General features: G+C 39.7%; 2 protein-coding genes across 2 annotated transcripts; both read left to right on the top strand.

Moving 5' to 3' along the window:
* Positions 1-45,886: 45,886 nt before the first annotated feature.
* Positions 45,887-46,673, top strand: LOC100764814 (claudin-34-like). The gene has a single exon (XM_035449781.1). The coding sequence runs from the start codon at positions 45,900-45,902 to the stop codon at positions 46,530-46,532; it is 633 nt and encodes a 210-aa protein (XP_035305672.1). The 5' UTR covers positions 45,887-45,899; the 3' UTR covers positions 46,533-46,673.
* A 10,663-nt stretch (positions 46,674-57,336) lies between these two features.
* On the top strand, positions 57,337-108,250 carry LOC100754933 (claudin-34-like). The gene is made up of 3 exons (XM_027432727.2): positions 57,337-57,461; positions 97,190-97,283; positions 107,606-108,250. Exons 1-3 carry the CDS (start codon positions 57,337-57,339, stop codon positions 108,248-108,250), a joined length of 864 nt encoding a protein of 287 aa, XP_027288528.2.
* Positions 108,251-108,588: the final 338 nt, after the last annotated feature.

Below are 108,588 nucleotides of genomic sequence, written 5' to 3' on the forward strand. Positions count from 1 at the left end.
GGGTGGGCCTAGGCCCTATCCCAAAGAATCTGACCGACTCTGAAGACCCTCTACAGAAGGGCTCACACTCCTTGGGGAGCAGAAAGGATATGTGATAGGTAGGGTGTTAGTTGTGGGGGTCAGGGAAGGAGGTGAAGGAGTGAGGACTGGGATTGACATGTAAAATAATCTTTCTAATTCAAATTAAAAAATAATACAAATAAAATAAAATTATAAAATATTAAAAAATGAAAAATACAAAAATAAAATGACATAAAATAAAGATGACCTGGGATAAAAATTTGAGAGCAGTGTCACTAGCTTTCTTGCTGATCTTTGTGATCTTTCTTCCAGTTAGAGATGAAGATATTCTTGTGTTCTTGGTCCTATTGTTTTAAGCTTGTGCCATTACTGCTAGTATATAGTGTCTGTCCAGTGGAAGTGAGGACCCTGTGGGTCCTTTGATTCATATACCAGGTTCCTGGCTCAGTCTGTGAAACCTATATCTGGCCAGACATGGGCCAATAAATTGCATATCTAATAATGAGTCTGGTTTTAGGCAATTGGTTATTGTGGTTTTAACTGCAGAGGGCTCAGTGGTAGAGCTGGGGCAAGAGTAGATTTACATACTTGGAGGTGTCTTAAAGATTAATTGTCTTTGAAATGTCCCTAACAATTCCCTGAGTTTTTCTTATCCATTTGTATGTGTATTGTACTTTGATCTCTCCCTACCAGCACATTGGCGTACTGCAGGCTTCACAAGCTTGGAGAGAGTCATGGTTCAGCTGACCTATGGCATTCTGAGCCAAGGCAAGGCCCTAAGGCAGGCAGGGCTCCAGGGCTCTTGACCTGAAAGTCATTGGGGAACACATGCTCCCATGTCCTGAGCCTGTCATAGCTTGTAGCAAGGTGAGGTGGCTTCTTGTCTAAGAGTCTGTAACTTGGGCTCTAATATGTGAGAAAATTATGGGACTTAATTTCCAGTTCAACTATCAGAAAGAAGTATGCGCCCAAATTGACAGTTCCTGCCTGTTTGGGGGGACCCTATTTCAACCCCATCTTATTTCTTGTAGCCAAACACTACTTCAAATATTCTGGCCTCCACCCATGGGATTGGTGGCACACAGACTGTCTACCCTACTGTTTATATGTCCTTCTTTCCTCCCTCCATCCTTTCTTCCATCTGTCCATACTTCCTTCCCCTCCCTCCCTCTGTTTCTTCCTTCTTTCTTCTCTCCTTACTCTCTGCATGTTATCTTGTATCCCTAACCATTACCCATCTACCCTCCCTCTTTTTCCTTCTTTCTCTGTCTTTTTATGTCTCACACATAGATTGATAGATAACCTATTCATTCACCTGGCACATTCCACTGAATTTTGCTCTTACTCATGCAGTACAACTTAGTGAGAGAAATTTGCATGAAGTGCTTGGGATTTATTGGTTTATTTGTTTTGTATTGTTTTTGGAATGCCTGGGCTGTGGTAGGAAGGGATAGAGTGAGGCAGGACTGTGAGTGTGATGCTGGTATCCTGTCTGGAGATAAGAGGACGGGGTCGCTCGAATATGTTCAGGTTATAGTCAGTCTATTTGTATGGCATAATAGTACTTTCCTTTGTATTTTGGCTGAGCTGCAGTAATGCTTATCTGTAATGTTGCAGGCAATAAATTTAAATTCCCTCAGTTGTTTGGAAATAGAAATATGCTTATGGACCATGGATGGGTGGAATGGGATCTTTCTGCATGGAATGAGAAAGATTTTGACAGATAAGATGATAATGGTCACCTGGAAGTTTTAAGATGGTCAGTGTTCTATGCTCATGCCTATGTACAGGGCTAGCCAGGCAAGTAGCAGCTGGGATGCACTGTTTTTTTATTTGAATAATTTAAGATCTCAGGATCCAGATCCTATACAACTAGTCATTATCAGCAGATACTGGTTGATATACCTATCAACATGCTATGGTTGGAGCTGTGAAAAGTGGCTAGAAATTTGTATTTGAACCAATAGCTAGTTTACCTGATGGTACATGTTGGAAGTCTGTCAATAGAATGGCCAAAGGCTTCAGTGTTGGCTTTACTCTCCCGTGGATTCTGCCATGTTAATCTGAACTCATCAAGCCATCAGTGGTGGTGCACACCTTTAATCCCAGCAATCGGGAGGCAGAGGCAGGCAGATCTCTGTGAATTTGAGACCAGCCTGGTCTACAAGAGCTAGTTCCAGGATATTCTCCAAAGCCACAGGGAAATCCTGTCTTGAAACCCCCCCAAAAAACTGAACTCATCAGAGGTTCACACACATACATATGATGTCCCCTGTGTTCATTATACTGTCTATTACCGTAATCTTTGAAGCTATTTCTGGACCAGGACCTGGTTGAGGAAAGTTCTTACCTGTCCAATGGCAACTGACCACTCTCTTGTGGTATAGTTACAGAGTGTCAGCACAACCTGGGTAGGCCTGCCCACATTATCTATTATTTTAGGCTCTGGAGTCAATGTGACATCTAAGGGTCCTGCACCAATGCTCATGTCAGAGGTCCTGGGCTGAGAGGTCCTGGGCTGAGTATTGAGCTAGTGTCCATGGTTATGTTTCTGAGGCTTTAGTTCCTGGGCCCAGTGTCTGGTTTTGTTCCTGTGCCTTCTGAACACTCTTCCATCTTGATATGTGGTTTCTTTATGATTCCTTTATGGATTCTTTGTATGTGTGGTTCCAGTGACTTGAAGGGTTGCCATTCACACTAGTGGTGTGTCTTAGTCAAGTGGAAACAAGGCCCCATGTGGGAAAGTTGATCCTAGGCCATCTCCTCTGACTAAGACTGGGAAGCCAGTCTCTGGCTAGAGTTTTACAAAATAGTGGGTCACCACATAAGAGTCTGTTGGTAGGCAACTAGTTGGTGTTTTACTCAGCATAGGACTAACGGAATAGACCCCAGGCAAGATTAGCCTGAAATTCTTGGTGCAATGATGCCTTTAATTTTAATTATCTTGTTGATGCTCCAATATTTCCCTGTGAATTCCTTGTCAGTGATTGAAACAGGTGGAATGTGGTCACTACAGGACAGTGCAATGGGCTCTTACACACTTTCCAAGCCTGTGGGAAGCAAGGATCAAAGTGAATCTCTGACAGCCTGTGTCAGAGAAAACTTCTCAGTTATGCAGGCCTCTGGAGCTCTTTGCCATGTGTAGAAAGGAAACCTAGGCTCAGGGACTCTGTGGAGTTTATCACTGGCAGGGCTGGGAGGTGCACAACATCATCTAGCATTATAAATGCTAGTCAATATATAATAGTTAGGAATAAACCCAATCTCTCCAGGCTCAATCATTTAAGTGGTGTATTCAAGACTATGGTCTTACCATCAGGTTTTAGAGGGTAACCAATACCTTGTCAATATCTGTTGATATTCTGGGAGTACATGGGACCCTTTTGGCCAATGACTCAATGATGTTACTTACCATCCCTGATAATAGAGGCTTGATTTGGTGGCATGAGATGTCTTGTTGGGGTATTGTCTTCCTCATTATATGGTGACTTCATTTAAATTCCTTATCTCTATCTATCTATCTATCTATCTATCTATCTATCTATCTATCTATCTATAATTTTGCAAACATGTACAGGCTTTTCACATAGCCTTTATGTTAGTTTCCCCTACCCGTATTGCTTGCTTTACCTTGCACTCCTATCTCCCTCCCTAACTTCCTATACTGTTTCTCCTTTATCATTTTAGAACACTGTGTTCTATTCTCTCCTCCTCAACCTGGTCCTTTACTAACTACATAATCTCTGTGGTTATACTGATTGAAACATACATATGTAAAATTTAAAAGGTAACATCCCAATGCAAGAAAAAACGAAATATTTGTCTTTAGGGATCTGAGTTACTACACTCAAAATGATGGCTTATCAATCCATGTACCTTCAAGCTTCATCCTGTCATACTTCTAAATAGCATGGTTATTAAATTTACTGCATTTCCATTACCCATTCATCAGTTGATGAATATCTAAACTGTTTCCAATTTCTAACTATTATGATTAGAGCAGCAGTGAACATGGAGAAGGATCTTTGTAGTAAGTGATTGTGTCCTTTGGGTATATATATACAATTTTCAGCTTTTTAAAGAATCTCCACACAGATTTCCATATTGGCTATAGCATTTTGCACTCTTACTAATAAGGAATAAGTGTTCCCCTTTACGCTCATCCTCACCATCATGTGTTGTCATTTGTTTTATTAGTCTTGGCCATTATGACTAGGATAAGATGAAATCACAGAGTAGCTTTAATTTGCATTTCTCTCATAGCTAAGGATGTTGAAAGTTTTATCTGTTTCTCAGCCATTTGTGTGATATCTCTTGATACCTCTCTGTTTTACAGACCATTTTAATTAGGTTATTTGATTCTTTTTATGTTCAGATTTTTTAGTTCTTTGTATTTTCTAGATACTAATTCTCTATCAGATGTATAATTGATACAACCAAAAACACAGTCCCCCTACTCACTCTAACCACGCCCTCACAAGCCCTCAGGTACTCCTGTAGCCAGCCCCTAAGAAGGCGTGGCTACAGCTTCCCCTACAGATAAAGGTATTTTTTCCTCATTCTGTCAACTGCTGCTTTACACAAACGATGTTCCAGGAACTTTTCAGCTTCATATGGTCCTATTTATTAACTGTTGGTCTTAATGCCTGTGCTAGTGGTAACTTGTTCAGAAAGTCATCTCCTGTGCCCATGAGTTCAGTCTTCCCCCTGATTTCTCTTCTGTCAAATTCAGGGTAATTTCTTCTTATTTAAATCATTTATCGCTTGTTTTCACCATTGAGAGAATGGTAGATGAAATTCAAGCATCCCCTACCTATCAAACAATGGTTTTAAAAGACAGTTTTGTTCCCAGCCAAATCCAAAGGTTTTGGGAGTGCTTCAAAGGTTATACATGCCTGAGCCATATTGTATGTATGTGGCTAGTAGGTTCCCAGCAACAATGAGCATATATCAATGTCCTTCCTCAAGATGAATCTGTGTAGAGGACAAACAATTGTACAGTAACTGAATGGTTGCCAAAAAGTCAATGTAGGAATGTGCCTTGTAGCTTGGTGTTACTCATCATCACTTTGCTACATAATCTATTAGATGCGATAGTTAATGCATACATTGCTGACAGCACATGGAGGAACCTCCTTCCTTGATCAACTTTCTTATGATCCTGAGATAACTGCCAGAGTGAAAATTATGGAAACCCTCCAGCCCTTCTCTGCTTTGTAAAAGTGGCCCTCTGCCAAGCGTATTTGTGGACTTAGATGGAATAATGAGCAGGGTATGTACGTGGAAAAGGCTTGGGTTCAGCAGGCAGGTATGTAGGGGAGGGAGGAATGCATTCTGTGTGAGTCCTCTGCAGAGGAAGGAATGCTTTGGAGAATCAGAAGCCATAGCAGAACATGCTATGTGTATCAGGTGTGGAAGGGCTCTTGCCTGAGAAGTACAAATACCTGGATGAATTTTCCCGTGTCTCTTCCAGATCTATGTACCTTCTGCCAGGTTTGAAGGCATCACTGCAGCTAGTCCCATGTTTGGGTGGCTGCTAGTCTCTCATCTATCAGATGCTCACCTTCTTCTATGCTCTGTAGTCTCTACAAGTGTGTTAGGGCATGAATCTAAAGTGGAGGCATACCCTTTATTATCCCTGGCCACCCTTTTTTACTCTTGGGCATGGGGTCCTATGCAATAACCCTAGTCAGAATGTCACTGTGCAGTGATAGTACCAGGGTTCAACCCCGAGACCAGTGACCATGGTTTGTGTTTTGTTTTTATGTTTCAATGTGACTTTGAAATACTTTTGATCTCAGCATGCCATTCTGTATATGGTGATTTCTTGCTGACCTGGATCAGCCCCTGTACCTGGTGTCCATGTTTTTTTTTCTGAGTCTTTGGTTTCCTCTTTCATCTTGGGATCCATTTCTTTTAGGTTTCTTGTATGTACTTTTCTGTTGCTTAGAGCCGTGCCATTGCTACCAATAGTGTTTCAGTCTAATGAAAGTAAACCTTGTGTGATCTTTGCCCTACATGCCAAATCCTCTGACTACTAAGACTGGGAGGATATATGAGAGCAAAGTACGCAAAGATGGGGAGACCCACATGCGAGTCAAATGGCAGGCAAAAGTTAAGGTGTGTACATGCAGCAAAGATCTTAGGGAGTGAACCTGGAGTAAGGATAACTTGAAATTCTTGATACAGTAATGCCTTGAAGCAGAATTGTATTCATGATGTCCCCCTCCAGAATATATCTTTGTAGTTTTTTGGCAGGACTTGTGAGCAGAAATTCTCTGCTTCCTGCAAGACAGTGCAGTATGCTAATGCAAGGGTTGGAGGCCTGGCTCAAGTCAGAGTTCTATGAGCTATGGTGACCAGTCACCTGCAGGACTGCAGAGCTCTTGGCCTGGAAGACACTGGGAACTCTGCTCCCACTTCCTGTGTCTCCCATGTCTGGCTGGGACATCAGGTCTCACTGCCCAGAAATCTGTGTCTTATGCTCTGGGAAGTGAGTCACTTCACTGGGTTCCCCTCCTGTCCTCCTACCAGAAAGAAGAAGAGTATTTGAGTGCAGAGGCACTCCATATAGTCTGTAACTCTTTTCTGGGCTCCTTATCCCCACCCAAAGCATACTTTCTGGAACTTGAAGTGTTTGAGGGTCATTGGTGTATGGTACTCACTTAGGTTTTCTGCCAAGTTCTTTGTGTGGGGCAGATCAAGAAGGGTATGTTGTGGAAAGACCTACTCAAAGAGGAAATTAAAGTATCAGCTGGATAGGCAGATCTCAGTGAGTTTGAGGCTAGCCTCCTGAGTTACCAATAATACTCTCTTTACAGGATGTGTTAGATACTTTCCTGTTGTGTGATAAGGTATTATGAAAAAGGTAATTATATATTTTGTGCTTACAGTTTAGAGTCTATGACCATCACGGTGGGAAGCATAGCAGCAGGTAGGCCAGATTGGTGTGAGCAGTACCTGAGAGCTCCTATGTTGAGAGACAACCATTAGGCAGATAAACAATTGGAATGGTGCTAGTTTTCTGAAACCTCAAGGCCCACTCCAGTGACATACCTCTTCTAACAAGGCCACATCTCATAATCCTTCCAGAGCAGTTCCACCAAATAGGGACCAATGGTCAAACATATGAGTCTATGGGTCCTACTCTCATTCAACCTGTCACATTTCACTCTCTGGCCCTTATAGGATTATGGCCTTATTATAATGCAAGATGGGTTTAGTCCAACTTCAAAAGATCCCATAGTCTTTCAGTCTCAACATCATTTAAAATCCCAAAGTCTCTTCTGTGACTCAAAGCAATTTCTTAACAGTAACTCCCTGTGAAATCAAAAGCAAAAAAATCAAATTGTGTACTTCTAATATGCAATGGCACAGAATATAGCTTACCACTCTCAAAGGGAGGAATGGGGCATAGTGAGGAAATACTGGACCAACTCAAGACCAAAAGCAAGGGGCAAACTTCAAATCCTGTAGTCTTATTTCAGAGTACATAGATGGCTCCACCATTCCATATTAGCTACCTGCCAAATACTTTTCTCCTTTGGGCTGTTTTCACTCCTTCTTTGCAGCTCTACTTAGAAGACATCTCATGGCTCTGGAATGTCCAACATTCTGGGATCTCCAACACAAAGTTTTACTTCCACAGATCTACACTGTAGCCTCTCAGGGCATCCACACACTGACTATTCCCCCACATGCCCAGTCTCAGAAGCTAGCCTTAACAGTGAAGACAGATTCCACACAACCTTCACTCCATGACTCTATACTCTGAACCATGTGGATGTACTGCCAAATTCGATAATACAGAGGTAAATCTTGGCATCCTGAGTTACATTTGCAGAAGCTGTGGCTTTCCTTTTTTAACGACTACACTATTAAAATTTTATTATGCATGATTCTAGAATCACGGAGTCTTATGTTTGTTTTTGATTTTCTACTTTTATTTTATTGAAATGCTTTTGGTTATGGTTTTCTCTCTCCCAACTCCCCTCCCATCCAAATCTACACCTTTTCTTTCTCTCATTCAAAAACACGCATCTAAATAATAATAATAAAATAAATAAGATAAAGAAAAAAGAAAAAAGCCAAAGAAAAAGCACAAAGAGTATAAGATTCATAGATAGATACATTCACACACACATTGAAAACACTAAATTGGAAAGTATAATATATACACAAAGGATGTGTATGATTAAAATGTCCTGAAAAGCAAAGTAGTAGTAGCCTACTATTTACACTGCCAGAGAATCTAGGAAACAAGAAGGACCATAAGAGAGACATACATGGTCCTCTGGAGAAGGGGAAAGGGACAAGATCTCCTGAGCAAATTGGGAGCATGGGTGGAGGGTAGAGGGAGTTAGAAGAAAGCAAAGGGGAGAAGAGGAAGGGAGAGGAGGATATGAGGGAGCAGTAAGATCTGGTCAGGGGAAGAATAGAGGAGAGCCAGAAAAGAGATACCAAAATAGAGGGAGCCATTATAGGTTTCAAGAGAGTTCTGGCACTAGGGAAATGTCCAGAGATCTACAAGGATGGCCCCAAATAACAATCTAAGCAATAGTTAAGAGGCTAACTTAAATGCCCTTCTCTGATAATGAGATTGAGGACTACCTTATATGCCATCCTAGAGCCTTCATCCAGTAGCTGATGGAAGCAGAAGCAGACACTCACAGCTAAACACTGATCTGAACTCTGGAATCCAGTTGCAGAGAGGGAAGAGTGATGAGCAAATGGGTCAAGACCAGGCTGGTGAAACCCACAGAAACAGCTGACCTGAACAAGGGGGAGCTCATGGACCCCAGACTGATAGCTGGGAAACCAGCATAGGACTGTTCCAGATCCCCTGAACAACTAGGTCAGTTTAGAGGTCTGGGCACTCTATGGGGACACTAGTAGTGTATCAGTATTTAGCCCTAGTACACAAATGGTCTTTGTGAGTCCTTTCCACATAGAGGGATACTCTCTCAGCCAGCCTAGACACACTGAAGAGTGTCTAGGACCTGCTCCAAATGATATTACATACTTTGTAGATCCTCCATGGAATGCCTCACCCTCCCTGGGGAGCAGATAGGGGGTTGGTGGGGGGCAGGGGAGAAGAGGAGGGAGAAGGAACTGAGATTGACATGTAAAAAGAAGCTTGTTTCTAATTTAAATTAAAAAAGGAAAAATGTCATGAAAACTCACTATGAAGAAAGTCAATACAAAACTAACTTAATGGCATTTTTGGAGGGTCTTTTTATGGGTCTAAAAATGCATTACTTTTATATTTGAAGTTTTAATGAAATTATATCATTTCCCACTTCCTTTTCCTCCCCTAAATCCCCCATATCCACTTGCTATCTTTCAAATATATTTCATTTTTATTTGTTGTCACATGCATCTATGTATATACATAATATATATTACCAAAAAGGTGCATACATCTGGGCAAGTTAGTTTTATACTGCAACTGCTCAGTATTTTGCCACATAGTCTTGAAATTGGTTATGGTTTGGCTCAAAAGTGTGAGCACCTCTTTGGAAGATCTCTCTTCCCTGTGGATTCCCCTTGACCTGAGATCAAGAGTATAGTTGAGAGTCTTTCACCGATGTCAAAGTCATGTGTCTCTTCCCCAGATAGAGGACCTGGGTTCAGCCCCTGGGCCCAGTGTCCATGGATTTATTTCTAATTATTCTGATCTCTGCTATGGATGATGTTCATTAAGGTTTCTTGTATATGGTCCTGGTATCCTCAGGTTCTACCATTCAGGAAGTATTGGGGATATCAGCAACACTTTCACTGCAGGGAATTGCACCAAAAATGCCAAACCATCCTTGCCTCAGGTCATCATCCTGTGATGACTATGGAGTATATATCACTCTGAGCAGTTGCCCACCACCACATGTTGAGGTGATGAACCACTCTTGGCCATTACAAGACATAAATGAGTCTTTTGGCCTGAATTAAAGGATATAGCCCTGAGTTCAAAGGTCCCAAATGTGCCTTATGTTTACTTGACTGAATGGTGGGAATATGTGCAGGTGCTGGCACTAGGAGGCACCTCCTTACACTTCAAATTACAAAGAGAAACACCCAGTGTTAAAAAGTAGGAAAGCTCTCCAGACCAACTCTCCCATTTCAAGGCAGCCTCCAGCACCATACTGCTCTGTGATCAGAGTGGAATAATATGTAGGCAGGGCCTAACTTTGGCTCATGGCAGAGGCGTGGGTCCTGTGTTCTAGTGAACAGGGGAGGCAGCATGTCTTCTATGAGTGTCACCTTGAAAGGAAGTAAGGCATCAGAGTGTCTAGAAGTCATTGCAGAACATGCTGAGCATGTAGCATGGGTGGAAAGACAACCTAAAATTCACATAGGAAGGATTCTTAATCCATAGTAGAAGCTCTTTAGGAACATAGCCTTTAGCAGGTGCATAGGTGGCAAGTAGTCCTAAATGAGGCATTTGGTCTTGTCAGAAAATGGGTATTCATGCTTATGACTAGGCAGGGAGCTCTGTAGTCAAGTGATCCAGCCTAAAGTTGGAAGACCCTCATAGGTTCTTCTTTTCCCCCTGTACTCAGATACAGCACTGCTGGGAACAGAGTTCCCCCATAGCACTGGGACTAGACATACACGAATCCTAATGATATCCAAACAGTAGCTCGTAGAAAGTTCAGAAGCCTTGAAAATAAATCTATGGACATTAGGCCCATGAGCTGTGCCCAGGCTTATTGACTCTGCTGTGGGAAATTTTTGACATAGGAGTAGGAATGTGATCTTTCTTTTCATTCCAGGACCAAGAGTAGCACACAGGAATTTCAAACTTGTCAAGCTTGTTTTGACACTGTGAAGCCATTCTACAACAAATTAGCAAATACAGAGCATAAAAATCAATCATCTGCCATGTGACAGACAAGCACCTATGTCAGTTAGAACCTAGACCCAGAAATGACTTCAATGATAGGAGAGCAAGGTCAGTTGGTAGCCATAGGGAAAAACTTACCCATGTGTGGGCACCTGTGAGGGCTCCAGTTTGTCAGCAAGAGATCATAGTCCAAGAGTGAAGGAAGCAGCTGAAACAACCATTGCCTTATCTATAGACACCAGCAATTATTGACAGGTATACTGACTGCGAGTTACAAGTGAAGGCTACTGGCTGTCTTCCACAGCTCTGGCCATGACACAGCAGGGAGCATCACCAACCAAAATTGTCTTAAATGACAGATTACACAGGGCCATGAACTAGGGACAAGAAAAGATACAATGGAAGAGATAAGGGATGGACTTTGGGAGAAAGAAAGCAGGACAGATAAAAGAATTTTGGGTGTATGTTTTTGTTTTCTCAATCCAGAGGGTATGGCACTTAATACCCATATCAGAGGGTAGTGACAGGAAACTAGCAGTAGGTTCAAAAGAAGCAAGCTCACAACATGGCTAGGAACGCTGTGTGCAGCCCTCTGCATTTAAACATTTCCATGCTTTCTGCTGGGAGAACAGGAATGGACACCAGGCAAGTTTCCTGTATTCCTTAGGCCTACATGTAGACTTCTGGGCAATGAGTAGTTAGCATTATCACAGGACCTTGGTACATGTGGTTCCCATGTTTTCCAGACCAAGATCATTAGAGCACTGCTAGCCTCAGGAGGTTACAAACAGCCCAGGATTACATGGGTTATCAGAACCCTACATCACACAAGAGACCCCAATTAACATGTGCTGAAATGACATATTGTATAGGAACCTTATCTTGGGGACAAAAATATGCAAAAAACACTTCATCTTAGGGGCTGTCTGCATGCCTGACCCTGGGCATGGACATGGGCCCCTAGTCATCCCTTTGGATTGCCATGCAACCACTATGAACTCACACTCTGTCACAAACTTATCTGTCTCCTGACTACTACCCCACCTCCCTCACCCATGGTCTTCAGTATATTTTTATCTTCTTTCTTCAAAGAGCCCCAGGTCACTCTGGGACTTGTAACATTCTTTTTTGTCTGTTGCCATGCTGCAACCCATGTACACACTCAAGAGAAAGCAGTCCGATGCCATTACGTTATACCAATTATACCCAGACAAACTCCAGAGACCCAAGTCCTCATGTCTCCCCTAAGCATGGCAGTACTATACCAGCACCCTTACCTTATTCAATCTCTTCCTGCTTGAGTTCTGGAATTCTCAAAGGAAACCCACAATTTGGCTTCATTTCAATGTCTCTCACAAAACTGAATCCCATAGGCAAAGGACAAAGAGTGGAGGTTTTGATAGATGTTTCCCACAATCTATATGTACTCAGACAGACACAGACACACAGACACACAGACACAGACACACACACACACACACACACACACACACACACACACACACACACACACACGACACACTCACGCACGCATGCATGCATGCACGCACGCATGCACGCACACACCCAGGTATACACTCAAACAGATTCCCTGCCACTGGTATCCAGGGAACATACTTCTTTCCAAATTAGTAGGGAATGGTGGTTTTTATTTGGAAAATACGTTTCACTGTCAAAAGGAGGTTTTCTTCTCATTATGGTTTGAGCCACCAGAAGCCAAGCTTTCATTGTTGACACATTCTATGTTACCCAGAGGAAAAAGAATGCTCTCCTGTGACTTGGAGACAGCACTGTCTTCCCTTTCCCTCTATCCATTTCCACACAGCATAGTGAAGTGAATCCTTCTGAAGATAGCAGCTAAGTTCCTGGGAGCCAGCCTTCCCTGAGTTCTCACCAGCACCTGGCCACACTTTAATAGGCCTACATGCCACAGTTCACAGAATTATTAGCAAGGGTCTTGGTTGCCTAGTCACAAGCATAGACACCAATCCCTGAAGGCCCACATCCCAGTCCTCTAGGATCCTAGTACTGCTTTGTATCTGAGCTAACCTGAGTTCCTGCTGAAGGAAAAGGCCCCAGGATACTTCCACTAAAGATTTACCCCCATTACTCAGTGAACTTATGGCTCATCTTCCAAATCTTTTACACTAGCAGCTTGTACTGCCATGGGTTCTGGACTCTGAGTTTTTGCTTCTCCAAGGCATGTATACAGATTTCCTTTTCCCTCCTCTGCTCACTGGTCCACTGAATCCCAGCCTATTCAATCTGCCAAACTTGTGGTCATTTGCTACCCACTTTATCACACATGGTCACAGAGAAACGTGCCACCAAGACCACCTTGCTTCATAGAGGAGGACTGAAGGAGATTTCAAACCCTGACACTGGATGATTTTCTGTGTCTTGAGCAAGGTAACCCAGTAAGGAGTCGTTTCTAAGTGCAACCAGCATGCATCAGGTATTGTAGGTGGTGTGTTTGCTAGGTGAGCCACTAGCAGAGAACATGGACCTGTTCCTGTCACAGCTCTTGTAATTACCCTTCCATCCATAGCAATTTTTGCTGACTTGAAAGCATTGCCAGGGAAACTTGGGTTTGTGTCGGGAAATAGTGGTGGCCTACTAAATAATAGCAGCTACTTTCTCTGGTGTTTGCCCCCATTCTCCTTCACATAGATAGAAATTATTACAAAGTAGCCAGCAGAGAGAAAAGACTGTCCAAGTGGTACAGAATCAATGAGGGAGAAAAGGATTCCAGTAGTTTGGAATAGCCCCAAGAGCCTATAATATATCAGATTCAGACCCTAGGGCACTGACTTCCTAAGGGAAAGCCTTCCCATTCCCTTGATGTTTGTTCTTGTGATATTTTTCTTCTTCCTCTCTTTGGATTGTCTTTGTTTTGTGTTCAGGATGGGGTTCTCATTTACCCAGAAGGAGTGGAAGCTGATTAGCATTCATATCTCATATCTACCACTGTTACTTTGTGCCCAGGACTCTCAGCAGTTTATTTTTACTCTCGAGGGTCTGCTATTTTGGTTTCCACCCAGCCAGGCAAGTAACTATTAGTTGCTGCAGGGACTTGCATGATACCAGCTACTCTCTCTCTCTCTCTCTCTCTCTCTCTCTCTCTCTCTCTCTCTTTCTCTCTCGTTACTGTTATCATGTCTCCTGCCCCAGAGCTAACTGCAATCATACTGTCAGTAACTCCCTCTCTCACTCCAACTGACACTTCACTTTTCTTTCTGAGAGGTCTTCTTTCCAATACTTTTAATACTTTGTCCTGTGGAAGTAACCCAGTTCTAAGTTTGGAATTCCTTTTGTCCAAACTCCTATAACATTTCTACTCAGATTCATCCTGACGAAGGCCACTGACTTGCACTCTATTCTCCTGCATATCGAATGCCTACATACACCCAGGATGCCACTCTAAGTTCTTTCAAGCATTCTAGGCTTGATCTAGGAATGTGGTAGCTCTCTTAAAGAAGAAGAAAAGTGAAAACTTAAAAAGTAAGCTAAAAACAACAATGAAAGAGTAGAAAAGAGAAAGAGGCCCTTTCCGCCGACCGACCCAGGAACTAGGTGAGTGAGTCTCTGCACTTACCCAACTCCCGCCCAAAACATCACTCACCCCGACCACCCCCCCACCCGCCTGCACCTGCAGGCTTGGGGTAGACACACCCAGGCAGGGAGGAGCTCTCTGAATCTGGTAGCACCCAACTCTTCCATGCCTTGCCGCCGACCGACCCAGGAACGAGGTGAGAGAGCCTCTGCCAATACCAAACCCCCACCCAAACCATCACTCACCCCGACCACCCCGGGCCTGCAGCCGCATGCTTGGGGTAGACACGCATAGACAAGGAGGAGCTCCCTGAATCTGGAAACACCCCACTCTTCCATCTCTTTCCGCCAACTGATCCACAAGGAGTGAGGAGACTACCAGGAGAGGCAAGACAATCCAGAGTTGTGGACATTGAATTCCTGGCCCCCACAAACCATTGGGTTACAAGAGGAGATAGAGAGACCCCACCTGCACCCACTAAAAGAAGATATGGGAAGAAGACAGAATTAGATTTCACTCAACAACAGAAAGACCAATATGACACCACCAGAATCTAGGGACTCCACTCCAGCAGGATCTGAAAAGCCCAACACAGAGCATGAAGATGAGATGGACCTCAAAAATTATCTCAGCAAGATGATAGAGACCTTTAAAGAGGAAACAAGAAAATCCCTTAAAGAAATAGAAGAAAAAGCAAACAAAAAATTACACGAAATGGAGGAAAAGACAAACCAAAAAATTCAAGAAATAAACAAATCTCTTAAAGAATCTAAAGAAACCCAAGAAAAAGCATCCAAACAAGTGAAGGAAGTTCTTGAAAGAGTTCAAAGCATGAAAGCTGAAATAGACACGATAAAGAAAACACAGAATGAGGCCAGATACTTGGCCTTTTTCCTTTGCGGTTCTTAATATTTTCTCTTTATACTGTAGATTTGGTGTTTTGATTATTATGTGTCAGGGGGACTTCTTTTTGTGGTCCAGTCTGTTTGTAGTCCTGTAAGCTTCTTGTACTTTCATAGGCATATCCTATGGGGGTTGGGGAAGTTTTTCTTCTATGATTTTGTTGAATATGTTTTCTGTACCTCTGAGCAGTTATGACCCAACTGAGTTTAACAGATATCTATAGAACATTCCATCCAAACACAAAAGAATATACCTTCTCAGTGCCACATGGAACCTTCCCTAAAATTGACCCCATAGTTGGCAGCAAAGCAAACCTCTACAGTTACAAAAGAATTGAAATAACCCCCTGTATCTTATCAGACCACCATGCATTAAAGCTAGAATTCAACAGCAATATGAATTACAGAAAACCTACATACGTGTGGAAAATGAACAACACCAAATTGCACCATTCCTGGGTTGAGGAAGAAATAAAAAACGAAATTAAAGACGTCCTAGAATTTAATGAGAATGTAGACACAACATACCCAAACTTATGGGACACTCTGAAAGCAGTGCTAAGAGGGAAGTTCATAGCACTAAGTGCCCACATGAAGAAACTGGAGGAAAGTCACATTAGAGAATTGACAGAACAACTGAAAGCTTTAGAGCAAAAAGAAGCAAACACACCAAGGAGGAGTAGATGCCAGAAAATAATCAACCAGTACTCCTCAAACTGTTGCGCACAATAGAAGCAGATGGGATATTGCCAAACTCTTTCTACGAGGCTATAATCACTTTGATAACCAAGCCACACAAAGATAAGACTAAGAAAGAGAACTACAGACCGATATCCCTCATGAACATCGATGCTAAAATATTCAATAAAATATTGGCGAACCGAATCCAAGAACATATCAGAAAAATCATCCACCATGATCAAGTAGGTTTTATCCCAGGGATGCAAGGATGGTTCAACATATGAAAATCCATCAATGTAATCCACTGTATAAACAAACTGAAAAAGAAAAACCACATGATCATCTCACTATATGCAGAAAAAGCCTTTAACAAAATCCAATATCCCTTCATGATAAAGATCTTGGAGAGAACAGGAAAAACAGGAACATATCTAAACATGATAAATGCAATATACACCAAACCAATAGCCAACATCAAACTAAATGGAGAGAACTCAAACATTTCCTCTAAAATCAGGAACAAGACAAGGCTGTCCACTCTCTCCATATCTCTTCAATATTGTACTTGAAGTTCTGGCTAGAGCAATAAGACAAGAAAAGGGGATCAAAAGGATACAAATTGGAAAGGATGAAGTCAAACTTTCACTATTTGCAGATGACATGATAGTCTACGTTAGTGACCCAAAAAACTCTACCAGGGAACTCCTACGGCTGATAAATACCTTCAGAAAGGTAGCAGGATACAAAATTAACTCAAAAAATCAGTAGCCCTACTATATACAGATGATAAATCAAGTGAGAAAGAAATCAGGGAAACATCACCTTTCACAATATCCACAAGCAACATAAAATATCTTGGGGTAACACTAACCAAAAAAAAGTGAAAGACCTGTACAATAAGAACTTTGAGACTTTATGGAAAGAAATTGAAGAAGATAAGAGAAAATGGAAAGATCTCCCATGCTCTTGGATAGGTAGAATTAACATAGTAAAAATGGCAATCCTGCCAAAAGCAATCTACAGATTCAATGCAATCCCCATCAAAATCCCAACACAGTTTTCACAGACATTGAAAGAACAATACTCAACTTTATATGGAAAAATAAAAAGCCCAGGATAGGCAAAACAACTCTTTACAATAAAGGATCTTCTGGAGGCATCACCATCCCCGACTTCAAGCTATAGAGCCAAAGTTCTGAAAACAGCTTGGTATAGGCACAAAAATAGACAGATAGAGCAATGGAATCGAATTAAAAACCCTGATATTGACCCATGCACCTACGAATACCTTATTTTTGACAAAGGTGCTAAATCTATACAATGGAAAAAAGATAGCATCTTCAACAAATGGTACTGGAACAATTGGATTCGGACATGCAGAAAATTGCAGATAGATCCATACCTGTAACCATGCACAAAACTTAAGTGCAAACTGATAAAAGATCTCAGCATATATCCAGCCACACTGAATCTTTTAGAAGAGAAAGTGGGAATTACTCTTGAACAAATTGGCACATGAGAGCTTCCTGAACATTATGCCAGTAGCACAGACACTGAGGTCTGCAATTAATAAATGCGACCTCCTGAAACTGAGGAGCTTCTTCAAAGCAAAGGAAACAGTCAGTAGGACAAAACGACCACCCACAGAATGGGAAAAATCTTCACCGATCCCACATCTGACAGAGGACTGATTTCCAAAATATATAAGGAGCTCAAGAAGCTAGCCACCAAAACACCAAACAATGAAATTAAAAAGTGGGGTGCAGAACTAAATAGAGAATTCTCAACAGAGGAATCTGAAATGGCTGAAAGACACTTAAGAAAGTGCTCAAAATCATTGGCTATCAGAGAAATGCAACTCAAAACAACTCTGAGATACCACCTCATACCTGTCAGAATGGCTAAAATCAAAAATACCAATGGCAATTTATGCTGGAGAGGATGTGGAGAAAAAGGAACATTCCTCCCTTGCTGGTGGGAGTGCGAACTTGTAAGGCCACTCTGGAAATCAGTATGACGGTAGCTCAGAAAAATGGGAATCAGTCTACCTCAAGATCCAGCCATTCCTCTCTTGGGTATATACCCAAAAAGTGCATGTTCATACAACAAGGACATATGTTCAACCATGTTCATAGCAGCGTTGTTTGTAATAGCCAGAACCTGGAAGCAACCTAGATGCCCCTCACCTGAAGAATGGATTGAGAAAATGTGGTACATTTATACAATGGAGTACTACTCAGCAGAAAAATACAATGGAATCTTGACATTCGCAGGCAAATGGATGGAACTAGAAGAAACCATCTTGAGTGAGGTAACCCAGTCACAAAAAGACAAACATGGTATGTACTCACTCATATATGGATTTTAGAGATAGAGCAAAGGATTACCAGCCTATAATCCTCTTCACCAAAGAAACTAGGAAACATGAAGGAATCTAAGGGATAATTGGTCCCAAGGAATGGAAGTGGCATGAACTCCTGAACTAATTGGGAGCGTGACGGTCGGAGGGAGGGAGTTGCTACTATAAGAGCAAGAGAAGAGGAGTAGAGGAGAGGAAATGGAGGGCCAGAAATATTGAGTTGGGGGAAGAATAGAGGAGAGAGAGCAGGATGAGAGATACCATATCAGAGGGAGCCACTATAGGTCTAAGAAGAGATCTGGAACTTGGCAGATCTCCAGAGACCTACAAGGATGACACGATCTGACAATCCAGGCAATGGTGGAGAGGATAACCTAAAAGCCCTTCCCCTAAAATGAGATTGATGATTTCTCTTTATTCCATCCTAGAGTCCTCACCCAGTGGCTGATGGAAGCAGAGGCAGACATCCACAGATATGCAATGAGCTGAAATCTGTAATTTAGTTGAAGAGAGGGAGGAATGAAGACTGAAGGGGTCTGTACCAGGTTGGAGAAACCCACAGGAACAGTTGGCCCTAACAAGGGAGAGCACATCGACCCCAGATGCTGTTGGGGAAGCCAGTACAAGACTGATCCAGACCCCTGAACATGGATGTCAATAAGGAGGCCTCTGCACTCCAGGGAGAATCTGGTAGTGGAGTAGTATTTTTCCCTGGTGCAAGAAGGAACTTTGAGAGTCCATCCCTCGTGAAGGGTTACACTATGGGCCTGGACACATGGGGAAGGGCCCAGAACCAGCACAGGAAGATTTGGTGAACTTTGCAGAGCCCCCCATTCAGGGCCCTACCCTGCCTGGGGAATGGTGGGTGGATGGGCTGTGGGGTATGCTGGGGGTAGGAGAAGAGGGATGGGGTGAGGGGAGGGAGAGGGAGAAGGGACTTACATGTGAAACAAGTTTGTTCCCTAACTGGAACTAATAAATAAATTAAAAAATATATGGTATAGAACTAAGGAGCTATTCGATAAAGTCATGAAATCTGTATTAATCTTCAGTATGTCTACACATCCTCTCTAAAATATGTATTCAACAAACTGGAAGAGAAGAGACTGCTTAGTTGCTACTACATATATGACAGAACTATTTGCTGACTAACTGCTCAATTAGGGTTTAACATATTTTTGCTTATTTTGAGAAAAACAATGAAGTAAAAAGCTGAAAATTCTAAATAGTTCACTATTCAACAAATTCAAGGTATCAATGTGTTTGAAAATACTTAAGAAATTGAAGACAGTGTAGTCTACACTGAATTAAAATATGTAAGATGTTACCAAACTTTGTGAAGGAGAAATGCCCAGTACTAAATACCTGTATTTTTGAGAGAGAGAGAGAGGGGGGGAGGAGGGGGCTTGAATTAATGAGCTTAGCTTCCACCTTGACAGCATATAAATAGAAGAACAAATAAAATGTGAAGTAAGAGGAGGAGAGAAAATAAGGACCAGAGCAGAAATCAATAGAGCTGAAAAATATAAAGTCAAAGAAACCTAGTGAAGTTTAGCATTGTTTCTCTGAAATGATTAGTAAAACTTGTAAAGGGAAGTAGTTTTATTCCCATATAAATTCTTTTAGAAAATAGGAAATGGGAGTTTTTTTCCAATCCAACATTACTTTTATAGCAACACTAGATCAAGACACAACAAGGAAAGAAAATTGCAAGCCGGCATTCCAAATTAACAGAAATGCAAGGTTTCTAAATGCAATGTTATCAAATAGCACAACAAAAGGGTTGTTAATATTACACACAAGTAGGCTAGTCCCAGGAATGCAATTTTAAAACTTGTAAGCTAGTCATCTTAACTCAACATATTAACAAAAGTTAAAAATCATATGAACAACATTATTACCAAAACAGTTGAATTTGGCAGTGTCCAGTGTCTATTATTGACTAAATGCTTTTAATATTTTACTGAGCTCCTGATTGAAGGAAAATTTTTAGTCTAATGGAAAGAATCTGTGTCTGAATCACACAATATAGTGAAAGGACACTGTTCTCTTGAGATCACGAGTAAAACAAGACTGCTAGCCCCTTCTATTCAACACTAAGCTATAGGTTCTGCTCAGTGCAATTAGGCAAAATAAAAAGTAAGAGCCATCCAAGCTCTGAAGTACTGCTGGTTTGTTATTTTGTTTGTTTGGTTGGTTGGTTTGGTTTAGTTTGGTTTGGTTTTGGTTTTTTGAGACAGGGTTTTTCTATATAGCTTTGGAGCCTGTCCTGGAACTTGCTCTGTAAACCAGGCTGGCCTTGAACTCATAGAGATCCACCTGCCTCTGTCTCCCAAGTGCTGGGATTAAAGGCATGTGCCACCACCACCTGGCATGCTTTTTTTTAATTAACAGATACCATAGACCAATGATCTCAATCTTTAATATTTTGTGGTGACCCTCAACAATAAAATTATTTTCATTGACACTTTATAACTGCGATTTTGCTACTGTTATGAATCATCTTGTAAATATCTATGTTTTCCAATGGTCTTAGGTGACCCCTGTGAAAGGGACTTTCAACCCAAAAAGGGGTCATAACCCACAGGTTTAAAATTGATGGTGCCATAGACCTTTGTGTAGAAAATCTCTTGCAATTGTAATGTTACAATATCTAATAAATGAATTTAACAATGGTATTCGATACATCGATATGGAGAAATAAATTGTTTATCTATATACTAAAATTGCACAAAATAAAAAAATGAGTCACTGGTGTGCACTATCATATTTGACTTTACAGTTGTGGTTTGTTCTTATGAATCACTGTGTATAGTTGCAGAGTTAAATGATGTGAAAGGTAGATTTTTCAGTTACTCTTCCTGATGCAAATCTCTGTTTTTTAAAAAGGGAAAAAGAAAAAAAGAATTGATCAGAATATGCATTGGATCCCATTCTCAGCCACTTCATCAGATAAATCATTAATAAACATTGACATGGAGTACTAATCATGGGGGGAGGGGCAATGGAATCTTGACATTTGCAGGCAAATGGATGGAACCAGAAGAAACCATCCTGAATCAGGTAACCCAGTCACAAAAAGACAAACGTGATATGTACTCATTTATATATGGATTTTAGACATAGAGAAAAGGATTACCAGCCTACAATCCATACTGCCAAAGAAGACCCTCAGAGAGACATACATGGACCCCCAGAGAAGGGGAAAGGGACAAGATCTCCTGAGCTAATTTGGAGCATGGGGAGGGGAGAGGGAGTTAGGAGAAAGAGAGGGGAGAAGAGGAGGGGAGAGTAGGACAAGAGAGAGCAGGAAGATGGAGTTGGGGGAAGAATAGAGGAGAGAAAGAGGGGAGATTCCTTGAATGCCCTTCTCCAATAATGAAATTGATGACTACCTTATATGCCATCCTACAGCCTTCATCCAATACTGATGGAAGCAGAGGCAGACACCCACAGCTAAACACTGAGCTGAACTCTGGAGTCCAGTTGAAGAGAGGGAGGAGTGATAAAAAAGGGGTCCAGACCAGGCTGGAGAAACCCACAGAAACAGCTGACCTGAACAAGAGGGAGCTCATGGACCCCAGACTGATATCTGGGAAACCAGCATAGGATTGTTCCAGATTCCTTGAACATGGTTAATCTATGGGGCTTCTGGTAGTGCATTGTAGTGGATCAGTATTTGTCCCTAGTATATGGGTGGACTTTGGGAGCCCACTCCACATGGAGGGATGCTCTCCCAGCCTGGACATCCCTTGGGGGATGAGGGATGTCTAGGCTCTGCTCCAAGTGATGTGACAGATTTTTAAGATTCCCCATGGAAGGCCTCACCTTTCCTGGGGAACAGAAATGGCATGAGATGGGGTGTTGGTGGGGGGCAAAGGGGGAGGAGAGGGAACCGGGATTGGCATGTAAAATAAGCTTGTTTCTAAATTAAATAAATAAAAACTAAAAAAAAGAAAAGTGAAAGAGAAAGAGAAGGAAATTAGATTTTAAATGAGTAGGGAGACAGGTTGAGAAAGAGAGGGGAAGGAGTGAAGGAAGGACAGATAAAAGAGCTTGGGTTGGAGGGTTTCTGTGATTCAAACACAAAGGACAGAAGCCAGACTATGCAGGGCAGGGCGTAGCTCTAGTAAATTAGCTGTTGTGTAGTAGAGGGAGCCCAGAAAAGTTCTAGGACCTTATGGGGGCACCCTGAGCACTTGAGGATTCTGCTTTCTGATAGGAATACAGGATAGAGTCAGAGAAAATTACCCATATGCCTGAGCCCCAGAGGAAGACTTCTGTGTCTTGAGTACCAGACTCCTCCACATCAGTACCACATCAGTACCTTGGAGTTTGTGTTTCTTGTGTCAACCACGGCAAAAGCTAGTGAGCCACGCATCTCAGAAATTTGAAAGTAGTACATTACCTGTGCCCGTTAAAGTCCCCTCCCAAGTCTTTTCAGGACTGTAGATGCCTCCTTGCCTGTCTGGCATGGAGCAGTATTCCTTGCTCAAAAATGTATCTGTGAAACTAGCATAACAATTCTCATTCTAGCAAGAGATTTGAACCAAGAGTGCCAAGCTACCCCTAACTCAGGTCCACTCCCTGCCACATTGACTGAGCAAAACTCCCCAACTGGTTGCCTGCCACCAGACTTCCAGGTTCTGACCTACCACCTAAGTCACTTCTTGTCAGAGATCACTTCTCAGTCTGAGTCAAATGATCCAGCTTGGGTGTAAATGACCACATAGTGTCCTCAAGCAAGAATGTCACTACCTCAAGGCACCTGGAATACACATACAAGAACCCTATGGGAAAACCATCTCTTGCTCAAAGACAGGCTAGTAGTCGCACAAACAAAACCATGGGCACTGGGCACTGGACACTGGGGCTTACCCCAAATCCTCTATCAGCAGTGACATTCTGATTTGGGCATTGGTTAATAACCTCAGCTCTTACCTTGACCCCACAGTCAAAGGTGAACCACAGAGAGGTGTCTTGAAGAAAGTATGCTATTTACATATAGGGAACAACCAAGTTACTAGAGACCGTAAGGTATACAACAATATGGGCAGCTACTCTAGAGAGACAAACAACTTCTCAACCAGGGTATAGGCTTACCTTGCTAGACATTGCTTCAGTTAATGATGGACACAGAAAAACTCACCCTGGTGTGTGTACTTCCAGTCTCTCAAGCCAGAGCCCAGAGTTTGAGATGAGAAAGCAGCCACTGCCAAAACCCTTTGGTCATTTTTCCATAGAAACAAGCCTGTGCTATCTGGTATCCCGTCCATGGGTTTGAGTGAAAGCTTCTGAGCATCTTCCACAACCCCAAACAACATCTGCTTAAACAGTACATTATTCAGGATTCTGACCTAGTGACACAGAAACATTTAAAGAAGAAAAGCTGCATTCCAGTTGCTTCCTGTCTGAATGGCACTGACATACACATGGACCCCCAAACATCTCCTTGTGATAACCAGGAAATCACTATGAACTCACTTTCTGTTATAACCTCCCTAACCTCCTTGCACTACCACCAAACCTCCCTTACCCAGAAGTCCTCAGCATAGTTTCACTTCCTTTGCCTAATGACCAAATGTCCTTCTGGGATTAGAACCATTCTTTTTTTTCTCAGCGATCACAGTTAACCCATGTCTACAGCCTACACACACACACACACACACACACACACACACACACACACACACACACACACACACACACACACCAGAAAGCAGTTTGATGACAGGAATGGCACCTAGACAAATTACATAGATTCTACACATCTTATCTCTGTCCAGGATGTCAGTACCACACACCGCTGCTATACTCATTCCCTTCTGTTTCCAGAACCACTGTTTCCTTATACTCATTCATTACCTGTGACTCTTAAAATCTTTCTGCTTCCCTTCTCAATGATTCCTGGGCTTGGGTAGGAGTGGTATGGTATAGTTGTCTTATTTAGGGTGCAACATTCTGCAGTCATTGTTAGGAATACAGCAGTGCAGCCTGGGTTGGCGAGTGGCAGGACCGCGGTCCAGCGGCGCAGAGGGTGATGGACAGGAGACAGATGGGAAACAGAGACCTGCCTTCTATCACCCGCTATTCCCTGGGACCACGGTCCTGCCACCCATGGTCCCAGCCAGCACACCTGTATTCCTAACAGTCATGGAGAGAGTGGACGAAATTGTCCTGTTTCTGATTTTAGTGTAGTCATCTGTCCGTGGGGTTTTTCTTTTCTTTTCCCTTGGGCGACTTTTAATGAGTGCTTCTATTTCACTAGGAGTTACAGGTATATTTAAATTGTTTATTTCAAGTTTGATAAGGGGTACCCGTTGAGAAAATTGTTCATTCCAATTACATTTTCTAATTTGGTGGAACAGAGACTTTTAGGTATGACCTTATGATTCTCTGGATTTCTTTAGTGTCTGTTGTCATGTGTCCCCTTTTGTCTTTAATTTTATTAATTTGGATTTTCTCCCTCCATCATTTAGTTTAGCAACAGAATCACCAATCTTATTGATATTCTCAAAGAACTGATTCTTCATTTCATCGATTCATTGTATTGTTTTTCTTTGTTTCTATTTTATTGATTTCAGCCCTGAGTTTGATTATTTCTTGCTGTCTACTTTTGTGTATAATTTCATTTTCTGGAGCTTTCAATTGTGCTGATAAGTTGCTAGTACACAATATCTCCAGTTTTTATTTTTAATGTGCGACTTAGTTCTATGGACTTGCCTCTAAGAACTGCCTTCACTGTACCCAAGAATTTGGGGGATGCTGTCTATTCATTTTCATTCTATTGTAGATCATCTCTATTTCTAATTTACAACTTGACCCATTTTTCATTCAGTAAAGTTTTTCAGTTTCCATGAGTTTGTAAGATTTCTGTTGTCTCTGTTGTTGCTGACATCCAACTTTAATCCTTGATGGTCATATAGGATGCAGTGTGTTATTTGCATTTTCATGTATAATTTAGAATTAACTTTGGGTTCTCGTATTTGGTCAATTTTGAAAAATTTTCCAAGAAATGCTGAGAAGAAGGAACATTCTTTTGTGTTGGGTGAAATTTTCTGTAAATATCTGCTAGGTCCATTTGAGTCATGGACTTATTTACCTCCATTAATTCCCTGGATGTCCTGTCTAATGGCAGGAGTGAGATATTGAAGTCTTGCCCTATCACTGTGTCAAGGTCAATATATGATTTAAGTTGTAGTAGTGTTTCTTTCATGAACTTGGGTGTCCTTGTGTTTGATGCATAAATGTTTATAATTGCAATATTATCCTGGTAGATTTTTCCTTTGATGAGTATTTAGTACCCTTCACTATCTCTTCTGATTATATTTGGTTTGAAGTCTATTTTGTCAGGTATTAAAATGGCCACACTGGCTTGCACTTGGGTTCCATTCCCAACCCTTTTATCCTGAGACAATATCTGTCCTTGATGTTAAGTTGTTTTTCATAGATACAAAAGAAGGATGTATTCTGTTTTTGAATGCAATCTGTTAGTCTTGTCTTTTTATCAAATTGAGACCATTCATGTTGAGAGATATTAATGAATATGTGTTGATCCCTGCTATTTTTTGTTATTGTGTGAGGTTTTTTCCCTTTTGATTTGCTGGTCTGGTATTATTTACTTCTTATATTTTCTTGAGTGTGGTTAACTACTATTAGTCATTTTTTTCACATGCTGTTTAAGTTCACTAAGAAACTGGCTCTGGCAAAGAGATTTGGCCCTCACTTCTGTTCCAAGCATGCTTGACTCAAACCTGTTCTCCAAGGCACTGTTCTGGGTCATGTTTGAAGGTCAGAGCTCCTAGCAGCCATCCACATCTGTATTCTTCCCAGCCCCATACCACACAAGAGTTGACAGAGATCTCAGCCAATGATCTGGGCTGAACAGTTATAAGCATAGATACTCATACCCAGATAAAAACCTGTTGCCTCCTCTCAGGAATGCCAGCATAATGTGAAACCTGCTTCCACCTTGCTTTTTGGTGATGATATGGTCCTTGAAGGCCTTCCATTACAGACCAAACATCTTACCTTTTGGAAATTAGTTCTGTCCTTCCATACTTGACAAACTCAAAGTTTCCCTGAGTGCTTTTCTCATTTATGGCTACTGCTCACCTTCTCTGCTTTATGGTCTCTAGAAGCTTGATTGTGGAAGAACTCAACAGTTTTAGTACACCCTTGGCATGCCAGTCTTCTGTGAGGTTCAACTTTGACCACTGGGTCAGAAAGACTAGTGAGGGTCTTCTTCTAATGCCAAAATCACAATATTTTTGCAGCACACTGAGAGGACTTTGGGTCAGCCCCCAGTAAAAAAAAAATCCAGATAGCCATTCTGTGGGTATGCACACAGAGTTAAAGCTAGCTTACATTTACACATATAAAGTTAAATCCAAATCACATGCATATACACATAAACACACACATATATTAGACAGGAGTTGGTGAAAGTTAGAAGAAAGAGAGAATTAGTGTGTGTTGCACCAGACGAAGCAGGCTTCTTCATCTCTGACTTGCACATTGTAGCAAATAGATAGGAGAGAGAGAGAGAGAGAGAGAGAGAGAGAGAGAGAGAGAGCAGACATAAAAATGGTCCTTAGAGCAAAGAAAAAAAAAAGAAAGTAGAGAATCAGAGCCACCAGGAATGAGAAAGCAGATTTGTTGTAAGTGGGAAAGGGCAGGTCTATTGTTGGCTGAGCAGGCAGGTATGATTTTTTCATGAAATGTGTAACCTAGTGGGCCCTGCCAAAGTGCACCACTAAGCGAACATTCAAAATGCAACAGTGTAAAAAAATTAGAGACAAATAAGTAAAAGTTAATGAGACTGAATGAACTCTGCCTAGGAGGCGCTTTTAAAGGCAGAGGCTGGGCTCATTAAGACTATGAAATGTACTCTTTAACCTTAGTAAAGTTGGCTACTAGACTACGTAGTCACCCTTAGTAGAAATAGTGGCTGGGACATCTGACAGACCACATGATTTTGAGCAGTTACCCAATTAGCAAAGCATACATACAGGCCACAGTCATTCAGAATTACACGTGTGTCATCACATCATCCACACATCTTTTCCATACATATGGAACAGACAGCAAATAAAACCTTTTTCTGAGCCATATGTTGCTTGTCTTGGCCCAGCCCACAGTGGGAGGGGGCTGGGCTTTGGCAGGAAGGGAGTGAAGAGAGACAGAAACAGCAGGTCAGAGAAATTGGGAGCAGTAGCATGAGATGCCTAGTAAGGCAGGAGGCATAGAGAAACAGGGAGGAGCGGGACACCCCTCCAACAACTGGCTCCCTGGAAAAAGTTGCAATGGTCCTATGAAATATCAGGACATGAAAGAGGTATTTGGGAAGGCGCAGTCCCCACAATGAGGTATAGAAGATTCAAAGCCTATAATCCCCAGCATTCCAGAGATTAAGGGAGGATTGGATTTGAGAGGGCACAGGTGGCTTCTGTGGTTCTTCAAGTACAGAGCAGGGAGGGGCAAGGGCTCTGGCCTGAGAATTGTGGCTTCCCCAGTGAAACCTAAAGGCGAAAACGCCAAGTCAGAAAGACAAATCCTGAGAACCAAGCAACCCAAAGTCTGCTGACATCTCTGAACTTGCTCTCACCCACCTGGAGAGCAAGTGCCTCAGACCTGCTTGTACCCACCTTGAGACCCATCAGAGTATGGGATGCCAATTGCACTCACCTGAAGAGAACTTTGGACCCATATACACCAGGAAAGGAAGAGACATGACCTACACCCACTGGAAGAGGAGATGGGAAGATGACCATATAACAACACATCCAACAACAGGAAAACCAATATGACACCACCAGAGTGTAGGGACTCTAAACCAGCAAGACCTGAACATCCCAACAAAGATGAAGCAGAAGAGAGCAACCTTAAAAACAATTTCATGCAGATGATAGAGACCCTAAGAGAGGAAATGAGAAAATCCTTCAGAGAAATGGAAGAAAAGACAAACCAAAAGATGCAAGAAATCAAGGAAAGCCAAGAAAATACAATTAAACAACTGAAAGAAACAGTTCAGGACCTGAAAATTGAAGTAGAGATAATAAAGAAAACACAAACTGAGGGAATGCTGGAAGTGGAAAAGCTGAGTAAACAATCAGGAACCACAGATGCAAACATAACCAACAGAATATGAGAGATGGAAGACAGAATCTCAGATGCTGAATATAAACTAGAGGAAATAAATTCATCAAGCAAAGAAAATCTTAAGTCCAACAATCCTTAACACAAAATATCCAGGAAATATGGGACACCATGAAAAGACCAAACCTAAGGATAATAGGTATAGAAGAAGGTGGAGAAACCCAACTCAAAGGTGCAGAAAACATATTCAACAAAATCATAGAAGAAAACTTTCTCAACCTACAGAAAGACATGCCAATGAAAGTACAAGATGCCAACAGAACTGCAAATAGAGTGGACCACAAAAGAAAGTACCTTCGTCACACAATAATTAAAACACCAAACATACAGAATAAAGAAAGAATATTAAGAGCAGCAAAGGAAAAAGGCCAAGTAGCATATAAAGGCAAACCTATCAGGATTATACCAGACATCTCCATGGAAACTCTGAAAGCCAGAAGGACCTGGATAGATATTCTACCAACTCTAAGAGAACACTGAGGCCAGCCCAGACAACTATACCCAGCAAAGCTTTCAATCACTATAAATGGAGAAAACAAGATATTTCATGACAAAACCAGATTTAAACAAAATGTAACAACTAAACCAACCCTACATAATGTACTGGAAGGAAAACTGCAACCTAAGGAAATTAACTACACTCACAAAATATAGGCAACAGATAATCCCTCTTAACAAAAACCTAAAAGAAGAAGCAGGGTAAATCCACATACAATAACACTACCAACAACAATATTAATGGTCTTCACTAGCCTGTAAAAAAACACAAGGTAACAGATTGGAAATGAAGACAGAATCCTTCCTTCTGCTGCATACAAGAAACACACCTCAAATTCAAAGACAGGCCTTACCTCATAGTAAAGGGTTGGGATAAAATATCCCAATCAAATGGACCCAAGAAAGGAGTATCTAATAAGTTAGACTTCAAATTAATATCAACAAAAAGAGATGAAGAAGGTCATTTCATATTCACACACTGGAAAAATCCATCAGGAGGAAGCCTCATTTATAAACTTCTATGCCCCAAATTCAAAGGCACTAACATTCCTAAAAGAAACATTATTAAAACTCAAATCACAAATAAGACCTACACAGTTATAGTGGGAGATTTCAACACCCCACTCTCACCACTGGACAGGACAACTAGATAGAAACTTAACGAAGATACAAAGGAACTAACATAAGTTATGACCCAATTGGGATTAACAGACATCTTTAGAACTTTACACCCAAAAACAAAAGAATATACCTTTTTTGCAGCATCACATAGAACCTTGTCTAAAATCAACCACATACTAGGCAACATAGAAAACCTCAACAGGTACAAAAAATTGGAATAACCCCCTGTATCTTATCAGACCACCAAGCCTTAAAGTTAGAATAAAAAACAACAAAAATGGCAGAAAACTTACCAACTCATGGAAATTGAACAACATGTAATTGCACCATTCCTGGGTCAAGGAAGAAATAAAGAAAGAAATTAAAACTAACTAGAATTCAATGATAATGAAGACAAAACATACCCAAACTTATTGGACACTTTTTAAGCAGTACCAAGAGGGAAGTTCATAGCTGTAAGTGATCACATGAAGTAACCAGAGTATAGGCACACCAGAGAGTTGACATCACATCTGAAAGCTCTAGAACAAATGGAAGCAAATTCACCCCAGAGGAGTAGATGCCAGGAAATAATCAAACTGAGGGCAGAAATCAATAAAGTCAAAACAAAGAAAACAATTCAAAGAATCAATGTAACAAAGAGTTGGTTCTTTGAGAAAATCAACATAATAGACAAACCATTATCCAAAATAACCAAAAGGCAGAGAGAGAACATGCAAATTAACAAAATCAGAAATGAAAAGAGAGACACAAGAAAGGACACTGAGGAAACCCAGAGAATCTTCAGGTCATTCTTTGAAAACCTGTACCCCACAAAATTTGAAAATTTAAAGGAAATGGAGAATTTTCTGGACAGATATCACTTACCAAAATTGAATCAAGAACAGATAAGCAACTTAAACAGACCTATAATCTCTAAGGAAATAGAAGCAGTTATCAAAAGTCTCCCAACCAAACAAAGCCCAGGGCCAGATGGCTTCAGTGCAGAATTCTACCAGAAATTCAAAGCAGAGCCAATACCAGTACTCCTCAAATTGTTCCACACAATAGAAGCAGAAGGTTCATTGCCAAACTCTTTTTATGAGCCTACAATTATATTGGTACCCAAGCCACACAAAGACACAACTAAGAAAGAGAACTAAAGACCAATACTCCTCATGAAAAATGATGCAAAAAATACTCAACAAAATACTAGCAAACTGAATCCAAGAATATATCATCAAATTCATCCACCATGATCAAGTAGGCTTCATCCCCGGGATGCAGGGTTGGTTCAACATTATAAACCTATCAATTTAATCCACCATATAAACCAACTGAAGAAGAAAAACCACATGATCATCTCACTAGATGCTGAAAAAGCCTTTGACAAAATCCAAAACCCCTTCATGATAAATGTCCTGGAGAGATCAGGAATAACAGAAACATACCTGAACGTAATAAAAACAATATACAATAAGCCAACAGTCAACACCAAACTGAAAGGAGAGAAACTCAATGCAATTCCTCTAAAATCAGGAACAAGACAAGGCTGTCCACTCTCTCCATACCTCTTCAATATTGTCCTTGAAGTTCTAGATAGAGCCATAAGAAAACAAAAGATCAAGGGGATACAAATTGGAAAGGAAAAAGTCAAGATTTCTCTGTTTGCAGATGATATGATAGTCTACATAAGTGAGATGAAAAACTCTACCAGGGAAGTCCTACAGCTGGTAACCACCTTCAGCATAATGGCAGGATACAAAATTAACTAAAAAAAATCAGTAGCCCTACTATATATGGAGGATAAATGTACTGAGAAGAAATCGGAGAAACCTCAGCCTTTATACTTTCCATGAACAACATAAAATACCTTGGGGTAATGCTAACCAAAAACCTGAAAGACCTGTATCATCAGAATTTTGAGTCTTTAAAGAAAGAAATTAAAGAAGATACCAGAAAATGGAAGGATTTCCCATGTTCTTGGATAGGTAGGATCAACATACTAAAAATGACAATCTTACCAAAAGCAATCTATCAATTCTATGAAATCCCCATGTAAATCCCAGCACAATTCTTCACAGACCTTGAAAGAACAATTCTCAACTTTATATGGAAAAACAAAAGACCCAGGATAGCCAAAACAACCATGTACAATAAAAGAACTTCCAGAGGCATCACAATCCCTGACTTCAAGCTCTATTATAGAGATATAGTCCAGAAAACAGATTTGTATTGGCACAAAAATAGACAGGTAGACCAATGGAATCCAGTAGAAAATGCTGATATTAACCGGCACAACTGTTTTTTGACAACGAAGCTAAAGGTATACAATGGAATAAAGAAAGCATCTTCAACAATTGGTGCTGGCATAACTGGCATGTAGAAGATTGCACATAGATCCATATCTATCGCCATGCACAAAACTTAAGTCTAAATGGATTGAAGACCTCAACATAAATCCAGCTACACTGAACTTATTAGAAGAGAAAGTAGGAAATACCCTTGAATTAATTGGTACAGGAGACTGCTTCCTGCACATAATACCAGTAGCACCAACACTGAGAACAACAACTAATAAATGGGACCTCCTGAAACTGGGAAGCTTCTGTAAGTCAAAGGACACAGTCAACAAGACAGCCCATGTGTTGGGAAAAGATATTCAACAACCCCACATCCGACAGAGGTCTGATCTGTAAAATTTACAAAGAACTCAAGTAGCTAGTCTCCAAAACACCAAATAATCCAATTAAAAATTGGGGTACAAAACTAAATAGACAGTTCTAAATACAGCAATCAAAAATGTCTCAAAGACACATAAGAACATGTTCAATATCCTTACCCATTAGGGGAATGCAAATCAAAACAACTCTGAGATACCACCTCACACCTGTCAGAATGGCTAAAATAAAAAACACCAATGACAGTTTATGCTGGAAAGGATGTGGAGAAAGGGGAACACTCCTCCACTGCTGGTGGGAGTGCCAACTTGTACAGCAACTTTGGAAATCTGTATGGCGATTTCTCAGGAAAATGGGAATCAGTCTACCACAAGATCCAACCATTCCACTCTTAAGCATATACCCAATAGAAACACATTCCTACAACAAGGACATCTGTTCAACTATGTTCATAGCAGCATTATTTGTAATAGCCAGAACCTGGAAGCAACCTAGATGCCCTTCAACTGAAGAATGGATAGATAAATTGTGGTACATTTATGCAATGGAGTACTACTCAGTGGGAAAAAAATAATGGAATCTTGAAATTCGCAGGCAAATGGATGGAACTAGAAGAAACCATTCTGAGCCAGGTAACCCAGTCACAAAAAGACAAACATGGTAGGTATATGTGGATTTTAGACATAGAGTAAAGGATTACCAGCCTACAATCCACACTGCCAGAGAAGCTAGTAAACAAGGAGGACCCTAAGAGAGATATACATGGTACCCTGGAGAAGGGGAAAGGGACAAGATCTCCTGAGCAATTAGGGAGCATGTGGGGAGGGGAGAGGGAACTAGTAGAATGAGAAGGGGAGAAGAGGAGGGGTGAGGAAGACATGATGGGGAGGAATGTTGAATTGAGGGAGGAACAGAAGAGAGCAAGAAATGAGATAATATAATAGAGGGAGACATTATGGGTTTAAAGAGAAATGTATGGAGAGCTACAAAGATGACCCCAAATAACAATCCAAGCAACAGAGGAGAGGCTACCTTAAGTGCCCTCTCCTGATAGTGATGTTGATGACTAATTCATATGACATAGTATAGCTTTCATACAACAGCTGGTGGAATCAGAAGCAAACACCCACAGCTAAACCTTGAACTGAACTGGAATCCAGTTGCAGAGGAGGAGGACTGATGAGCAAAGGGGTCCATACCAGGCCAGAGAAACCCACAGAAACAGCTGACCTGAACAAGGGAGTGCTCTTGGTTCCCAGACTGATAGCTGGGAAACCAGCATGGGACTGATCCAGACCCCCTGAAGGTGGGTGTCAGTGAGGAGACCTTAGAAATCTATGGGACCTCTTATAGTGGATTAGCACTTATCCCTAGCATAGGAATGGAATTTGGAAGCCCATCCCACATGGAGAGATACTACCTGAGCCTAGACACAAGGGTTTTGGCCTCAGCCCTATCCCAAAGAATAAGACAGCCTTTGAAGACCTGCTTTGTACTGCCTCACCGTCCCTTGGGAGTAGAAAGGGTATGGGATAGGTAGGGTGTTAGTTGGGGGGGCAGGGGAGGAGGGAAGGGGAAGGGACTTGGGATTGCCATGTAAGATCAATTTAACCTGTTTCTCTTCATGTGTATTTTGTCTCAGGATTTTTTACCTTTCATTCTGTGTGTCCTACTTTTCCTGCTTCCTCTATATTTGGTTAACTGGCTCTGGGAATCTCCCTCTCTATCTCCCCATTCTCTCTCTCTCTCTCTCTCTCTCTCTCTCTCTCTCTCTCTCTCTCATTCTCCCTCTTGATTTGTCTCTCCCCTCTCTCTGATCTAGAGTCCTCCTCCTGCTTATTCTTTCTTCCTGCCAGCCCTATACCTATTGACTGTTCATCTGTTTATTAGACCAATCAGGTACCTTAGGCAGCCAAGGTAAAACAAATGCAATACATCTTTACAAAGTTAAACAAATGCAGCATAAACAAATATAACACATCTCCACATAGTTAAACAATTATTCTATTCCATAGCATATGACAATGAAATCTTCCACCTTTGTTGACACATATGACTAATCTTGGAGAGGGTATTTTGGATGATTTTTTACATATTCTCATTCTCTAATAAAGCCAAAGTGACATCAATCTTATTTTAATCACATTTTAATGGGGGTGCTAGTCATTCTAACTCTATGTGTTATAGATGATACCTCACCCATATAGTACACTATTGTTGAAGGGCTGTCTGGCAACCCAATTGTACATAACAAATGAGATTTATTGTGATATTCAGGGTCCTAATGGCCCACCCATATGAGCCTTTCTCTCTATGATTGATATCATAAAACACCACTCACTCTCAGTAGTGAGTGACAACAGTGATTCTTGGCCAATCCCTAAGAGTAATTAATGTTCATTTCAGAGATATAGAACTGAAGGAGGGTCTGATGAAATTGGCCTGATCTGGGAAAGATAGATGGACCTCTTTAAGAGGGACTTATTCATGCTCCTAGAATCATTAATGCCCTGGATTTTGTTACAGCTCCATACTGCTAAATGCAAGGTGGGAGGACAGGTGATATATGACCTATAAGAGGGAAGAACAAACTAGGAAGAGGGAGGACCACATTATCAAAATCTAATAGAACTTTTGTTAAAGTAAGACTTTCCTAGGCAGTAATAATGTGTTAGGGTGGGTGGAGTTCATGCTTGGAGAAAGCTAAATACATGTTGTACCAATGAACTATACTGTAGCTGCTCAGATAGATATCAGTGTTGTCATTCTTGAACAGGTTAATGTAATTAAAGTTTCAAACCAGGGCCTGGGAATATCTGTTCCTAATCGATGTCAATTGGGCTTGTTAAAAATGTTTATATTGGAAGCAAATTTTAACTATACAGTAAGACGTTCTTTCAAAGAACAGAAAATAAACAATATCTCAGTTGGGGTCCTCTGAAACTGGGCACCCAGAAGTGGCTCTAACTTTGTTCATGTTTCTCATACAATTTTTTATTTAAGTATTTTCTGGGTTTGGTTTGATTTAAATATTATGCTGATACATAGCCCAAGATGGTCTGGGGCTTACTATATAACTTGGGTTACTATCAAAGACACTGTGATCTTCCTTATATCACAGCCTCCCAAATGCTGGCATTCCAAATTTGAACTGACCTTCCAAACTAGAAATAAGCTATGATTCATGCAGAATAAGGTTGTTTACTGTATCTTGAAAGCCCAATTTCCTGCCTTTGCTCCTCAATGCCATAAAAACACAAAACATAAAAAAACATTAAAGAGTTCCCAGAGAGTTTAGGTAGCCCCCAAATATGTCTCTAGTTGTGTGGCAGAGATTGAATTAGCCTAATGGCCATCTGGAGACCATGTGAGGAGTGAAATGAGCAAAAGAACTCAAGAAGGAGTTCCAGAGATACGCTGAAGCTGACTTTTCTTTGGGGTAAGATAATTCTTATTGTATCACAGAAAGACAGCAAGACAATAGTGCTGAGGTGAATGAAGGAACACATGCTCTATACTTGTAGATATAAGAGGAATGGGGAGGTTCCATGCTACATGTATCATATATAGTATGTGTTTGTAATCATGCTATTTGGTTCTTGTGTAGGAGGAGAGGAGGCATTTTAAGGGTGAAAGATAAGATTTTGGTGACATGGGGGACATGCTTACAAGGAAGCCAGTTCATTTCTGTTTATCTGTCATGAAGAATATGTAATGGTTCCATTCTCATAGCTTGAATTCCAGGAGCTTGAGGCTTGTGTATAATATTTGATATGAAATAAGAGATAGACACAACATCAGAAAAGCATGATCTGATGAATTGCTAGTATGAGTTATATCAAGGAGAGTAATTTTTAGAGGTTCTGAGACCTGTTTCTGACTTCAATTGGCATGAAGCACACATATGGTGCAATGCATACATGCAGGCTAAAATACTCAATCACCTTAAAATTTAATAAAGAGAAAATATGTGTTTTCAGATAAAAAATAAGGATAAAAATAAAAGGTAGACAAAAGAGAGAACAAAAAACAAACTCCAGATTCACAAGTCCCAGAAGAAAAACAAAACCATGAACAATCACGCTAATATATCATCAGTAACAATAATTATGATTACTAATCCTTGTAGTTGCAACTTATCAATGAAGATGGAGTTTCTTCTGTCCCACCAGGTTCCACAGCCCTTTAGTCCCAAATAAATACATAGAGGCTTATATTAATTATAAACTGTTTGGCCAATGGCTGAGGCTTCTTATTGGCTAGCCCTTAATTATTAACCTATTTATAATAAACTATGTATTGCCACAAGGCTTTGGCTTACACACATTGATCCAACATGTTACTCCTTCAGTGGCTACATGGCATCTCCCCATGACTCACATCCTGAGTTCCTCTTCCAAAAATTCTACTAGTTTGGTAGCCCTGCCTATACTTCCTGCCTGGTTACATTCTTCCTGTCCATTGGCTGAAACAGCTTTATTCATTAACCAATAAGAGAAACATATATTCACAGTATACAGAAGGACATCCCCCATCATATGAGAATTATTTAGAAGAATTTAGAGATAATGAATTTAAAATAAGAATTGTAACTATCTTTAAACAACTTAAAGAAAATATGAATGAACTCCAGATGTACAAAAACAAAGAGCTAAATGCAATAAGAAATTCAAGCCAAGATATAAACTTGAAGTCAATAAAGTGATGGAACTGATGAATAAAGACCAAATGAAATTCTGCTTGAAATTAAAAACTCAGTAATACAAATTAAAATCTTAGTGGAAAGCCTCATTAACAGAATGCATCACAGCAAACAGCGTATCAGTGCTAGAAGAATAGTTATACAAATTGCATCATTCAGGAAGGTAAAAATAAAGTAAAATATGAATGGAACATTTGAGAACACCAGAAAAAGTCTACATATTTCAACGATGACATAGAAATATGGTATCAAAGGCATAGAAAATATTTTAATATAATCATACAAGAAACTTCCTAAACCTAGAATTAACTGCCTAACCAATGCAATAAACTTGCAGAACAGAAAATAGATAGAACAAGAAAATAAATTCTAAAAGACAAATGGCAGGTAAGAAACCAAAATTATAGGCACAATAAAAGGTATTAAAAACTTTAAGGTCACATATATAGGCAGGCACATCAGAGTAACACCTGATTGGTCAACAGAAACCTTCAAAGACAGAAGGGGCTAGAAAGATTGTAACCCAAGGTATGAAAGACCAAAACTTTTAACACAGATAATTATACCTGGCCAGCCTAATTATTAAAACTGAAGGACAAATAAAACTCTTCTTAATAAATACATTAAAATTAATGACCATCAAGCCAAATCTACAGAGGGTACATGAAGGAATAAGTGAATCTGAAAAGAAGGGAAAGCACACCAAGATGCTATCGGAAACAAACAATAACAAAAATAATCAAGGGAGACCTAAGACCTAAGAAAACACAATAAAATCTACTAAATGATCAGAACCCATGAACATCTTTCAATAATAACTGTGAATATTAATGGTCTAGCAAGATGGATTAAAAATAGGATGTATTTTTTTCTGTTTCCAAGAAGTACATCATTGCCAAAGATATAAAATATCCTAGGGTAAACATGATAAAATATTTTCCAATAAAATGGAATTATGAAGCAAGCAAGAATAGTTTCAGTAATATCTGACAAAACAGAATTCAACCCCAAATTATATGTTTGATGATATTAAAAATGTAAAAATGTAATTTCATACTCATCAGTGGAACAGCTCATTAAAAGAATATTTCAATTCTAAATATATATACATGAAAAACAAGCACACCAAATTTCATAAAACAAATACTATTATGATGGGGAATGTCCTTCTGTGTATGTTTATCTTATTGGTTGTTGAATAAAGTACTGTTGGCCAATGAAGAAGCAAGTTAAGTGGGACTAGGAAGATTCTGGGAAATGTAGTAAAGAAGTGTTGTCATTCAGGCAGGAAGTGACATAGCAGGCAGACTCAGAATATAAGCAGGAAATCGCTCTCTTGCTCTGCTCTTCCTCCCGGTCTCTGCTCTGGAGCCACCATGTGATCCCAGGAAGAGGATGCCAATGGAAGGCTTCCTCCATAAGATAAGACTTATGATTATGGTTGATAATTAAGACTGAACTACCAGATGAGAAATCCTAATCTTTGGCCAAGCAGCATTTGTAAACTAATATAAGACTCTGTGTGTTATTCTAGGTGGTGGGGCTCAGGCAGATGGAGTAAAGACTTATTGTTATACTATTATGTGAAAAATCAAAAGATTATTGACAACACAGTGAAAGTAGGTTACTTCAATACCTGTTTGGGAGTGGTCATCTGTACAGGTAATCAGGGTCTCTCCCTACAGTTTAGTCGTAGGGATTTTTCAGAGAAAACAGAAATGAGATATTTGTTTTGAGTACCAATAGTGGAGGGCTATGTTTTTCCTGTGGGACAACAATGTGAGTGAAGGGCACAAAGAAACAAAATTCATCTTCATGAGAGGAACCTAAAATAGGTGATGATGTGCAAGAGAGAACTTTAGCCTGTTTGTCACTTTCCTGACAGATATCCTCTGAAACCATGTGGCTAGTAGAAAATAACATGCAGTAGATGCATGCTGGTTTAAATTTTTGTTCCTCCTGCACCTGCTAGACAAAACACAGGGTCCTGGGCTGTGATGGCTGACAAGACCTGAGAGGCCAAGACCTGAGCCTAGTTTATAGGAAATCAACTTTTTTCCTAAGGTAGGACTGTCCTTCTTCCCTTTCATAGATACCAAATACACCTGCAATATGGAGGAGAGGAGATACCCTTGTGTTTTAAACTGGCATGGGTTGCTGTGTGCTTTGTCCTTTTTAACAGTGGATGTCCCATCCACCCTTGACCAGCAAGAATGAGGCAACACCGAGGAATCTTCTTCTCACAGTTTATTCGGGAACCTTGCTTTACAGGAAGTGGCCCCGAACCCAGGAAGGCGGGGCTTAATATATCCAGCAACTACCAATCATCTACGCCCAGGTGGCACGCTAGGATAGGTTGTCACCAAGCAGATTTAGAAGGATACGTGGCCTCTCTCCTAATAAGGAGTTGTTTACCACAGAGAGCACTCACCGTCGGGCTGGCAGAAGGCGGAAACCAACGCCATCTTGTAGGCGCCGTACTCTGCAGCTCCCAACAAGTGGAAGCATTCATAATGTCTATAATAATGATGTTCTTTTGATGAAGGAAAAATCAGTGATGATTATCTTATGAATATGTGGAAAACATGAGTCAACTAATATTTTAATGGCATGTAATCCAGGATTAATATAACCACATAGCTCATGTGCTTTGAGTACAAAGAAAGTAAGGAGATAGCTTGTGTCCTAGTCACAGGTTAAATGATATTTTCTAGGCATGTAACATTGCTCAAGTTAAAAGTGTGCAGTTGCATGTTCATTTTACATCTTTGTTTCTTACGTCCAATGGAAAGTTTTATGTAAACCTTGTTACAACAATAAGGATTTTATTTATGAGGTAGTTAATGATAATTGGCAGGGTCTCATGTCATGTAGCATCACCTCAAGCTTCATATGTAGCCAAGGATAGCTTTGAAACACTATATCCTTGCTTCTACCTCCTGAGTGTGGGGATTACAGAAATTCACCAGCATATCTCCTTTATGACTTCATGTATCTTGAGTTATAAATGATACTCAAAACTCCAAAGTTAAAAAAGATCATCACAATAAAAACATAGGCATGTTTTTAGCTGTACAGTTCACCAAAGAGGATCTACACATGGCAGATAAACACATGAAATACATTCAGCAGTGGCTTTGGTATGACTTACTTATTTTTAATGTGTGTGGTTTGGGGATAGTTGTTTAACACATGTTTATGTAAACAAATACATAGTGACTGGTGAGCTAGCACCCAGAAAGCCTTGGTTTTATGGTATCATTAGAGTCTTGTTCTAACAAGGGATAAGTTAATTCTCATTTCCCAATGAGATCGCAGCAGGTGTGAGGATTCTCTTCTCTCAGAACAATTACTACTTTCACAAATCACGTGTGCACACTGACATCCACCAGGGCATGCACAGGCTAGAAATCCAGGCTAATGAGCTTCAGAAGCACAACACCAAAAGGCTTTGTTGGCAATTAATTAGATGAAAGACTTGTAAAACAATCAATTCCTATTATATAAAACTCTTTGACCTTGCAAAGGTCCCTGATATACGATTTTGACCTCTCCTTCCACCTCATCAGCTGTTACTGTGAATGTGCATAATGTCAGTAAAGGAGACTGTTCAAATACCTTTCAAGGAGTTGCAGATCATTTTGCTTTTAACTTCCACCAAAGAAGTCACCTGTGATGCCTTTCCCAAAATACAGTGTTGTGATCCCTATTATGATATATGTGTAACATGCAAATAATGGAATTTTGTTTGTTTTGTTTCAGGATTTTCAGTTAAGGAGAACAGTATGTAGTGTTCTAGCAGGCTTTTAGTGAAACAAATGTAATAATGATGTCTCTGTCCACTCCTTGCAGGCCTGTTCCATGTCTGGTTAGCCTGTATATAGTAATAGTATAGAATAAGATAAAACCTGGTTCTAATGGTTGTCCCTTGCATGCATAGGAGTGGACACTGCTGTGGAACTCTGTATATACACTGTATATATTACTGGTTTTAGATCAGCTTCTGTGGGTTTACCCTGCACTCCACCAAGGCAAATGTGCACAGAATTCATGCTCAAAGGTTATCAACAGATTCCCCCTACTTGAGTATAACAAAATAAATGGTGTCTCTTCAAATGAATGGAGGCTGTCTTTATTTCCTATATTATAGCTTTGTAAAAAGAATCAAAGTACCAGTGTTGTATATCTAGGTCAGGGGAAGAGGATGTGAGCATGGGGCCCTAAGTTCAAACACTAGCAACAGCTCCCCACCCCAAGACCAGTATCAGAAACATGGGAGTGAATCCTAAATCTTCTTTGCAAGTCCTGGGGTGATGAGAAACAATCATTGCCGAAGCTTCAAGGACACCTTGGGATCCATTGCTAAACAAGAAGGGAAATGGGATGGGAAAGAGAAGGAACTACAATTGCCAGGTAACAGATTTTAAATAACTTACAGCCAGACAATGGTGAGGGACACAGGTTGGATTAGTTATCTGTCACTCAAACTTTATGCATCACTGCTAGAAAATCTCAGCAGTATACATGGAAAATATTACTTGCATCATAATTTTATGTCATAATTCAAATTTTTATTTCAAATAAATAGTCCAGTCTGTTCTGGGCCACATGTCCCTCATTTTATTCATGGCCCAGCCATGTGATCTGGACATATGATTACCAGGTGCACCAGAATTAAGTTATAAAGGAGCTTGCCATAGTTTGCATAAAGCTTGTGGCCTGTGGCCTTCTGTCACCTGAAGGAAGTCCCATGGCCAAGGGCAAAAGAATTTGAACCACTGAGCATCTATATTTGTACAAAGCACCTTTAATTTCATGGTTGCAAGGCCTGAGAAAACGACTTAAAATTCCTAATCTGTTATGTCCTTCCTTATAATTGAAGACAAGCCATTGTGACATGATTGAATGTGTTAATGAGATTAGAACCCAGGACTTCTGTAGACAATGCCTGTAAACTTTGAGTACAATTATTCTTCTTGCAAGGAATGTGATCCATGCTGCCCTGTGACTATCTGATATTGTACACAGTGTTTTATATAATGAAAGGTAGTGAATGTATCTGGGTTGTTTTTCTATTGTGATGGTTATCCAGTAGTCAGGACAGAAAGATAAGTCATCATATTATAGAACATTAAAAAATAATGTTAGCTAGACAAAGTCACTATATTAGTTTCCCACAGGTAACTTTGTGGTTTAAATGAGGAGAGTCCCACATAGGCTCATGGATGTGAACACTTGGTCCATGAATGGTGGTCCTCTTTGGGGAGATTGTGGAACTATTAGGAGTTAGAGCCTTGTTTGAGGAAGTAGCTCATCTACTGTGTGAGGGCTATAAGAGTTCATAGACTTGTCCAGTCCTAGTTTGGTCTTTCTGAAATGGAGATGTGAGGTCTTAGTTTCCTGACCTGCTTACCTGCTGTCATGTTTCCATGCCATTATGGACTGTCCATCTGGAAACATAAGCCTGAATTATCCCTCCCTTCTACAAGTCGCCTTGGTCAAGGTATTTTGTTACAGAAATAGAAAAGTAATACAAGGGCTTGGAAAAAGCATGGTGGCACATGCCTGAAACACAAGTGCCCTGAAGTCAGAGATAAGATGTCTGTAAGTTCAGGGTGACTATGACCTAGATGTAGAAGGCATCTCAAAAATAAAAGTAAAAATAAGAAAAATGTCCTATTGCTACTCTTCTTATCATTCCCTTTTCCCTTAAATTATGTTCTGCCCCCATCTTTTCCTTTTCTTTTTATATTATTATAGAATCAAGATTGAGCTACTGATAAAGTTTTGAAATGAGCTATTTACTAAGCAACATTGAAATATTTTCTTCAATAAATTTCAACATAAAGTGTACTAGCTGCATAACACTGTTACCGTGATCTACAGTGGTATACTGCATGATTTTTCAGCTTGTGATTTATGACATTTCCCCTTTCATCCCAGCCATAATCTCATTGGCTGCTCCATTTCCCTAGATCTTTGTGAAAATTTCTGGTGAGTTAACCAGCATCTTTCCTGGTATGTTGGAGCCAATTCTTCTAGCACCTGGATCTATATATGGCAATGACTTTTCTAAAATGTCACCATCTCCAATGACAGTGTTAGAAACTGGGCTTCAAAGAGAAAGAAAGAAGTAATGGATAGGGATTAACCAGTCAGGTAGGTCTTGTCTATGAGCAGGGAAGCACACTCACAAATGTACCCTACTTCTCAAATGTTGTCTAAGAAAACATGACAAAAGGAATTGAAAATCTGTGGTTAGTAAAACTCTCATCACACTTATATACTAATGACTGAAACTTGGGAGATGATCCCAGTGGGAGATGAGATTTGATGATGCAATAAAGAGTCAGAACTCTGAAGCAGGCCAGTCACCACCCAGCTGATTATGAAGTCAGCAACCAGCCTCAAAGGACACCTGAGGGGAGCTGCGCTGTTTTCCTTAGCTCTGCCAGTCTACTTCTAGCTGGCTATACTTTCTACATTTAACTGGCCAACAATTCATTTGGATATAGTGTCACTGGTAAGTATAGGCTCCATTCATTTCTGTTTATATATAATTAATGTTTCTAAGTATGTATATTTGAATTTATGACTGACTTTGTAATAGTAGGTTCATGGCTATATGTACATTCACAGTGATATGCAAATATCAAGATTGTTCATATTCTTCAATTGAAATGGTGTCCTGATTGAATATCATCTACCATTTCTCATTTCCTTAGCTGCTAGCAACAGCCACTATGTTATCTGAATGTGGAGGTGATGGCCCATTTTAGTGGAATTACATGGTGGTTGATCTTTTGTGACTGGTATTTTAGTGTAATGTGCACAAGCCTGATTCATTTACCAGCCACTTTCAGATTTCTCTCTTCCTCAAGTATGTAAGTAGGAATCATAATCTATGTCCTGTACAGTTAGTCCTTAATGTACCGTGGTCCTGTTATTCAATGTGGCCTGTATCTGTAAAAGGCTCTTGTGTTGAATCAATCATTCCCAAATGCTAATGCTAACTTGAGAGAATCTGGACACTGAAGGAAATGGGATGATGGGCAGGAAGTAGTTGCTATGGAATGTGTCTTTGAAGATAGTACCTCATGTCTGTTTCCTTCTCTGTTTCTGAAAATGTAGTCCATTTTGTACTGGAAAGCTTCTATTGGGTATGGGCTCATCTCTGAAATGTGGTTGATATACCCAGTGATGGTTTATTGGATAAACCTTATTTCCCTTCCCCAGAAAGTATCCATCGCAAATCTCTGAGTCCATGTATACATCTACCCTGTTGAATATGGAAGATGCTGTTTTCTTAGATACATCCATCACCTCCATGTGTCTGGTTTTATGCCAATTTCATGTGTTTTTTGTTTTTTTCCCTGTACCTCTATAATACAACTTTAAATCTGGGATGGTGACATATTCAGCAATACTTTTACTATTTAGAATTATTTAAGCTATCCTGGTTATTTTGTTTTTCCATTTGAAGTTAGCAACTGCTTTATCAATTTCTGTGAAAAACTGTGTTGGGATCTTGATGTGAATTGCACTGAATCTGTAGATTCCTTTTGGTAGGATGGCTATTCTTATAATATTAATCCTACTGATCCATGAGCATGGTTGGTCTTTCCATCTTTGAAAGAATTCAAAATAATTACATATGATATTGATGAACATGTAAAACTCCTTGAAGACTCCACCAGGAAACTTCTTTAACTGAAAAGCAAGATAAGTTCCTTGTAAACCACACAAAAATAGCTCTTGTTTCTTTTTTCAACATGAGTGTTTTGATTGGGAAGTAGAGACCACTGGTACTTAAACTCATTATTGAAAAAATGTTGTTAGCTGTTGTCATTTTGTAGTTTTGGTATTTGAATTGTTAATTTTAGATTATGTTTCAATTATTATAACTTCATTTGCTTTCTTTCTAGAGTATATTTTCTATACTTAGTACTGACTTCAATTTAGTAAATTCTAAAATATATACTAGAAACTGTATTATATAATCTCATTTCTGTTCCTTAGGCTGAAAGCAAGGGGAATGAGAATTTATATCTACATAAGATATATATATAATATATATATATATATAATATATATATATATGATATGCTCATGTGCAATGCACATGGTACCATTCATTGTCAGTAATGCTTGGTATTAATCCAGATATAGAAACTCAATGCTTGAACAGAGAAAGCATGGGTCATCCATACAATGAGAAACCAGTCAGTATGATAGTTGACAGTCTTCTCACACTGGCTGTAGCATTGATGGACTTTGAAAACCTGACATTATTTACACGATGTTGTGGCTGCTGTCTCTAATATAAGCAATTGAAAAAAAGAAGCAGCAGCATTGCCTCTAGCCAAAGGACAGACTGAGGATGTAGTTGTAGGTTTGCTTGTGATACAGAGTTATACAGCGTCACACAAAAATGAATAGTTAAATGTGCTGAGACAAAATACCACAGCTTCAATATAAGACTACACTTCTATCCTTAAGGTGGGCATATAATTTCATGGCATGGATGTTGCGTAAATTATCAACTGTTGTGCTTCAAGTGGCTTCCTATTTTCAGTACAAAATTTCAGGCTGTGATGACAATCTGAATGGCCTAATATTTGGGCCAAACTTCATTGTAACTCTGTAAACACTGGAAGAAGAAAATATTAGATGGCATGTGGATTATCAGCCTGCTAGTATGTGTTTCCACAGAGCCAGCACTTCTGGATTTTATCAGAACACATTCCCTGCAGGAGATTTCTTAGTCAAAGACCCACCTGCTCAACAAAACCCTTCTCTAGTGGTACTGCCCCCACAGGGGACAATCTCCCAGGCCTGAAGATCCCATTCTCATGATGTCCTGTGTTTCTTTGCAGTTGTCAGGTGTTCAATGTCACCGTTGTAATGTTCAGCAGGCGTGCCAGCTGTCATCTAGGAGGCTTTGCTGCGGCCACACTAGCATGGATTCTTTGCAGCGTTTCCATGAACCTCCCTCAATGGCGAGTGTGGTATTTTGAAGAACCCATGGAATCCGAACCCAGCATGGTATTAGTGGGAATGTGGAGAACCTGTGTGTACTACGAGGAAAGGAATTCCGATATATTAGGAGTGTGTTACCAATATACCTACCAGGACACCTTCATTCCTTTGGATATTCGTGTTGCTCAACACCTACTACTGATCTCCAGCATTATTGGCATGGTTTCGACGATTTCTGTTGTTGTTGCTCTTTGGAAATTGTACACAGGGAGATTCCGGAAGAAATTCACCTACAATCCATTTTTATTCCCAGGGGTTCTGAACATCATCGCTGGTGTCTTAGTCTTCCTTTCCGTCTTGCACAATTATTTAGCCATCATTCGCAATGATGGGATTGTCTTCCCCCCATCTTTCCACATACCCTCCATACCAGATATCCAGAAATTTGGTACTGCCCTGGCAATGGCAACTTTTTCTTTTGTCTTATTTTTAATGGGTGGCATAATTTCCCTTTCTTTCACTCTTTCCCTACATTCCCAAATCCACTCTAACATTTAAATGTAAATTTCCAACTTACATAAACTTGAACATTGAAAATTACAAGGAGTCATCACAAGTATTCTTCAGACAGCTACCTAAAATTTTCAGATTCAGAACTATGACCAAGGATGACAAGTAGATCTGCAGTTATAATCCTGTTTTGGCTGATTCAGTATTTCATTGAGTGGTTTATGGATTTTCATTAAATAAATTCTTGCACATTTAGTTCTATGAGCTCTTGATTTTAATTACTGTTGCTGAAGATAAATAATCTAGTAGTATACATGGAAATGAATTTCAGAATACATTTACACCTTACATCATCCTCTACATGCATAAAAATTAAAGGAGGCCTGTTTCCCATGACATAAAAATTACAATTGTTCACCAGATGAAGTTCCCAAACTATGTTACTGATTGCTGTAAGGAATCTCCACAATGCATTTGTCAAAATACTTGTGAAGATTTTTCCCATACTTCTTGGCTCCCTCATTTAGTCCTTAAATAGACTTTTCTTTTCCTAATGTTTGAAAATTTGAGGCATCTCATCCAATCTTTTATTCTTCTTGTACTCTGTTGCTGAATTTTCTTGTCCTGCTAGGTCCCACTGCTTCAAACCCAAATGAATACACAGAGACACTATATTAATTATAAAATTATTGGCTGATTGCTAGGGCTTCTTTCTGGCTAGCCATGTCTAATTATTAACCCATTTCTCTTAATCTATGTATTCCCATGTGGTCTTGGCTTACCAGAGAAGGGTCTGGACCTGTTATTCTTTCCTCAACTACATGGAAACTCTAACTGGTGACTCTCTGCCTATTTTTCCCAGAATTCTCCTTGTTTCCTAGTCTCACCTCTCTTCCAGCCTCTACTGGCTATTGGCCAAACAGTGTTTTATTCATCAACCAATAAGAGAAACATATATACAGAAGGACATCCCCCATCAGTACTCCAACTTTATTATGTACAAGACATTTTCAGACTCTCCTACACCTAGATAGTTTAACAAGAATTCCCTGTTACAGTTCTTTATTTTTGAAGGCTTTCCTTGTTATGAGATATTGCCTAAAGAGATGTAAAAGAAAAAAATTATGCACTACAGAGAGAACATCAGCAACAGAAACAGCAAAATAATTCTAACTAACTTTGATGCTTGGGTTATCTTGAGGCACTACTCAAGGAAAGTCCCAACTGAATTTCTGAAAGAAGAGGTCAGTTTGCTTGGGAATTTGAGGTTGAGTTCATAGTGTCAGGGAGTCATCGTGTCAGGATCTTGATATTTCCGATTACCTTGCAATCACAATTAGAAGACAGAGAGAGGCAAAGGCTGGGTTTGCCTTGCTTTCTCCTTTTCATGCAGTCCATGACCCAAAACCCAGGGAATGGTGCTACCCACCTTTAGGACAGATCTTCGCATTTCAACTCACTTATTTAAAATAACCCCACAAATGCATTCCCAGAAGCTGATGAAATCTAGATAATGTGTGTCCAGAAACATTATGTGTAACTCTAGAATCTAGATTCTAGATCCTGTGAAATTAATACTTATTATAAACTATCACACCCTACTAATATCTACACTACAGTTAGTCTGACTTAAGTGACAAACACCTAAAAATTCAGGGAAGATGATGCACATTCAAACAACAAGGACATATGTTAAACCATTTTCATAGCAGCATTGTTTGTAATAGCCAGAAACTGGAAGAAAACTAGATGCCCTTCAACTGAAGAATAGATTGAGAAAATGTGGTACACTTATTTATACAATGGAGTACTACTCAGGGGAAAAAAGCAATGGAATCTTGAAATTCACAGGCAAATGGATGGAACTAGAAGAATCCATCCTAAGTGAGGTAACCCAGTCACAAAAAGTCAAACATGGTATGTACTCACTCATATATGAATATTAGACAAAGAGCAAAGGATTACCAGCTTACAATCCTCTTAACCAAAGAAACTAGGAAACAAGAAGGACTCTAAGAGAAAAACGCATGGACCCTGGAGAATGGGAAGGGTCAGGATCTCCTGACCTAACTGGGAGCATGAGGTTAGGGGAGAGGGAGCTGCCAGAATAAGAGGAGGAGAAGATGAGGGGAGAGGAGGAAATGGAAGAGCAGTAATGTTGAGTCGGGGGAAGAATAGAGGAGAGCAGGATGAGAGATTCCATAACACAGGGAGCCATTATAGGTCCAAGAAGAGATCTGGCACTAGGGAGATTTCCAGAGATCTACATGGATGACACGAACTGACAATCTAAGCAATGGTGGAGAGGATACCCTAAATGCCCTTCACCTAGAATGAGACCGATAACTACTTTATATGCCATCCTAGAGCCCTCATCCATTGGCAAATGTAAGCAGAGGCAGACACCCACAGATATACACTGAACTGAACTTGGGAACCCAGTTGCAGAGAGGGAGGAATGAAGATCAAAGGGGTCTGAACCAGGCTGGTGAAAACCACAGAGACAGCTGGCCTGAACAAGGGGGAGCACATGGATCCCAGACTGCTGTCTGGGAGGCCAGCACGGGACTGACCCAGACCCCTGAACATGGATGTCAATGAGGAGGCCTCGGCACTCTATGGGGCCCCTGGTAGTGGATCATTATTTTTCCCTGGTGTAAGAAGGGACTTTGAGAGCCTATCCCATGTGAAGGGATGCACTCTTGGCCTGGACACACGGTGGAGGGCCTAGGCCCTGCCTAGGATGATGTGGTGGACTTTGGGGAGACCCCATTGAGGGCCCTACCCTCCCTGCGGAGTGGAGGGTGGATGGGGTGGGGGAGCAGGTGGGAGGTTGGGTGGGAGGGGAAGGAGAGGGAGAGGGAGAAGGGGTTGACATGTGAAGCAAGCTTGTTCCTAATTTGAACTAATAAAAAAATAATGGGAAGAGTTACAGAGTAAATTAAGAAAATAAGAAATGATATGCAATTGCTATCCAGAAAATGATACTGGTAGGTTCTCTAGTGTGCCCTTCCATTTTAACCCTAAAGTCCAAAGTATCCTTAATAAGGGTACTGATTTCAGAAAAAGGAATCAAATGTTTATCAACATTTTCCCAAAGTATGTATACTACATGCTCTCTCCGTGATCTGGAAAGAACAAATTCTATTGATAGCTTAGTTGGGGTCATCTTTATGGATCTCTGAACATTTCCCTAGTGCCAGATCTCTCTTTAAACCTATACTGGATCCCTCTATTAATGTATCTATTTTCGTGTTCTCCTCTATAGATCCCCTGACTCAATTTTCCTGATCCTTATTTTTCTCCGCCCCCCTCCTCTTCCCTTCTATTTTTCCTACCTCCATCCCTTCTCTCCCTACTCACAATTTGCTCAGGAGTTCTTGCCACTTTCCCCTTCTTTTGGGGACCATGCATTTCTCATAGGATCCTCCTTGTTTCACAATTTCTCTGGTGGTGTGGGTTGTAGGCTGGTCGTCCTTTGGGCTATGTCTAATATCTATATATCTATATCTGTATCTGTATCTGTATCTGTATCTGTATCTGTATCTGTATCTGTATCTGTATCTGTATCTGTATCTGTATCTGTATCTGTATCTGTATCTATATATAATGCTTGTCTTTCCGTGACTGGATTACCTCACTCAGGATGGTTTCTTCCAGTTCCATCCATTTGCCTGAAAAATACCAAGATTCCATTTTTTTTCTGATGAGTAGTATTTCATTGTGCCAATGTACCACATTTTCTCCATCCATTCTTCAGTTGAGTGGCATCTAGGTTGCTTCCAGATTCTGGTTATTACAACATAAAAAACAATGCTGCTATGAACATAGTTGAACAGCTGTCCTTGTTGTATGAATGTGCATCTTTTGTGTATATGCCCAAGAGTGGAATTGCTGGGTCATGAGATAGACTGATTCCCAGTTTCCTGAGAAACTGTCTTACTGATTTGCAAAGTGGCTGCACAAGTTTGTACTCCCACCAGCAATGGAGGAGTGTTCCACTTTCTCCACATCCTCTCCAGCATATATTGTCATTGGTGTTTTTGATTTTAGCCTTTCTGACAGGAGTAAGATGGTATCTCAAATTGTTTTGATTTGCATTTCCCTGATGGCTAAGGCTGGTGAGGACTTTCTTTCTTTCTTTCTTTCTTTCTTTCTTTCTTTCTTTCTTTCTTTCTTTCTTTCTTTCTTTCTTTCTTTCTTTCTTTCCCTCCTTTCCTTGGTTTTTTGTCTTTTTGTCTTTTTTTCTTAGCAAGAAAATCATTTACCAGGTCCCTCTCCCACTCCTCCTCCCCTGCCCCATGCCAGCTAATGCACTATCCATCCCCTACCCTTTCTGATCCCCAGGAAGGGTGAGGCCTTCCATAGCAGGTCTTCAAAGTCTGTGATAATCCTTGGGAGAGGGCCTAGGGCAACCTCCTTGTGCCTAGGCTCAGGGAGTATCCCTCCATATGTGGTGGGCTCTAAAAGTCCATTCCTATCATAGTGTTAAGTACTGATCCACTACAAGAGGTCCCATAGATTTCCAAGGTCACCTCACTGACACCCACATTCAGGGGGTCTGGATCACTTTTCTCATCAGTCCTCCTTCTCTGCCTCTGGATTTCAGTTCAGTTCAAGGTTTAGCTTTTGGTGTCTGCTTATACTTCCACCAGGTGCTGGATGAAGGCTATTCATATGCGATGGCATATGAATCTCATCAATCTCATTATCAGGAGAGGGCATTTAAGGTAGCCTCTCCTCTGTTACTTAGATTGTTAGTTGGTGTCATCTTTGTAGTTCTCCAGACATTTCACTAGTGCATGATTTCTCTTTAAACTTACAGTGTCCCCCTCTATTATATTATCTCTTATCTGGCTCTCATCTGTTCTGCCCCCAACTCAACCGCCCTGCCCCAACATGTCCTCCTCACCCATTCTCATCTCGCCTTCTCATTCTCCTAGTTCTCTCCCCACCTCCCCATGCTCCCAATTTTCCCAGGAGTTCTTGTCCCTTTCCCCTTCTCCAGGGGACCATGTATGTCTCTCTTAGGGTCCTTCTTGTTTAACAGCCTCTCCGGCATCCTGGGCTGCAGGCTGGCAATCCTTTACTCTATTTCTAAAATCCACATATGAGTGAGTACATACCATGTTTGTCATTTTGTGACTGGGTTACCTCACTCAGGATGGTTTCTTCTAGCTCCATCCATTTTCCTGCAAATTTCAAGATTCCATTGTTTTTTTTTTTCCACTGAGTAGTACTCCATTGTGTAAATGTACCACATTTTCTCTCTCCATTCTTCGGTTAAGGAGCATCTAGGGTACTTCCAGTTTCTGGCTATTAAAAATAGTGCTTCTATGAACATCAGTAAACAGATGTCTTTGTTGTATGGATGTGCTTCTTTTGGGTATATGCCTAGGAGTGGAATTGCTGGATCTTGTGGTAGACTGATTCCCATTTTCTTGAGAGTCACCATTACTGGTCTGCAAAGTGGCTGTACAAGTTGGCACTCCCACCAGCAGTGGAGAAGTGTTCCCATTTCTCCACATCCTCTCCAGCATAAACTGTCATTGGTGTTTTTATTTAAGCCATTATGACTGGAGTAAGATGGTATCTCAGAATTGCTTGGATTTGAATTACCCTAATGGCTATGGATGTGTAACACTTTCTTATGTGTCTTTCAGCCATTGTAGATTCCTCTACTGAGAATTGTCTATTTAGATCTGTACCCCACTTTTTAATTGGATTGTTTGGTGTTGTAGAGACTAGCTTCTTGAATTCTTTGTATATTTTGGAGATCAGCCCTCTGTCAGATGTGGGGTTGGTGAATATCTTTTTCCAGTCTGTGGGCTAACATTTTGTCTTGCTGACTGTGTCCTTTGCCTTACAGAAACTTCTCAGTTTCAGAAGGTACCATTCATTAATTGTTGATCTCAGTGTCTGTGATACTGGTGTTAATATCAGGAAGAAGTCTCCTGTACCAATTAATTCAAGGGTATATCCCACTTTATCTTCTAATAGGTTCAGTGTGGCTGGGTTTATTTTTTATTTTTTTAATTTATTTTTATTTTTATTTTATTTTATTAGTTCAAATTGGGAACAAGCTTGCTTCAGATGTCAATCCCTTCTCCCTCTCCCTTCTCTCCCCACCAACATCACATCTGCCCCTAGTGGCTGGGTTTATGTTGACTTCTTTGATCCATTTTGACTTAAGTTTTGTGCAGGGTGAAAGGCTTGAGTCTATCTGTAGTCTTCTACATGTTTGCATCCAGTTATGCCAGCACCATTTGTTGAAGACATTCTCTTTGTTCCAGCATATATATTTGGATTGTTTATCAAAAATCAGGTTTTCCTAGGTGTGTGGGTTAATATCAGGGTTTTCAACTCTATTCCATTGGTCTACCTGTCTATTTTTGTGCCAATACCAAGCTGTTTTCAGGATTATAGCTCTGTAGTAGAGCTTGAAGTCAGGGATGGTGATGCCTCCAGAAGTTCTTCTATTTTACAGGGTTGTTTTTGCTATCCTGGGTCTTTTGTTTCTCCATATATAGCTGAGAATTGTTCTTTCAAGGTCAATGAAGAAATGTGTTGGGATATTGATGGGGATTGCATTGAATCTGTATATTGCTTTTGGCAAGACTGACATTTTTACTATGTTGATCCTGCCCATCCAAGAGCATGGGAGATCCTTCCATTTTCTGGTATCTTCTTTAATTTCTTTCTTTAGAGACTCAAAATTCTTATATTACAGGTCTTTCACTTTTTTGGTTAGTTTTACCCCAAGGAATTTTTTGTTGTTTGTGGCAATTGTAAAGCGTGATATTTCTTTCATTACTTTCTCCACCAATGTGTCATCTGTATATAGTAGGGCTACAGAGTTTTTTGAGTTAATCTTGTATCCTGCTTCTTTGCTGAAGGTGTTTATCAGCTGTAGGAGTTCCCAGGTAGAGTTTTTCAGTTCACTTATGTAGACTATCATATCATCTGCAAATAGTGAGTGTTTGACTTCTTCCTTTCTGATTTGTATTCCCTTGATTTCCTTTTATTGTCTTATTGTTCTAGCTAGAACTTCAAGGACAATATTGAAGAGGTATGGAGAGAGTGGACAGCCTTGTCTTGTTCCTGTTTTAGAGGAATAGCTTTGAGTTTCTCTCCATTTAATTTGATGTTGGCTGTTGGCTTGCTCTATATTTCTTTTATTATGTTGAGGTATGTTCCTGTTATCCCTGATTTCTCCAAGACCTTTATCATGAAGGGGTGTTGGATTTTGTCAAAGGCTTTTTTTGGTGTCTACTGAGATGATTATGTGTTTTTTCCCCTTTGTCTGTTTATATGTTGGATTACATTGATGGATTTTCCTATGTTGAACCATCCTTGCTTCACTGGGATGCAGCCTACTTGATCATGATGGATGATTTCTCTGATGTGTTCTTGGATTCGATTTGCCAGTATTTTATTGAGAATTTTTGCATCAATGTTCATGAGGGATATTGGTATATAGTTCTCTTTCTTAGTTGGGTTGTTGTGTGGCTTGGGTATCAAGGTTATTGAAGCCTCATAAAAAGAGTTTGGTAATGACCCTTCTGCTTCTATTGTGCAGAATACTTTGAGAAGAATTGGTATTATCTGTACTTTGAATTTCTGGTAGAATTCTGCACTGAAGGCATCTTGCCCTGGGGTTTTTTTGGTTGGGAGACTTCTGATGACTGCTTCAATTTCATTAGGGGTTATAGGTCTATTTAAATTGCTTATCTGTTCTTGATTTAATTTTGGAAAGTGAAATCTGTGCAGAAAATTGTTCATTTCCTTTAGATTTTCAAATTATGAGGAATATAGGTTTTTGAAGTATGACCTGATGATATCTGGATTTCCTGTTTGTCTGTTGTTATGTCCCCCTTTTCATTCCTGATTTTATTAAATTGCATGTTCAGTCTTTGTTTTTTTTTGTAAGTTTGGATAAAGGTTTGTCTATCTTGTTGATTTTCTCAAAGAACCAACTCTTTGTTATATTGATTCTTTGTGTTGTTCTCCTAATTTCCATTTTATTGATTTCAGGCCTCAGTTTGATTATTTCCTGGCATCTGCTCCTCCGGGGTATATTGGCTTCTTTGTTTTCTAAAGCCTTCTGTTGTGCTGTTAATTCTCTAGTGTGATTATATTCCTGTTTCCTCATGTGGGCATTTAGCACTATGAACTTTCCTCTTAGACTGCTTTCAAAGTATCCCATAGGTTTGAATATGTTTTGTCCGCATTCTCATTGAATTCTAGGAAATCATTAATTTCTTTTTTATTTCTTCCTGGACCCATGAATTGTGCAATTGGGTGTTGCTTAATTTCCATGAGTTTGTAGTTTTTCTGTAGTTCGTGTTGTTGTTGAATTCTAATTTTAAAGCATGGTGGTCTGATAACACATGGGGTGTTATTTCAATCTTTTTGAACCTGTTGAGGTTTGCTATGTTGCCAAGTATGTAGTGGATTCTAGAGAAGGTTCCATGTGGCTCTAGGAAGAAGGTAAATTGTTTTGTATTTGGATGGAATGTTCCACAGATATCTGTTAAGTCTAAGTGTGCCATAACTTCTATTAGTTCTTTTGTTTCTTTGTTAAGTTTCTGTCTGGTGTTCCTGTCCAGTGGTGAGAGTGGGGTGTTGAAGTCTCCCACTATAAGTGTGTGTGGTTTTATGTGTGATTTGAGTTTTTGTAATGTTTCTTTTACAAACGTGGATGCCTGTGTATTGGGGGCATAAATGTTCAGAATTGAGACTTCATCCTGATGGATTTCTCCTGTGATGAGTAGGAAGTGACCTTCTTTATTTCTTTTGATTGATTTTAGTTTAAAGTCCAATTTGATGGATATTAGGATCGCTACCCCCATTTGTTTCTTGGTGCATTTGATTGGAAAATCTTTCCCCAACCTTTAATTCTTAGGTACCCTCTTTCTTTGAAGTTGAGGTGTTTCTTTTATGCAGCAGAAGGAAGGATTCTGTCTTCTTATCCATTATGCTAATCTGAGTCTTTTTATAGGAGCATTAAGACCATTAATGTTGATGGATATTAATGACCATTGATTTTTCATTCTTGTTTGTTTTGATTTCGTTACGGTGGAGAAATTATTGTGGCATTCTATCCCTTTTTCCTTTTGGCTGTTTGTAAAGTGGGGTTATCTGTTGCCTATATTTTTCTGGTTGTACTTAACTCCTTGGGTTGCAGTTTTCCTTCCAGAACTTTCTGTAGGTCTGGATTGGTGGATATGTATTGTTTGAATCTGATTTTGTCATGGAATATCTTGTTTTCTCCATCGATAGTTATTGAAAGCATTGCTGGGTATAGTAGTCTGGACTGGCATCCATGGTCTCTTAGTGTAGGTAGAATATCTATCTATAGTGAGAAATTACCAATACGGAGTCAGGTAGAAATATAAGGGTATTTAATAGGGAAAAGCCTTACTTACAGAGCAACCTAGCCAGCTGGCATGGCAGCGGTCTGTATGCAAGCCCAAAAGAGAAACCGAAAGACTAAACGCAGTCACACTACGTCATCCTGACCATGCCCTCACAAGCGTGGTCAGGCATCTCTATAGCCAGCCCCTAAGTAGGCGTGGCTACAGCTTCCCCTACAATTCCCCTTTTAGTCTAAAAGAGGATTAAAACTTAACAGTGTAAAGTATCCAAAATTAACAATAATAAAGGTAAAATATAAGAAGATACAACAATCTGCTTATGTCACATCCTAACTATCTATGTTCACTAAACCCTAAAGTCATCTGAGAGAGGTATCCAAGCCTGAACATCTCCTTCTGGCTTTCAGAGTTTCCCATGGAAAATCAGGTGTGATTCTGATAGGTTTGCCTGTATAGTTTACTTGACCTTTTTCATTTGCTGCTCTTAATATTTTCTCTTTGTTCTGTATGTTTGGTGTTTTGATTATTATGTGACGAGGATTTTTGTTTCAGTTTATTTGGTGTTCTGTAGGCTTCTTGTATTTTCATTGGCATGTCTTTCTTTAGGTTGGGAAATTTTTCTTCTATGATTTTTGTTGGATATGTTTTCTGAGCCTTTGAGTTGGATTTCTTCACCTTTTTCTTTACGCATTATTCTTAGGTTTAGTCTTTTCACAGTGTCCCATGTTTCCTTGATATTTTGTGTTAGGCATTTGTTGGACTTAAGATTTTCTTTGGTTGATGAATCTATTTCTGCTAGTGTGTCTTCAACTCCTGAGATTCTCTCTTCCATCTCTTGTATTCTGTTGGTTATGCTTACATCTGCAGTTCCTGATTGTTTACCCAGCTTTTCTATTTCCAACATTCCCTCAGATTGTGCTTGCTTTATTGTCTCTATTTCAGTTTTTAGCTCTTGAACTGTTTCCTTGAGAGATTTGTTGTTATCTTGTATTTTTTGGTTTGTTTTTTCTTCCATTTCTTTAAGGGATTTTTCTCTTGTCCTCTTTGAGGTCCTTTATCATTTTTCTGAAGATGTTTTTAAGGTCATTCTCTTCTGGTTCATCTGCATTGTGATGTTCAGGTCTTGCTGGTGTATGGTTCCTAGTCTCTGGTGCTGTCACATTGAGTTTTCTGTTGTTGAATGCGCTTTTACTTTGTCCTCTTCTCACCCTTTCTTCTGGTGGGTGTAGCAGGAGTTTCTTGCTTTCCTGGTGGGTATGGGTCCAAGGTTCTTTTCTGGTAGATGCAAACAGATCCAATACTCTGATGTCTGTTCTCTTCTGGTGGATGGAGGTGGCACTGTTCCCGGGGCGTTGGCAGTGTTCGGGTGTGTTGGTCCTGCTGGACCGGTGGATTGAAATAGAACTGCCACCAAGTGGTCAGTGTGTCGGATTCTGCTGCTGAATTTGGTCCGGCGCCCAGATCACTAGTGTCAGATGACTGTGAGCGGTGACGATGAACGAGAACCAGAAATAGCCCCAGACCTACCTGGGCTGGTGGATGGAGGCAGGACTGTCACTGGGTTGCCAGTGTGTTGGATCCTGCTGCCGAATTTGGTCTGGTACACAGATCGCTGTGTACCCCACTTTTTAATTGGAATGTTTGGTGTTTTGGTGACTAGCTTCTTAAGGTTTTTGTATATTTTGGAAATCAGTCCTCTGTCAGATTTTGGATTGGTGAAGATCTTTTCTAATTCTGTGGGCTGCCATTTTGTCTTCTTGACTGTTTCCTTTGCCTTACAGAAGCTTGTAAGTTTCAGGCAGTCCCATTTATTAAATGTCAATCTCAGTGTCTGTCCTAGGGGAGGTGTGTTCATGAAGTGATCTCTTGTACCACTTTGTTCAAAGGTACCTCATACTTTCTCTTCTAAGATGTTCAGTGTGACTGGTTATCTGTTGAGATCTTTGATCCATTTTGACTAACTTTTATGCATGGTGACAGATAAGGATCTATCTGCAGTCTTCTACATGTCAGCATCCATTTATGCCAGTACCATTTGTTGAAGATGCTTTCTTTTTTCCATTGTATAATTTTAGCTTCTTTGTCAAAAATCAGGTATTCATCGGCGTGTGGGTTAATATCTGGATATTCCATTTGATTCCATTGGTCTACATGTCTATTTTCTGCCAATACCAAGTTGTTTTCAGGACTGTAGCTGTATAATAGAGCTTGAAATCAGGGATGGTGTTACTCCTGAATTTCCTTTATTGTACAGTGTTGTTTTGCATATCCTGGGTCTTTTGTTTTTCCTTATAATGTTGAGTATTTTTCTTTCATGGTCTGTGAAGTAATGTGCTTGTATTTTTATGGGGATTGCATTGAATCTGTAGATTGCTTTTGGCAAGATTGTCATTTTTATTATGTTGATCCTATCTTTCTGAGAGCATGGGAGATCTTTCCATTTTCTGGTGTCTTCTTAATTTCTTTAAAGACTCAAAGTTCTTGTTATACAGGTGTTTGGTTAGCATTACCCCAAGATATTTTATGTTGTTTGTGGCTATTGTAAAGTGTGATGTTTCTCTGATTTCCTTCTCAGCCCAACTATTGTCTCTATATTTTAGAGCTACTAATTTTTTTTTTAGTTAATCTTGTGTCCTACCACTTTGCTGAAAGGGTTTATCAGCTGTAGGAGTTCCCTGGAAGTTTTTCTGGTCACTTATGTAAACTATCATATCATCTGCAAATAGTGAAAGTTTGATTTCTTCATTTCCATTTTGTATCACCTGGATCTCCTTTTGTTGTCTTATTGCTCTAGCTACAACTTCAAGTACAATATTGAAGAGAAATGGAGAGAGTGGACAGCCTTGTATTGTTTCTAATTTTAAAGGAATCTCAGTTGAGTTTCTCTCCATTTAGTTTGATTTTGCCTGTTGGTTTGGTGTATATTGCCTTTATTATGTTTAGGTATGTGAGTGTAATCCTTGCTGTCTCTAAGACTTTTATCATTGAATAGGTGTTGAATTTTGTCAAAGGCTTTTTCAGCATCTAGTGAGCTGATCATGTGGTTTTTCTTTCTCAGTCTGTTTATAAGGTGGATTGCATTGATGGATTTTCTTACGTTGGACTAACCCTGCATCTCTGGGATGAAGCCTACTTGAACATCATGGATGATTATTCTGATGTGGTCTGGGATTCAATTTGCCAGCATTTCTTGAATATTTTTGCATCCATGTTCATGAGGGATATTTGTCTGTGGTTCTCTCTTAGTTGTGTCATTGTGTGGTTTGGGTAACAAGGTAATTGTAGCCTTGTCAAAAAAAAAAAAGGTTTGCAATGACCCTTCTGTTTCTATTTTATGGAACAGTTTGAGAAGTTTTGTATTAGCTCTTCTTTGAATTTCTAGTAGAATTCTGCACTGAAACTATCTGACCCTGAGCTTTTTTTGGGTGGGAGACTTTTGATGACTGCTTCTATTTCATTAGGGGTTATACATCTGTTTAAATTGCTTATCTGTTCTTGATTTAATTTTAGTAAGTGCTATCTATCCAGAAACTTGTTCATTTCCTTTAAAGTTTTGAGTTTTGTGGAGTACATGTTTTCAAAGTGTGACCTGATGATTCTCTGGATTTCCTCAGTGTCCAATGTTATGTCCCCATTTTCATTTCTGATTTAGTTAATTTGCATTTTCTCTCTTTTCCTTTTGGTTACTTTGGATAAATGTTTGTCTATCTTGTTGATTTTTCTCAAAGTACCAACTCTTTGTTTCTTTGATTATTTGTGTTGTTTTTCTTTGTATCGACTTTATTGATTTCAACCCCCAATTTGATTGTTTCCTGGCATCTAATCTTTTGGGGTGAGTTTGCTTCTTTTTGTTCTAGAGCTTTCTGGTGAGCTGTTAATTCTCTAGTGTGACATTTCTCCAGTTTGCTCATGTAGCCATTTAGTGCTTTGATCTTTCCTCTTATCACTGCTTTCAAAGTGTCACATAAGTTTGGGTATATTGTGTCTTCTTTCAGATTGAATTTTAGGAAGTCTTTAAGTTCTTTATTTTTTCCTTGACCCAGGAATGGTGCAATTGCTCATTATTCAATTTCCATGAATTTCTAGAGTTTCTGCAATCTGTGTTGTTGAATTCTAACTTTCATCATGGTTATCCAATAAGATACAGGGGTTATTCCATTTTTGTATCTGTTGGGGTTTGCTGTGTTGCCAAGTATGTGGTCAATTTTAGAGAAGGATCCATGTGGGGTTGAGAAGAAATATGTTCTTTTGTGTTTGCATGGGACTTCTATAGATGTCCGTTAAACCCAACTGGGTCACAACTTCTGTTAGTTCTTTGTTTCTTTGTTAAGTTTCAAAATTGTTGTCCTGTCTAGTGTTGAGAGTTGGGTATTGAAGTCTCCACTATAAGTCTGTGGAGTTTCATGTGTTATTTTTTTAGTAATGTTTCTTTTATGAATGCCTTTGTATCTGGGGCATAGATATTCAGATTTGATACTACATCTTGATGGACTTTTCCTGTGATGAGTATGAAATTACTTTCTTCATCTCTTTTGATTCATTTTAGTGTGAAGTCTAATTTTTTAGATATTAGGATTGCTACACCAGCTTGTTTCTTGGATCCATTTGATTGGAACATCTTTTCCCAACCATTTACTCTGAAGTAACGTCTGTCTTTGAAGTTGAGGTGTGTTTCTTTTATGCAGTAGAAGGATGGATTCTGTTTTCGTATCCCTTCTGTTAGCCTGTGTCTCTTTATAAGTGAGTTAATATTTTTGATATTGAGGGCTAATTAGATTGATTGTTAATTCTTGTTTGTTTTAAATTTGGTGTTGTTGTTGGTATTGTGTTTGGATCCCCCCTTTTGTTTTGGTATTGGGTTAAGTGGGATGAGCTATTGCCTATGTTTTTGTGAGTGTAGTTAACTTCATTAGGTTGGAGTTTTCCTGCTAGTGCTTTCTGTAGGCTTGGATTTGTGGATATGTATTGTTAAAATCTGTTTTTTTTTCATGGAATATCTTGTTTTCTCCATCTATAGTGACTGAAGGCTTTGCTTGGTATAGTAGTCTGAACTGGCTTTCATGGTCCCTTAGCATTTGGAGAACATCTATCCACAACTATCTGGCTTTCAGTTTCCATTGGAAGCCAGATGTAATTCTGATACATTTTCCTTTATATGTTACAGGGACTTTTTCCTTTGCTGCTCTTAATACATTTTCTTTATTCTGTAACTTTGGTGTTTTGATTATTATGTGGCAAGGGGACCATTTTGTGGTTCAGCTTATTGTTGTTCTGTAAGCTTTTTGTACTTCCATTGGCATGTCCTTATTTTGGTTGGGAAAGTTTTCTTCTTTGATTTTGTTGAATATGTTTTCTGTACCCTTGAGCTGTATTTCTCTGCCTTCTTCTATACCTATTATTCTTAGGTTTGTCCTTTTCATGGTGTTCCATATTTCCTGGTTGTTTTGTGTTAGAGATTTGTTGGACTTAAAATTTTCTTTGGTTGATAAATCTATTTTGTTCTAGTGAGTCTTCACCACCTGAGATTCTTTCTTCCATCTCCTTTATTCTATTGGTTATTCTTACATATATCATTGCTGCTCATTTTCCCAACTTTTTTATTTCTAATATTCCCTCATTATGTGTTTACTTTATTGTTTCTATTTCAGCTTTCAATCCTTGAACTGTCTGAATTGTTTCCTTCACTTATTTGATTGTTTTCTCTTGGATTTCCTTGATTTCTTTAAGAGATTTGTTTATTTCTTGAATTTTTGGTTTGTCTTTTACTCCATTTCCTGTATTTTCTTCCATTTCTTTAAGGGATTTTCTCATTTCCTCTTTGAGAGACTCTATCATCTTGGAAAAGTTGTTGTTAAGGTTCTTCCCTTCTGCTTCATTTTTTTGGGGGATGTTCGGGTCTTGCTGATTCGGAATTCCAAGATTCTGGTGGGGCCATATTGGTCTTTTTGTTCTTGAATGTGTTCTTATACTGTCCTCTTCCTGCCTCTTGTTTCAGTGGTTGTAGTTGGGGTCTCTCCCTCTCATCTCATCTCCGGTGGGTGTAGGTGTGCCAAGTCTTTGATTTTGGTAACTCTGGATGTTCCTGCCACTCTGGTGTTCTCCTCATGCAGACAGGATAGGCAAACCTAGATTCAAGCTCAAGGTGAGTGTATAGGGGGGCCCATACTGTGAAGTGGGCTGATTCCAATGGTCCAGGCTGCTACAGTAGGTTTACTACGCACCAAGCATACCCAGGAAGCTTCCAGAAGTGGATGGTGGGAGATTGGATGGGATGAGTGCAGACTCTGGATAGTCCCTGCTTGCAGTGGCAGGTCCACTGCACATGGAACAGACCCAGAAAGCTCGAAGGAGTGCATGGGAGGAGTTGGGACTGAGTTGGCCCCACACTCACCTCAAGCTGAGAGCATTAGGAAGGCCAAGAATGCAATGTGGGCTAATTAAGGATGGCCCTGGCTTTTCTGGAATAATTTTAAGATCTGTTCTTCTTTGAAGGTCTCACAGAATTTTCCACTAAATCCTTCTAGCCTTGGGTTGTTTTTTGCTCTGGGGTCTTTTAATTGCTGTGTCTTTTTCAGTAGGCATTATAGGCAAGTTTAAATTACTTTTCTGATTTTTATTTAATGCTTTTAATGGTGTATATATAAAGAAATTTATTGATTTATTGAAGGTTTTCTAATTTGATAGGGTACAGATTTTTTTTTTTGGTTTTTTGTTACAGGGTTTCTCTGTGTAGCTTTGGAGCCTATCCTGGCGCTCACTCTGTAGACCAGGCTGGCCTCGAACTCATAGAGATCTGCCTGCATCTGCCTTCCAAGTGCTGGGAGTAAAGGTGTGGGCCACCAACACCTGGTTACGGTACAGATTTTTAAAGTATGTTCTTATATGTCTCTGGATTTCATATGTATCTGTAATGATGTATTCCTTTTCCATCTCTAATTGTATTGATTAATTAAATTTAATTAATTTTGCAAAGAGTATATCAAGCATTGGTTTTTCATAAAAATTAATCAAATCAAAACAAACCTCTTTCTTTGATTCTTGCTAATTTTTATTTCTTTCATATTTTTATTTCATACCTGATTTTGATTGTTTCTTGGCATTTATTCCTTTGGGGTGCAATATTCTTGGCTTTAGAGCATTCTGGTGTCATATTCTGATACTAATTTCAGATCTCCCCAATTTTTTAGGTGGTCACATAATGCTATGAAGTTGCCATGTGGAAACAATTTCAACAACTTCACTGTACCCCATATGTTTGTGTACTCAGTATTTTAATTTTCATTGAATTTTTAATTTTTAATTTTTTTATTTTAATTAGAAAGAAAATTAATTTACATGTCAATCCCAGGTCCCTCTCACTCCCCTCTATCCCCAGCTCCCAACTAACAACCTACTAATACCATACCCTAACTGCTCCTCACAGTTAATCTCTGAGGCCTGCCATAGGGGGTCTTCAGAGTCTGTCATATACTTTGGCATTGGGCCTAGGCCCACTCCCTTGTGTCTAAGCTCAGGGAGTATCCCTCCATGTGGGATGGGCTCCGAAAATCCATTCCTATGCTAGGGATGAGTATTGATCCACTACAAGAGGCCCCATAGAATTCCGAGGCCTCCTCACTGACAGCCACATTCAGGGAGTCTGGATCAACCCCATGCTGGTTTCCCAGCTATCAGTCTGGGAACCAAGAGCTCTCTCTTGTGCAGACCAGCTCTTTCTGTGGGTTTCACCAGCCTTATATGGACCCATTTACTCATCAGTTCTCCTTCTCTGCAACTGGATTTCATTTTAGTTCAAGATTTAGCTATGGGTTTCTGCTTCTACTTCCACCAGCTGCTGGATGAAGCTCTAGGAAGGCATATAAATTAATAATCAATCTCATTATCAGGGGAGGGCATTTAAGGTAGCCTCTCCTCTGTTGCTTAGATTGTCAGTTGGTGTCATCTTTGTAGCTCTCCAGACATTTCCCTAGTGCCTGATTTCTCTTTAAAACTATAATGTCTCTCTCCCTCTATTATAGTATCTCTTATCTTGCTCACTTCTCTTATTCCCCCAAATCAACCTCCCTGCCCCATCATGTCCTCACACCTGCTCTTCAACCTTTCTCATTCTCCTAGTTCCCTCTCTCCTCCCCCAAGCTCCCAATTAGCTCAGGAAATATTGTCGCTTTCCCCTTCTCCAGGGAACCATGTATGCCTCTCTTAGGGTCCTCATTGATGACTAGCTTCTCTGGCAGTGTGGTAATCCTTTACTCCATGTATAAAATCCACATATGAGTGAGTACATACCATTTTGTGACTGGGTTACCTCGTTCAGAGTGGTTTCTTCTAGTTCCATCCATTTGCCTGATTTCAAGATTCCATAGTATTTTTTTTTCTGCTGAGTAGTACTCCATTGTATAAATGTACCACATTTTCTCTATCCATTCATCCGTTGAGGGGCATCTAGGTTGCTTCCAGGTTCTGTCTATTACAAATAATGCTGTGATGAACATCGTTGAACAGATGTCCTTTTTGTATGAATGTGCTTCTTTTGGGTATATGCCTAAGAGTGGAATTGCTGGATCTTGTGGTGGACTGATTCCCATTTTCCTGAGGAATCGCCATACTGATTCCCAAAGTGGCTTTACAAGTTGGCACTCCCACGAGCAGTGTAGGAGTGTTCCCCTTTATCCACATCCTCTCCAGTATAAACTGTCATTAGTGTTTTTGATTTTAGCCTTTCTGACAGGTGTAAGAAGGTATCTCAAGACTTGTTTGATTTTCATTTCACTGATGGTAAGTGTGTTGAACATTTTGTTATGTGTCTTTCAGCCATCTTAGATTCCTCTATTGTGAATTGTCTACTTAATACTGTACCCCATTTTTTAATTGGATTATTTGGTGTTTTGGAGACTAGCTTCTTGAGTTCTTTGTAAACTTTGGAGATCAGCCCTCTGTCAGATGTGGGGTTTTGAATATGATTTCCCAATCCATGGGCTGCCATTTTGTCTTGTTGATTGTGTGCTCTGCCTTACAGAAGCTTCTCAGTTTCAGGAGGTCCCCTTCATTAATTGTTGATCTCAGTGTCAGTGCTACTGGTGCTACTCATACTGGTTCAGGAAGAGGTCTCCTGTGGCTGGGTTTATGTTGAGGTCTTTGATCCACTTGGACTTAAATTTTGTGCATAGTGATAGACTTGAATCTATCTGCAGTCTTCTATATGCCAGCATCCATTATACCAGCATCATTTGTTGAAGTTGCTTTCTTAATTCCATTGTATAGGTTTAGCTTCTTTGACAAAAATCAGGTGTTTGTAGGTGTGAGGGTTAATTTGAGGGTTTTCAACTCCATTCCATTGGTCTACCTGTCTATTTTTGTGCCAATACCAAGCTGTTTTCAGGACTATACCTCTATAATAGAGCTTGAAATCAGGGATGGTGATGCCTCCAGAAGTTCTTTTATTGTGCAGGGTTGTTTTGGCTATCCTGGGTCTTTTGTTTTTCCATATAAATTTAGAATTGTTTTTTTCAAGGTCTGTGAAGAATTGTGCTGGAATTTTGATGGGGATTGCGTTGAATCGGTAGATTGCTTTTGGCAGGATTGTCATTTTTACTATGTTGATCCTACCTATCCAAGAACGTGGGAGATCCTTCCATTTTCTGGTATTTTCTTTAATTTATTTCTTTAAGGAATGAAAATTCTTATGATACAGGTCTTTCAATTATTTGTTTAGCATTACCCCAAGGTATTTTATGTTGTTTGTGGCTACGGTAAAGGGTGATGCTTCTCTGATTTCTTTCTCAGCTAATTTATCATCCATATATAATAAGGTTACTGATTTTTTGAGTTAATCTTGTATCCTGCCACTTGCTGAAGGTGTTTGTCAGCTGTAGGAGTTCCTTGGTAGAGTTTTTCATCACTTACATAAACTAACATATCATCTTCAAACAGTGAAAATTTGACTTCTTTCTTTGCGATTTGTATCCCCCTGATCTCCTTTTGTTGTCTTATTGCTCTAGCTAGAACTTCAAGGACAATATTTAAGAGATATGGAGAGCATGGACAGTCTTTCCTTGTTCCTGAGTTTAGAGGAATCACATTGAGTTTCTCTCCATTTAGTTTGATGTTGGCTGTTGGTTTACTGCATACTATTCTTATTACGTTCAGGTATGTTCTGTTATCCCTGATCTCTACAAGACCTTTATCATGAAGAGGTGTTGGATTTTGTCAAAGGCTTTTTCAGCATCTTCTGAGATGATCATGTGGTTTGTCTTCTTCAGTTGGTTTATATGGTGGATTACATTGATAGATTTTAGAATGTTGTACCCACCCTACATCCCAGGAATGAAGCCTACTTGATCATGTTGCATGATTTTTTGATATGTTCTTGGATTCTATTTGCCAGTATTTTTGCATCAATATTCATGAGGGATATTGGTCTGTAGTTCTCTTTCTTACTTGTGTCTTTGTGTGGCTTGGGTTCCAAGGTAATTGTAGACTTGGAAAAAGTTTGGCAATGAACCGTCTGCTTATATTGTGTGGAAAAATTTGAGGAGTGTTTGTTTTAGCTCTTCTTTGAATTTCTGGTAGAATTCCAGTCTGAATCCATCTGGCCCTGGTGTTTTTTTGGTTAGGAGTGTATTGTCGACTTCTTTTATTTCCTCAGATTTTATAGGTCTGTTTAAGTTGCTTATGTGTTCTTGATTCTATTTTGGTAAGCAATAACTATCTAGAAAATTGTCTATTTCCTTTAAATTTTCCAATTTTGTGGAGTATTGGTTTTCTTAGTATGACCTGAAGATTCTCTGTATTTCTGCAGTATCCATTGTTATGTCCCCTTTTTCATTTCTGATTTTGTTAATATGCATGTTCTCTCTCTACCTTTTGGTTAGTTCTTCCAGAAAATCTAGTTGATTTTCTGGAAGAACCAACTCTTTGTCACATTGATTCTTTGAATTGCTTTCTTTGTTTTGACATTATTGATTTCTGCCCTCAGTTTGATTATTTACTGGCATCTACTCCTCTGGGGTGAGTATGCTTCCATTTGTTGCAGAGCTTTCAGCTGTGATGTCAACTCTCTGATATGACTATTCTCTAGTTTCTTTATGTGAGCACTTATAGCTATGAACTTCCTCTTAGTTCTGCTTACAAAGTGCCCCATAAGTTTGTGGATGTTGTGCCTTTGTTTTCATTGAATTCTAGGAAGCCTTTAATTTCATTCTTTATTATTTCATTGACCCAGGAGTGGTGCAATTGCATGTTGTTTGATTTCCATGAGTTGGTAGGTTTTCTGCAATTTGTGTTGTTTATGAATTCTAACTTTAAAGCATGGTGGTCTGATAGGACACAGGAGGTTTATTCTAATTTTTTGTACTTGTTGAGGTTTGCTATGTTGCTGAGCATGTGGTCTATTTTAGACCATGTTCCATGTGATGCTGAAAATAAGGTATATTCTTTTGTGTTTGGATGGAATGTTCTATAGATCTCTGTAATTCCCAATTGGGTCATAACTTCTGTTAGTTCCTTTGTCTCTTTGTTCAGTTTCTGTATGGTGGTCCTGTCCAGTGGTGAGTGTGGGTTCTTGAAGTCTCCCACCATAACTGTGTGAGGTCTTATTTGTTATTTGAGTTTTAGTGATGTTTCTTTTATGAATGTGGGTGCCTTTGTATTTGGGACATAAATGTTCAGAATTGAGACTTATTCCTGATGGATTTTTCCTGTGATGAATATGAAATGACCTTCTTCATCTTTTTTGAATGACTTTAGTTTGAAGTCTAATTTTTTAGATACTAGGATAGCTACCCCAGCTCATTTCTTGGGTCCATTTGATTGGAATATCTTATTCCAGCCACTTACTCTGAGGTAACACCTGTCTTTGAATTTGAGGTGTGTTTTTTGTATGCACCAGAAGGAGGGATATTGTCTTCTGATCCTCTCTGTTAGAATCTGTCTTTTTATTGGCTAGTTAAGACCATTAATTTGGAGGGGAATTAAGGACCATTGGGTGCTTATTCTTGTTTGTTTTTGATTTCTTGTTGGTAGTGGTATTGTATGTGGATTTACCCTGATTTTTTCTTTTGGGTTTTTGTAAAGTGGGATTATCTATTGTCCATGTTTTGTGAGTGCAGTTAATTTCCTTAGGTTACAGTTTTCCTTCCAGTACTTTCTGTAAGGCTGGATTAGGTGTTATATATTGTTTAAATCTGGTTTTGTCATGGATTGTCTTGTTTTCTCCATTTACAGTGATTGAAAGCTTTGTTGGGTTTAGTAGTCTGGGCTGGCATCAGTGTTCTCTTAGAGTTGGTGTAATATCTATCCAGGTCCTTCTGGCTTTCAGAGATTCCCTGGAGATGCTTGGTGTAATTCTGATAGGTTTTCCTTTATATGTTACTTGGCCTTTTTCCTTTGCTGCTCTTAATATTCTTTCTTTATTCTGTATGTTTGGTGTTTTAATTATTATGTGATGAGGGGAATTTTCTTTTTGTGGTCCAGTCTATTTGGTGTTCTGTAGGTTTCTTGTAATTTCATTGGCATGTCTTTCTTTAGGTTGGGAAAGTTTTCTTCTATGATTTTGTTGAATATGTTTTCTGCACCTTTGAGTTGGGTTTCTCCACCTTCTTCTATTCCTATTATCCTTAGGTTTTGCCTTTTCATGGTGTCCTATATTTCCTGGATGTTTTGTGTTATGGATTTGTTGGACTTAAGATTTTCTATGCTGGATGAATTTATTTCCTCTAGTTTATCTTCGGTGTCTGAGATTCTGTCTTCCATCTCATTTTGTTGATTATGCTTGCATCTGTGCTTCCTGATTGTTTTCTCAGCTTTTCAATTTTCATCATTCCCTCAGTTTGAGTTTTCTTTATTGTCTCTATTTTAGTTTTCAGGTCTTGAACTGTTTCCTTCAGATTTTTAATTATATTTCTTTTTCTTTCCTTGATTTCTTGCATCTTTTTGGTTTATCTTTTCTTCCATTTCCTTGAAGGATTTTCTCAGTTACTCTGTTAGGGTCTCTATCATCTGCATGAAGTTGTTTTAAGGTTTCTCTCCTCTGTAAGGCTGGATTAGGATGTGTGTGTTGGATCATCTGTGTTGGGATGTTCAGGTCTTGTGTCTAGAGTCCCTAGGCTCTTGTGGTGTCATATTGTTTTTCCTGTTGTTGGATGTGTCTTTATACTGTCATCATTCCATTTCTTCTTCCAGTTGGTGCAGGTGGTGCCTCTTCCTTTCCTGCTGTGTATGGGTCCAAGGTTCTCTTCCAGAGCATGCAATAGGGTGTGATACTCTGATGGGTCTCAGGGTGTGTGCAGGCATGTCTGAGACACTCACTCTCCATGTGGGTGGGAGCAGGACTAAAACAGAGATATCAGTGGACTCTGGGTTGCATGGTCCACAGGGGTCGAGTCAATGATCTGCCTGCAAACCCCAAGAACAGGAGTTCCCAGAGTGGGCAGGTAGAAGTTGGGCCCAAGGCAGGAGCCAAAGAGCTCACCTCTATGCTGAGTGGGGGTGGGAATAGCCCAGCAATCTCAACAGACTCCGGGTTCCTTGGTCCTCAGGGGCCCAGTCGATCTGACTGCAGACCCCAGGACGTGAGTTCCCTAACACTGTCCTCTTTTGACCACCTTTTATAAATGCTTGCACTTGACATCATTCAATTTAAAAAAAAATAATAAAATCCCTTCCTAATTTCCATCATGGCCCATTTTTCATTCACTGGTGACTTGTTTAGTTCCCATAATTTTCTTTTTACTGTTCATACCCAGCTTTAATTCATGATTTAAAGAAAATATTCCACCATCTATATAATCTTTGTGAGTCCAAAGTCTTTTATGTAACTATCTTTTATAATTAATAAAGAAAACTATAACCATAACTATCTGTCTTTAACTCCATCAAAAGAGCAAAGAAGGATATTATATAAACTCTAGAACTGACAGAGACATCTCACTGCTTGGAGAGTCACCCAAAGTTCCTCTGTAACATTGGGGCATCCAACTTCAGCCCATAGGCCACAGTGTGTCTGGCAGACTTCTCAATGAAGCAGGAACATTTCAGGAATGTCTTGTTTTGTAAGTTCATCAGGCACTCTCCTGTGGGTCCTGCATGTCCAGTTTATCAGCAACAAACAGTCCAGGCAAGAGCAGTTTCTTGCCCAAATGGCTAATCTTGCCATGTTGAAAGCAAACTCCATAACAAGTTTCTTCCATGCCCATATTGTTCCACCTAGGTGGGATTCTGACTTAGAGGTGTTCAGTCATAATTCCACAGATGGTAGCTTTGCCCCATTGGCTCTTCAGCCAAGCAGATACACCAAATGTCTGAACCTGTGGTTCCTCTCATACTGAGCAGGATTACCATGGCAACAACACATCATTAGTAGGGTAACACTAACCTGTCTCATGACTGTCTAAATCCAGCTAACGTTCCCTATCAGAGGGTGAACAATCCAACACTTGGTGAATTCTGCTTCACAATGACAGGAAGAGCTGACATCGAAGCATCAAAAAGTGATGTCGCTATGAACGCTTGGCCATCATAAGACAGTTATCCCTGTGGTAACTGTTCTGATACCTCCAGCTTAAAACCCAAAATGTAAGAATGATGGGGAGGACCCACTTTCTTTTTTTAAATTTGTTCAAATTAGGAACAAGCTTGTTTCACATGTCAATCCCTTCTTCCTCTCCCTCCACTCACCCTCACCCCTCCTATCCCAACCTGACCTATCCCCCCACCCCATACACCCTTCACTCCCCAGGAAGGGTAGGGCCCTCAACAGGGGCTTCACAAAGTCCACCACATCATACTGGGCCTGGCATAGGACCTTCCCCATGTGTCCAGGGCAAGAGTGCATCCCTTCACATGGGATGGGCTCTCAAAGTCCCTTCTTACACAAGGGGAATATATTAATCCACTATCAGGGGCATCCTAGAGTGCAGAGGCCTCCTCATTGACATCCATCTTCAGGGGTCTGGATCAGTCCTGTCCTGGCCACCCAGACAGCATCTGGGGTCGATGTGTTCCCCCTTGTTCAGGGCAGCTGTTTCTGTGGGTTTCTCCAACCTGGTACCGACCCCTTCTATCTTCATTCCTCCCTCTGCAACTAAGTTCCAGAGTTGAGTTCAGTGTGTATCTGTGGATGTCTGCTTCTGCTTCCATCATCCACGGAATGAGGGCTCCAGGATGGCATAAAAAGTAGTCATCAGTCTCATTTTAGGGGAAGGGCATTTAGGTTATCCTCTCCACCATTGCCTGGATTGTCAGTTCCTGTCATCCTTGTAGATCTCTGGAAGTCTCCCTAGTGCCAGATGTCTCCTTGGACCTATAATGGCTCCCTCTAATATGGTATCTATCATTCTGATCTCCTCCATTCTTCCCCCAACTCAGTATTTCTGCTCCTCCATTTCCTCCTCTACTCTCCTCTTCTCCTGCTCTCATTCTGCCAGCTCCACCTCCTCTACCCTCATGCTCGTAATTAGCTCAGGAGTTCCTGACCCTTCCCATTCCTGGGGTCCATGCATTTATCCCTTAGAGTACTTCATGTTTCCTAATTTCTTTGGTGAAGAGGATTGTAGGCTGGTAATCCTTTGCTCTATGTCTAAAATTCAGATATGAGTGACTATATACCATGGTTGTCTTTTTATTACTGGGTTGCCTCACTTAGGGTAGTTTCTTCTTGATCCATCCATTTGCCTGTGAATTTCAAGATTCCATTACTTTTTTGCTGCTGAGTAGTTCTCCATTGTATAAATGTACCACATTTTCTCTATCCATTCTTCAGGTGAGGGGCATCTAGGTTGCTTCCAGGTTCTGGCTACTACAAACAACGCTGCTATGAACATGGTTGAACATATGTCCTTGTTGTATGAATGTCCATTATTTGGGTATATACCCAAAAGAGGAATGGCTGGATCCTGAGGTAGACTGATTCCCATTTTTCTGAGCAACTGCCATACTGATTTCCAGAGTGGTCTTACAAGTTCACACTGCCATCAGCAATGGAGGAGTGTTCCTTTTTCTCCACATCCTCTCCAGCATATACTGTCATTGGTATTTTTGATTTTAGTCATTCTGGCCTGTGTAAAATGGTATTTCGGTGTTGTTTTGAGTTACATTTCTCTGATGGACAAGGATTTTGAGCACTTTCTTAATTGTCTTTCCACCATTTCAGATTCGTCTGTTGAGAATTCTCTATTTAGTTCTGCATGCCACCTTTTAATTTCATTGTTTGTTGTATGGTGGCTAGCTTCTTGAGTTCATTGTATATTTTGGAAATCAGTCCTCTGTCAGATGTGGAGTTGGTGATGATCTTTTCCCATTCAGTGGACTGTTGTTTTGTCTTACTTACTGTGTTCCTTGTCTTATATAATCATCTCAATTTCAGGAGGTCCCATTTATTAATTGAAGATCTCAATGTCTGTGTTACTGGTGTAATGTTCAGGAAGTGGTCTCCTGTGCCTATTCGTTCAAGGGTATCTTCCACATTCTCTTCTAGAAGATTGAGTGTGGCTGGATTTATGGTGAGATCTTTGATCTGTTTGCACTTAATTTTTGTGCATGGTGACAGATATGGATCTATCTGCAATCTTCTGCATGTCTGAATCGAGTTGTGCCAGCACCATTTGTTGAAGATGCTATCTTTCTTCCATTGTATAGATTTAGCATCTTTGTCAAAAATAAGGTTTTCATAGGTGTGTGGGTTAATATCAGGGTTTTCAATTCCATTCCATTGGTCCATCTTTTTATTTTTGTGCCAATACCAAGCTATTTTCAGTACTGTGGCTCTATAATAGACCTTGAAAGCAGGGGTGGTGATGCCATCAGATGATCCTTTATTATACAAAGTTGTTTTGGCTATCCAGGGTCCTTTTTTCCATAAAAAGTTGAGTGTTCTTCTTTCAAGGTCTGTGAAGAACTGTGTTGGGATTTTGATGGGGATTGCATGTACTCCATAGATTACTTTTTTGCAAGACTGCCATTTTTACTATGTTGATTGTTAGATCTTTCCATTTCATGGTATCTACTTTAATTTCTTTCTTTAAAGAATCAAAGTACTTATAGTACAGGTCTTTCTTTCTTTCTTTTTTTGGTTAGTGTTACACCAAGATATTTTATGTTGCCTGTGGATATTGTGAAGGGTGATGTTTCTCTGATTACTTTCTCATTGCATTTATCATCTGTACAAAGTAGGGCTACTGATTCTTTCGAGTAAATTTTTTATCCTGCTACTTTGCTGAAGGTGTTTATCAGATTTCAGAGTTGCCTGGTAGAGTTTTTCGGGTCACTAATGTAGACTATCATATCATCTGCAAACAGTGAAAGTTTGACTTCTTCCTTTCCAATCGGTATCCATTTGATCTCCGTTTGTTGTCTTATTGCTCTAGCTAGAACATCAAGAAGAATATCGGAGAGATATGGAGAGAGTGGACAGCCTTGTCTTGTTCCTGATTTTAGAGGAAGCGCTTTGAGTTTCTCTACATTTAGTTTGATGTTGGCTGTTGGTTTGTTGTATATTGCTATTATCGTGTTTAGATAAGTTCCTGTTATTCCTGTTCTCTCCAAGATCTTTATTATGAAGGGTTCAAAGGCTTTTTCAGCATCTAGTGAGATGATCATGTGGTTTTTCTTTTTGTGTTTGTTTATATGGTGGATTACATTGTTGGATTTTCATATGTTGAACCATACTTTCATCCCTGTGATGAAGCCTACTTGATAATAGTGGATGATTTTTCTGATGAGTTCTTGGATTCGATTTGCCAATATTTTGTTGAGTATTTTTGCATAGATGTTCATTAGGGATATTGGTCTGTAGTTCTCTTTTTTAGTTGTATCTTTGTGTGGCTTCAGTATCAAGGTGATTGTAGTTTCGTAAAAAGAGTTTGGCAATATCCCTTCTGCTTCTATTGTGTGGAACAACTTGTGCAGTACTGGTATTATCTCTTCTTTGAATTTCTGGTAGAATTCTGCAGTGAAGCCATCTGGTTGGAAGGCTTTTGATGACTGCTTCTATTTCATTAGGGTTTATAGGTCGATTTAAACTGATTATCTGTTCTTGGTTTAGTTTTGGTAAGTGATATCTATTCAGGAAACTGTCCATTTCCTTTAGATTTTCAAATTTTATGGAATACAGGTTTTCAAAGTATGACCTGGTGTTTCTCTTGATTTCTTCAGTGTTGGTTGTTATATCCCCCTTTTCATTTCTGATTTTGTTAATTAGCATGCTCTGTCTCTCTCTGCCTTTTGGTTAGTTTGGATAGAGTTTTGTCTATCTTGTTGATCTTCTCTAAGAAACAACTCTTTGTTTCATTGATTCTTTGTAATGTTTTCCTAGTTTTACTTTATTGATTTCAGCCCTCAGTTTGATTATCTCCTGGCGTCTACTCCTCAGTGGTGAGTTTGCTTCTTTTTGCTGTAAAGCTTTCATTTGTTCTGTCAATTCTCAATAGTCACCTATTCTCCAGTTTCTTCATATGAGCACTTAGTGCTAAGAACTTTCCTCTTGGCACTGTTTTTGGAGTGTCCCATAAGTTTGGGTATGTTGTGTCTACATTCTCATTAAATTCTAGGAAATTTTTAATTTCTTTTTTTTTTATTTCTTCCTCAACCCAGGAATCGTGCAATTGGGTGTTATTCAATTTCCATCATTTTGTAGGTTTTCTGCAATTTGTATTGCTGTTGAATTCTAGCTTTAAAGCACTGTGATCTGATAAGATACAGGGGGTTATTTCAATTCTTTTGTATCTGTGGAGGTTTGCTTTGTTGCCAACTATGTGGCCAATTTTAGAGAAGGTGCCATGAGGTGCAGAGAAGAAGGAATATTCTTTTGTGTTTGGATGGAATGTTCTATAGATATCTGTTAAACCCTTTTCGGTCATAAATTCTGTTAGATCCTTTGTTTCTTTGTTAACTTTCTGTCTGCTGATCTTGTCCAGTGGTGAAAACGGTCTGTTGAAGTCTCCTACTATAAGTGTGTGTGATTGTATGTATGGTTTGCGCTTTAGCAATGTTTCTTCTACAAATATGGGCACCTTCGTATTTGGGTCATAGATGCTCAGGATTTAGACTTAATCTTGAAAGACTTTTCTTTTGATGAGCATGAAATGTCCTTCTTTATGTCTTTTGATTGATTTTAGTGTGAAGTCTAATTTGTTAGATATTAGGATTGCTGCACCAGCTTGTTTCTTGAGCCCATTTGATTGGAAAATATTTTCCCAACCCTTTACTCTGAGGTAACGCCTGTCTTTGAAGTTGAAGTGTGTTTCTTGTACACAGCAGAAGGATGGATTCTTTCTTCGTATCCATTCTGTTAGCCTGTATCTTTATATGGGCAGTTAAGACCATGGACATTGAGGGATATTGATGTCCATTGATTGTTTGTTCTTGTTTGTTTTGGATTTATTGTTGGTCGTGTCATTGTGTATGGATTTCGCCCTCCTGTTCCTTTTCCTGTTTGGTAGATTTGGATTATCTATTGCCTATATTTTTGTCAGTGTAGTATCTTCGTTGGGTTGAAGTTTTCCTTCTAGAACTTTCTATAGTCCTGTATATTTGGATATGTATTGTTTAAGTCTGGTTTTATCATGGAATATCTTGTTTTCTCCATCTATAGTGACTGAAAATTTTGCTGGATACAGTAATCTGGGTTGGCATCCATGCTCCTTTAGTGTTTGTAGGATATCTATCTGTTATGATATTTCTGCCAAAAGCTGTCTGAGCCCCACTGCCACGTGTGAGTTTTACGCCAGCCGCCTGCCCGAGTTAGGCCCAAATGAATACACAGAAACTTTTATTAGGTTCAGTGCTGCTTGGCCAATGACTAGGATTCTCATCTGTTAGCTCAGTCTCAATTATCATACATCTATATATTTTATAAGACTTATCTTATCAGACACCTTATTGGCGTCCCTCCTTACTGGGATTACATCTTGCCGCTGGAGCAGGAGCAGAGGGGAAAAAAGGGGGCCCTTCCTGTTTCTCCTTCTCTTAAATATGAGTCTCCTTGCTATGTCACTTCCTGCCTGGATCAGCACTTCTCTACTACATTCCCCAGAATCCTCTTTGACTCCTAGTCCCGTCTACTTGCTGTCTCATTGGCCAAACAGTATTTTATTTAACAATCAATAAGACAAACATACACAGTACATTCCCCATCATCTCCTCTTTTCTGTCTAAATAAAAAGAAAGATAACTTATATTTTATAATAACTGAGGAAAACTATAACTATAACTATCTGTCTTCAACTCTATCAAAGACCATAGAAGGATAATATATAAACTCTAGAATTGACAGAGGCATCTCGCTACCTGGACAGTCATCCAAAGTTCCTCTGTAACGTTGGGGCATCGATCTTCAGCCTATAGGCCATAGTGTGTCTAGCACACTCCTCCATTTTAACAGGACCCACAAAGGAAAGGGAAGTGTTTTGCTTTTATCTTCACAGGAAAACTCATCTTCAGAAGGCAAAGGACACTGCATGGGTAGATACTTAAGAAGAAAAGGTAGCTATAACCATCAAACAAAAGGAATGTGCCATATGGTAAACTTTACAACTGTCTCTCAAAAAACTCTATTTCTCTTTATTTCCTAGTCCCTATTCAATTAAACGAATGCTGGATTTAGAGGTGGATTTGGCTTTCCTCCTCTAAAATCCAAGCACGTTATTTAACTAAGCTTTAGTGTTTCTGTATTGTATCAAGAAGCCAATTGATGTAATACAGAATAAAAGAAGAATGTGGGGACTGTCTTTGTCTTTTCTTGGATCTTTCTCTCAAGGTGTACACCCTCTCATAATTGTTATGCTCTCATGTTTGCATTCCCCAGCATGTGTACATACACAAGCAAACATTTCTCTGCTAACTGTTTATGTTTGAGTACCACACAGCCAATGAAGACGTGCCTGACAGCAATCCCTGGACACCCTGGAAAGAAAATGGGCTACACCTCCTTGACTGCCCTGGATCCAACTTGCTCCATTTCAATGGACACTCCATTGAAGTTCAGGTACTGACTTCAATCAAGTTGAGGATTTCAAGAGAGATCATCAATCAAGTGAATCCCATCTAACATGGACTGGATACAATTCATTCAAGACTTTCACTATACTAACATTTTCTTCCTACAGGACCCCACATGACTGTCATCATCTCAATTCAGCAGGAAGTAACTGGGAGGATGCTACGCCCCCTTTCCCTATTGTTGTCACTTAGGATAGTGTATATACCTATATACACTATATAATATATATATATATAATATATATAATATAATATATATATATATATATATATATATATATTATATATATTATAATTATATATATATATATATATATATATTACACTATATAGCTTCCTATTGTTTTTGGTTGGGATTGGAACGAGGTGTTCAGGCTTGGATACCTCTGTCAGATGACTTTAGGGTTTAGTTAAAATAAATAGTTAGGATGTGACATAAGCAGATTGTTGTATCTTCTTATATTTTACCTTTTTAACAATATATGATTGTTAATTTTGGATACTTTACACTGTTAAGTTTTAATCCTCTTTTAGACTAAAAGGGGAATTGTAGGGGAAGCTGTAGCCATGCCTACTTAGGGGGCTGTCTACAGGTGTGCCTGACCACATTTGTGAGGGCGTGGTCAGGGTGACGTAGTGTGACTGCTTTTGCTCTTTCGGTTTCACTTTGGTACTTGCTGTACAGACCGCTGCCATGCCAGCTGGCTAGGTTGCTCTGTAAGTAAGGCTTTTCCCTATTAAATACCCTTATATTTCTACCTGATTCCGTATTGGTAATTTCCCACTATATCTATCCAGGACATTCTGGCTTTCAAAGTTTCCATTGAGAAGTTGGTTGTGATTCTGATAGGTCTGCCTTTATATGTTACTTGGCTTTTTTCCTTTATTGCTCTTAATATTTTCTCTTTATTCTGAAAGTCTGGTGTTTTGATTATTATGTGTCAATGGGACTTATTTGTGGTCTAATCTGTTTGGTGTTCTGTAAGCTTCTTGTACATACATAGGCATATCCTTCTGTAGATTGGTGAAATTTTCTTCTCTAATTTTGTTGAAAATGTTTTCTGTACCTTTGAGCTGTATTTGTTCACCTTCTTCTATACCTATTATTCTTAGTTTCAGCCTTTTCTCCGTGTCCCATATTTCCTGGATATTTTGTGTTAAGGATTTGTTGGACTTGAAATTTTCTTTGGTCGATGATTGTATATCCTCTAGAGAGTCTTCAACAACTGAGATTCTCTCTTCCATCTCTTGAATTCTATTGGTTATACTCACATCTTTAGTTCCTGATCCTTTATCCAGCCTTTCTATATCTAGCCTTGCCTCATTGTGTGTTTTCTTTTTTGTTTCTATTTCAGGTTTCATGCCTTGAACTCTTTCGAGTGCTTCTTTCACTTGTTTTTTTTTTTTTTGGCTTTCTTTAGATTCTTTGTTAGATTTGTTTACTTCTTGAATTCATTCTTTTGTCTTTTCCTCCATCTCATGGAATTTTTGCTTGTTTTTTCTTCTATTTCTTTAAGGGATTTTCTTGTTTCCTCTTTGAAGTACACTATCATCTTCCTAAGATAATTTTTGAGGTAGACCTTTTTTTTCATTCTCTGTTTTGGGCTTTTCTGAACTTGCTGGTATGGAGTCCTTAGATTCTAGTGGTTTCATATTGGTTTTTCTGTTGTTGAGTGTGTTCTTACTCTGTCTTCTTCCCATCCCTTCTTCCAGTGAGTGCAGGTGGCTCAGCTTCTGCTGGCAGCAGGATCGAAGAGGGTGGTGGGTGGACAAGGGTGGTGTGTGTCCAGACTCAGGGTGGACCTTCCTGAGGCTTGTGCACCCTCTGAGTTTAGGGGTCTGCCACAGGATAGAGGGCAGGGTTTAGACAGGGGTGAGTTGTGTCCGGACTCAGCGTGGACCTTCCCAGACTGGGGATGTCCACTCTTGTCTGGGTGGGGCCAGGAAGAATTGAGCAAGTGTTGATGGAGGAGGTTGGAGGGCAGGCAGAGCTGTGCCCAGATTCACCTGAGACTAGGGCACTGGCTGCAGGACAGAGGGCAGGATGTAGACAGGGGTGAGGTAGGGTGGGCCTTCAGGTCTGGGCTGGTCCACTCTTGTCTGGGGGGGTTTCATGCAGAAGCAAGCAGGGGTTGATGGGAGAGGTTGGGAAACAGCAGCGCCCAGACTCATCTGAGACTCGGGCATCCACTGAGGCTCTGGCACCCACTCAGTGTAGGGCACTGCTGCAGGACAGAGGGCAGGGTCTAGACATGGGTGAGGTGTGTCCAAACTCAGGGTGGACCTTCCCGGACTGGGGAGGTCCACTCGTATCCTGATGGCATCAGGCAGAAACGAGCAGGTGTTGATGGAGGAGGTTGGGGCTGGCTACAGACCAATAATCCTCATGAATATAGATGCAAAAATACTCAACAAAATATTGGCAAATTGAATCCAAGAGCACATCAGAAAAAATCATCCACTATTATCAAGTAGGCTTCACCCAAGGGATGCAAGGATGGTTCAACATACGAAAATCCATCAATGTAATTCACCATATAAACAGACTGAGGGAAAAAAACCACATGATCATCTCACTAGATGCTGAAAAAGCCATTGACAAAATCCAACACCCCTTCATGATAAAGGTCTTGGAGAAATCAGGGATAACAGGAACATACCTCAACATAATAAAAGCAATATACAGCAAGCCAACAGCCAACATCAAATTAAATGGAGAAAAACTCTATCCAATTCCTCTAAAATCGCGGACAAGAGAAGGCTGTCCACTCTCTCAATACCTCTTCAATATTGTCATTGAAGTCCTGGATAGAGCAATAAGACAACAAGATGAGATCAAGGGAATACAAATCAAAAGGAAGAAGTCAAACTCTCAGTATTTGCAGACAATATGATAGTCTACATTAGTGACCAGAAAAACTCTACCAGGGAACTCCTACAGCTGATAAACACCTTCAGCAAAGTGGCAGGATACAAGATTAACTCAAAAAAATCCATAACCCTACTATACACCGATGATATACATTGGTGGAGAAAGAAATCAGAGAAACATCACACTTTATAATTGCCACAAACAACATAAAACACCTTGGGGTAACACTAACCAAAAATGTGATAGACCTGTATCGTTAGAATGTTGAGTCTTTAAAGAAAGAAATTAAAGGAGATACCAGAAAATGAAAGGATCTCCCATGTTCTTGGATAGGTAGGATCAAGATAGTAAAAATGACAATCCTGCCAAAAGCAATCTACCGATTCAACGCAATCCCCATCAAAATCCCTGCACAATTAATCACAGACCTTGAAAGAACAATTCTCAACTTTATATGGAAAAACAAAAGACCCAGGATAGCCAAAACAACCCTGTACAATAAAGGAACTTCTGGAGGCATCACCATCCCCGACTTCAAGATCTATTACAGAGCTATAGTCCTGAAAACAGCTTGGTATTGGCCCAAAAATAGACTGGTAGACTGAGCCGTCCAGCAGGCCAGGTTATTCGCGGGTCTCAAGGGGGTTGTCACCTAAAGGGGTCATGAGGGCGAGAAAGGAATGGAGACCATGCGGCGCAAGAAAGGACAAGAGTCCGTCTGTGCAATTTCAAGGTCTCGATTTACTGAGGCTTAGAGTGGGCTTAAATAGCCCTGCAACAATAGAATTGGGGGGAATAATAGAAGGAACATCAGGTATTTGCTGGGACTGGAACATTCTTCTTGTCAGCCGGAACATCTAGTGGTCTTTCTTGGAACAGCGAACAGAAAAGCTCCAGACCCTTTCTCGGAACAGAAGCAGTTAGCAGTTCCGCTTGGCCAAACCGTATCTAATTACCGGTTATAGGAGGCTCACAGAGCTGGCTTTAAGCCGCAAACTTAAAGGTCATTAAAAGTCTTACAAAGGTGGGCTTTAAGCCACATAGTTTTGGGCCCACGGCCCCTTACAGTAGACCAATGGAATAAAATTGAAAACCCTGAAATTACCCCACAAACCTATGAACACCTGATTTTTGACAAACAATCCAAATTTATACGATGGAACAAAGAGAACATCTTCAACAAATGGTGCTGGCATAACTGGTTGCAGCCATGTAGAAGACTGCAGTTAGACCCAAGCCTATTGCCTTGTACAAAACTTAAGTCAAAATGGATCAAAGAACTCAACATAAATCCAGCTACACTGAAACTATTAGAAGACAAAGTGGGAAATACCCTTGAATTAATTGGTACAGGAGACTGCTTCCTGAACATTGCACCAGTAGCACAGACACTGAGGTCAACAATTGATAAATGGGACCTCCCGAAACTGAGAAGCTTCTGTAAGGCAAAGGAGACAGTCAGAAAGACAAAACAGCAGCCCATAGACTGGGAAAAGATATTCACAAACCCCACAACTGACTGAGGCCTGATCTCCAAAATATACGAAGAACTCAAGAAGCTAGTCTCCAAAACACCAAACAATCCAATTAAAAAATGGGGTAAAGAACTAACCAGACAATTCTCAATAGAGGAATCTAAAATGGCTGAAAGATACATAAGAAAGTGTTCAACATCTTTAGCCATCAGGGAAATGCAAATCAAAACAACTCTGAGATACCATCTTACTCCTGTCTGAATGGCCAAAATCAAAAACAAAAATGAATGACAGTTCGTGTTGGAGAGAATGTGGAGAAAGGGGAACACTCCTCCACTGCTGTTGGGAGTGCCAACTTGTACAGCCACTTTGGAAATCAGTATGGCGACTCCTCAAGAAAATGGTAATGAGTCTACCACAAGACCCAGCAATTCCACTCTTAGGCATATACCCAAAAGAAGCACATTCATACAACAAAGACATATGTTCAACGATGTTCATAGCAGCACTATTTGTAATAGCCAGAAATTGGAAGCAGCCTAGATGCCCCTCAATGGAAGAATGGATAGAGAAAATGTGGTACATTTACACAATGGAGTACAACTCAGCGGAAAAAAAACAATGGAATCATGAAATTTGCAAGAAAATGGATGGATCTAGAAGAAACTATTCTGAGCGAGGTAACCCAATCACAAAAAGACAAACATGGTATGTGCTCACTCATATGCGGATTTTAGACATAGAGTAAGGATTACCAGCCTACAATCCACACTGCCAATGAAGCTAATAAACATGGAGGTCCCTAAGAGAGACATACATGGTCCCCTGGAGAAGGGGAGAGGCTCAAGATCTGCTGAGCAAATTGTGAGCATGGGAAGAGGAGGGAGGGAGCTAGGAGAATGAGAAGGAGAGAGGAAGAGGGATGCCAAGGATATGAGGGAGCAGAAAATCTGAATCAGGGGAAGAATACATGATGTCAAGAATGGAGATATCATAATAGAGGGAGACACTTTTGGTTTACAGAGAAATCAGGCACTAGGGAAGTGTCTGGAGATCTACAAAGATGATACCAGCTAGCTATCTCAGCAAAGGAGGAGAGGCTACCTCAAATGCCCTCCCCTGATTATGAGATTGATGACAGAATTATATGACCTCATCCAGCAGTTGTTGGAAGTAGAAGCAGACACCCATAACTAATCACCGATCTGAACTGGAACCCAGATGCAGATAGCTGGCATACCATCATGGGACTGATCCAGACCCAAGGAAAATGGGTTTCTGTGAGGAAACCTCAGAAATCTATAGGACCTCCTGTAGAAGCCCAGTATTTATCACTAGCATAGGTGTGGACTTTGGGAGCCCAATCCATATAGAGGAATACTCCCTGAGCCAAGACACATGGGGGGTGGGCTTAGGACCCACCACAAAGAAAACGTAAGACTCTGATGGCACCCTATGGAAGGCCTCACCATCCAGGGGGAGAAGAGAAGATATGTGACAGTTAAGGTTTTAGTGGGGGGGGCGGGTAGGGGAGGACTGGTGGGAGAAGGGAAATGGGATTGTCATGTAAAACAATCCTGTTCCTAATTCAAATAAAAAAAGTTGGAAAAAAATTCAAGAGCCCTAATCTAAAATAAATAAATGTATGATAAAATATAATTCTTTCTAAAAACAAGAACAAATAAAGCCAAAAAATGCTGAATGAGTAGCCTGGAGGGAATGAACAAACCCAGCCAGAAAATACTAGTACAGGTAAAAACAAACAAAAAAAAATTAATGAGACTAAGAGATTATTCTTCAAAACAATAAATAAAATTGACAAACCTTTAAAAATATTCTACAGATTCCAGAGACACCTCACCCCTGTCTACTCCCTACCCTCTGTCCTGTGGGGGGGGTGTCCAAGCCTAGGTGGGTGCCTGAGACTCAGAGTAAACCAGCCCAGATGGGAAGGCCCACCCTGAGGCCAGACACATCTCATCCCTATCTACACCCTCCCCTCTGTCCTTTGGCAGGTGCCCTAGCCTCAGGTGAGTCTGGGCACTGCTCTGCCCACCCCCCAACCTCGTCCATCAACACCTGCTTGCTTCTACCTGACCCCATGCAGACAAGAATGGACCTGCCCAGTATAGGAAGATCCAACCTGAATCCGGACACACCCCACCCTTGTCCAACCACCACCATCTGCGATCCTGCTGCCGCCAGAGGCTGAGCCATCTGCCAGCCACCTGAGAGAGGGAGAGACCCCACCTGTACTCACTGGAAGAAGGGATAGGAAGAAGACAGAGTAAGAACACACTCAACAACAGAAAAACCAATATGACACCACCAGAATCTAGGGACTCCACACTAACAATTTCAGAAAAGCCCAAAACAGAGAATGAAGAAAAGATGTACCTCAAAAATTATCTTAGGACGATGAGAGAGCCCTTTAAAGAGGAAACAAGAAAATCCCTTAAAGAAATAGAGGAAAAAACAAGCAAATATTACATGAGATGGAGGAAAAGACAAAAGAATGAATTCAAGAAGTAAACAAATCTATCAAAGAATCTAAAGAAAGCCAAAAAACAACAAACAAACAAACAAACAAGTGAAAGAAGCACTCGAAAGAGTTCAAGGCATGAAACCTGAAATAGAAACAAAAAAGAAAACACACAATGAGGTGATGCTGGAAATAGGCTGGATAAACGATCAGGAACTAAAGATGTGAGTATAACCAATAGAATTCAAGAGATGGAAGAGAGAATCTCAGTTGTTGAAGACTCTCTAGAGGATATACAATCATCGACCAAAGAAAATTTCAAGTCCAACAAATCCTTAACACAAAATATCCAGGAAATATGGGACACGGAGAAAAGGCTGAAACTAAGAATAATAGGTATAGAAGAAGGTGAACAAATACAGCTCAAAGGTACAGAAAACATATTCAACAAAATCAGAGAAGAAAATTTCACCAACCTACAGAAGGATCTGCCCAAGTATGTACAAGAAGCTTACAGAACAGAAACTGGAGAATAGTCACATGAAAGAATTGACAGAATAACTTTCAGCTTTAGAGCAAAAAGAAGAAAACTCACCACGGAGGAGAAGATGCCAGGAAATAATCAAATTGAGGGCTGAAATCAATAAAGAAGAAACTAGTAAAAAATTACAAAGAATCAATGAGACAAAGAGTTGGTTCTTTGAGAAGATCAACAAGATAGACGAACCTCTATCCAAACTAACCAAAAGGCAGAGAGAGAGAGAGAGAGAGAGAGAGAGAGAGACAGAGACAGAGACAGAGACAGAGACAGAGACAGAGACAGAGACAGAGAGAGCATGCTAATTAACAAAATCAGAAACAAAAAGGGGGATATAACAACAGACACTGAGGAAACCCAGAGAATCATCAGGTCATATTTTGAAAACCTGTACTCCACAAAATTCCAAAATCTAAAGGAAATGGACAGTTTCCTGGAGAGATATCACCTAACAAAATTAAACCAAGAACAGATAAGCAGTTTAAATCGACCTATAACCCCTAATGAAATAGAAGCAGACATCAAAAGTCTTCCAACCAAAAAAAGCCCAGGGCCAGATGGCTTCTCTACAGAGTTCTACCAGAAATTCAAAGAAGAGATAATACCAGTACTGTACAAGTTGTTCCACACAATAGAAGCAGAAGGGATATTGCCAGACTCTTTTTACAAAGGTACAATCACCTTGATACTGAAGCCACACAAAGATACAACTAAAAAAGAGAACTACAGACCAATATACCTAATGAGCATCTATGCAAAAATACTCAACAAAATATTGGTAAATCCAATGCAAGAACACATCAGAAATACCATCCACTATTATCAAGCAGGCTTCATCTCAGGGATGCAAGGATGGTTCAACATAAAATCCTTCAATGTAATCCACCATATAAACAAACTGAAAAAGAAACACCACATGATCATATCACTAGATGCTGAAAAATACTTTGACAAAATTCAAAACCCCTTCATGAGAAAGATCTTGGAGTGAAGAGTGATAACAGGAACATATCTAAACATGATAAAAGCAATATACACTAAACCAACAGCCAACATCAAACTAAATGGGGAGAACCTCAAAGCTATTCCTCTAAAATCAGGAACAAGACAAGGCTGTCCACTCTCTCCATATCTCTTCAATATTGTACTTGAAGTTCTAGCTAGAGCAATAAGGCAACAAAAGGAGATGAATGGTATACACATTGGAAAGGAAAAAGTCAAACTATCACTATTTGCAGATGATATGATAGTCTACATGAGTGACCAATAAAACTCTGCCAGGGCTGATTAATATCTTCAGCAAATTAGCAGGATACAAAATTCACTCAAAAGATCAGTAGCCCTACTTTATTCAGATGATAAATTCAATGAGAAAGAAATCAGAGAAACATCACCCCTCACAATATCCACAAAGAACATAAAATATCTTGGGGTAATGCTAACCAAAAAAGTGAAAGACCTGTACAGTAAGAACTATGAGTCTTTAAAGAAAGAAATTGAAGAAGATACCAGAAAATGGAAAGATCTCCCATGGTTTTGGAGAAGCAAAATCACCACAGTAAAAACGGCAATCTTGCCAAAAGTAATCTACAGAGTCCATGTAATCCCCATCAAAATCCCAACACAGTTCTTCACAGACCTTGAAAGAACAATACTCAACTTTATATGGAAAAACAAAAAAGCCAGTATAGCCAAAACAATGCTGTACAATAAAGGATCTTCTGGTGGCATCACCATCCCTTACTTCAAGCTCTATTATAGAGCCATAGTTCTGAAAACAGCTTAGTATTGACACAAAAATAGACAGATAGTCCAATGGAATTGAATTGAAAACCCTGATATTGACCCAGGCACCTACGAATATCTTATTTTTGACAAAGGTGCCAAATCTATACAATGGAAGAAAGATAGCATCTTCAACAAATGAGGCTGGCACAACTGGATTCGGGACATGCAGAAGATTGCAGATAGATCCATATCTGTCACCATGCACAAAACTTAAGTGCAAATGGATCAAAGATCTCACCATAAATCCAGTCACACTGAATCTTCTAGAAGAGAAAGTGGGAGATACCCTTCAACAAATTGGCACAGGAGACTGCTTCCTGAACATTACACCAGTAGTACAGACATTGAGATCTTCAATTAATGAATGGGACCTTCTGAAACTGAGAAGCTTCTGTAAGGCAAAGGATACAGTCAGTAAGACAAAATGACAGTCCACAGAATGGGAAAATATCTTTACTGATCCCACATCTGACAGAGGGCTGCATTCCAAAATATACAATGAACTCAAGAAGCTAGCCACCATACAACAAACAATGAAATTAAAAAGTGCAGTGCTGAGCTAAATAGAGAATTCTCAACAGACGATTCTGAAATGGCTGAAAGATACTTAAGAAAGTGCTCAAAATCCTTGTCCATCAGAGAAATGCAACTCAAAACAACTCTGAGATACTACCTCACACCTGTCAGAATGGCTAAAATCAAAAATACCAATGACAATCTATGCTGGAGAGGATTGGAGAAAAAGAAACACTCTTCCATCGCTGGTGGCAGTGCGAACTTGTAAGACCACTTTGGAAATCAGTGTGATGTTTGCTCAGAAAAATGGGAATCAGTCTACCTCAGGATCCAGCCATTCCTCTTTTGGGTATATACCCAAATAATGCACGTTCATACAACAAGGACACATGTTCAACCATGTTCATAGCAGCATTGTCTGTAATAGTCAGAACCTGGAAGCAATCTAGATGCGCCTCAACTGAAGAATGGATAGAGAAAATATGGTAAATTCATACAATGGAGTACTACTCAGCAGAAAAAAGCAATGGAGTCTTAAAATTCGCAGGCAACTGGATGGAACTAGAAGAAACCATCCTGAGTGAGGTAACCCAGTCACAAAAAGACAAACATGGTATGTACTCACTCATATATGAATTTTAGACATAGAGCAAAGGATTACCAGCCTACAATCCTCTTGACCAAAGAAATTAGGAAACATGAAGTACTCTAAGGGATAAATGCATGGACCCCAGGAATGGGAAGGGTCAGGAACTCCTGAGCTAATTACGAGCATGAGGTTAGGGGAAAGGGAGCTGGCAGAATGAGAGCAGGAGAAGAGGAGAGTACAGGAGGAAATGGAGGAGCAGAAATATTCAGTTGGCGGAAGAATAAAGGAAAGCAGGATGAGAGATACCATATTAGAGAGAGCCATTTAAGGTCCAAGGAGAGATGGGGAAATAGGGCAATTTCCAGAGACCTACAAGGTTGACATGAACGGACAATCCAGGCAATGGTGGAGAGGATAACCTAAATGCCCTTCCCCTAAAATGAGATTGATGACTACTTTTTATGCAGTCCTAGAGCCCTCATTCCGTGGCTCATGGAGGCAGAGGCAGACATCCACAGACACACTGAACTCTGGAACTTAGCTGCAGGGAAGGAGGAATGAATATTGAAATGGTCAGTACCAGGGTGGAGAAACCCACAGAAGCAGCTGGTCTGAACAATGGGGAACACATCGACCTCATATGTTGTCTGGGAGGCCAGTATAGGACTGATCCAGACCCCTTAACATGGATGTCAATGAGGAGGCCTCTGCACTCTAGGGGGCCCCTGGTGGTGGATTAATATTTTTCCCTGTTGTAAGAAGGGACTTTGAGAGCCCATACCACATGAAGGGATGCACTTTTCCCTGGAAACATGGGGAAGGGCCTAGGCCCATCCCAGGGTCATGTGGTGAACTTTTCAGAGACCCTGTGGAGGGCCCTACCCTGAATGGGGAGTGGAGGGCTGATGGGGTGGGGGGTAGTTTGGGGTGGGTTAGGAGGCGTGTGGGTGAGGGGAGGGAGAGGGAGAAGGGATTGACATGGGAAACAAAGATTGTTTCTAATTTGAACTAATAAAAAAAGTAAGTTCCAACTGAAAAAAAATATTGTCCAAAGGTGAGAGAAGTCCTATATTAATAAAAGTAGAGATGAGTGTGGTTTTTGGTATCCTGGGTCTTTGTTTTTCCATATAAAGTTGAGAATTGTTCTTTCAAAGTCTGTGAAGAATTTTGTGGGAATTTAGATTGGGATTGAAGTGAATCTGTAGATTGCTTTTGGCAAGATTGCTTTTTTTACTATGTTGCTCCTACTTATCCAAGAACATGGGAGATCCTTCTATTTTCTAGTATCTTCTTTAATTTCTTTCTTTAGAGACTCGAAATTCTTATGGTACAGGTTTTTCACTTTTTTGGTTAGCATTACCCCGAGTTATTTTATGTTGTTTTTGGCAATTGTAAAGGGTGATGGTTCTCTGATTTCTTTCTCCACGAATGTCCATCTGTATATGTATAAAAGGCTACAGATTTTTTTAGTTAATTTTGTATCCTGCTACTTGCTGAAGGTGTTTATCAGCTGTAGGAGTTCCCTGGTAGAGTTTTTCTGGTCACTTATGTAGACTATCATATCGTCTGCAAATGGTGAGAGTTTGACTTCTTCCTTTCTGATTTGTATTATTCCCTTCATCTCCTTTTGTTGTCTTAATGCTCTAGCTAGAAATTCAAGGACAATATTGAAGAGGTATGGAAAGAGTGGATAGCCTTGTCTTGTCACCGATTTTAGAGGCATTTTATTGTGTTTCTCTCCATTTAGTTTGATGTTGGCTGTTAGCTTATTGTATATTGCTTTTATTATGTTAAGGTGTGTTCCTGTTATTAAAGATCTCTCCAAGACCTTTATCATGGAGGGGTGTTGGATTTTGTATAAGGATTTTTCAGCATCTACTGTGATGATCATGTGGTTTTTCTTCCTCAGTTGGTTTATATGGTGGATTACATTGATGGATTTCCATATGTTGAACCATCCTTGCATCCCTGGGATGAAACCTACTTGATCATGGAGGATGATTTCTCTGATATGTCTTAGATTTGATTTGCCAGTATTTTATTGAGTATTTTTGCATGAATGTTCATGAGGGATACTGGTCTGTAGTTCCCTTCCTTAGTTGTGTGTTTGTTTGTCTTCGATATCAAGATTATTGAAGACTTGTAAAAAGAGTTTGTCAATGACCCTTCTGCTTCTATTGTGTGGAATACTTTGAGGAGAGTTGATGTTAACTCTTCCTTTAATTTCTAGGAGTATTCTACACTAAGCCATCTGGTCCTTGGCTTTTTTTGTTTGGGAGACTTCTGATGACTGCTTCTATTTCATTAGGGGTTATAGGTGTACTTAAATTGCTCATCTATTCTTGATTTAATTTCAATAGGTGAAATCTGTTCAGAAAATTGTCCATTTCCTTTAAAATTTCAAACTTTGAGGAATACAGGTTTTTGAATTGTTACCTGATGATTCTCTGGCTATGTTCCCCTTTTCATTCCCAATTTTATTAATTAGCATGTTCACTCTCTGCTGTTTGGTAAGTTTGGATAAAGCTTTGTCTATCTTATTGGTCTTCTCAAAGAACCAATTCTTTTTTTTTCATTGATTCTTTCTATTGTTCTAGTAGTTTCCACTTTATTGATTTCAGCCCTCAATTTGATTATTTTCTGGCATCTACTCATCTGGGGTGTACTGGCTTCTTTGTGTTCTAGAGCTTTCAGTTGTGCTGTTAATTCTCTAGTGTGATTATTCTCCTGTTTCTTCATGTGGGCACTTAGCGCTATGAACTTTCCTCTTAGCACTGCTTTAAAAGTGTTCCATAAGTTTGGGTATGCTGTGCCTGCATTCTCATTGAATTCTAGGAAATCTTTTATTTCTTTTTTATTTCTTCCTCCAACCAGGAATTGTGCAATTGGGTGTTACTTAATTTCCATGAGTTTGTATGTTTTCTGCGATTTGTGTTGTTGTTGAATTCTAACTTTAAAGCATGGTGGTCTGATAAGATACAGGGGGTTATTTTAATTTTTTTGTACCTGTTGAGGTTTGCTATGATGCTAAATATGTGCTCAATTTTAGATAATGCTCCATGTGGCGCTGAGAAGAAGGAATATTGTTTGTGTTTGGATGGAATGTTCTATATGTCTATATGGAATGTCTGTTAATTCCAATTGGGCCATAACTACTATTAGTTCCTTTGTTTCTTTGTTAAGTTTCTGTCTGGTATTCCTGTCCAGTGGTGAGAGTGGGGTGTTGAAGACTCCCACTATAAGTGTGAGCAGTTTTAAGTATAATTTGTGTTTTAGTGATGTTTCTTTTACAAAAATGGATGCCTTTGTATTTGGGGCATAAATGTTCAGAAGTGAGATTTCATCCTGATGGATTTCTGCTATAATGAGTAGGAAGTGACTTCCTTCATCTCTTTGATTGAATTTAGTTTAAAGTCCAATTTTTGGATATTAGGATTGCTGCCCCTGCTTTTTTCTTGGGTCGATTTGATTGGAAAATCTTTTCTCAACCTTTAAGTCTTAGGTACTGTCTGTTTTTGAAGTTGACTGACAGTGTGTTTCTTATATGTAGCTGAAGAATGGATTCTGTCCATAAACTGTGATTTATGGGCCAGTTATGACCATTAATATTGAGGGATATTAACAACCATTGATTATTCATAATTGTTTGTTTTGGATTTGGTGGTGGTGGCGGAATTATGTGTTAGTTTCCATTCCTGACTTCAAGCTCTGTTGTTCCTGCCTCGACCAGCAAGAAAGACACAACTCGGGAACTCTTCTTCCTGCAGTTTATTTCAGGAGCCTTGTACAATCTTCTTCTGGTGGCCCCAGGGAAACCTGACCCACTGCTTAAAAGCGCCCTTGTCAGCCCACCCCAGACCGCCACGTGGTGAAAGCAGAAGTGTCCACATACACGGAAGCAGGCCTGAAGCTCAGCCTTAGCCAGATAAGAAGTTGTCCAACACAAAGAGCTCTTACCATCGGAATGGTGGAAGGCGGAAGCCGGCGCCATCTTTTGGGCCGGCAAAGCGCAGCTCTACACAAAGCTCTTTTACAGAGCTATAGTCCTGACAACAGCTTGGTATTGGCACAAAATTAGACAGTAGAAAAATGGTGCTTAAGTCCAAATGGATCAAGGAACTCAACATCAATCCAGCCACACTGAACCTACTAGAAGACAAAGTGGGAAATACCCTTGAATTCATTGATACAGGAGATCGATTCCTGGACATTACACCAGTAGCACAGATATTGAGATCAACAATTAATAAATGGGATGTCCTAAGACTGAGAAGATTCTGTAAGGCTAAGGACATTGTCATTAAGATAAAATGGCAGCCCACCTATTGGAAAAAGATATCCACCTACCCCACATCTGACAGAGGGCCGATCTCCAAAATATACATAGAACACAAGAAGCTAGTCTCCAAAACACCAAACAATCCAATTAAAAAGTGGAGTACAGAACTAAATAGACAATTCTCAATAGAGGAACCTAAAATGGCTGAAAGACACATAAGAAAGTATTCAACATCCTTAGCCATCAGGGAAATGCAAATCAAAACAACTGTGAGATACCATTTTATACCTGTCAGAATGGCTAAAATAAAAAACACCAATGACAGTTTATACTGGATTGGATGTGGATAAAGGGGAACACTCTTCCACTGCTGGTGGGAGTGCCAACTTGTATAGCCACTTTGGAAATCAGTATGTGACTCCTGGGGAAAATGGGAATCAGTCTACCATAAGATCCAGCAATTCCACTCTTAGGCATATACCAAAAAGATGCACATTCATACAACTAGGACATCTGTACAACGATATTCATAGCAGCACTCTTTGTAATGGCCAGAACCTGGAAGCAACCTAGATGCCCCTCAACTGAAGAATGGATAGAGAAAATGTGATACATTTACACAATGGAGTACTATTCAGCAGAAAAAAGCAATGGAATCCTGAAATTTGCAGGAAAATGGATGGAACTAGAAGAAACCATCCTGAGTGAGGTAACCCAATCACAAAAAGTCAAACATGGTATGTACTCACTCATATATGAATTTTTGACAGAGTAAAGGAATACAAGCCTACAATCCACACTGCCAGAGAAGCTAGGACAAGGAGGACCCTAAGAGTGACATACATAATCCCCTGGAGAAGGGGAAAAGGACATGATCTCCTGAGCAATTTGGAACCATGGGAGGAGGGAGTAGGGAACTGTGAGATTGAGAAGGGGAGAAGAGGAGTTGTGAGGAGGACATGAGAGAGCAGAAAGGTTGAGTATGGGGAAGAATAGAAGAAATCAAGAAATAAGATACCATAATAGAGGGAAACATTTTAGGTTTACAGAGATATCAGGCACTAGGGAAAGGTCTGGAGATCTACAAAGATGACACCATCTAACAATCTAAGCAACAGAGGTGAGGCTACCTTAAATGCCCTCCCCTGATAATGGTATTGATTTTTGTCTTATATGCCATCCCATGGCCTTCATCCATAAGCTGATGGAACTGAACTGAACTGGAATGCAGTTGCAGAGAAGAATGAGTGATGGGCAAAGGATCCAGGTCCCCAGACTGATAGCTGGGATGCCAGTATGGGAATGATCCAGATGCCAAGAATGTTTATTTCAGTGAGGAGACCTCAGAAATCTACAGGACCTCCTGCAATAGTTCAGTACTTATCCCTAGCATAGGTGTGGAATTTGGGAACCCAATCAACATAGAGGTATACTCCCTGAACCAAGACACACGAGGATGGGCCTAGGCCCTATCCCAAAGTAAATGATAGACTCTTGTGAACCCCTATGGAAGTCCTCACCCTCCCTGGGGAGCAGAAAGGATATGTGATATGTTGGGTATTAGTTGGGGGGGTAGGGGAGGAGGGGTGAGAGTGGGAACTGGGTTTGACATGTAAAACTATCTTTTTTCTAATTCAAATAAAAATAAAAATAAAAATAAAAATCATGATGAAAAGGAAGTTATTGAAATAGAAACAATGAAATTCAGAAAATCAACTACTTCAGAAATTTACAAAGAAATTAATACATTTCTAGATGTATGTGACATATCAAATTTGAACTGGGACCAAATCAATAATCCAAATATATCTATAAATAGCAACGAGATTGAAGCAGTAATCAGAGGTTTCCCAACTAAATAAAGCCCAGAACCACAGAATTCTACTAGAATCTCAAAACATAAATAAAGCTCAACTTATCCCACAAAGTAGGAAAAGATGGAATGCTGTCAAATTTTTGTTGGAAATCAGTACTTTGCTGATACTAAAACCAGGTAAAGACAACACACACACACACACACACACACACACACACACACACACACACACACACACACACTCACCAATTCTCCTAATGAACAAAGATACAAATATGTCAAAATTCTCAAAAAATATACTTGTGATCTAAATTCAACATCACATCAGAAAGGTCTTTCAGCATGATTAAGTTACCTTTATTCCACTGAGGCAGTACTGCTGAATTACAGACACATAAACAAATGTAATTCCTAACATAAATAGATTGACAGGCAGAAAACCTGCAAACATTACAATAGAAGCAGAAGCCAGAGCAGTAATGATACACTCCTTTATTCCCAGCACTTGGGAGGCAGAGTCAGGAAGATATCTAATTTTGTGGCCAGGCTTGTCCACAGAGCAAGTTCCAGAACTGATGGGGGAGGTCCTTCTGTGTACATGTTTATCTTATTGGTTGATAAATAAAGTACTTTTGGCTGATAGGGAAGCAAGTTAGGTGTGACTAGGAGTCGAGGAGGATTCTGGGAAATGTAGTAAAGAGAAGTCTTGTGTTCCATGAAGGAAATGACACAGCAGGCAGACTCAGAATAGAAGCAGGGACAAGCAGGAAATCGCTCTCTTCCTCCTACTCCTCCTCTCTTCTCTCTGGAGCTTCCATGTGAGCCCAACAAGAAAGGACGTCCTCGATCAGATAAGTCTTTATAAAATATATACCTTAGTAATTATGGTTGATAATTAAGACTGATAGCAGTAAGAAATTCTAGTCATGGGCCAGCAGCTTTGTAATTAATATAAGTCTCTCTCTCTGTGTTATTTTGGGCATCCATGTGGTGGCAGGCAGAACTCAGGCGGCTGGCAGAAAGATTTATTGTTACACAGAACAGTCAAGGATACAGAGAAACACTGTCTCAAAAAAAAAAAACAGAAAAAAGAAAACACAATAGAGGTAGAATACATCTTTGAGAAGCCACAGCATATCTTTATGATTAAATTCATGAAGAGTTGGCTAGGATTCAAGTATCATATCTCAATAAAATAAAGGCTGTCCATGACAAACCTATACCCAAAATCATACTAAATAGAGACACACTCAAGGTATTCTCAATAATATCAGCAACAAGGATGCCCATGTTCTCCACCTCCTATCTTTTTTCTATTTTTTATTTAAATTAGAAACAAGCTTGTTTTGCATGTCAATCCCAGTACCCACTGCCTCCCCTCCTCTCCTGCCCCCCACTATCCCCATCCCATCCCCTTTTTGCTTCCCAGGGAAGGTGAGGCCTTCCCTGAAGGATCTTCAAAATCTGACATATCATTTGGAGCAGTACCTAGGCCCTCCCTGTGTGTCTAGGCTGAGAGAGTAACCTGCTATATGGAATGGACCCCCAAAGTCCATGCATATAATAGGGATAAATTCTGATCCACTACCAGAGGCCCCATATATTGCTGAGGCCACCTCACTGACACCTACTTTCAGGGAGTCTGAATCAGTTCTATACTGGTTTCCCAGCTATCAGTCTGGGGTTCATGAGCAAGCCCTTGTTCGGGTCAGCTGTTTCTGTGGGTTTCACCAGCCTGGTTTTGACCCCTTTGCTCATCACTTCTCCCTCTCTGCAACTGGATCCCAGGAGTTCAGCTCAGTGTTTAGCTGTGGGTGTCTGCTTCTGCTTCTATCAGCTACTGGATGAAGGCTCTAGGATGGCATATAAGTTAGTCATCAATACCATTATAGGGGAAATGAATTTAAGGTAGCCTTTCCACTATTGCTTAGATTGTTTGTTGGGATCATCCTTGTGGATCTCTGGACATTTCCCTAGTGCCAGATTTATCTTTAAATCTATAATGGCTCCCTTTATTATGGTATCTCTTTTCTTGCTCTCCTCTGGTCTTCCCCTGACTCAACCTTCCTGCTTCCTCATGTTTTCCTCTCCCCCCCTTCTCACCTTCTCTTTCTCCTAACTCCCTCTCCCATTCCCTGATGTTCCCAATTTGGTCAGGAGATCTTGTTCCCTTCCCTTTCTCTGGGGGACCATGTATGTCTCTCTTTGGGTACTTCTTGTTTCCTAGCTTCTCTGGAGGTATGGATTGTAGACTGGTACTCCTTTTTTTCTATGTCTAAAATCCACATATGAGTGAGTACCTACCATGTTTGTCTTTTTGTGATTGGGTTACCTCACTTTAGGATGGTTTTTTCTAGTTCCATCCATTTGCCTGTGAATTTCAATATTCCACTGTTTGTTTTTCTAGTGAGTAGTACTCCATCGTGTAAATGTACCACATTTTCTCAATCCATTCTTCAGGTGAGGGGCACCTATGTTGCTTCCAGGTTCTGGCTATTACAAATAATGCTGCTATGAACATATTTGAACAGATGTCCTTGTATGAATGTCTCCACCTCTTTTCGCATATGCATTTATACCTTAGCAAGTGAACATAAGAAGAAAAAGAAATAAAACATAAATGGTAACAGAAGTAACCAAAGTATCAGTTTTTACAGATTATCTGATGATATTCTTAAGAAATTTTAAAGATGCTACCTAATTACTTTTACACCTTATAAATACTCTCAGGTAGGTGGCAGGGTAGAAAACTAACATGCAATAATTAGTGGAGTTTCTATTTAACATTTACAGAGCTGAAAAAGAAATTGTGAAAACAACCCAATCCCTCACAACAACATAAAAATTAAATTTCTGGGTATAAGCCTAATCATCATAATGAAAGACCTCTACTATGAAAATTTTCATACATTGAAGAAAGAAATTAAGGAAGATAGTAGATAGCCAAGATGTCTTATAATCACCAATTAGAAGAAATAATATTGTGAAAATGATCATCTTACAAAAATACTACAGATATAGAAAATACTCTTACTGTTTATTTGAAGGGATACAAGATGAAGGACAATCATCTCTGAACAAGAGCAATACTACAGGCGATATCAACATATCTGTTTTCAAATTATACTGCAGTATCACTGTAAGAAAAACAACATGGTACTGCCATATATGTTGTATAAGGCTTTTTGTTGTTTTTACACTGACAGTAGTTTGGGATTTATTTATTTGTTTGTTTACCTCTTTATTTCTTTGTTGGTGTGGTGTGTTATAGATAGAAGACAAAGAATTACACATATTAGCCCAATGTATGCAACTATTTTCTGCAGTATGTTTACACAGAATATATTTTCAGGCATTCTGTATATAGGTACTCTTCCTTGTTCCCAGAAGAAGAAAATTTAAGGATATATTTCATGGTGGGACAAGGGGAAGTAAAGTCCCTCAATTTACTAACCCAGTAATGTATAACCCCACAGAAACAAAGATCTTATGTAAGGGGCTGTGGGCCCAAAACAATGCAGCTTAAAGCCCACCTTTGTAAGACTTTTAATGACCTTTAAGTTTGCAGCTTAAAGCCAGCTCTGTGAGCCTCCTGTAACCGGTAATTAGATACGGTTTGGCCAAGCGGAACTGCTAACTGCTTCTGTTCCGAGAAAGGGTCTGGAGCTTTTCTGTTCGCTGTTCCAAGGAAGACCACTAGATGTTCTGGCTGACAAGAAGAATGTTCCAGTCCCAGCAAATACCTGATGTTCCTTCTATTATTCCCCCCCAATTCTGTTGTTGCAGGGCTATTTAAGCCCACTCTAAGCCCCAATAAATCGAGACCTTGACATTGCACAGACGGACTCTTGTCCTTTCTTGCGCTGCTTGGTCTCCTTTCTCTCTCGCCCCCATTGACCCCCCTTAGGTGACAACCCCCTTGAGACCCGCAAATAACCTGGCCTGCTGGACCGGTCAAATGGTGCCAAACGTGAGGCTCGAGGTACAGTGGTCGCTGGACAGCACCAAGAGAAGAAGAGACTAGTCGACCCAAAGTGGAGACGCCCTGCATCACTCGTGCACCAGTCCGTCTCGAGGTAAGTACTGCTGTCCCATTATAGTCATGGGCAAAACAACCTCTAAGGAGGCCCTCTTTATCAGAGAAGTAAAGAGTAGTCTAAGGGAGAGAGGAATAAGAGTTAAAAAGAAAGATAAAAAGGAGTAAGAATTAAAAAGAAGATAAAAAGAAATAAGAGTTAAAAAGAAAGATTTAGTCCATTTTTTCTGTTTTATTAATACAGCTTGTCTATGTTTGATTTTAATGGGACCAGACATAGCTCCCCAGACCTGGGAAAAGGTTGGGAGAGATTTAGGTAAGATGTATGAGTTAAATCCCCCAAAAATAAATGTTCCTGAAGTTAACTTAATTATTGGGCTCTTCTCAGGGACATCATTCAGAGCCCTGAATTCGTTGGTGAGAGGTCTTGCCTCTTGCTGACTGTTAAAGACTTCCTTCAGAAGTCATGACCATTGTCATGTACAGAAGCCAATGACTGACCTTCCCCCATTCCCTCAGCCTGTGCTCTCACCCTCCCGGGGCTCTGCATACTTGCAAGCCAAGGAGGACTCACTGGTCTGCTCGTTGCTGGCAGCATTTCTTAGAGGCGGTCAAGCTTGGGGGCTACAACTTACATCCTTGGGAGATGCCACCATGGTTGATGGCTAATTAATGTATATAAATGCTATTGATATTAAAATGCTGTTTTTGAGACTTATAGAAAAGAAAAGGCAACATATTTAAGCTTAGAATTGTTCAAATTTTGGATGCTCATATTTCAATGATTGACTATAAGCTACTATGTTAAAAATTTCAATTAGGATTTTTCTTTTCTACAAGCTGATCATAGCCTAGGCAAAAGGAGAAATGTGAGACGTATGCAAGTTATGAATGAACGGTGTGACCACACCTGGATGCGTGATGTGATTGTGAATTTATGAATGCGAATGAATGGAAATGCCTAAATTGCCTTGGATATGATTAGAGATATTTGCATTGCCTTGGATGTTGTTTAAAAAATATCAAAATCACTTTAATAGAGTAAAAAAGAGCATCCAGTTAATGAGTCAATGTCTTAACAGGAAAAATTATGATTTGAGCCCTAGGAGATAGTCAATTAAAAAGTTAGCAAAATTTTATAGCATTAGCTTGGAGATATGAGGAATCTATGATACTATAAAATTTGGCAGATGAGAGGATGTAGGTCTTACTAAAATTTTATGGTTAAAAAAGGACATCTAGAAAATAAGGGTTGATACATGATTTTGAGAAGGATTTATGAGAAGCCTCAAAAAAGAGCCAACCTGTTCGATTCACAGCTTGGCAGGTCAGCTAATATGCAAGTGAGGTCTTATCAGCTTGTCAGCCCCAAAGATTAGATTAGAAAAGGCTACTCAAAAACTCTAAACAAATCTAGACAACTGTTAAAGACATATGTTATATTCTAAAGAAATTGGGGCTTAATAGGTAACAATTAGAAAAGATAATTTAAAAATCTTTTAAATGAGTTTTTTAGAAATTGTTATAAAATATTCATTAGTTAAGTATTTTTTGGGGACATCTAATGATGATTTAAATCCTTTAAGTAAAATTCTATAAGGAGATAATGATCCAGATATACCTAAACAACTAACTAGAAAGGTAGACAAGTTCTCCCGCTGGAGAGACAACAATGCCATGATTACTTTATGCTGCCCTAAAAGAGGAGTGCTGTTTCTATGTTAACCATTCTGGAGTTATTAGGGATTCCATGGCCAACCTCAGAGAAAGACTCAACCATCGGTGAAAGGAACGGGAGTTCCAACAAGGCTGGTTTAAAGGAATCTCCACCCTCTTGGGACCCCTACTTATTCTTTTACTGCTGCTTACTTTTGGGCTATACATTCTTAATCACCTACTCCGATTTATTAAAGAATGCTTATCCATAACCCAAGCCCTAGTTCTTAATCAGCAATATCAGGCTCTCAGGCAATAAGCAGGACCATGGGTTTTAGGATTAAAACCTCACAAAAAAAAGATAGGGGAATAAAATATTTTAATTTACCAAAAAAAAAAGTTTTAAAAGATTTTAATTCACAGAGAGAAAAAGTTTCCCACAGGCCTTGGCCCATTACAAGGGAGTTGGCCCCAACCCCGGCCACATCCTATGGTTTAGACGGGGGCAATCGCCAAGACAATCCTCTTTGGGTCACACCTGGATGGCCAACAGACAATCAAGGACTTCCCAGGGTACATTCTATGGTTTTTCCTTTGTAGAAAAGCAAGTCACACCTGGGTGACCACTCTAACATGAGATCATACTTTGTAATCAATTACTTCATGTTCCTTGCCTGTATGCTGATCTGTGGTTTTTTCCTATATAAGGAGCCTGTAACCCTTGCTGGGGTGTGCAGCTTCCCCGATATTGCTGACACCCGAATGCGCATTCGTTCAATGTTTTAGAAAGTATTTTAGAAGAAAACCAAGTATGATACATGTCTCCTACTCCTACAGTTTAATTGATGGTTTCAGAACAATGATTTATGGGCAATTGTCTTTGCTCAGTTTTCAAGAAGAATTAATAATCAGTTTCTAGCTCATGAACTGTTACAGTTTGCACTAATGCATTTTTGTATTTCCAAAATTGTAAAAAGCAGTCCTATAAAAATATGCTATGTTAATTTCTACAATGGTTCTATTGGGAGAGTCATTTATATAGGTTTTTAATAGAAAAAAATAGATAGAGCAGACAGCTCTGGCTTCAGCTCAAATAATCAAACTGCAAGCTGTTACAATGGTCTTTTAAATCCTGGTAAATAATTCATTTAATTTGTATATTGACAGTCACTAACTATGTATTAAAGGCTTATAAGGTAACAGAAACAGTCCCATGCACAGGATCTGGTAACAGCCAAGTCAAAATGTTATTTGAGCAAATTCAAAATGTTATTCACCTAAGAGAATTATCATGTTTATGGGTCACAATAGGAACCTATTAAATAGGCCTTTCCCTGATTACTAGCCAAATGGAATGAATCAACTGATTAACAAAATCAGTTGATTTGCCTCAAATAGAAAAAGCTCCACAGGCTTGTAACTTTCTTCATAATAGTAAAAGTCTAAGTAAGAAATTTGGCTTAACCAGAGAGACTACTGGTCAAATCATCAAACAATGTGAAATATGTCCACAATATGGCTATGGCTAATTTAAGGATGAATCCTCAAGGCTGGCTCCCCAACCATTTATGGCAAATAAATGTGACTCACATTACAGAGTTTGGCAAGTTAAAAATGTGCCACTCCACAAACAGGAGAAGCCACCAGGCATGTTATAAGTCACTGCTTAAGATGTTTTGCTTACATGGGAATGCCAAAAGTTATAAAAACAGACAATGGGTCGGGATATACTAACAAAGCTTTCCAGCAATTTTGTGCTTAATTCCTGAGACCGGTGCTACTGGACAGCCCTTGTGGCCTAGTCCCGCCCAGCGTGCATGGACCTGCCTGCCGAGCCTGTAGCAGCGGGGATGGCTGGGCCTTTGGGGACGCAGCATGCGCTGACTTGGGGGAGTGAAACGCCTGCCTCCGTGCTTCTGTAGCAGTGGCCAGACATGAGGCTAGCCCACAAGCCAGGCAGTGGTGGGGCATGCCTTAATCAGCCGAGGATAGCCTCTGGCATCCATCAATGGCTCAAAATTATACTCAAGCCTTATGGAAAGATCCCCTAACTTACAAATGGCACAGACCAGATCCAGTCCTCATTTGGGGAAAAGGACATGCATGGAATTTTGATACTCAGGCCAATGGTGCTAGATGGTTGCCTAAATGCCTTTTAAAACTAAATAATCCACCCAGGGGAAGCCCCAGAGAAGCCTTCTAATTCTGCTTAATTCTAGATAAAAGATGCTGTCTTTTTGGCTACTTGTGTTTCCCACCCTCAATTGCCATTGCCGCTGGAAGCCCTTATCAGATCTACAACTACACCTGGATGATCCTCAACCAAGCCAGTGATGCTGCCAATGCTTCCACAACTATTACGACCACCCCCTCCTATTCCCACTTGATAGTTGATTTATGTGCTTTAGCCCTAGGGGCCTTTCCAGACTAGGGAACCCCTGACCATTTTTACCTTATTCACTCCTTAATTAACCCTACTGTTTAGGCCCTTCATCAAGCCAACCACTCCCTTGTAGAGGACTGTTGGGTCTGTTATTCTTCTACCCCTCCCCTTTATCAGGGAATTGCAGGCACTTACTAATTCCTACCTTGCCTGTTCTACTAGATTAACTACTTAAATTGTCACCTCTACCTTTTCAAAAACTAACCAGATTCATTAAGTCTCAGATTGATGCCATCCTTGAAAAACTGGTTTTGGTCCTCTACCATCACCTAGAGGCATTAGATTCTGAGCTGCCTGATGACTATAAAAACCCCCACAGTCCTAAAGGACTGGAATTCTCAGGCCTTAAATCCATGGTAAATGCTTCTGCCTTAGCCTTACAGTCCCTTAATAATTCTCGCTATCAGGAATGCTGGATGGGTCAATCTTAAGATGATCTAATTTTCATTCATCAAAAAGAAGTGTTTAGAGGCAACATTCATTTATCTTTTAATAGTCCATTGTTAATTCCACAGATAGACTTGTTGCATGATTTTTCATGGAACTTTCTGAAGAGGGTTACTTCAGGAGTCAATGTGGGTATATATGTACTTTCATGCTGTAATTAAGCAAAAGATAGAGATGGAGCCATGTGTGGGCAGAAGTTCTTTAAGAACATTTCATCTAACTCAATCAAAAGGAAAACTCCAAATGTAAGAAATGGGAGACACCCATTTGTGTCTGAGTCCCCATCTGAATTGAAACATCAAAATTAACACCCTAGCCTTGGATGCATTTGAATGGCACATGTAGGTTGAGAAGAATGAGGCAAGAGAAATCATAAAACCAATCATCTTTGGAAAACACTATGATAAAGACAGTTATTCTAATCTGTAGGGACAGTTGCTCCCCTTGTTTGTAGGCATGCAGTCTAGGACACAATAACTACTGGGAACTCACATAGTACTGCAAATGTAGGGGGAAAATTCATGTGTCAGTGTTATTTTTTCTATTCTTACTGGTATCCAATAGTCATGACCAAAATATAGGTCAATATATTATAGAACATTTAAAAACAAATACAATGGATATTAATCTCAAAATAAAATATTGGATACTTATGAATGTTTAAGAAGAGCATTGAGGGACATGCCTAAAATCCCAGCCTTCTGCTCTGGAGCATGTTGGAACACAATATCTAGATGACTGGGAGATATAATGTGAGACTATCTCAAACACTATGAAAAAGTCACAATAAATATTATATTGGTATTTATTCTATAATTTCCTATCAGCCCTCACATCGTCCTCCCTAGCTCTCCTTTTTTTCCTATAAACAAGAAACCTTAGGAGTCTAAGGACATATTTTAAAGATTAATGTTTTTAAAAATATATTTTACATGTATTGGTGTGTTGGTGTGTATATGTCTATTCATCACTTGCTCCAAGTGCTCCTGAGAGCCAGAGAAAGGCAAAGGATCTATTTGAAATGAAAGTACAGATGTTTGTGAGATACCACATGAGTGTTGTGATTTTAAAGGTACTGAGGAAGAGAAGCAAGTGCTATTAACCGCTAAGATATTTCTATAGAATCCAAATTCTTACACTTATGTGTATGCATGTGTGTTGATGGGAGTGTGTGGCATATATGTGGATATACCTTCAGAGAGCAGAGGAGAGAGGTGGGCACTCAAAAGCAGGAATTATAGGTAGTTTTGAGTCATGTGACATGGGTGTTTGGAACTAAACTTTCATCCTCTAGAGGAGAGGCAAATGTTCCTAATTTCTCATCTCTCCAGTCTCACAGGGAAACATTTTGAATATCTACTTTTTACTAGGCAATATGGAAAACACTCTTCCAGTATATTTCAATGTACAAAGTTGCTCTATAATAATCTGTAATACCAACTATAATTGTTTACTCATAGTAATTTGTAAATGTGTCTGAGTAGTTTCCCCCTTCCAATGCACCTATTATTTTATTGGCTGTAGAATTCACCTAGAACTTTGTACCTATCTCTGTTGAACTAGCCAAGCACTTTCTTTGAGTGTTGACACCAAGTCTGTTATTCCCCTAATTAGGGACAAAGCATTTCTACAGATGAGCCTATAGAGGCCATTCTCATTCACACCACTACATCCCACACCCTGGCCTCCATATGCTTTGTAGCAATATAATGAAGCAAAATGCATTCCATCCCACTTCAAAAGATCCTGTAGGTCTTTATAGTCTCAACAGGGTCTCAAAGTCTTTTCTGATATTAAGGCAATGTCTTAATTATAACCCAGTATAAAACTAGAAAGCAAATCACATACTTCTAACATAAAAATGCATCTTTACATGGCAATTGATTTTCTAAAATATCAGTACCTCCAATGACAGAGGATAGAAACTATTCTTCAAAGAGGGAGAAAAGAAAAAGCAACTGAAAGCATGTCTGTATTAGTCAAGTGTATAATGACCATGAACAAGGAATCCCATTAGTAAACACCAAATACTGAAAATACTGAAAAGAATTTATATCACAAAAAAGAAAGCACAGACAATACCAGTCTCCCCACCCAATCAACAGTGTCACGATTCAAACACTGTTGACAGAAAGTAGGTAGGTGAGATTAGTGTGGCTTGGAATTTGATGACATAATAGGATTCTTAGAACTAGAAGCCAATAATAGGTCAAGAACTCAGAACTCTCTGTGAAGGCAGCAAGGGGCCTCAAAGGACAAGAGAGAGGAGCCAATTCCTTGTCAGCTGCACTGGTCTTTGTAGCTGGCTACCCTGTCACGTCACCTACCATCAGTATATTTGATGGTAGCATCTCTGGTTAGTAGAGCTTATATCCATCTTTATTGTATACTCAGAATAATGAGGCCAGAATTTCATTTATATCAAAATTCACCACTGACCATTTTCAGTATATAGTTTCATGACAGAACATTCACTGTTGTGTTATGAAACCATCATGACATTCCATCCTCTCTTACTTAATTGTATACTTATCAAATTTCACTCCTCATTTATCCCTGCTCTGGGCCCTAGCAGCCACCATTGTCATTTTTTACTTGATGGTGTGGGTGGAAGGGAGGGGATAGGGTCTGGGAACATGAGGGATCAAGAAAACTGAGTTGGGGCAGTGTGCTACTTGTGAAAGCCATGTTTTTGCATTCCAAATTTCATGGCTTAGAGTTCATCATCCTCTTTGTTATTGTGTTCTGAGTACTTCTGGCTCTTCTCATCTCCTTCAGTGCTCAGGGCTGTCTCATTTACCATCTTAGGAAATTCTATAACTCCATTCTGAACTCTCTGAGAGCATCATTATGTACAAGAAGCTTTTGAATCACTTGTAGTTGTAAGAAGAAGGACTAGCCCAGGGAAATTCAGTAGATTTTTTAAATTGTTTTCAGTTAAATCTCTGATTGGAGTTTTTTTTGCTAGAGAAAGAGTCTGTAATCCATTACCTTCATCAAACCTTTTAGAGCACAGATAGCTCATGAAATATTTCAATAATTAGTATTCATTTTCTTCTAAATTCTTTTCTTATAAGTATATCCTAGTGTCTAGGTGTAGGCAGAAGCTAGAGGATCACAACTTTAAGTGCATGCTGGATTCCAGAGTGTTCTTGAAGGTATTTAGGCCTATTCAATGAGGCTATTTCTCAGATCAGACAAACTACTCTCAGCAAAAGACCATGCATTCATGGACTGCTCTTGGAATCAAGACACACTTGTTCACCTTTCAACATTGTGTCTAATAAAACAGTTTAGTAGAAGAGTGCTTGTCTATTATGCATGATGCCTCAGCTTTAATATTCAGCAACAGAGAAGAATATATTTAGGGTTATCAGCTCTAACAGAATGATGGTTATTAAGAAAGCACTTTGGCAAAGGGCTCTGGCTATAATAATGAAATTCTGGCTTCCAACTCCAACAATCCCTCACCTTACACCACTGTCCAAAGTATTACTAACAAAGAATCTTAGACACTCTCCAAAATGTTTTCCAAATATTGGTTTGGATGACTTCTTTAGCTTCACTCTCTCCAGTTACCTTCAACTACATCTGCCATTTTTCTGCACCCAAGCTAGACTGATAATTTGAGCCTTCATTTAAAAGCAGGTCTCAGGCACAAGGTGACATCTACTCTCCTCATTTATAACACTTTGAGTTAGGGGGAATGTACTTTAAGAACTCCCTACCATAGGAATGGACTTTGGGAGCCCATTCCCCATAGAGGGATAATCCCTGAGCCTAGACATATGGGGGAGGGCCTAGGCCCTATCCCAAAGAATCTGATAAACTATGAAGACCCCCATGGAAGGCCTCACTCTCCCTGGGGAGCAGAAATGGTATGGGATAGGTAGTGTGTTAGTGGGGGGCAGGGGAGGAGGGGAGGGAGAGGGAACTAGGATTGACATGTAAAATAATCTGGTTTCTAATTTAAATAAAACATGGAAAAAAGAAGTAAAAAAGCTCTTCCTATTATAGGGGTATAGATAAGGTAGAACATTTCAGTAAAATACAATAGTCCTGGGAATCTATCTTACACACACACACACACACACACACACACACACACACACACACACACACAGCAAATGCCATCACCATAAAAAAATTACACAAATTATGTATGGTGGTCATGTATATAAATAACCTCAGCTCCAGGAATCTGAGGAAGGTTGTTTCATGTCTGAAACAAATGTGGACTACATATGAATTTGGAGAAAAGGCTAGCTTGCATTGTAAAACCCTGGCCAATATAAACAAACAGACAAACACAGACTCCAAAGCAAACAAAAAAGATCAGTGACAGAAACAATTGTGACAGATTTCTATCTTAAAAGAAACATAGACCAACTAGATTCCAAGGACTCTAATTTGTCATGTTTAGTATCCACCCACATATTTTAATATAGACAGAAGTAAATGTAAACATGAATGAATAGATACAAATTATGCTGTGTGTCTTAATTTTCCTTTGTGTTTATGACCTGAAATACTGTTTTTTTTAAAGCCACTTACTGGAGAAAGTGTTTGTTGACTCACATTTCCAGGTCAAGATCCATCAATCTGGAGAAGTCAAGATGGCAAGAACCTGAAGCAGATAGGCACATAACATCCACTGTCCAGAACAGGGAGCAATGAATTAGTGCATTCCTTTCAGCACGCAGATGCATTTCTACACTTGCATACAGCTCATAATCCCCTTCCTGGGGAATGGTGCTGCTCACACTAGTTAGGTGTTCCTACTTCACTTAACATTAATAAGACAAGCCCTCACAGGCAGGCCTACAGACCAACCAATTCTAGATAACTCCTCACTGAGATTACCTTATTTGTTCATTCTTATGTTGTTTCAAGTAGACAATCAAAACTAGCCATAAAACTATGAATGTACTTACAGTTTCTTTGTATTGTACAATTGCCTAAGGGTGAGCATGATGCATGTTCACAAATTTTGTTAGGATTTGATATATTTCAAGTATTACAGTGAAGTAGGTTACTTTAAGATAATGCATAATATACATTATATTGCATATACCAAAGCAAGTTAATTTTATATTACCTCATGAGTTTTCATTCATTTACTGTCTTTCAGTATTGATGTGTTGGTGTATTGCACTTAGCCAATGAGAAGGAAGTTATAAAGAATCTGAAAAATTCCAGTTTTGCTGCTGGGTATGTAAAAGTAGGGCAAATTGTGTGAAATAGTTCGGTAAGTTCTACAATGCAAACTCTATGAATTTGACACTGTGCCTCCTCCAAGTTGAATGCCTTATATACTCAAGAGAAATAGCAACACAAGGTATGAACACAAAGTCTCAGATATCATGCTCATTCATATGGTGTTAATCTTAACAGGCAAAGCTTTGAGCTAATCCAAATGACCAAGAACAATGAATGATCAGGCAATGTTTAACATACCACCAGGACAAACTTCTCACACTAACTTACCATGGGTGGTCCTTGAAAATATCATTCTACTGATCAGATGTAGTGTCTCATGCCTCTAAGTAGCCCTTGGGAAGGAAAGGCAGCAGGATTTCCAGAAGTCTATGGCAAATGTAGAATTACACATTATAGAGGGTGTACGGTTACCTACCTTCATGGATATATTACCAAAAGCACCTTCTCAGCCTTTTCTCATACCACATCCAAGTCAGCAGATCTCTAGGCCAAGCCCCACACTCTCAAACATAACACTTTTGCTCTACTTCTGTAAACCTAGTATTCGGTCCTTGTCCTGAGTAACTATCTTCATATTCTGCTGTGTATCTTTTCAGTTTGCTGTCACCATTATGATGAAAAATTACAATCACCAAATGGGAGGTTTTGCTTTAACCACAATGGCCTGGCTACTTTGCTACATCTCCGTTGGGCTTCCTCAGTGGCGAGTGTGGTACTATGAAGATCCGAAGATTTTCAAGCCTACAGTGGCTTTTGTGGGCATATGGAGAGCCTGTGTTTTCTACAATAGCAATACCACCAACGAAATCAGAATATGTCACCAATACAACTACCATGACTCCTTCCTTCCTTTGTATATTCGAATAAGCCAGCACCTGCTGCTGGTGTCTGGCTTTCTGGGCCTCTTTGGGAAAATCACCACCTTTATTGCTTTTTGGAAAATGTGCATGGGAAGAGACTGGAGGAATGCCACCTGCAATCCATTGAGCCTTTCAGGGATTGTGAACATCATTGCTAGCAGCTTTCTTTATCTTGCTGTTTTGTTCAATTACATATCCATCATACGCAAATGGGGGATTGCCTTTCCACCATCTTTCAACATGCCTTCTCACCCAGATACTCAGAAGATTGGTAGTGCCATGGGTCTGGCACTTCTAGCTGCAGTTTTCTATCTAATAGGTGGCACAATTTGTCTTTCTTCAAATTTAGCCATAGGCAAGACACCCCATTACAAAATTTAAAAGTAAATTACTACCTTATACTGCCTTGAAAATCAAGCAAAGGTAGCAAGCATTTCTTATTTTGTCTACATAAATTTTCAAAGAACTCAAAATGATGCCAAAGGTGGCCGGTGACAAAAAAAATGGTAAAGTTGTCAATCCCTTATCTTTTTTGTCTCTTTTTGTTTCCTTAATTCATTATTTGGATTATGGGCTTTCATTAAATAAAATCCTATTTGAATTGCCATATAAAATCTGTGTTTTTTCCTGTCAATAAGAGTAAATAATAAACTTAATGCATATTGAAATTAGTGTCAGAGTTCCTAACCCTCATATTGCTTTTGAATCCAAGACTAAAA

The sequence above is a fragment of the Cricetulus griseus genome, chromosome X, assembly GCF_003668045.3.
Source record: "Cricetulus griseus strain 17A/GY chromosome X, alternate assembly CriGri-PICRH-1.0, whole genome shotgun sequence".
Classification (NCBI taxonomy): domain Eukaryota; kingdom Metazoa; phylum Chordata; class Mammalia; order Rodentia; family Cricetidae; genus Cricetulus; species Cricetulus griseus.

Bases quoted from the DNA above. Each gene is read 5' to 3' on its own strand.
- LOC100754933 (XM_027432727.2), top strand. From the start codon at position 57,337: ATGACTGTGAGCGGTGACGATGAACGAGAACCAGAAATAGCCCCAGAC. The intron at 57,462-97,189 runs GTACACAGATCG...GTGAGGCTCGAG, and splicing joins CTGCTGCCGAATTTGGTCTG to GTACAGTGGTCGCTGGACAG. The intron at 97,284-107,605 runs GTAAGTACTGCT...GTATCTTTTCAG, and splicing joins GTGCACCAGTCCGTCTCGAG to TTTGCTGTCACCATTATGAT.
- LOC100764814 (XM_035449781.1), top strand. From the start codon at position 45,900: ATGTTCAGCAGGCGTGCCAGCTGTCATCTAGGAGGCTTTGCTGCGGCC.